Raw genomic sequence first — 115,876 nt, 5'->3', positions numbered from 1 at the left:
CGACCGATTGAGAACATGTTTGGCTAATTAATCAATATAATTAATCAATAATGAAAATAATTAGGAATTGCAGCCTTATAATGTTAAACATCATGAAAGCTACATTGAAGGAGTTAAAAGCTGTAAATGTGAGATGTCAATTTTTTTCAAAAACCCAGATTAAATTAGCAATATTACCCTTCCCATAATGTTCATTAGCCATTTGTAAGAAACCAAATTGAATTATTTGTAATTACAATATGACCTAGGACAATGCCTGGAACCCAAAGGTGAACACTGTATGACTGTTTAACGTCTTTATTTAACTCAGCCAAAAAAAAAAAGTGTACAAAAATTAAATATGAATCACTTCAATGAAATCCCCTCAGAGCAGCACCAGCTTCTCATTTAGAGCAATCTGTGCTTGGGTGAGATTGGACAGGTAGGTCACCATCAACAGGTCCTGCAACAAACAGACAGTCATATTGTTATTACAATGTTATTCATAGTGACACAAAATGAGCTCATTAGTCAAACATGCTTATGCTTCTTGTTACACACAGACAAAATTCAAGAACTACGAGGTCAGAACGACAGTCCCCTGACAACAAATGTAATAACAACCCCTATGTTCCTTATGTGACTGTGTGAGCTGGACAAGTACTGAGTAAAGAAGTACGAGACAAGTGGAGCAAAGAGAGCACTAACAATAGACGCAAAGTCTAATTGGATGCTTCCTGTAATCAATGGGAGAGAGTGACTATGTGCTGGGAACAAGCCTGAGTGCAGTTAAAAACATTGGAAGGCTGAAGAAGGGGTGCTAAAGCTATCAGCGGAGATTAGAAAAATTATTTATACCAGAAATTAATGTATATGTTGTTCTCTAACAGACATGGAGCACTTACGTTGATGTTGGAATTGAGCATGTTCTCAAAGTCCTCGGCTGGGATGGTGGGGACCTTGTTAACCAGGTCCATCAGGAAGCGGCCCACGCTGTTATCCGCTGTCACTTTGCCAGACTGAGACAGATCGAACAGCATTAGCTTTACAGCCACCATAAACTTGATTACTTCACAAATGATCCCTCGAGATACAATGGATTGATACGAAGAAGAACTGCTGGAATATGACCAGGAAAACAAAGAGTGGAGGGTACTGCTTTATCATTTCATACATATGGACACAGTCACATCGGATCGGAGTCGTATCATCATTCCAGTCGCTCCATTACTCACCAGCACATCCTCAATGTATGCAAGCACAGTGGTCAGCATGTCCTGCACCCTGGCTGCAGAGCCAGCCACCTGGGACAGATCAGAGGTTAACCCCTTGGTGCGACTCGGAAGGATACGTGTCCTCTGCAGAAGGTCCACTAAAACAAACAGATGAGACTGTTAGAGTACAGGGCCTCATTACAGAAAAAATATCCTCACCACTTGTCCTATCTTAATGATTTCCTATCACTGTATTATGGAAACAATCAGAAATCAGAAATACTTTATTGATCTCTGGGGGAGAGCTGTGGTTCATTACAGTCACGCTGATGCCAGCATAGAGAATTATCGCAAGTAGAAATAAGTACCAGTACATGTATATCAAAATATTAAATAGAAATGCAGTAATAATAAACAATTAGCACAGTGTATACATATATATATATAAATATTTAAAATAAAGTATGTATAATACACTGAGTATGTAAGTGTGTAAAAATATAAATGTATAACAAATACAGTAATAGACGGAACTAATATGTGAATATTTAAAGTATAATATGGATAATGTGCTGGGTGTGTTAAGTGTGTAAAATAGAAAACTGTGCCTTATTCTACAATGCAATGTATAAAAAGGGTGTAAGTTAAAAACATAAAAATAGAAATATGTGTGCAATGCTCCAACAATGAACAAAATATACATACTATTCCTACCACCTTTTGTACTTTCATTTTGTTTTCTTTATATTCTATTTTTTCATTTTATATTTTCAAATTGCTTCTATATTTTTATCGTATGTCTTATACTATTTAAATTCATTATTTGTATTCTTCCTTTATGTTAATTCTTTTGCACCAAAACATCAAGTCAAATTCCTTGTGTGTGTAGATGGCAATAAAACCAGATTATGATAAGAATAACGACAACAATATATAAAAGTCATATAATGTGTAACATGTTCAATACATGGCCTACATTCAAGAGTTGATTCCAAAATAATGGATGTGCCTGATCCAATATAAGGATTTTTTTCTGAATGCAGTTGGGAAACATGTTTCTGTAATACAATTTTTTTAAAGACATCCGAAACTATACCAAGAAAAAGATATGATTCAAGACTTAAAAAGTTTCTGTAATGAGAGCCAAGAACTGACAAAGTTAGAAAAAATATATTGGCTGGGACAAAAATGTTACATGCAGTCCAAGTTGACTTTCCATTGACATGCACACTGAAACGTTCTTTTTTATTCTTAGTAATTTTTCCTGTTCATTATTGTTTTAGGCTGTTTCATTGTGTTTATCTCTGTCTCGTCTGGCTTTTTTTTTTGGGCTTTGTTTCCTTTTTGTTTGCAGGTCATCTAGTTCAGAGGCTTTTTTTCCAAAGTAATACAAAAACATAATATTTCATCAAAATAAATAATTAATAAATTTAAGATAACATATATTTGATCTGGAACAGGGCGTGTGAGTGGAGTGGAGTGGAGCGGTGAGATTTTACTCACAGAGCTGTCAGTTCCCTCGGCTCCCCTGCTCAGTTCACATTTCAACCCACTCTACTCAAATCATTCACTGCTTGTTCAGTTTTCTTTTGACATACATGTGAACTCCATTACTAATACCCCATGTTTGACAGGAAATAGTGTGTGTGCACAATACACAGATGCATTCTGGAATAGGCATACTTCAAACTCATATTGTTGGCTGCACTGGAGTGAAACTGGAGCTAAATGGACCAGATTAGTTGATGCCACAATCCACCAAAAATCCACTCTGTTTTCTATCCAAGATATTTCTGCTCGTGCCCTCTCCTTGCTCACATGCTCTTGTTGGGAAGCATTTGTTTCCAAAAAGTCAGATTAATGTGCTGTTTGTATTCTTACCGCCTATCCTCTCGGTGTCATAGTAGATATACTTCACAGTCAGCGGGGTGAACATCACACCAACCGTCTTTCCTGGTACACCCATCTGCGCACTGTGAGGGAAACAAACAAACACATTCTCAATCTGTAGTTGATCACAAAAAAAAAGTCTATAACAAAAAGATCAGCCAACCTGACGTAAGCGCGGATGTTCATCTTGCCACTCTGCAGTGCTGTGTCCATTGTCAGGTGAATGGGGTTGGTGGCCTCGCGGCTGTAGTACTCATGAATGAGCACTGAGTGTTCTGTGATGTCAAAGCCTGTGGCATACCTGTGAGGACACTGTGGTGAGTATAAGCGATTTCCAATTCCATCCATGAAATTTCAAAGTTGATCTACTGACGCACCATCCGATGATGACCTCGGTGGGTGACACCCTCTTGTGGAGCTCGTACATGTTCTTAGCGAACTCCATGTCTACTGCAACCTGTTGGAAAAGACCATAAAGTTAAACATATGGACACTTTTTAAAATTTTTTTTTTTACTAATCATCTCCTCTCTTCAAGAATGAAAGTGAAGCAAGTCATCTCTGTCTACAAGTGTTTGTACCAAGCTCAACAATGTTCCGTTTTGACTTATCATCTGTACAAATGTAATTAATATTCCTTCATCTTACTTATACACAATAGTCCCAGTACCTTTCAAACACTTCACAACATTGTTTCGTTTGAGAAAGACACATGATGAATCCAAGTACTGTTTGACAATTCATGGTCCTTCATTACATTTTGAGAGGCTCAACAGCTTACTATCTTGCAGGATGCATTTTACTTCAGCAAGACAAGATCCCACTGGAGATCTATGCAATTGAAAGGAAGCACCTAGCCTTAAAAATACACACTCTACTAGAGTTGCACAAAACGTACAGATTACTACCAGGGAAGCGTAGTCAGAATTTGGAGTAAAGTTTTTAGTTCAATGACTTCCTAAATAAAACTGTTATACGTTAATGCAGTTATTTTCTGTCTAATCTGTTCGGTGTTATTGATGTGAGTTCGCTGCTAGTGCTACATTTTTCCATTAAGATTGATTAAACAGTCTTTCTGGAAATATCCAACAGCCAAACAATCATTTATTGACACCAAATACGTTTACATACATAATATGAACAAAGTAGTTGATTCAACAAACCTCATCTTCAGACTCATTGTGAGGGACAGAGAAGCAGTTGGTCACTTCAATAGAGTGCTTGTCAATGGTACCTGAGAGGGAAAATTTTATAAATTATGCACCTTTATTGGGCTAACCGTTTTAGCATTGTATGCTAGCAAACAGAGGCTAAAATCATGACGAACCATCGGCAACGGCTATCATACAACACAGCAACGTGTAATTCAGATTGATACATGTTATAGCCGAATAGAAATGAATCAGAAACGGTTATTTAACCTGACAGATAGTCGTGTTTTACATCTGCGTGATCATTTGAGCGAACGGACAGCTGTTACAATGGATGTTTTGCTAGCTAGATGTAGCCAGGTTAGCACTGCTGGTCTGAACCCAGCCAACATGCGTTAGCAGGGAAGCTAACATTAGCCAGTTTCCTGAGGGTTTTATTAAAAGGCGCTCCTCCCGAAAATATTCCCAAATTCCTACTCACCCAAAAGGGTCCCGATAACACGACTCGCTCCCTCATTTCTCCGCTCATAAGAGTCGCAGATAGAAAAGAGAACGACGGGGTGAATTTTCACCACTGGCCCGTACACCGACATCTTGGAAGAGGAGGACTGCTCACCGGCTCCGGTGAAAGCATACAGCACCACCTAGAGGCCGGCGGGGTAACACCGGTTAATATGAGAATAAAACACTAATTATAATCAAGTTATTGATACAGTTGATGCAACAATGTGACTGTATCTGATATAAGCAGAAGTTGAATAACCTCTGTAAATTATTTCTTGTCGTGATTGTAAGGAGCCAGACTTGATAATTCCATTGTATAAGAGCCGGAAATATACGCGGACTTGCATTAAAATGAGGAAAAATGGCCATTAAAAACGACTTATTTGTGATTACAATAAGACTTTTGCATGTGATCATCTATGCCCTGTGTGCAGATGCAGAGGGTCTGACGGTGAGAGGAGAGGACGCAGATGACTGTTGTTGAAACCAGAAGCGTCTGAGGCAGGCAGGCAGGCAGGCAGGGTTGAGAGGGGCTGGGCTGATGACAGCATCCTCCGCCGCTCAGTGGCTCCACACCTGACTGACTCCATCAGATGCACAGATGATGGAGCTCTCTGCGCTGCCGGGTTATCCTGTTGCCACCATTTCGCACGTCAACTGGCCGACACATGTTGTCCAAACGCCGTGATCAGTCTACTTGAATTTTTGTTTTGCAGGAGTTTTTTTTTAAATGCGTGATCATTCAGTGGATGGTGTGTTCGCTTTCTGTTTTTTACATATTGTGGTCGAATCGAGGTGGTCTTTGTTTTCCTGGAAAAAAAGCGAGCAGGAGTGGACTGATGCTGCGTCGCTGGTAAACACAAGAAATGGGTGTCATCGAGCCAGTCGCGGTTCGTTCTTGGACCAGATTTCCGTTTTTCTTATGATAAATCATCTGCCCAGTCCAGGTGTTACAACATCTACAAGTTACTACACTGAGCAGGTAAGATTTATTTCATCCCTAGCTGTCTGACATTAATCCTCAAGCTTTGCCTTGTGTTTTCTGTAGCCTATTGGCTGGCTAACAGATATCCTGTAACTGAGGCTATTTCTGATCCATCCATCAGGCGTAGTGCGTCATCTTGATTGTCACCATCAGTCTCCTTTTGCGTGCAACCCCCAATTTTCCAAATGGACGCACATCATCCGAGGCTAAAGAGAGACTAGGAGTCCATTTTACTGTGCTAATATGTCAGGGACACACCATGTCTCACTGTCCACATTCAGTTTTTTAGATTCATATGAGACTTATGTAAGAAATCCCAGCAGGCCTGTAGCATAAACTCACCACATAGCAGTAAGTGCACTTATACAACACACACAGGCAGGGGCCATACACACACAAACACACACACACACACACACACACACACACACACACACCTACCCCAAGGTGCTTTATGAAAACAGTGAAAGCGGCTCTAATATGCATACACGCCGTGCTCCAGGATAAGGTTATCTTTCAGAAAAAGACATTTATTCTGCTTCTATCTCTGATTCCAAAGCGACACAACACTATGAAAGATCAACCTCAAACATTATGATTTCCCTCCTTTTTTTGTTGCTACATTTTGAATTTAAAAGGGGTGAAATGATAAAACAGGCAGAGACAAAGCAAGTCAGAACACAGACCTTATTAATGTCGGGGAAAAAAATCTTAAGATAAATTAAAGGGACAGAAGAGCTCAAAAAGCTCCTGAAGTAGCAGGTAGAAATCATTTATCAGCATGTTACTGTGGCAGCAAAACAGCTAATCAATTACAGGATTTAATGTGATCATTGTTTTCTTCTCCTATGTTCCAGGCTTCAGTCAAGCAAACAAATGGTCCAATCAATAGCCTTTGGACAGAGTCTGCCATAGGGAGGATATCAATAACACGCTAATACACCTGACATACACACACAGGCCATGGCGCTGGAGAACTCAGTCTTTCCCTCCCGCCCAGACTCTCTCTCGCTCCCTGTGGAGGAGAAGGGGGAAGGGGAAGAAGTGGAGGTGGCCACCGAGGCCACAGCCTCAACCGGAGTCTTTAACGTATCCGAGGAGCTGGGCCATGTCGTCACCACAGAGACGGCGCCGTCGCAACCGCCCTTTGCCAAGGTCAACAGGTCGTTCCAGGCCAAGCTGGCTGAGCGGGAAGCTACAATCAATCAGTCCAGGAAGAAGACCCAGGGGACGGAGAAGGAGAGGGGACGGTTTGGGTGGGGTAAGTGACTCTGCATGTGACTTTCTGTCCTAAATAAATGTTTCCAAAATATTATGGCTGCCTACTATTCACTTCATTCAAGCCTGGAGAAAACATAATGAAGGATGCAGAGACGGGGAGCTACTGATTGACTGGCTTTTTCTTTCTTTCCACTCCACAGACACACAGTGTACACTGACTAAACTTGTGCACCTCCTTCTCCTCCACAACTTTGTCGCAATAGCTGTGAATCTCCTCTAATTTAAACTGTGCTGCAGTGGTTCATGCCTCAGCGATTTTGACAGTCTTGCATCTTTTTTCATTAGGCTTCTCCAGTAGCTCTTTGTTTGCTCCAGTTTCTCTCTCCGCTTGACTGTAGATATTTGTGAAAGAAGAAAAATCAACCCTAAAAACATAAAACACTTAATTAAAGAACTGGATGTTAACAGATTTTTGTTATAGAACATATGCCTGAAGCACATAATAGAAGAAAGTTTTTACAACTACGCTTTTAAAGCTTTCAAAATCACAGAACTTTTTATCAAGAGAACATGAACCAAATATTATATTATTATTACTATTATATAGTAAGAAATGCATCATATTCTGGGCTGAACTACTGCTTTGACTTTTAATATGTGACGTTATAGGTCAGATGCACACTGATTTATATCTATTGCTGTCATCAGAGCGAAAAAACACACGTTTTACATCCTGTATGTCTTATAATCTCAGTTGTGGCTGGGTGCACCCACAGTTAAAAGCCTCTCCACAAACAAGCAACACCATCAGTTCCCGTTAGGGCAGTACAGTAACCACAGTCCAATGATGTAGCTTTTTCTTCTCTGAGTGTTTGATGATGTTGTCCTGTCGTACTCCATCTCCTCCCTTTTGCTCACCTGTCTGTTTTCATTTCTGTTATCCCTTTTTCACCAGCCTGACTTTCCTCTGAGCCACACGGCATCTCTCTAAGTAGTTTTGTCCCCTGGCACCTTCCTCTGTTTATCCTCCACTGTCTCTTCACGCTTTCATTCAACACGCATCCTCTGACTGCAGTCACAGTTGTATCTTCAAACAGTGAAACTTTTCAGAAACGTAGAAAGGCAGACATGTGTACGCTTTTGAAGTATTCTAAAGGGTTTTGTAAGGGTTTCTTTGAACACGAGGTTATGAAACTAAAACACCTGTAAGGACTCATCTTCAACCCTGTTCTAAGCAACAAAACTCATTTTGCAGGTTTTCCACAAGAGCAAGATCTCCCATTTTTCAGCCTTTCATATTTCAAACCTTTCTGACTAAGTTGTGCTGCCTCTCCTCTCTCCCCTGTGTCTCATGCTACCCCATCCCCACCGTCTCTTAACCAGCCCGGACTCGGCGCAAGAGACAACGCTATGTGGAGAAAAACGGTCGCTGCAATGTGCAGCACGGTAACATGCGGGAGACTTACCGCTACCTGACTGACATCTTCACCACGCTGGTGGACCTCAACTGGCGCTGCTCGCTCTTTGTCTTCGTCATGGCCTACGCCGTCACGTGGCTCTTCTTTGGGGCCATCTGGTACCTCATAGCCTACTGTAGGTAAGACTGTTGAGAAAAGGGAGTGGAAGAAGTTTATTTATTTACATCTCTTGTCTTGTGTGCCATAAAGGAGTCTAGGTTTTCATCCTGCCTGAGCTCTACTGTTGCTAAATCCAAAATGCCGAGAAGCAAGATCAAAAGTCCTTTAACTCAAAATGACATCACTTTCAGATATTATGGCAAAATGCATATGACCAAGAACAGGGCTTTCCTTAAAAGAGACCAATGCTTTGGGCTGGTGGTTACGTCTGACTAGTTCCAGTATTTGACGACCTGAGAATGAGACTCAACAAAATAAGAAGACTCCAGAGCAACATACAGCACATTTAAGTGTGTGCTTTCTTCTTTTCTCCTCCTCCTTGCTACTTAAAAGAATAGTTTGACATTTTGTGAGATGTGCTTATTCGCTTTCTCGCTGTGAGACTGATACCACTCTTATGTCTGTTCGGTAAATATGAAGCTACAGCCAGGAGATGGTTATTTTTGTTGAAACCATACAAAAACCATAGTATAAAACAGAAGATGTAACATATGAATTGGTAAGCCTTTTTAAAACCTTCAGACAGAGCCAGACTGGCTGTTTCCTCCTCAGTGGCGTGTGCAGACTTTTTTTTTTTTTTACTGGGGTGTCCCAAGTGGGACACTGACTAATGCAGGGGTGGCAGGAAGAATGAGCGCTGCTGTGGAGATGCACGGTGGCATAGCTTTAATTTACTGTTTTTGTCTCCACTACCCATAAGTACATTAACTGCTAATGTTGAAGGGTCGTACGTTCCTGCCCATAATTTAGTTGAAAAGATATACAGACCTACCAGTTGCAACAAAAAATGGAAAATAATCTTTCATACTTTATTAAAAAAATTGCTCCTCCAAAAGTAAATAGTACAACAGCAATTATAAAGTGTCAAGATTTTTTAATAAAGAAGCCTGTTTAAACAAACTTTTAAACAGTTGTATTTATTTATTTTTACTGGATTTTATTGGTGGTCCATGCCACCCCAGGCCACTCCCTAGACACACCCCTGTTCCCCCTGTTTCCGGACTTTGTTCTAAGCTAAGCTAACTGTCTCCTGGCTGTAGCGTAATACTTAAAGGTATACCATGCTGGATTACCAGTTACTGTTTGTACTGTAAATATGCTTGCCAGTGAAAGTAAAAGCCAACCCCAGATTAACTCTTGTTTGGCGTTTTGCCTACCTATTTGCGTTGTGTCTCTTGGGTGCCTGCTGCTTACGGCCTCTTGTTGCTCCCTTTTTATAAAGCCCCAATGCACCTGAGTGTTATGTCCATAAATGTCCTGGCCACAGAAAATACACACATAGAGCAGAGTCTCTGCAAAAACTCTTGTAGTGGTTCATAAGTGATGACTGAGAGGGATTACTTCTGTATAAGTAGTTACATTACTGCATAGTAAATCTTTGACAGACAGATGTGAAAGTGGTATATCGACCTTCCCATCAAATTCTCGCCAAGAAAGCAAATAATAGTATTCCCAATAATGTCCTTAAATGAAATTATCACGAGCTAACACCACCTTTTTTAATCGCTCAAAGATGGAAGATGATGCTATGAGATAGTGACCAATATCGCAAGACATTTCTGCAACGACAGCTAAAAACGCCCCACTTTTCAGCCAAAAAAGCAGATGACGAAGCAGTATCAATATTACGCTGTATTTCATCATGATGTTACCTCTTCACTAGATGTGTCTGCTGGATCCCCACTCTAATTAGCTAACGTATTCGTCTCGTAAAATCCTGACCTCTTTATATCAATTACAGGCCACCTTAAGCCTGTGCCAGGGAACTGCTGGTGTTATTGCAATTCCTTGGTCACCAACACAGGTCAATAAAAGTCATATATTATATAAATTACTTAACACCACTTTCATTAATTAGCTCTCACTCTCTGGCTGGAGCTGTGTTAATCAAGGACATTAGTCTGTGTAGCGAGTAGTTTGAAAGGAAGTCTGCAGACTTTAGGTGGCAGAGGACTCATAAACCAGCATAGTGAAGATGTCATGATATATGATGGAAAGGTAGGTTTTTGCAGCATCGTGAAAACTGGCAGCATGAATGTTAGGTTAATCATTACGGATAAGACTGCATCTTATTCATGGTAAGTGTTAGCTGAAAGGTATTGTAAATATAAAAGGGAGAGACGAGTCGTCATACATATATTTCTGCACCTCTGTTCTAAGAATATAAATCTTCTCGCTCTGTCTATTTTTCCCTCTTGACACCTACTTTGTCACCTTCCCCTCCTTCCCTTTCTCACACATACTCCTCCTTTCTTTCCTCCCCAAAGGGGTGATCTGGACCATCTGGAGGATGTGACGTGGACACCGTGTGTCAACAATGTCAACGGCTTCATCTCGGCCTTCCTCTTCTCCATCGAGACAGAGACCACCATTGGCTACGGCCACCGCGTCATCACCGACCAGTGTCCAGTGGGCACCATGCTGCTGCTGCTGCAAGCTATACTGGGCTCAATGGTCAACGCCTTTATGGTGAGCACTCGCACTGGTACATGACTGAGAAAGGGGAAATTTATATTCAGAAATTGGATAAAGTGATAGCAAAAATGACCCAATATTTTGTGGGTATTATGTGTTGTCATTAATATTACTTATTAAGAAGATTTTGTTAATTTTTGGAGAATAAAATATTATTTCCCTTCTTGCATCTTACGGACGATTATAATGGACATGAATCGTGGAGAATTTCACTAACAGGGGACTCTCTAAATCAGTTGTTTCAGTGTTTTGTTATGAAGGATAACTTCATAACTCCAATACTTTCTATAATTCAGTTGTTTTTACAGATCTACGTAGGTCTAAAATATAGTGACCGTCAAACATGCTGAGGTCAGGTTAGAGAAAAAATAAAAAGCACACAAATTGTTTTTTGAGGCCTTTCTGAAAGGCACCTAAACCAGATAAAATAACTTTAAAAGTAAAGTGAATACTGTTTGACCTGAGTCTGTTTGATTGGAAGGAAGCCTCCTGTTAGTTCAACTCAGTCAAAATACAAATGTCTTTTTCTCGAGCCTAGAGAAAGGAGTGCATTCATCAATACTATGCAGACAAATCACACTAATTTGTGCCAGATTGAATGCTTCCTGAAAGAGAATATTTCCTTTAAAAGTGCTGATGGCTCTTGATTTTTCCCACAATGTAAGCACTCTTTTGATGCAGATGAATCCACACACCGACGTCCGAGTGGAATCATGTTTATGCATGTTTGCGAGCTGGAAACATGCCATAATAGCAACTGGGCTATTTTACTATGCATAGTAAAAATGACTGAGTCTGGGGTTAAAATGTCAAATGTCACTGCTGTGTTTTTATATTTAAAACCGTAAATAGTAAGCAAATAACAAGCAACCTGCTTCGTTTGTATTCAGCGTTCACAATGAATGTTTCTGTACAGTCTGCATCATTGTTAATTATGATAAACAAGACATGCCATTCATTTTTCAATAATCCTCTACTTTTCTAGTTATTGCAAACATTTCAGCCTTGTGCAAGCACTCTCACCTGTCCTGTCCCTCCCGCCTCTCTGTCCAGGTCGGCTGTATGTTTGTGAAGATCTCGCAGCCCAACAAACGGGCAGAGACACTGGTGTTCTCCAAACACGCCGTCATCTCCCTGAGAGACGACAAGCTCTGTCTGATGTTCAGGGTGGGCGACCTTCGGAGCTCCCACATCGTAGGGGCCAACATGAGGGCCAAGCTCATCAAGTCCAAACAGACTCAGGAGGGTGAGAAAACCAAATAAAGCTATTAGTGAAAGTATCTGCGCACATTTTACTCTCTATCAACACTAATGTGACTACAATAATGACTACTACAACAACCCAAACGTCCACTACAACTTTTTCCACTATGGCATCTACAGTATCCCTTCTTAAAATTAATAAATTTTTCAAATATAACTTCAATTTTTTGAGTATGTTATAAAACTAATAATTATTTCCCCTAAACTTAAGCAGATTTTGTATTAAACTGCTTAAAGCATGAGGATCAGGAGGATTTTCATTTCTTGATTTCCCTTAACTTACCCCTCATTTTATCGGCTCTTTCAGGTGAGTTCATCCCCCTGGACCAGACAGACATCAGCGTGGGCTTTGAGACAGGCGATGATCGTCTCTTCCTGGTCTCTCCGCTGGTGATCTCCCATGAGATCGACTCACATTCACCCTTCTGGGACATGTCGCAAGCCCAGCTGGAGAAGGAGGACTTTGAGATCGTGGTCATCCTAGAGGGAATGGTGGAGGCAACAGGTAAGGAATGGGTTAAACGTTTTAAATTAAGGAGAATGAGAAAAACGAAAATCTTCCATCTATAAATCATTCCCAGTTGAGTCAACTTTCAAGTAACTTTCAAGAAAATATTAAACATAAAAATGACTGAGCAGGGTATGTTTATAAGTTTGAAAAAATCTGGAAATTATACTATAAATAGTTACTAAAATAAATGTAGCTTTATCAGCTTTAAAATGTATCAAGGCACATGCTTTATAAATTATACCATTAATACTATTTTTTATTACTCAGGGGGTTTTATGTGATATGTTGTAGAATTGAAATAATGAAAAATGTTACACAAGATATGACAACTTAACAACATTGTTTTGTATGAGAAATAATGCCTTGCAATTTAATCTGACTGTAAAACTCTAATGGCCTCTGTGTTGTAAATGCATGTTTGGCTGCAACAACACGTACTGACTGAGCATTAGGAAAATTAATCTTGTGGATGCATACAACTGTCTGATATTTCAGTAATACCATCACTGTTTTACAGAAAGCAAACCCTGTCCAAAGCTGTCCATTAGAAAATGAAATTCCCCTCTCCAGAGTGTCTCAGTTTAGATCTGCAATTTCGGGGAAGCTTTTAGAGCCTTGTGATGTTGTGATTACAGAGGGAATATACCTCTATATACTTAGATATAAGTATCTAAGTGAACAGGGAACAAAATCAGTGATCTTGCGAGGGATGTTTTTGTGTTCTTGTACTGTATATTCTCATTATTTAACTGTTGACTACCGGTGTTATCTTAGAAAATCCTTGTAGCTGGAGAAAATTTAAAAGCCGTACAGCAGTGGTTCCCAACTGGTGGGTCATGGTCCAAAAGTGGGTTGCCGGTCCAGTGACACGTGACCATGTCAAATTTGTGAAAAACACACGTTTCTTTAAAGTGACCCCTTATGGACTAACTGACTGTTTGTCACACTTTGCTCAAACGTATTTTTAAGCTCAAAACACCCTTCAGCACCAAGAGGTTTTTAACCAAATTCATCAAAACCTTGAGAGGTCTGTTTTCACTGTGTACAGAGTGTGAAAATCATTCACAGAAGCTGGGCTACACCTTATCCCTGCTCAGAGATCTTCCCAGAGATTATATATTTAGAAGTGCAGTTAAATATTACTTTTGTATCTCATGTTATTGTCATACTGTCTGAAATCTACAAAATCCAAATCGGTATTGACAGCCTGGCTGAAACAAATAGCCATTTACCTATACCCCATAAGGATTTGGATGAGCTGTGTTTATCTCTTTTGCTTTATCCCCTTCTCATATTGTCTTATGTCAGATTCATTCTGAGAGGATAACATACTCAACTATACCTCACTGTTTGGCAGGAATTCAGTGTATCAGAGCTATTCATGATGCATCTTCCATGAGGTAAAGGTGGCCTCTCTGCCTACTCCAAATATTGATTCCCTTAGTCAGACCACTGTGGAGAGTTACAAAGAAGTACAGTCATAACTCAGCTGCCGAGAATATTCATAAATGACAGCTTACTAGTTAAAATGTTTGTGACTAATTATGTCTCAGGGTTTAACCTGTGTTGCTTAGACTTTCCGCTCAGACTGTATACCCAGTTATGTATCACAACTTATTTTGTGAGGCATAATGAATGTATGTACTCACCAGTGTGCTTTGTGTGTGCAGGGATGACGTGCCAGGCGAGGAGCTCCTATCTAGCGGAGGAGGTGATGTGGGGTCACAGGTTTAGCCCAATGATGTCGCTGGCAGAGGGCTTCTTTGACGTCGACTACGGAGCCTTTCATCACACGTTTGAGGTAACGTCTTTCGGAGCAAGGGACAACCTACAGGCTGATGTAGGGATGCGTCATATGTGGTGTTAAAAAAATTTGCCATTAGTTTTTTAAGTCAACTTTCTTCCTAAAAAATTCTTTGCTGTCAATTAAACAGCTACTGGCAACATGTCCGGGCTCCTGCAGCTTGATAGAAATTAAATTAAGGACCTTAATGTCAATCGGTATTGAATTTGTGACCAACTTTACAAAAACAAAAATTTATGAAAAAAATGAACTCACATCAGTGACTTAGGGTTAGGAACAATTTGATCTAAATTTTCTGGAAAAATAAACTGCAACCTTTTTTGGTAAAGTTAGAAAGTTGGATGATCTACTTAAAATGCTGGAGAAAAAAACCTTCTGAAGTGGAACACATAGAAAACATACATTATTATAAAAGTATCCATTTGGTTTGCCTTGAAAAAAAAAGTTTTAAATTGTCATATGATTTGGACGTAGTATCCTGAAATAATGTGGGGGGAATTCTGTTAATTATTTAAGAGTTAGTTATTAACAAATATTTTGAGATTTTACAACGCAACTTCAGAAAAAACATTTTTAAGGCTTTTGACGTATTGATTGAAGACATTTTAATAACAATAAAGGCCTTACTTTTAGATTAATGAATTTTAAGACTTTTTTAAGGATCCACAGGAACATGTGTTGGGAGTGTACCTGAAATTTCTGACTAAGATTTTGGCATTTTCTCATTTTTGTCCATAGAAGGACAAACAGTGTCGTTACAATGGAGTTTAATAATGAAAAAATGCATTAACAATTTAAAACAATTTTTTAAATGTCAAACTATTTAGCCATTTTCACTGCTTTTACTAAATTCATTAGAAGAGGCAAAACATACCGGTTCTTTTACTGACTACCAACTAACAGTGTTTGAGTGAGGAAACCTGGAGCAACTCTTGCTGTTATCCCTATTCTTGTCTCCACCTACATGTATAACCAGCAGCTCAATTCTCACACTTGTTCTCTTGGGGTTGTTGAAAGGCATGCTGGGAAATGCAGGAACTCCAACTGAAGTATTCATTTCGTGTTTATTTTGGTAAGGAAAAGTACATAGAATGGGCTGACTCCATAAACCAAAGCTTTTCCAACATATGCCTTTCCATGGATAAGCCTTTATACAAATGCACACAACTCAGCAGGAAAACACACACAGCACAGAGCACAAACAGTGACAGCACGCTAAAAATCTAATAAGAAGCACCTGATTTCACATGATGTTTGACCTGTTCTTCCTCCTCAACTTCTGTTTGTGAGTTCCACATATCGATCCCCAAAAGTGGGTTTAAGAAATAGCCGAGGCTTGTGGAGGAGAAAAGGGTAAACTGATAAAGTAAATTACGACATTTAAAGGAATAGTTTGATATTTTTGGCGATACGCATATTGGCTATCTTGCTGAGACTTACATGGTGTTCAATACACATGGTGTCTTACATGGTGGTTGTTTTTTCCTCTTTCCCTCAATAATAATTATTGTAACAGAGATAAAATGAACCATATAATTCTGACACGATCACGGTCATCATTTACATTTGAAATTGGTTTGGCCCCAAAATTTGAAGTACTAAAAAATTTCAAACTTCCATGTAGTCAACGTCCCCACAGTGTTGCATGACAGGGGAGAATATTGTTGGAACTTGTTTTTTTAAAAATTTGTTTTCCAGTTCAGAAAAGTAACCTGACATCATAATCTAACCACAACAGTGCAAATGGGCTCCAAATATTTAGGGAAGCCAATTTATTTGGGCCCTCTGCAGTCCACTCTGTGTTTTGATTCAATAGGTTTGAACTGTGATTTGATGTTTCTCTCATATTTACCTGTTCAATATGTAGCAATCACCAGCAGCTGTTAGCTGAGTTTAGCATAAAGAGCGGAAACAAGGCAAAGTGTGTTTGCTGTCCTCATTGCTGATTCTCTTCCCGTATGCTGAACTGACCTAAACATGCTGAATTGACCCAAAACAAGACAAAAATGGCTGACATTTGCCAAACTTGTAGCAGACACTTCTAGGAAAGCAGATGCTCACCGATAACCCACCAATGGCTTGGTGTGTCAGGGCCCTTAAACAGGGGCAGGTCAGCTGTTTCTCGTCTTCAAGCTAAGCTAAGCAAACTAAGCTGGCTGGTGCTTCATATTTATTGGACAGACATAATAGTGGTATCAATCTCTTAGCAAAAAAAGCAAACAAGTGTATTTCCCAAAAAATTAAAATGATTTCTTTAACTAAAAACATTACAGGGAATTGGGCTTTTTCTTGGCCATGCTAACATCTTTATCACAGGGACATATTAATTTAGTGTTCAGTGATTTGACCAGCTCTCATGTTTCCCCTCCCTCAAGGTGGACACGCCCTCCTGCTCAGCACGAGAGCTCTCATTGGCTGCAGCCAGACTCGACGCTCACCTCTATTGGTCCATCTCCAGCAGGCTGGATGAAGAGCCCACCCTGACCAACCAGGCGGCCAAGCAGCCGGACAGCAGCTCAGCCAACAGCAAAGGAGGGGAGCCGACCTTTATCGTCGGAGAGATGACGGACATCCAGGAGCAAACAGGACTGGGCGAGCTGAATGGCAGCGTCGCCACCGACCAATCTGAATCAGAGGCCTAGAACAGAGAATGTTTACAAAGAACTTCAGTATATCACCACCTCACCACAGTTAGTGTTTGCAGATCTTTTCTTTCAAGGCAAATGAGAAGTGTCATTCTGGCCAGTTCTACAGTATATGCCATATCTTATGTTACCATATGGAAGAGTTTATTTCTCAGTATTTGTTGTCTTTTATTTCTATGTTGATCTTTGTTATAATTGTACTGTATGCGTGCTATTTTTTTTTTTAATACGTTGTGTTAGCTCCAATCACCCTTGCCTTTATCTACATTTAAATGACAATACTATGCTTTAGGTGGGGTCAACAATAGTATATCCTGTGGACCAAAGCAGAATGTTGCGAAAAGACGACAAGGTGGTTGTTTGTGCAGAATCACGTGTGTGGATTGTTCACATTTAAAATAGGTACAGTGCATAGATGCTTTATTTTCACCTGCGCATGAATATCACTAGATGATATTAAAGTATAGACTGAAATCGTAATAACCTCAAATTTCTTTAGAAGATGCAAAGATTGTTCCAAGGTTTGTTGTACATCAATCAGGTGTTAACACTGTGGGAAAGTAACAGCAGCCCACAGCCGCTAGTATTTGTATACTCTGCTACAAACGTCATTTGGCAACAAACCATCATGTGGTGCTAGAAAAATGTTTGAAACATCAATTTGGCTGTCAAAAGATTATAAAAGTGTCCAGTGAATCATAGACAGAGGACAACAAAGCTGGTTTCCTGCCCTAAGTGTAAATAATTTCTTACCCTCTGTAGGCACAAAGTATTATGTTTGTTTAAGAGTAACTTCACACAATCGTCAGAAGAAAAATTCAGCTTTGTACATTTCTGCAAAACACTGGTGCGTTACATTTGTACATTTCATACGTATTATATCATACGTAGTATATGTGCTGAGTTTGTCATTGGAAGATGGAAGGGATGCTTGCCAAGCTGCAGTCCACTGTAGACCACTATTCAAAACCAACAAACAGCAAAATTAGTTGTTTTTTTAGCAAGTCATCACTGTTTTTCCAGGGGGGATAGTACCAGAAAAGTGGTTATTTTTTACAGAGACATTGCTGCATTTCCAGCCAGGATGGGGCCACAAAAAGCAATATGTTTTTACTAATAAAGCGGCTGTTATTTTTACTGCCATTCCTACCAGGATCTTGCTACCAAAAGCAGGTATTAGAAGCAAAAACATGGTTTTTGTGCCTAAACCTAACTACATGTTAACCATAGAGTTAAAACATAAAGAAACATAAAGGTTTGTCGTATATATAATAATGTACAAATGTAACGAATTCTTGGTTTGCATAAACATACGGTGGCGGCACTTCCTCTGGCGATTGTGTTGCTTAACATCGTGCTGAAAAGAAATGTTTTGCTACCCTCTCTGGTTCAAAGTTTCAAGACTGGTTAACCTCTGACCACGCCCAACAGTGATGTCACAGACTCCTGTGGTGCACCTGCACGTCACTGCAGCAAGGTGAGAAGTTAAACCATTGAAAATCAGCAAAACAAGATTTAAGTCACTCTTTAATTACACTAGTATGAATTTGCTGACATTCCTATCTGCACTCTCAAGTATGGTGACTAGAGGATCAATCTAAAACCTTTAATGTAGAGACAGGTTAACACTTTAGTGTGTTTTGTGGCTTTGTTTCACATACAATGTGTGTAGCACAAGGATTATCTCTGTTTTGTTCCCAGCCAAGTAGAAATTAAAAGCACAACAGTGTCCTGCTCAGTTCAGCCCAAACTCCTGCTTCTGCTGCTGTGTATATATGTGGCCATTTTTACTTGATGTTTTTAATATGTAATATAACACATCAATTAGAATTAATAAACTGAAGTATATTCCAGAACAACTGTCTCTGATTGTGTGATATTCTGCTGAGGGGCCACATACATAAAAGTACGCTAAATGTACATACTGTGTATGCTACAGCACTGCAATTGCTGGGCTGAGCGATAATAGATGTTTGGTTAAAAAAACAGAAATGTAGGATTCAAATATGTGCCAGGATGCAGAAAATAGGCTTAATCATTACAGAACATGAAGAAATCCACCACCAGTCTTTCTCTTAGAATACTAGAGTACTGCAATGTTATGATATGAAATGTTGAAAAGTAACCAGGTACATTAAATTAAATACTGCATTTCTAGGTAATCCTTTTACGTTATTAGGATTCACTGGAATTTTTTTTTCCTCAGTAAATTTTTTTGAAATCTGTAGTTTCTTTGCAGATTCAAATGTCATTCAAATAAGGTAGGGCCATTTTATAAAATGTAATGAATTGCTGTAAACGGATTGATCTACTGAACAATATATAAAGTAATTAAAATTAGCTTCATTTTCACCAGCCATTACATTAAAATATCACAATAATTAAATAATATAATATGTACTACAATCAGCGTCCATTTTTCTAATTGTAAGGGAGTATTTTTAAATTGTGCTAGCTCTACTCTGACTTGTAAAACACCTGAATACTTCTTCTATCACTGCATAAAATACATTAAATCAATAACTTGAACTTTTATGTAGTTGATTTTGTCTAGAATCACATAAATGTGGAGTTTGGAATTTAATCTGTGTTATTCAGACTCATAAATGATTTTGATACTGAGAGAAAACCTATACATCATTAGGATACTAAGACTACTTTCTAGTATATTTTTTTTTCCTTTTCAAGGACCCACAAAAAACATTTGCACATGAGACCCTTCAATTTTACCCTTTCGAACCTGATGAGATTTGTATGCTATGTAGGATGGCGCAGAAATATATAAAGTAAGGTTCAGAGGTGCAAGAAGTATTTGATCATGTTCTTTAAGTGGAAACAGACAACTTTTCAGCTTTTCCTCATCTATTGTCTCTAAGTGGTATTACTGTCGGTGCGGCTTTCATAAAGAACAAGGTGATCGCTTTCTGTTTTCCTCATCAACTACAACAGCTTCAACAGTAACTTAGATTGTTCCCATTAGCCATTACCGCCACTGGAAACAGTAACTGCAGTGAACTTACTTCCATGCTCTTTGGTAACTCGGGAGCGCTACCGGGGAAAACAAGGGGGCCATGTTCTTCCTTTGTGCCGTAAATCAAGTCTCCATTTTTCCAGGAGATTGTACCCTGTGGCAGACAGAACTGCATCATAAAAATGAGGCTTATAGGAAACCACTTTAAGTAAAAGAAGCAATAATACAATAGAAAAATAATTATACGCAAGTCCTGCATACCAAATTTTATTAAAGTAAAACCACTAGCAACAAAATGTAGGTTTTGGCAACAAAATGTACTTAAAAGTATCATAAGTAGAAGTACATTTTTTCTCCAGACTGACCCCTTGTCAGTGTTATTTAATTTTATTTTTTAGGCTAATAATTATTGCATTTACATATAAGCACAATTTTAATGCTATAGTTGGTGAAGCAAATTTGAACTGTATGTGGCTTTATATACAGCTGGATAGTTTAACCAAAAAATGATAATATTTTAAAAGCTAATTAAACATTTTACATGTAAAATTTAAATATGGCAAGCAACTAGTGGCAGTTGACTGAATAGTTGAATATTTACCTGTGAAATGTAGTTAAGTACAAGTATAAACAAAGTATTATAAAAAAGGTAAAATACTAAAAGGAAATATGCTAAATAAATGCTAAAAAAACCTCTGTTTTTGCTCCCAAAGATCTAACACTTTTTTGCACTCAATAGACATATTTCTCTAAAATATATGATCCCAAGGCACACCTATACAGCAGTGGTGCTGATTAATCAGCATCATAATATGCCAACCTTGTCAGGTGGATAGATTATCATGGAAAAGGAAAAATGCTCAATAACATGGATTTTAACACATTTGTGAAATATGTCTATTGAGTGTGTAAGTCTTCTCTACAAATTTGGACTTATTGGTGTTTCCAGCACCTTGTCCAGACAAAGCTGGTGGCCATCCTGCATTTAGCTGAGCATGCACTACTGAGTGCATAAAAAGTCTTCGATCTCCAGCTTCTCCATGTGAGAATTAGGAGCAAAAACAAAAGTGTTGCATTTAAATTTTTGTTTAATATACAAGTACCTTGGAATTGGGCTTAAGGGTAGAACTTGGTCACCGTTCACCACCTGTATAAGCTCCATCTATCTAGAAAAAAACAGCCATGTTTGTGATTTATCTCTTGATGTATCAGAGGACTGTGTTTAAATTGTGTGACAATATGCTGGGTAACAAGCTTAAGTTGCCTTACTTTAAAAAACACAAAACTGTGTCCTCATTTTTTTTTTATAATCAATCGGCAATTACCAAGCAGGTTTCTATTTGACCAATGGCCCACATCAAACATGTCATCTTGTGTCCCACAGTATGATGTGTCTCATTAACAATTCCAGGCTGGATTTCAGTGCCAGCAGAAGTCAGCATATTGGGTTACTAGGCAGAAATGTGACTTTAAAAAAAATTAAATGTCTTTCTCTGTCTTGGCTGCTAGATGGCGATAAAAATCCCAAGCTTCCATCCTCCAGCCACTCACACAACCCTATTGGTGTGTAATGAGATGGGGTCCCTGTCTCAGCTGTCTCCTAGGCAACCAGGGCTGGGGACAGGGAGAGGGCAGAGTGTGCGTGTGTTTATGTGAATGTGTGTGTGTGGTAATGTGTGTTTGAACTGGACCTTTACAACTGATAGGGTATCTTATTGTCAGGAGGATTGTTGTGACTCTATAGTTTGATATTTGTGTAAGAATAGATGATGATGCACAGCAGTGACCTTCAGGAGGAAAAGACTAAATGCCCTTGACTTTGAAAAATAAGTAATCAAGGATACTGATATGTTTTTGGGTTTTTTTTAACCTGTCACAACAAAACAAGTATCACATATAGATACCGAGTTTTAGTATCTAAATAAGTCCTATTTTGGTCACTAAAAAGGATCAAATAGGGTGGGTTGAGGCATCAAAGTGTTTACTAGGGTCCATAACTTTATAGAGAGTTAGCCTCTATATAATGCTAGAAACATCTTCAGCAGATGTGACATTGCTCTCAGCTTTCACCTCACGTTGTGTAAAATGTCATAACCGGAATCAGACATACTTTGTTTGGGAGGTAAAGGCTAAGTGCAAGTTTAATAGTTTCCAGTGATTTTCAGCTCGCCCTGGAGTTGAACCCCATGTGCCATTTCCAAGTTCTAATTATGATTTTAATGAGAGGCTGTTTTGCATGATCCCCGCTGAGCCGAAATCAATGTTTCTCTTCATGAAAGGAAGTCATGACAGTCTTGTTTCAGTCTGGGCAGACAACGAAAAAGTAGAGGAACATTTAAAAAATAGATTAAATAAAACATCACCTACAATACACTGACCACTAGTTACTCCAAGACAAAGTTATGTAAAACTTAATGCAAAACGAGGCTTTTAAACTAGTTTTTGGAGCATAAAACTACCCGTATTAAACCCAATATCAGTAAGCATTAAGTCTTTTGAATTTGACCTCAACCCTTTGAACACACTGGTGCAAAGTCTTTCAAAAACATGGGATAAATGCAATGAGGTACTTAGTGAAGAAATATTCCACAAATTGTCAGAAATAAGCAGATTTAGAAAATTATGTTTTAATAGGCTAGGGGAAATGTCTAAGGGAAAAGAAGAGAAAAAAGCTAGGGAAAATGTATATATATATATAGTGAAAATTTATAATTTTCATAAGTACATATTTAAAATTATGTTACAGAAGCAGTTTCAACAAGTCCTGTTTGCCATTTTTCTTTTTTTTCTTTTTTTTTTAAAGTTTTTTGTTTATTTCACACATTTTCTTGTGCTTTTCACAAATTTCTTGCTATTTTTTTGGGGGTAACTTCCTCTTTCATAGCTCACTTATTTCTTCCCATGTTTTTGCAAGAAATCAAGCCAATTTGCTCAAGTTTCAAAGCGTTTAAGATGTACTGTGCAGGATTGTCTTTTACTATTTGCAAACATGCTCACCAGCAAAATTGAAAGTAAAAGCCAGAAACCCCAGAAAAGCTCTCATTAGGGTTTTTGCCTTGCTATATTTGTGTTGCTGTTTCTCTTGGATACCTGCTGCTCACTATCTGATACCTGATGTCAACTGTCTACCGTGATGTCAACAAACGCACATGGTGAGATGATGGCGTGTGGTTATATTTAGACAACACAAGCACATGGCAACCAGCTGTGGGACGTCAAAAACGCACATGCTGGCACGGATAGTTAGGATTAGGCAACCGAACCGTTCTGTCCGGCTGCGTTCCCACCTGACACTGTCCAGCTGTGGGTCATGCCCACGTGAAAGTGGCTTTTGGTCTTGTGATCCTACGCCAAAAGCACAATCAAAGCGGCATTATTTTATGAGTTTGGAATGAGAACAGGCTGGCTAAAGTTAGCAACTAGCTGGTGAACATATAGGGGAGCACAGTACCGAGCAATGTTAGCATTCAGTTGTAGTTACATTTCTGGCCTCTCCTTTTAGCTCAGGCTGGTCTTTCTCTGTCTTTTTGGCTGCTGGATGAGTAAATCAAGACACATGGAAGTGGGATGGACTTTGACGCCAATTGGACATAGTAGACAAGCTATGTAACAACAACGTCCAGGTCTGTCATGTAATGACATAGAGCCCAAAAGTGTTTTTTCCATGGACTTACACTGTGAAATAGACATCTGTAAATCAGTAAATCTTTTTTAACTATCAGGATTTGATCCATTTCGTCCAATAACAAATCTAGAAGAGTTGCACAATTAAATTATTTTATCACCATTCAAGTTAGCAGAGGGCTAAACTGGAAGTAGCTGTAGGTAGCCGGCAGAGTTGCTAGTGTCCTAGCTCTATGGGCCCAATGATGCGGAAGATCCAGGTAATTTTACATCCAGGAAGTCAATCTTCTTTTGGCTTCATGCATCACCAAGCAACTTGTACAGGAAATAACTGGGCCCCGCCTGCAACGTTGTATCCAATTCTCACCATACATCCATGATGCAGATAAGTAACTGTTCGATAACACATCTCCTGATGCAGTTAAAACCCACACCTTGAAGCCAAATTGAAATGAATATTGAGAATTGTTTTTATATTCAGCTATGGAAATTACCACACTTACAAGTGACTTCCATTGTAGCAAAAATCATTTTAAGTGCACAGTACTGGACTGATTATTTTTCCTGCTGCTTCTAATTGTCCAAATTCATTTCCTTGCTGCATGAACCACAAGGCTCTACTATAACTCAGTAACACAGCCACCAACTTCTAAAAAGTCTCAAACAACCTCGTCAGATCTTTCTTTCCTTCTGTAGCACTAATGGGAAAAACATGCAGCAACACCTCCTGTATGTGTAATGAGTTCAATCTAAAGTGAGATATTCACCTCCGGGTAACAGATGCTCTCAGAATAAGCACAATTAAAGCCCAGCATTCAACCAATGTATGGAGCTGTTTAAAAAGGCCATGGTTACCAAAGTCTCAAATCATATTTTTTTTCCAACAGATGTAAAAGAAAGTATTCTTAAGTCAGAGTTCACTGTCTGGAACTAGAGGAGGCATATGAACTTCTACAGCTGTTTTGTGGCTTTTTCCTTCAAATATCTGAGGCCTTTAGTTGGATACTTTTAAAGCAATAAATGAGAGGCAAAGGCCTCCACTCAGTAAAAGTCAGCCTGCCATGTGAAGTAGAGCAGAGCTGATATAAGTGTTAGACCACCCACTGTAGCATGCAGGAAGCTACACGGCGGGCCATGAAAATGGCAAAGTAATCTTTCCTCTGCCAAATGACATGATTCTACGTTGCGTCGCCTCAGAGGGCAGATATAAACCACAGACTACTTCTAAGTACATCTAAAGCCTTATTTAATGTCAAATTCAGAAATGTCTTGGCCTAGAGCAAGTGTAAAGTTGATCAAGATCAGAGCAAAGCAAGACTTACTTCAGATAAAGACCAAGACATGCAACAACTTAGAGATCATGAAAAACAATTCTATGACACTTAAAAAATTAAATCTGCTGCTAGGGACTGAGCCACGATAGGGAGAAAATATGACACATATCAATAAAACTGTCAGTGAAAATGCAGGAAAAAGTGAAGACAACAGCCACTTCTGGTAAAGACAAGTCAGAGTCAAATTCAGCACGAGACCAAGACGCATCAACAAAATCATCTTCCAAACTGAGCAACAATGACAACACCTTTTCAAGAAAGAAAAATTATATTAGTGCTAAAGAAGCTGCTAATTAATAATTCAGTGTCCCTCAGGTAAAATGTTTCACAAATATTGACCCTTCCTGTGCTTAGATTAGAGTCAGGCCTTTACTTCCTTTCGGGCAGTCGTACTAAAACAGAGCACTATAAGGCACTATAAGGTACACAAGCGTCCACCAAATGGCATATGTTATGTTGCCATAGTGATGGGTATTGCTGGCAGTAACTTGACAGTATAGTAGAAAGCAAAATAAGAGCTGATACAGTGGTCTGTGTTCAGCAGGTTTTCCTGGCTGCCAATATTTAATGTGACCAGACATTTAACATGATAGTGCATGGGGTGGTGAATTTTAGATTTTCTAAGGCTCTTTACGACCTGAGACAGAGAGCACATAGTAATACATTGATTCTAATTTCACACATTGATTCTTTTTATCATGGATTAAGACTGTTCTTTTTTTTAACATAATGTGAGTGTTGTACAATAAAGTAACTAGAAATCTACAGAAGGAACCAAAACAGGTTTTAGAACCACTAACTGCTAAGGATCAGAGGTTGCCAAAGAGGGTGTAAACCTGTGACCCTCCAGTTAACCCCTGAAATGCAGATGAACTGTTATGGTTCAGAACTCTTATCAGTTGAAGCAAGTTGAAGATCAATTTGATGACACAATTTTGCACATGAAGTCAATGAGGTCATCTAAAAGGTCAATGAAATTTCCCTTCTGAATTTTTGTAATAACTGACAAATGATGGTGTCTCAAGCTATTTCCTTTCTGGCAGGAGAAACAGTATCTCTCTGTAAGAACTTCCCTTACTTTTTTATGTAGTGCACATTTTGTTTACATTATATATTACATTTGACACACAGTTTATAAGTACTGCAAACTGAGTAACACTGTTCACATTAGGCTAGCCGTATTCTAAGCAGCATTTAGGAATTTGTTGCTGACTTCAAAAATCAAAACTTTACACAAACTGCAGGCAGTTCTGAACATGGGAGGTCAATCCTTGACATTTATATCAATAAGTGTAAAAAAAAAGATCTCAACTCAAGTTGCACTTACTAGTTTTTGAACCGCTTTAATCTATACTTATCAGCAAAATTTTGCTGATAGGATTGGAGAAAAAAAGCTAATCAATTTAACCAACAAACAAATATAACCAGTAAATGAATCAAAACTATCATTTAGACTGTCAACTCCACCTTTAGAGTAAATTTGTTGCACTCTACAATTGAGATGATTCATTCATCATCAAATGATTTTGATATAGCAAATCCAACAAGTTAAACACGTGGATGTGCATGCTTGCAGGCACTGGTTTGTGCTTTTTACAGTTACATTTTCTGTCTTGGTGACAAGTGGTTTGGGCAGAAGAGCAGGCGGATAAAACATAGAAAGGTCATCAGTTAACTCAACCAGGCAGACAATCTGGGCTGCACAATGAACAGCGTGCAATCCTTTTAGCCATTAAAGGGGAATTTCATAACTTTGCACACATTGCCTGCCTAAAGCAGAGAGAAGTATGTGAAGTCATGTTTGAACTTAAAGAAGTAGTGGATAGTGCAGTTGATTGGATGTATGCTGTCAACTTTGATGTGTGATAATGATGTGAGATGCCTTCCAAGTACAGCCAGCTCAGTCGGTTTGCCTGGGTCTGGACTACAGACTGTAAAAATAATGAACGTTGCTACCGTGACATCACCCATCAGCATTACAGTTGTTGACATCTTGGATTTTTGGAGCAAAAAGTGACCATATTTAGGTGAGAGGCTGAAGCCGAGGACACTATCGGCAGACAGCCTGTCACTCAAAGTGGCCTGCCCTTAAGTATGCATAACTTTAAGCCTCAATTAAATGCAAACAAAGAAGTTATAAAAGATCCACCCCCTTCAAGTTGTCATGAAGGGGGAAATTAGCTACAGAGTCAAAACTGTTTTTATACCAGACTCAACATGTTTATTTCTGTTGTAAAGTTGGCATTTTAATGGGGATTGACTGGAACCTGTCTCAAGTGACTGTTCAAAGAACTGCAGTCTTTGGCACTTCCTTGCTGGCTTAATTTTTCAACCATGGAGCCACTTGCCACTTGGTCCACACCTTTGAATCCACTTACACCCCCAAACTGACTGATTTGTCTGGCATAGTGACATAAAACAGTGGTTTCTTGGTTGAAAAAAGCAATTGCTCCAAAGAGCGCTGCGCTGGGACTCACAATTAGCTAATCAGCCAAACGTGTGGGACAAACACCATTTTCAAGCTGTTGTCCAGCTGTTTGCCAGAACCAGTCAGGAGTAATGGCAACAATGACAACCGCTTTAGACGAGATAGATGTAGCCACATAAATGGCGTCTTCTCAATTTGTCCGAAAGTGTACTTTTTTACTTCACTTGCTTACTTACAACACGTAATCAACTTTTGATATCACTTGCTCCATTCTTAAAACATGGGCAAAACCAGTATGCTGGGATGGTTGTGCGTCACTGTGGACTTAAATTGACACTAGATTCAGGCAAATACATGGATATCTAGTAATAGGTTTGGGAAAATTGAACACCCCTTGCCCATGGAAATTTGTTAGAGTGGGGTCAATGAAGACTGAAAATGAAATTTGAGTGAAAAAAGTGAACAATTCTGTCTGATATCAGGCAAACTGATTGTAGCACAGCGTCAGCCGACTTGGCACTAATGCAAGCCGGCCCTGGCGCTTGCATGGTTTTCACATTCAGCTGTGTACTTAGGGTGTGGACTTTAAATCTGGAATGAAAATCAGCTCCAGTTAGCACTCAAGTTAGTTTTGGTCCAGTGTCAGCCAGGTGCGTCATTTATCATCAGTCTGAAAACCAGGTGTTCTACAATAAGGTCCCTAATGGGTCAAGGCATTTTAGCTATTTGGGATAACTTGAACTGCTCTCTCTTTTTTCAACCAGGAGAAACAAAACTAAAGGGGGAAATCATTATTTCTCAATAGCAGTGCATCAAAGTGTCTAAGATCACCATCTTTAACTTGGTAGCCAGTGGCCGCCCTGCACTGGTTGCACTGGGCAGTTCCCACCTGTGGATGGATGTCAGTCTAACCCTTCCCTAAATAAGTGAAAAAGAGAAAGGCTTACATGGTGTCTGCAGGGACCCCTGAGGTCAGGCTTTAGCACTTTGTCATCAGTGAGTGGATCTCTGGGACGCGCCAATGCCCTGCCACTCCTCCGAACGAGGGATCCCTCAGAGTGCAGCATGTCACAGTTGGCACAGGAAGGCCTGAGCCCAGCACATTTAATTAGCCAAGCTGTCTTGGCATTGGATGGGAGGGGGGACACACACAGTGACGAGTCATCAACATCACCAAGGGCGCGGTGCTGCTCATTGCCATACTGCACATCTAAAACTTCACAGGATGAGAAAGAGACGCATGGGCGTTGATATAGAAATCTGTCACCGGGAGATGGAGTTTTCATTGGAAAATCAAATTGAGTAATGCAGCAAAAAATGAGCACGAGCAGTGACTGACCTTTTCTTGCAGAAACACATAAGGTGTGCTGCTCCCAGGTTTTAATGTGCCGAAAAATGTGTGTCATTCACATACAAGGAGAAACACAAACCTCACTGCTCCACATGTCCGTAGTTATCATTCAAGTCAATATGCCAGAATGAATGAAAAAAATGACTGTTGCTATGAAAAAAAAGCAAAGTTGGGAGAAACAGTTTGGAAGAAACCATTCTGACATCCCTCTCTGTAGCTGCATGCATGTGAGGAGCCCACCCCACCTCAGCTGTAGTGAGGAGAGCCCAGTCCAGGCAGCCAGCAACCAGCGCGTCTCTGCCTACCAATAGGCATGCTCGGCTCAGGCTCTGTGCAGTGCTCAGTCTCAGCAGCTAAAGCTGGGCGCAGGGGAACTGCGACGGCCGCGCCAAGCATCTTCCCAGGTATGCGTCTCTCTGTCGCTACGCCCTTATTCATTTTTGCAATGTTATGGCATCTTGCTGCATGCTGTTTCCCGCTCTGTCGACACTGGCTTTATTTCTAGGGAGGGGTTGCTGTGTCTTTTTTTTGTGTGTGTGTGGCTCACGTAGCCTCCACCGTAGCGCAGGGCAGCGGGTCTTGGTAAACACTCACAGTCAGCGAAGACGCATCTGCAAAACCTGCTCGTTAACCGCGCGTCAACTTGCACACACCTCAAAATGTTCGCCCTTCGACAGATCAGCGCCTCGCCGCCGCTGCTGCTGCTGCTTGGCGAGGCGGGGATGTGCGCTGCGCTGCGTGCATTTCATGGGGAAAATTTGCAACGAGGTAATGATTTGGCCAAGCGGCTTTCGTCAAAACATGACCGCTGACTATATTTTCAACTTACAGCGCGTGCAGGTAGAGGGTTTTTTTCCCCTGGTAGGCGCTGCACTTGCGGAACTGGGCGAAGCAGGTATTGGGAGCGGATTTGAAAAATCATTTCATAGCAGTCAATATTATGTAGGCTGTGCCATATAACACTGCAGTAGGGTATAGCAAGGCTATAGTAGGTCATAACGTGTATATGCATGGATAGATATTTTTACAACGGTGATGTATTATTGATAGCTATGTGCTATGATACAACGGATCTATTTCAAGTCATTATTCATTCATACAGTAAGTTATCATCCAGGGGGAATGTTTTTTTAAGGATTTCACAGAATCAGGTGGACTTAGTTAAGACAAAGTGCTCTTAATAAAAACGTGCTGAACTTGAGGTTTGAAATTAGTTTGAATAAGCAGTTTTTTTCTGATTTGCCTGCTCTGTGGCGCTCTGTTCTCCCTGTCACTAGGTAAGATGTAGGTACACTCCCTTGGCAGTTAGGGTGGTGCTGCCTGCTAGTGCTGATGTGTTACAGTGGCCACTACCTGTGCATGCAGTCTGCTAGGCCTGGCTTTACATTGGGGGCCTCCCTCCCCTCAGCTCTGGGGAGGGTGGATGGATGGGTGGTGCTGGTCAATACAACAAAATCTCTAAAAGTTTAAAATAAATTCAGACTCAACCCCTAAGTTGAAGTTTTCAGGGCGGTGCAGGGGAGTTATCAATGACAGCTCCTCACATAAAAATTGATCCACGTACAAAAGCAGTAATTATCATCTAATGAATGACCTCAACAGCAACTTTTACAATAGCTGACCTTTTTCTTGGTTCTCCTCACACACACACAAAACTATCATTTTCTTCAGCATATCAATGACGTGCATGCGAGAATCTGCTTTTGTTGTAATTATTAATGGCACTTTGGTTGTTGCTATGCAAAAAAAGGCCCATGTGCTGTATTTCCACTGCAATCATTTGAGGCTGTGACCTTGTCAAAAAGGGCCACTCTGTGTCTGGTTCGCTCTAGTTCTCTTTGATAAAACTCAGTGTTAAAGGAAGCTACTTTTCCATATGAATCCATCTTCACTAGTCATGACTGCTCTTGCATTTGGCTAATTCAGGGAGCCCTTGAGTTGATTTTGCGCTGCATTTACCACACTGCCTATTCAGTCCACTTGAAGAGCAAGGAATAGTTGGAGGACTTATACATCACAAGCCCTGATTTCAACATGCTGATTTTTTATCTTGTGGTAGGGTCTGCTTTTGCTCCATTGTCAGTGAAGTTACAATGATGTTTCTGAATTGACTCATTCATTTTCACATGATGCTGTCCTTGAAAATATGGTTACACTTAGTGTAGTCTTAGGGTGGAGATTTTCTGCTGAGCCTTTTACATCTGGATAGTATCAATTATCTCCAGGTGACTGTACATCTGAAATGTTACAGTGAATCATACAGTATGAAATAAGCGCCACAGGCCAGGGGCAGCTCCTAACTGAAAAGTGGAGAAAGTTATGAATTGAGAAATGCTAAGGTCACCTTAAGGTCAAGAGAAGAGGAAGGAGTTTTATCCATATCATTTGAACAAAATTATCTTTTATATTATTAATATTTTGCAACACTGATGTGTATTGTCCAAAAAACAATCATTTACTGACAGATTTCTTGGTTTAGTTAAACGTTTGTTTTGTAACTATCTCCTATGTGAGAAATTAATTGGTAAGTCCATAGAAAATAAAATAAAATCAGCAAATATTTAGATAACTGATTAATCATTTTATTGAAATTTCATGAAAAAAAATTCCAAATATTTGTTGGTGCCATCTTTTCATATACAACGATTTTCCACTTGTATTCATCATGTATGACTGTAAATGAAGCATGCTTCTGTTTTGGATGGTTGGTTTAACAAAACAAGAAGTGTAAGGATGTTAGATTGGGCTCTGGGAAGGTGATTTTACAACTTTTTCTATACATTTCTTGTACAGAATGATTATTCATTTATCTTGAAAGTAACCGTCCAATAAGTCAATAATGTAATTAATTAATTTGTTGCAGCCCTAGTCTGCTTACTGTTAAACTCAATCAGTATTAACAGTAGTTAGGCAGTATGTTAAATTTTAGACCTTGTGTTGTAAAGACTCAGCAGAATATATCTTTTTGTATAATTACATACTGACTCTAGCAAAAAAGTCTGTTTTCTTTATATCTAAATGTTTTGAAAGTGAATATCATTTCAATGCACTGTATTGTTATATCATAAGGTATTAATTATGAATGGCACAGAGAAGAACAGCATTTTTTTAGTAGCTTAAGGTAAGTCAAAAACATGAGAAGAGACAGAAGTATGCCTCATTTAACCTTATTTAAATGCATTAATTTCTTATTTTGTTCATAAAAAGGAAACAAAATGTACTGCAACAATATGCACTCTGTCCTCTAAAACCTTCAGAGAAGTTTACTGTCGTAGTATGTATATATATATATATATATATATATATATATACATACATATATTATTTCCTATCTGTGATATCATCATTATTACATATTTATATTAATCTATTTATATATTGTTGAATGGCCAAGTGTCACATTAAATACATCTTAGTTCTGGCACATGACCTAAATCTCTGATGATATACTGCAGCTGAAAAATAAAAGAGATTACGTCTTTTAGTTTCATTAAAAAGTAAATAAATAAAGGTGCTTGCTATAAACAATTTTGGCACATCATCGCCCTAACTTAAAGTGAGAAGTGGTTTGTAAGTCTATTTTAACACTTATGTCTTTGATTCACCACTGTACTTGTCCTTTAAGTGACACTTTTGTAATGGAAAATGAATAGCGAGCCACTATTCAAGTCCAAACATGATTAGCCAGAATGCTAATGTGTGCAAAGCCTTTGATCACTGTGTTACTGTTTTATAAGCCATCCACCGTCATCTCCAGGCAGGACAGACTGTTATAGCCACTAATTAATATATCAGACAGAGAGGGCTGCTTCTGCATTCACATACACACACAAACAGCAGAGGAACTTCGGAGAGTAGACTCCTTACAGAAAACCTTAAGTCATAAAACAATCTTTTTTTTCTTTAGAGGTCATACACAGAAAATTAATATTACTATTACTAATACTATTTTGATGATAGATTCCTCCTTTTTGCAGATGTTAAGTATTGCCTATTGCCCACTTGGAAACAAGTGTAATTGTTAACTGCATACCTTTGGGTTTTGGACAACTGGTTGAAAATACAACCAATTTGATGACATGGCCTAAGGCTTGTCACTTTTTTTCAGACACTACACAGACCAAACAAATAATTTGTTATCTAAGACAATGATCATCAAATTAATAATTAATTTAAAAAAATGTTAGTGGCAGTGCAAATTATTTTTAATAAGACATAGTGACTACAGTCTAAGAGAAGTTTGGTTGCATTGTTTTTAAACAGATTTGGTTACTGTATGTTCATGCTTTGTATGGTGGCCTGGAAAGTTTTGGTTTGGTTGGATTTAGTTTGCAAAATAATAAATAATAAAAAATGATGCACCTGTTAGAATGAACTTGTACAAAATGTATTGGTACGGTGAATATACACATATCTAGAGGTAAGTATCACGTTCAAATCTTAAGAATAGTTATGGTGTGTTTGTTTTTATCATTATTTTACCTTAAACTTTACATTCTTTCAATTAATTTTATTTTTTTGTTAACATTGCAAGTTAGTCTTCCACTGTGAACTGGATTTTATAAATCAGCAGCTTAATTACTTTAATAGCATGTAATAAATGTACCATATTTTTTTCCCTGATGTCATTATGGCCAAAGAATTACTGACAACTTGCGAACTTGCACCACACATGGTGACATACAGCACAGAGACAAAGAGCTGTTTAGCAATTTACATTGAATATTAAATTTCTCCATGTTTGTGGGCATACAGAAGGGTTGCAGCTATATTAAGCTTCCCAGAGGGCAAATATATGATGCAAACTAATCTGGAAGAGATCCCCTTAAGAGTATCTGGCATGTTTTTTTCTATATACTTAATGTTAAAGAATTACTTTGTAGTTTCTGTTAAAATGTGCAGCTATTCTCGTCCACTGGAAGAAGTATAGCATTGTCAGCATGCATAGATTTGTGCTGCTGTCCAACTGCTGCTGCGAGTGTCTCAAGAACAGTAACTGTGGTTGTACTGACTGATGATGAATGTTCCACCTCGAACATGCTTCTGTTGAGGTTAAATCACATTTTCTATGGCGTTTATCCCAGACAAAGGGTGGAGAAATCATTATGTAGAGAGGGGTTTAATGGATGGTAACAACTCTCAATTTAGCTATTTTTATACTAGACAATGGTTTTAGATGATTTGGAGAGATGATAAAATGTCTCTGGGAGGAAAGAAGGGTGGTGCTAGATTTCAGAGAGAATTGTCCATGTTCAGGAAAATAACCTGGACTACACAGTAAAAAAAAAAAGAAAAAGATGGGGTGTTAAATTCTGCGGTGTGCGGCTTTAAAACTTTAGTTGTACATTCCAGACATACCCTTGGAAACACACTAATGTCTGCACAATAGACTGTGTTATGTTTAGCACATGTTCATGTTTAATTTAGGAGAACACTCACTCAGCTTTCAGCATAGAACATGCTGACAAAGTAACACATTATCACATCTGGAAAGGTAACACAAACATCTGTATTTTCTGCCATCAGCCAGAGCGTGTTGAAAACATCCCCGATTTAGGTGCATGCAGAAATAATCTGTCCACATGTTACCTCTTCCCTCCCCTGTCCTCCCCTTAGTGATGGCCTCTGCTGAGCAACCGTGCTCCAGCTTCCACCAGCAGCACTGCGCATAAGGCAACACACCCACCTTTGCCCTCCTGCCCAGAAGTGAGAGAGACACCACCATGTACAGTGTGGAGGACCTCCTCATTTCGCACGGATATAAATTACCCAAGAGCGGCCCTCCGTCTGCCACGCCTTATGACAAGCGCCCTGCTGATTGCCAGCGTGAACTTGTGGACAACAGAGCTGGCCGGGGGACACTGAACGGGTATGAGGCAGACCGGGGGGCTTCTATCACAGGCATCTATGGTAGCAGGCAGGCACTGGTGAAGGGCTACCCCGCCACAGAAAACGAGAGCGGGGAAAGGATCCAAAGGAGAAAAGAAGTCGGCATCGGTATCCTAGGTGACGCTCAGCCCTTGGGTGATTCTCTCGCCACAGATAGTGGGTGAGTGTTTTTTTATTTTTTTTCCCTCTCTTTTGCGATCCCCCACACCCTTTACCTTCCCTTTTTTTCCTCTCCCCCCCTTCTCACTGGGGCCCTTCGGTATTGCATGCAAAACTGAGTCTGCACTGCGCAGGGTTTTTTTTTCCCCTCCTCTTCCCTTTCCCCTCCTTCCAGAGCTGCAGAACACTGTGGCTGCAGCAGCACCACTGACATATCTTATGCTGGGATATGAGGAATTATGAAAGGTGCCTTTGCATTCGTTTGAGTTGTTTACATGCTTGTGCAGAAAGGCGGCTTGCGTCTCCATGGAGCCCACCCATGCGCTGGTATCCTCTCTACAGCCTCCACCAGGCAGGCAGATGTAAACAGCAGCACTAGACAGTGAGCAAACTGAGGAGGACTGAACATGCCTCAAGACAGGCGCGTAATCACTCCACTGTAAACACTGGCACACTGAATCACGCCCAGCACGTGCTCTGTGATGTAAGCATGTTGCTGGGCAAGTGTGCACAGCGCGGCTCCCCTCAGCCATACAGTAGCATATGCTGCTGAGGATGATCCATTGACTTTGCTGCTTAAATGAATGAGTACAGTGACTAACACAGTAATGTAGTGCAGTGCAGATATAAGATGAGGCTCTTGAGAAGGGTAATTGTAATTCATTCTGAGTTCCCTTTTATTATTTATTAGACTGGATATTTTACAAATGTATAGAGTAATATCTATATATGATTTTTTTATGGTTGGATTTTTCTTAGTTTTTTATGGAACTGCTAACTGCAAATTGTGGTATTATGAGGCTGTATCATTAATATGAAACATCTATCCTGAGAAAATACAATTATCGATTTATTTTATTTGAAAGACCTGATGGATACATTTGAATTTCAAACAAGGATTTCAAACCCACGCTCCCGTTTTCCATTGTGACTGACTGTCATCAGGGTGGCTTAAAACATGCCTGGATGTGACAGATGACCTACGGATATTCATGGATATCACAGAGTTTCTTAGCTTCATTCAGCAGTGCTTTTCCACCATATCAAGAAAATTACCATGACTGCTTGAGAAAATTAAAATTACAGAGTAATTCAACAAAATGACCCTCTTTGAACACAAAGAAGTGATGCTCTGTTTGTTAGACCCAATCTGTTATGATTAAGTATGCTTTTTCTAAGATAATTGTTTTAGCAGTGCAACATGCATTACAGCCTTATCCTGCACCTAAGAGGTAAATTTGGACCCATAACTAAAATTATCTCCAGGCGGCACTGCTTTATCACACTACAGTGGAACCACTGCTTTGAAACTGCCAACAGCCACTCGTCACAGACTTGCCATTTTATGTTAAATTCAGCTAGCGTTTAAAAAAAAGTGTTTTAATTATGTTTTATTGTGACATAGAGTAGCAGATTGCTTTTAAAGTTTATTGTTTATTGGTAGGTCATATGGTATTTCCAAAAGAGTACAGTTTGATCTTTCCAATTGAGTTAGATGATCAGAGGCAAAGAGGTACTTCTGCTATCAGATCAGGTGATGGAATGTTTTTGCAAGACTTTCCTTAAGAGCCAAAGTAGCTGTCCAGATGACCAGCTTTCAAGATAAGGTCAGCACAATTTAATATGCAGATCATATTGCAGTAGCATCACAATTTCATGGTTTCTTCAAGGGACTTGGGAGCCGCTGACTTAAGCACTTCTGTCTCATATGTGCTGGCTCTCCTTGATTAAGTAGCGTTGGAAAGCCAATACAGCCAAGCCAAAACACATGCTTGAGACTGGCATGGACGCAACTATCAAATCTTAAATGGGTAGTGCTGCTTTATTATATTATCATAGGGACTGACATAATTCTCATTTTCTGATTATTACTGATAGTTTTAAGTATCAATATACTAATAGTTTCTTTTAGTGTTTTTCTTTTAAGCCATGCAATACTAACAAACTCAATCATATAGTCAGAATATTGAAAAGAACATTTCCTTTCAGACACTATTCTCTGTTTGTCTTTGTGTCTAAATCTAATGACATGTAAGATGTCACTCACTTCTTTAACTACACCCAGATAGATTGTGTCATGTCTCAACTTAGATCTAGAGTCCACATGACTTTCATTCTGTGAATCTTTAAATATCTTATTCACTCTGAACTTTTCTGTATTTATAGGTTCTATGATGTTCCCAGTTTGACTTATTCAGAACCGCTGAGCCATGAGGAGAGGGATGTTTCCTACTGGCGGAGGCGAGGCCAGGACTTCAGCATCCTCTTGGACTATGCTGATGGGAGGGAGCTGAGGGCCTCTGCTGGTGCATGGAGGCCACAGGCCCTGATTGCAGCAGAGGAACACAGAGCAGAGAGGCACGCGCAGCAGCTATGGGAGGACATTTCCTGGCTAAGGGACCTGGACGCAGCCCCTGGTCAGCTAAGGGTGACCGGGGAGAGGAAGTGCCAGAGCCTCGGTACGGAGGAGTGGAGGCCTGCTGTGGGCCTGGGAAGGCAGCTGTCGGATGGGGACGGGGAAAGGTGGGCTCAGGAACAGTACCGCCTGAGGACACCTGAGGGTTTTTTTCACCCTAGAACTAAAGCAAAGTCTCAGTCTCTCCCCAGAGTTTTGTCACCTGATGGGACCACTGGCAGAGAGCTCATTCCATCTCGGCCTAGCCTACCTGATAGACAACAGAGGATAAGCAGCACTGTCTTCTCTGGGCCCTATAGTAGGTATATCTATAGTGGTGCTGTTGTCAGGGACCGGTGGGGTAGGAATGCAGGGCCAAGCAGCCAAGTTGCACTTTTACCAAAGCCCAGGTTCAGCAGGCCTTTAAAGCCACCATCATATGAGATTCACCAGCAGACTAGGGGTAGCGCAGAAATGCTTGCTATAGAGCAGGGTGCCAAACAAAAAGAAAGGCCTGTCTACTATCCAAGGGGTGGGGAGCTGAGACAAGACTATTACGCACAACACTCTGCCATCTCTGGAATGGAGCCCCCTGGCTACATCCCACCCCCATCTTACAGAAGAGCCCTACCCCCAAGAGCAGTTTCAATCAACCGCAATGAAATGGCAAACCTTAGATGGAGGGCGGAGGCGCTGCAGATGCCCCACTCCGATCCTGGAAGGTGGTTTTACAGACAGGCAGGTTCATGGCTGGAACATTATGGAGATCGTGGTGCGTCCTATCGAAAACAGGTATACTCTGGACATGAAGAACAACCAGGTCATGCCCGTCAATTACCCACTGAAGACCCAAGAGTGAAGCAAATCTCAGGAGGGCCTAGCGGAAGTTCTCTCACTGACTCAGACAAGATCCGTAACATCAACAAAGAGATAGCGCCCGCTAAAATTTTAGGACAATCTACACATGATAGTGCCTTTCCTCCCCAACAGGGGCCAGCTCTCAATACTGAAAGCCGCAAAACAGCTCTCAATGACAACGAAAGCAGTAATCGATGGTGCAGCAGGGGATTAAACAAAAAAAGTGACAGTGTAGGTCCTGAACAAAACCGTAGTCAGTTTTTTCCTTCATCTATTCTGGGTAAACCACCACCTCCCCCATGCAAGCCGGCTGACCAGGGTGTCTCTGAAACTGTGACAGAAGTAAAAAAGGTGGAACCACCTGAACCACCAGAGAAAGACAAATCCAAGAATTTAAAAAAGAGACTTAGTGAGACAATTTTTTGTTTGGTGTCTGTCCCTGTTACTCCGCAGCTCACTGGGACAATCCGTGATCAAAATAACAACAATGAGAAGTCACCAGATCCAGCGGATAGTCCTAGTGACAACAAAACTGGCCATTTAACAAACCAAAGTCTCCAAAGCACATCTTCAGCTGAAGCTGAGCTGCAAGCACTAACTGGTAGCATAGCGAGCAGCAAAACAAGTAGTAGAGCAAGCAGCAAAATGTTTAAAAAAGTACCTTGTAGACCCCCTAAGATAAACCATTACAAGGAGATGAAACTGTCGGGAACCTGGCCTGCAAACCAGTATCGAGACCAGGAGACACAAACTAGCCCAGAGGCCCAAAAACCAGCCTCTGAGAACAAGGAAGCACAACAAGACCCTGTCCCTCCTGGCACTGAAGTCCCTCCTGATAGTGGCGGTGTAGTGGGAACTGCCTTTAGTTTTCCTATAAAGGGAGTAAAGAGCCTGAAACTGTCAAGCAACAGCGCCTTCTCCCTGACCGCCACCTTCTCCAACCAGCTGAACAAGAGCACAGCTCAGCAGCCAGCAGTACCACCCTCAGGAAATGTGGAGGAGACCAAACCAGCAGCAAACAGTGGGCAGGAAGCATTTGAACCGTTCCTGCTGAAACCGGCCAGCCAGCGTCCATGGGATGCTGTTAAAGAGTTGGAGACCATTAAAAAAGAAGTCCAGGAGCAACAGCAGCAGCAGAGCAGCAAACAGCCCAGTGTTGATAAGTGCATAGAGGACCTCAATGAGGCCTACAAAGACATCTTGGAGCTAGGCACTGCCAGCAATAAAGTCCCAAATGGTTCTGTTCAAATCCCTGAGCGAATCAAAATCCGGTTGACATCAGAACCTCTCAACAAGCCCAGCAGCCTTAGGCGCAGTGCAGTAAGCTGGTCTGTTGACCCAGAATACAGGGAAGTCAAGAGCGCCTTTTCCAGGCCTGCTACAAAGTCGGTAACCTTCAGCAAGCAGCTTAGGGAGGAGCTCCCCGTCCCACCTCGGGAGACAGGCTTCAGAGAATACAGGGTTGTTGCACATCTATCACGCAGACGGAGCAACGATGGCAGGACGGTAAAACTAGACCTGCCAGATGAGCCTATAGAGACACCACTTTGTGACTTCAGTCCAACAACGCACACCGCAGCAGCGGAGGTGCCATGGGCAGATAGACAGCCCATGCAGGATGCCTCTACACTCACTAGTCCTCCTGATTATGAGGACATATGCCAGACTTTGCGTCACTCTAGAGACCCGACGGATGTCAATAAAGCGTCCACAGGCAATTTTAAACCTAATGACGCAGATACTCTTCAAGATCTCAGTGCTGAATCAGAGGAAGAGTGCCCTATTTGTAAAAGAGAGCTTGAAAATCAGATGAGACAGGGCCCATTGCCTCCACTTCATGAGGAGAACAGCTCAGACAGCTCGACCAATCAAAATGGCAGTCCACCACGATGCACTGCGCTAGAAAGTCCAGCAGAAGATATAAAAACAGAGGAGCCAAAGGACTCAAGTTTGAATCAGTCAGGGTCCGATCTGTGTGCTGACACAAGGGAGCAGCATTCAGCGACACAGGAAAATGTGGGAGGGGGTGAAAAGACAGACAACGCTCAGGCACAAAACATGGACAATTTGTGCGCAGTTGATCCTGCTGAGAGCATACCAGCGAATGGAGCTGCAGAGGAGAGCGCATCCACAGTATTAGCAACTGATGTGCCAGCAGACCTCCAAGTCACAGAGGAACAGAGTGTTAGTGAAACTAAGGAAGTAGAATTAGGAGAGAAGGAAGCCATTACAGGAGAAACACCTGAGGGCAGTGCAGACAAACAGACTGCTGAAGTGAAAAGTGAGTGTGAGGGACAAGACAGTACAATGCCTGATGACAAGCAGGAGCAAGAAAAGAAGCCATTTGCTGTTCCAGAGCATAGACTTGGTTTACGGACTCATCTGGGGCGAGACCACCCAGTGTTACCAGAGTTTCCGCCAGATAGACTGCCACTTTCAGTTCCCCCACACTTAGACCGCAGGCTGTCTCTTAGCTTGGAGGGGGAGAGGAGGAGCAAGGGCCCCTCCCACCGAATGGAAGCATTGCAGACAAAGCTGGCTGTCTCTCCAGGTCGCGTGGCGGTTGAGCGCCTGGCCCGAATGAGGGAGGTGGACGTTATGTACCGTATGCGGCGCCTCAGCATCAGGAGTACTGACTCTGGGGAGGGGGAGACAGAGGCAGAAGGGGAGGGGGATGGGGAAGGCAAGGACGAACAAGCAGAGGAGCCCCACTCTGCTCCTCTGAGAGACAAGGAGAAAGATCAAGATCAAGAGGTCACCCATTCACAGCAGGTCTCTGAGGAGACAGTGTTGCAAGATGAGGAGTCATCATCTCACTCAGGTAAGATGAGAAATTAAAAAGAGTAAATGAAAAATGAAAAACATATTAGTTAAGTTTAGAGGACTGTCTGTAAAGCTTTGAAAATGTATCCACATTTTGAAATTATCAAGGGTAACATTTAGGTAAACATTTATTTTCCTTGAGGTTCTTGCTTCACCCAGATTCAGTAGAAAACCAATTCTGGAAGGAAAAGGAAAATACTTTTGCAATTATTAAACATGTTTGTTCAATGCATCATACAATTTCTATGTCCCAATCCACAAATTTATTATTCATGCTTCAGGATGACTGCACACTAAACCATGACTGAAAGTGATAGTTCCATTTAAATCCTGACAAATGTGTGGGTAATAAGTAATTGCATGTGTTGAAAATAAAATGTTTATGTAGCTATTGATAGAAAATTAGAAGTACTGGCCATAGAGTGGTCCAGGAATGAGTGCTAAAACCAGGAAATGAGTATACACTTCAGGTTCCCCTGTCTCAAAGTGATTTTTTTTTTGTTTTGTTTTGTTTTGTTTTGTTTTTTTGTGTGTAAAGGAGACGTCAAACTATGTTAAGAGGACACAAACCATGCTTATTTTCTGTTGTTTTTTTGTTTTTTTCCAAACTTTGTGGGTTTTTTTGGGGAGGGAGGGAGGGAGGGAGGGAGGGGGCACAAGGGAAACACTGCTTAAATGAAGAATTCCAGTGTGTTATTTCTATGACTTGAGACATTTTAATCAGTATCTCTGAACATGAGCTCTCTAAAAGCCAGCAACCAGAGAAGTAAGTCTCAATTTTGTGATGTCATCAAGTATCAAGTCTGGAGCTGCTCCATAGACAATGAATGGGAGCCTGACTCTGTGGACCAACTGAATATTTGTTTTCTTTTTATACCCAAATGAGCTTTATTCTGTTGTAGTGTTCTGGTTCTGAAACAGACAGTTTTGCCATTTACTCAGAACATCCCCCGAGTGCTCTCAACTTTTCCAATTCATTGTCTGTGGAACAGTTCTAGACTTTATTCTTGCTGACATCACAAATCTGAGTTTTAGCACTCTAATTTTTAGTTTTGTTAGAGTTTTTTGTGTTATAGTTTTAGGCTTTCTTAGACCATATGAATAACATGTATACATTTTGAAAAGTGGTGTAGTTCCCCTTTAAGAATGCACTAATAATTTATCTCTGGAAGTTGCAAGTTATCAAAATTTAACAGACTGTCAATGGACCTTGCTGTAAAGAGACATTTCCACAAGATGGTGTCAGTGCCCAGATAGAAAGCAAGTCACCTCCTCAGTAAATTCAAATCCGTTTAACATATCAATGACATTAATCTCACTAGTATAACTTTTTAACCTTGCTCCTTACTATCCTTCTTTGATTCGGATAATTCTGATGAATAATTTCATACAATACAACATATAGATAAAAATACACCGTTTGTGAATGAATACTTTTCTTCTTTACATCCCAGAACCCCATGATCCCAGCCGAGTGGAGACAGTGTAGAAAGACTACGTCCATCATCTCCATCTGAGGTTTTTAGCTCCAACACTGTGACCTGGCTGCCTACTAGAATGCCTTCATCTCATCTTGACACTGAAATGGCCTTCTTGTCCGACAAGAGCATTGTGTACACCCTCACCCTCGGCGCTGCGTTGACTACTAAGAGTGCTGTTCCACTGCCAAAGGGAGGTGCCCCTTTAACTCGTGGGGCAACTTCCACTTCGAATCCCTCCCCAGCCTTCCCAAACTGACTTCCCACTACCCCATCTGTCCTCCATCCCCAAGCCCATCCTCTTATAGGGTTTCTACTAGTTAGTCTTCTTGTAGTGGCTTGACCTTTCTATTCTATCCTCCCTATGCTTTTCTCATTGGCAGACATTATGCAATTCTGTCATGCATACTAGAACTTCTAAAATGTCCATAGTGAATACAGTGGAGACATTTTTTACATACTGAACGAATCTGTTTGTTTACGGGCAAGCTCTTAAGGATATGAATGTAAGCGTTTATGTTTAATCAAACGTAGACATAGAAGGGTTACTGTCACAAACCTGTTCTTTTGCATTTAAACTACACCAAAATAAACTGCGCATCTGATTGTCGTGGTGAGGCGACAGCTGTTTTAGAACTGGACATCACTGTCTCTGGCTCAAGAACTGTTTTGATTTTCTGACAAGATCAATCAGCCTTTCTTTTTTAAAACTGAACGACATTGTGCCCTGTCTCATTGCTTTTGTACACACCGCAACCATAACCCATAGAGCTCTTCAATGAAGAGTGACTCTACACCACCCGACATGATAGACCAGTGACCTATTATATGTTAACATTGGTTCTACGCTGGAGAGGGAGAGTTGCCTTCTTTAACCAGACGTGTGTTAGTTCTCTGATCAATCCGATGTATAGCTCCCATTTCCAGGTAATTTCAGGAAGCAATAAAGGCACGGATTGAGTTAAAGTGGTTTTTGGCGAATTTGATAAACTTTACGGACGGATATAGGAAAATAGAACAAAAAAAGAGATAGGTAGAGCAATATTGTTGTACAAACAGCTCAGTGGTGTAGTGGAGCTACCTGTAGGAACCATTGTCAGGAGTTTTTATGTGAACGTGTCATTGACATCATATTACAGGGATATGGAATCGTGTCAGGGTATATGGCCGCTAAAAAGGGGGGTGGGTGCTTTACTTCATGATATATATCTATGTTCATACATCTGTATTGCAAAGAGACAACATTTCACGGAATATTTATTTTTGTTATCATCGAATTGTTAATCAGTTTGCATAATGTACAAAATAAAGTATATTTTAAATATTTTAAGAGAGATTTTGTATTTAACCATGAAATTTTATTTCTCCACACTTATATCAAGCTGAAAGTATCATACGTCTGTATAGTATCATATTGAGAGTATACATAATTTTTCTAGTGCTTTAAAAACAGAGTGATTTAAGATGGGATGGCCCTGTGGTGTGCCTTGATCACACGATTTGGTTTCAGTGAGCGATAGGGTTCATCATTGCCAGTGTTAAGGTGATGGAAACTTTTTGATTGTGCCATGATTTCCTATTTGATAGTGCTTTTTCATACGCTAACAGAGTCAATGTTGGACGCTCCTTGTGATATTTGATACATCAGTCCATCTCAGCTGTATTTCCTATGTTGGTGGTCAGACGTGACCTGTGTCTTATTTTTGTCTTTGTATGTCTTCCAAATCAAATCATGTATTGTTCCGTTGTTGGTTCCTCGAAACATGTTTAGAAATAAAATTGGGAAATTTTTTTCTTTTCGTTCTGTCCACCCTCCCTTTCTTCTTTCCCTCCTCCTCCTAACTTTCTCCTTTCTTTCTGTGTTTCTTTCATTCCACAGCGTGTTCATTTTGTGTAAAGTGTTCTGCCGTCCCTAACACTTATTGCACTAAAAGAAACAATGCAGTGTGCTACTGTTGGCTAAAAACCACAAATTTGCAAAGAAAAAAAAAAGTGAAATTATTTTTTTTTTAAATGCAGGGGTTTTTAATAAATTAAAAAAATGTAACTCAAAATCTAAAAATTAATATAAAAAAATCTTGTGGATAAAAAGAAGTTTGCAGTTATGTGGTTTTTCCCACAATAGCAGTGCTGAATTGGTGTAACTTATCAACAGATTTATAGTCAACCATCACTGTTTAGTCGTTCACCAAGTATCACTTAATTGTTATGTAGCATTTTACAGTTGTAGCATTTTATCAACTCAGAACTTTGTCTTGGTATTTCAAGCATTTCTTGTAAATCTGGAATAATCATGTCGCCTTATTATGTGTGCATTACATTATACTCCAGGCAATGCCAAATATTAACCTACTAAGCACTGTTTCATACCTTAGGTTTTTGCAAACAACTTACTGTTCTGCCATCCCTCTGGCTGGAGAGGTACAGTAGCATTGTGGATCGTTTCTGCTCTTCAGGCCATTTATCTGTAGGAACATTGAATCAAAACTGTGAACTTCAAATAATACAAAAAGCATAATTTTAAAAAGTACAGGATGTGATTTGATGTTACGAGACAAGCCCATGGGAGGACAAGCTAGCACGCCCATAATTACTGACACATTTCATTTTCAATTCATTTTGAAGACTGAAGGGCTATGCCTCGGTCTTGTGTGTAAACTGCCCCTGACGACATTTGAATAGCTATTTCAGTACATACGCCCCCCACCCCCCAATAATTGGCATGTCAGGTACACTTGAACATAGTGTCATTTGACTTTTTGTACTGCAGGTTATGTGCAACATGAAGTAATTATGCACACTTGTAATATTTTCTATTTTCATATGAGATTTAAGTGCTTTTTGTACTCACTGACATCTTTTTTTCTTCCTTGCATGAAATGCAAGAGAGAGAGGAAAAAAAATGTTTTTCATAAAGTATATTTGCATTTGGTACTCCGATAGTTAAACCAGTGGGCAAACATTTTGTTTCATTTAATTTACAAAACTATGCCAAGTATTTAAAAGCTATTTTTAGAGTAAATCAAAAGAGAACTCATTCATTTTTTTTCCTTTAAGACATGCCTTTATCTTTGTATCTATAAATATGAGCATAATCCATAGTCATATGATTGTGCTACTGTTGTATGATACTGCAGTCTGATTCATAAATAAACTCTTTGCATGAAAGTTGTGTTTGTGATCAATTGCCTAGAGGCAATCAGGAATTGCTTCATTTACTGTATGAGGTTTACATTTTAACAGAGGAAATATTATGTTTGTTGTTTTTTATATACTTAAGAAATGTGCAACTTCCTCTCTTTAAAATATATATCATTGTATGGGAAGCTGACAAGGAAGCAAGACAAACATAAACAACAACTTCAGCAAGAATGCTGTCATAATTGGGCTCATATTTTTCAGTGCATTAATATTTCAATTTCAAATGAAATTCCTGTTAGAACTGACTCATCTTAAAGTAATATTTAGCCAATAAAAAAGGGGCGTGTGTGCACAGCTATGTGTGTGTTTTCACACATGTACACTTGTGTACTGGCAATTTCAACCCAATTACCCTGCCAGACTGTCACACTGAGCGCCACTTGCTCGATCAAAGCGTTGGCAAAGACAATACTTGAGCCGAACCTTGTAAAAACCTCCCAGCATGCTCTCTGAGGCTTGGATGGCATCCATCCTCCGACGCTGTTCAAATTCCTCTGAGTGCCATCTTTTTCTAAAAGGAGAGTGAGAAGTCTGATTAGTACTTCCTCTGATGTGATACTTTATTGATCCCTATATAGGTAAGCTTTTTTTGAACATCTCAATGCTTTGCTTGAATGCATATTGGCAGATGCTTGAGACACCGGGGTGCTAAGGAGGAGGAGGGGTTATATACAGGAATAAAATTATAGGTTGTCACATAATGTACATGCAGCATCTGTCAGTGCAAGTGAACACAAGAGGTAGTATTTAGCAAAACTGGGAGTACATAAAAATGAAAAGGCAGTAACTAATTACATATTTACAGAAAAATTCACAAATAATGCAACTTCAAAAAAAAAAGGCAACCAACTTTTGTATGATTGGTTTTAGTCTAGATTTTACACCCCAAATAAGACATTATTTCAGTCAAACAACTCACTTTAAATGAAGAATGGTTAGATGTGTAGCTACATAACACAATGATACGGTCTAATAATAGACATTAAGTAACTTAGCTGCATCACAATAAATTTGATGTTGGTTATGATAACGGGACTATAAACACGCCTGACAAAACAAATGCTTACCAATTATATATAAATGATACAGCTATACATACAACATCATACTTTTGGCCACATGCTAATGTATTCATCTGTGGACACTTAAGCCACAGTAAAATCAATTTAACATTATTGACATTAAAATTGGCTCCTGTAACCACATAGTTAATTACTGCTGCTTTTAAGGTAAGCTTAAGGGATATTTTCAATACCCAATTTAATTATAATTCTCCCTAGCCTAATTTCAATTTCATTCAAAAGTATATATGTGTTGAAGATTTTTTTTAAACATGTTTTTACATTCCTTAATTTAACAGCATCTGTTGGCCAGAATACATCCATGGTCTCAAGTGACAGCTCGAGTTAGCTAGCGGTAAGATCAATAACATTACATTACTTTAGCTAAATAAGTTAGCGTAAGTGCAGTAATTTGGGGCTGTCAGTCTACCAGCTTGGCTGGCAGATAAAGAACTTTTAAGAGGCTTTCATTTGGCATAGCTGCACACTTTTAAAAACGTTTCGCAGACCAGCTAGCTACTTAACTAGCACACTAAAGGTTAACCAGACTAGTGGTAGGTTGCGATTTTTGAACTTATTTGACATTACAGTATTTTTCCACACGATGTTTTGTCGTTGTATTGTGCTCTTACCTTCGTTGCTAACTGTAATTCAGGACAGTTTTCCTGAAAACCTGGGGCATTCAGAAGAAACCATGAAAAAACCACGAAGAAACACGAGAAGAGGGGGGTAAAGTCGACGCTACTAGCTAGTCTTTTCAGTTGTTGTTAACTTGACGTCAATATGGCCGACTGTGACCGTTGTTAAGCATTTCCCTCAGGTAAAACCGACTTCCCTACAGTGATACATAAATGGGTAAAACCCTGTAGAAGAAGGACTGTATCTATCAAACATATTTCATAGCTAATAAATTATTATATTATATTATTATATACAAATTCTGTATTTATTTGTGACTGTTTTTTCGCCCCATTTTTTTTTTAAATTTATAGATTTATTTCATGGTCACATTTCTTTATTTCCTGCTCATATTCAGTTATTCATGTTTTATTTTTATTTTTTAAATAATCGACAAAAACGCCATTCCATATGCAATAACCTCACTCATGATAAACAGTTTTCACACAATGGTGTTAAGTCTAATTCCAACACTGACTTTTTAGATATTTGCCTATGAATGTAAAACTAGATATTATAGTTTATTGTCATCACATATGAGATCGTGTAATTGTCTGCATTTATGTCGTCCTCAAGCAGTTTCACTGCCACTGTTCTTTGGACCTCACTGCCGTTAATCTCCAGCTGTCCATCCACCACATCTGCCTCAAATGTCCAAGCCAAAGCCCACCTCTGTAAGTAAACTACAACTCTGTCATTACTCTACACTTGTAAGGCATGCTTGCCTCTGCTGCATGGGGAATAAGTAACTCCATTAATGGCACAGCGACAGTTGTCCTCCCTGCACTCAGACTGCATTCTCAGCTGTACCACACCCCAAATACTGAGAAAGACGGTAGAACTGAAAGGAGTAAATTACCTAAATTTAAATGTTTGTTGTAAACACCTGTTGTATAATAAGAGTCTGCATATACTGCTATGTACTTAATACAGTATGTCCACAAGATGGAGCCATGTTATAATGATACAATACCAAAACCCCTGATGGCAGAGAATACCATTAACCTTTTTGATCTTGTCCATTTATATATTTAAAGCATGCATCTTGTATTTGTGACACATGTAGTGCATGTGCCCATGTGAAAGTCTTTGTCCGCACTTCAAGTTCTCTCTATAAACAACCTATTTTTACACAGGCTATAATGCCCTTAAGAGTTGTACCATTCCAATCTAAATAGTAAAATAACTTTTAAATCCCAACATGCTGCCAAATTTCTCTGAAACTTCAACAAGTAGTTTGTTGACTTTATTGCATACATTTTAATTTTTTTTTAATTAATTTTTTTTATGAGACTTTTCATGAAATAAAAAAAGCAAAAAAATGTCTCAGCTTACATTTCCATTTTTGGAGGTGAACAATAGTTGCTTAACTTTTCATAAATATTTACGCAAGCACAGAAGAGATCCTCTTTAGTGCATCTCCCAGCTGTTCTCTAGTAAGTACTTTGGCAAGGATCATGATCATAACATCATAATAAAAAAAAAGTGCAATACAATTTATATGAACTGATAAGAAATTGAAATGTGTCCTACAGTTGGATACATTATTAGCAAAAATGAATTCAAATGTAAATATAATACATAGCTGAAGCATGCATTGCCGAAAGCAAAACTGAGGTTACTGCAGCTTTGTGTTGTACTACAGGAGCTCCTGCAGAGCCTGGGTCACACCGTGCTGCTGGATTGCAGTTTAACAGCTGATTCGATCTCCCTGTGTTGGGAGCCCGTCGCTTCCTGGCTATTTATGGCAGATGCCCGTCTATCGAGGCCGCTCTCTTCAGTCCATACATGGTTGCTGTGGGATGAGGTTACCACGCCGATTTTGGCCCACACTCCTCAAACCCTTGGAGGAGTGTTGTATCGCCTCTCACCGTCAGTCTAAACTATCAGACCACGGCCCCAAACCTGGTTTACAAGAATGGATATTTTAAGAACCACAGTTTTGACTTTTGGAATAGTTTATAGAACCACATATCATTGGAATATCAGTTTGCTCTAGCACCACTCCTGTTTATTCTTTCTTTGCTTCATCACTTTCTCTCTCTTTCACCCCTCTCCTGCATACCCCGCTCCCTCTCGTTCTCTCTCCCTCTCCCTTCTTCTCTTTATTCTTTGCCTGGCAGTTCCTGGACCGATTTATTTGGCCCCATGCAGCAGAGCTAGTGGGAAAGCACCAGGCTATATTTGTCGGCTGCTGAGGTTGGACCTGCCTCATGGTGGACGACTGTGGATCCTCTCTTTGGGTTTACCTGCTCACACCTGTGCCTCCTGCCTCCTCAGCATCTGCCTTGCTCTGAATAAGGAACTAGTGAGACCCTTTGTTTGGTGGTTTCATATCCCTGAAGTATACTGCCCGGATAAATGGACTTCATTTGTGAAGAATTTCTCTCAGTCCCTTAATATTGGAGCTAAAGCAATGTAAGTATTACTCTTTCCTACTATAATTTCATGCACGCTATGATATAAGGTCAGCAAGTAGGAATATAGTTATTTTACGGTTAATCAGACAACATTTACCATCCAGCTTTGTGCTGAGTTGCAAATTGTAGATTCTTGGAAGTTTGCTTAGTAGATAAAAGAGACATAAGGCTGTTTATTTAGCCTGCTGTGACTTTAATGTGAAGAAATTGCTGTGTCATCTGGCATCAGTTAGGATAATGAAACCACTTTCTACTGACTGATGACAAGACGTTGAAAGTTGCCTCAAACCTGATCTGGACTTAAAAAGTCTGATAAATTTTGAGTTTGACTGTTGACAAATTCCATTTCTCAAATCAGGTGCATGGTATGTTGAAACAGAATCACTTCGGTTCAGTCAACAGACAAAATCAGAATCACTTTATTTGGAAAGTGAATATTCCCAGAACAGATCATTGCAGCAGAATCCTGGACAAATGCTCAGAATAACAGGAAACTGCAGGAATTATTATTATCTGGGGGTTTTTTTTGCGTACCTGGTGAATTTGGCAGACAATTTAAACTCGTTTATTGTCCCTCTTCATTTTTTTTTTTGCCAAACTTCCAATAGGGGAGGAAAATTATGGTGCCAAAACGCAGCAGTCTAGTTTAGATTTTCTCCTCTTGAGAACTGAATGTAGTGTCCCAACACTGTTGTTGCTTTGTGCTGTCTCAAGTAACCACATGGGTATTAGCATTCCAGCCTCAAGATTATGGTTGTGTGGTGGTATGCGTGTGCAGCTGATCTATCAGCTACATGATGTGCTGGCATGTTGTTCCAACACTGGACAGGCGTCATTTCTCTGCAGTTTTGTTTTCATAGTGTGTGCGTGACTCTGTTCAGCAGTTGCTTTGCACCTGCTGCGCCCGTCAAAATGAACAGACAGGTTTACTTGCTGGCCCATGCTTGACCCTCTGTCACTGGATGCTGTTCAACTACATATAAGAATACTGAGTTGGACACATCTCCAAGTGTTGTAGAAACATTTTAGTGTTATCACCCAGCTGTGATACACACATTCATTTGCCGAAGTTCTACATGAATTGCACTCAACTGGCCTGCCATAGGGTGTTGTGCGGCCTGCCGACCATTTTCTAATTCACAATGTAAATAAATTGATTCACACTGGATTTTTTGTAGCAATAGTGAAATATAGCTTCTCTTTTATGCTGTTGGCATTTGCAGGATGCAGAGGCAAAGATTTGATTCTCAGTGCTCTATTGATGTAACATGAATTGGAACAACTCCAACTCGTTCAGCGTATTCTTGTACATCCTTTCGTCGTTTCCCCATTAAAGGAGAAACTTATACCACAAAACTGACTCCAGCCCTGCGCTGGAGTCAGTTTCCTTCCCTCGTATTTGTATTCAACAGGTGTGTGGCCTGTTAAATGTGGTTTCATGCACCAGTTAACTTGTAGCTTGTACTCAGCGCCCTGCTGTCTGCTGATATTGTCAGCACTTAGCATGTCAGTGGGCAGAGAGCTGTCCACAGGCTCCTGCTGGCCTGCTAACAGGCTGAACTCTGTCTGGATATATGACTGCTGTTTGAACAATATATGACTTGAATCAGTGATGATTGCCACTTCTCCCATATTCCTAAATGGATCCTGTATTCCAGGATGTTAATTGTTACTTTTTGCCATCTGCAGCCAATGATGGATCTATTTCTGGTATGCTATTGCATCATTGTATATTTATTTTTAATTACATATGGGAACAAGCACACTGGTAGCATACGGTGACTGGTAGCAATGGGCCCTCTGGATGTTTTTTGAGATACTTAAATAGAATAATTGAAATCCAGTCAGTAAAGGTTTCCTTTTGAGAAACAGCTGACACGCTGAGGAATAAGCTGGATCCATCAGGACTCAGGAGGGACAAGAAAGTGTGAATGGCACATAAGCACAGAAATAATAAACAATCAGCCAAATATAGTACTTAATTATAAAACAATTGTTGGGTATTATTAAATGCATGGTTTGGACATTTTATGCATTCATAGAGGACAGTATAGGAAGAAAATATAGCTTACAAGTAAAGGTTACTGTGATTAAGTTGTATAGGTGCCACTAGATGCAAAGTGTATTTATACTGGTATGACAACATTAAAAGGCAATACATACTGAAAAACTGAAAATATGTTTATTGTTATGACTCTGTGCTGGCAATAGCTGTGGCCAGAGGCATTATGATTTTGGGTTGCTGGTCTACTCTACCTGTCAATCTATCCGTCCATCCGTTCCATTCTCATAAACGGAATATCTTAAGAACGCCTTGAGGGAATTTCCTCAAATTTGGCACAATCATCTACTCGGACTCAAAACTGAACTGATTAGAGCTGGCTGGTCAAGGTGACTCTGACCTCACAAAAGAGGGTAAAGCCATTACTCAAAATTTCACACAAATGTCTAATAGGATACAATGATGTGATGACATGTTACATCCAAAAGGTCAAAGCTCAACTTCACTGTGACATCATAATGTCCTGGGAAATAAACAAGTGTGGATTTATTTCAGTTTCAAAACTTTGGGTAACCTTAAAAATTTTTTTTTTTTTTTTGCTGGTGTTTCACACGTTCATCCATCGAACACATGATGGATGTGATTCTTTTGTATGAGTTACCTCATCATGTTATATAATGTGAAGATGTTCCTGGACAATGTACCTTTAAGAAAAGCCAAAAAAAAAAAATCCTCAAGTTACCATTTCTGGCATAAAATCCTCCTCTTCCTCCTCCTTCATTCTCTCTCACTCTGTCACACCTCCCTTGTTCCTCCCTTCCTCCTGCTCTGCCAGAGTTGCAGAACGTCTGAAGTGTCTCTCCTCAGCACCAGGCTCTGTGCTCATCGATATCCATATAAGAGCAGAGCAGGCAGATTTTTGTGCCGAATGTCAGGCAGAGCTGATGCAAGGCAGCAGAGAGGAACGTGGATCTGGATCTAAAGAGTGAACTGCCAGAGTAAATGTTTAAGGAAGGAGAAAGGTTGCTGCTCTGCTGCAGGCACTCACTTGACCCGTGTAATTGTGTGTGCGTAGGTGTGTGCATGTGTGTTTGTGTGGCTGAGAGAGAGTGTTTGGATCATGCACTTCTTCTGCATGTGTGTGCACATGTTTATATTAGCGCATGTGTGTCCCAGTCTATATTAGTGATTTATATAAACAACCTTAAACGGACAGCTTCTCCTAATAAAGGCAGGCTAGTTTGGAGCACAGTGTCTGCTGCTGCCCAGAGTGCACAGAAGCTGTTAAATAAAAAATAATTTTCCTAATAAAACAATATCCAATTTGCTATTCTTAACACAAGGTGTCTGGTATCAGTTGCCTAGAAACAGTCCTCCAGGATGTGCAGGAAGTCACACATTTCATTTATTGTAAGTAGTAATATGAGCAGCTGTATATCTATTGACTTTATGTTTCATGTTAACATTTTCTGTGCTCAAATAAATTTGAGAAATAGTGAGAGCAACAACAGTGGAAAAGTGCTCAGGGCCAAAGTGAATCTGTCAGATTGTGATCAATATTGTGCTTATCTTATGGATTTATGTAAATAATGCTCAGTATATGCCCAAAGAGAACCTCAAACCAAACTACTCTCCTCAGATAGAAATTAGGGGTGTAAATAGCAAATTTCATCATGACATGATATCATATCACTTCTGTGGACAGCAATATGATATTTTACAAATCACAAGGTCGGACGCAATACAATTTTGATTTGATTCAATTGCAATCGACATGAGACAATATCAGTAAACATCCTAATTGCCTTGAACATGGCTGATTGCCATTGTGTACCTGGTGCTAGTACACCAGTACTGTTTAACTGTTTAGGAGGGAGGTTTACTTGGCCAGATATGGTGACACAGATGTGCCATGGTAATTTCATAATATAGTGGTAAAGATGGCAATATGTATCAATATTTTCCTTTCACATCGATGATTCTGGATTGTTAATGATCACTGAATCGATACATCGATCCAGACTGATGTATCATTACACCCGTTATAGAAATTATGATATAAATATTTCACTTTCAGATAAATATACTGTTAAGCAACTGACTAACATACATTATATTGCTCTGGGGATGGTCATTGTGTTATTTTGTTGAGTTGAAACAAAGTGTGTGCTTAATCACCAGACAGTCATCATAATGTAGATCACATAATGCCTTGAGCTCAGTAAAGCTCCGGCTGCATAAAGACAGACTGAAACAAAGGATCATGTGGTTTCCATAGAGGAAAAAGTCCACCTTGTATGACCAATGTGCTTCTGAGCTTTTCAGCTTAACATTTGATTACCAGACAGATGCTTTGATGTTGAGTCACACACCTCGTGGTGTTAACATGATGTCCTGGGTGTTGAGTTTTATTGACTAGTTTGTACATTCAGTATTGCGAGAAGAAATTGTTGACCCGAGTTTTACATTTTTATTTGACTGAAGTCAGAACAAGTGTCATTGGTGCATTTTGTTGTTGCTTGGAACATCATGATCACAAAACTCATTGGACAGAGAGATAAACCCAACAGCTGAGGCAGTGTTGTGAAAATAGTAATGAACAGGTTGCAGGCCATTAAGTTATATGATTTATAGACTTCTATATTTGAGAAGTAAGGGTGTAGTGTATTTTCTTCAAAAATAGTGATCCTATACTCTCACAGTGGGATTTATTTACAGTAACATTCTTTTTCCCACAAGGATGGAATGGATGGTATCAATATTCCTCTACATTCAAACACTTAACGTTAAGAGCTCGTTTATTTTGTAAAATTAAAAAAAGTGCAAAACAGCAGCGAAAGTTGCAGATTGTTGAAGTGACAAAGAACTTTTAGTTACAGAGCTGATTCGTCAACAGGCTAATATTGAATAGCAAAGGAGGCCTGCAGGTCCAGGTCCAGACCTGTGTACTGGTCATGAAGTCTGACACAAGTTCCTATGTTGTCATCGACTCTCTCACCCATAGTCCCCCTCAGTTTTTTTTCTTGGAAGGCTTTAAATATTCTGTGCAGTTTACTTCTGAGAAAAGCTTTGTGAATGACGTGTTGGCTTGTTTTGAAGTTGTAAAATGTCTGCAACTGGCGAGACAGTGACTGACTGAGTGATGGAAGATTTATCATGTTTGTTGCTGGCTGGTTTGGGAGTTGGCAAGGGGTAAACAGAGAGATAAAACGTGAAATGAAGTAAGACAGGTGAAGAAGTAAAGAGTTTAGAAACACAAAAAAATGCAAGAAACAGAGGAGAGATAAGGAATGAGGGGGAGTTGGGGTGGGAGGAGCCAGAGGAGTGAGTGAGATGGATGGCGAGGATGACAAATCTGGGGAATGAAAGGGAGAAGGAGTGAGAAAGAAAACAAGGCAGAGCAGCGAGCAGGCGTGGAGACGGTCCCCCCGGTAAACACGGCCGGACGGCTGACAGGGTGACCTCTCCCCGAGGCAGCCACTCACAACACATGTTGCCTTATTAGGGGCGTCTACAGGGAGCCAAGGCAGACTAGGGAAGGTGCGGGGGGAGGAGTGTGTGAAAGGGTGAGAAAATGTAGCAGACAAGTGAGTGTGCAAGTGAGTAAGACTAAGACAGACTTAAGACTGCAAAAGTGTTTGACAAATGTAAAAGAGGGGCTTCTAAATCAGCAAGCACAGTTCCTGATCTTTAAAAGGCATTGAACTCATCAATATAAGAATAAGGCCTTAATTGGTATTAAAATGTCTTAAATTAGTCTTTCAAAAGTCTTAAAAGTACTAAGACATGGAAAGAATAATTTTATTAATCTTTTTTTACCCTGACATTGCATTGAAAACAGACATTGCATAAAAAATAATTGGTAACACCAAGTGCTGCTTGCATGAACGTCACCAAAAAGTCATGTTTTAGCTGTTGAAGCTGTTTTATGTTAAAGTTAATATTTTTGCTAAATCCTCCCTAACTTTAGGTAATTGGTGTCAGTTTGTGTTGTTTTTTCTCTTAAATCCTGGTCATTGTAAAACTGGTCATAAATTCAGTTACGAGTAGCTCTGATGAAGTCTTAAAAGTCAGTTCGCTCACCTGTCTGGTGAGACATATATATATACATGCAGATCTTACTGCATATTTAACAGCGTCTTTTCTTGTAGAAAATTAATGCAAAATTAATGTTTGTTCTGAGTGAGCCAATTCCTAGTAACAAACAAAAAAAACCCAGAAAAAATACTCTTTTTTTTTGCCTGCCTTGGCAAACACAAATCCAATTTATGTAGCAGCTGCAGAACCAAAGAATTCCATCAGTCAAACAAGATTGGTTTTATTAGCCAGCAAAGACGCCAAAATCTTGACTTGATACGAAGTAAAGTTTTTCTCATACTGTATTTGTTCCTCTGATTTGCCTCCACCTCCACCCTTATCTTTGTTTGCTCACCTCAATTCACTTAATAGTGTCATTTTGTATTTTTTTTTATCTTATTTTGTAATTCTAATGATTGTCTTTTAAACAATAGTGCCAACTTCCTGATTACGTCTGCCTTATGTTGCTTCCCTTTTGGTGTATTTGCATATCTATCACAGTATCACAGACTGTGTGTCTGTTAGATGCTGATGGGTCATGTGATTGTTCGGGTACTGGACACTCACTGTGACCTCAACTCCCTCTTTGTCTGACTCGCCTCAAACTTCCTGATGTGATGACTGAGACAAGTGGGTCATTATGTTATCTATTTGATGATACTATGTCTGCACCCACTCTTTTGATTATGTCTGTACTGACACAGAGTTATAACTCGTGAATTGCACTGTGTGCATGTGTATGTTGTAGAGAACGAGAGGGTAGTCAAAATGAGGAAGGGCAGAAATGAAGTAAACTATACCCCTTTTAATGAGGTGTAGCTATTTTATAAGATTTTTAACAACATCGTCAAAAATCCATGTTAGTTGTGTTGTGTTTAATGAGAGAAGATTAGAATATGCAGGAAATTATGACTAATGTTCAGATGCTTTGCACGTGAAAGCTTAATGGAACCTTTCTTATTGGCCGAACTGGCATCAAGACAATGCTGTCAGTAAAAACCTTACAAGCATAATGAGTCATCTTCCCAGTGGTGCACTGGATTTACGGTTTGGTAGACTCCAACTGCATAAAAAAAACAAACAAACAAAAAAAAAACATCTGGCAAATAAACCATCTGGCAACTTAATAATATCAATGCAATTTCTGGCTTTAGTTTTTGGAAGTTTGATGGCAGCTAGCCATCATGGTTGAAGCACGTCTGATGTGTGCGTGTGTTAAGGATCCCGTCTGACTTCCAGTAGCCCTGGACCCCATACCATCCCCTGCAGCCCTGCTGGCACCCTCCTCCAATCCTGTTCTAGAGTTTTTATCATCAAGGCTAATTTCTGCTCGTAATCTGATTAGGGCTCTGAGCTGCTTTAGCACCCTGCTGCGCTGTCTCTCGCTCAGCTGCCTTTGCGTGCACACACACACACACACACACACACACACACACACACACACACACACACAGACATGCACATCGACACACACATCCTGTATGACAGCCAGTCCGTGTAGGCTGTATCTTGCTGTGTAACCAGGGGAGTCATTCTACTGTGGTCGTGTGCTTGTCTGTGTGTGTTTGTGTGTGTGTGTGTGTGTGTGTGTGTGTGTGTGTGTGTGTGTGGTTGTGTCACCACTTCCATCCCTGCCTGTCTGCTTTGCCGGTAGCAGCCCTCGCCTCCACTGCTGCCACCACCGTCACCACCGCTGTGACCGGAGGAGAGTTTAGCAGCGAGGCATCCTTCTGTTCTTCTCCCTAAACATGTTTCGAAACCCATGGATCTCTAGTTACCATGTGAACCATGAGCAGCCATGTGGCCAAGGTAAGGCCTGTGAAAGGGGAAGGCTCAGTCTTTCTATAGGATGACTTGCTTGACCCACTTGAATACCCTTAACTAGACTGCTTGGGGGACTTTGCTAATGCAATTTAGCTCTTTACTGAGGTAAATGACAGAGTTTGGTGGTTGTTAGTGAGGCAGGGGGGATTCGGCATGGCAAGAGGTTTCCTTGTTAATTTCTTTCTTTGCTTCTGTTTGCTTGGTTGGATCTAATGAAACGAGGATTCATGATGTGCGTAAGAGTTACTCATCCTTGTCTAAGACATTTTAGGGTTTTGAATACATGCGCTAAGTTTATATCTAATAGCATCACACTGCTTTGATGGAGTTGTGGAGTTAAAGATAATTTTTGATTATCATTTGATGCTATTTTCAACAGGTGTGTGCTGCTATGTGCTATCTGTTATGCTTTTCCCGGTTTCTTTTTCTCTGATGTTCTGCCTTGTTAGTGCACTCCATCATTGCCCATTGAGGTGGAGGAGTGCTGTCTATGTTCAACCAGCAACCAAACTTTCCAAACAGACAGTGTGCAAGTGAAGGACCTGTTCACTTGGGAAGTCTTTTTTTACACTTCTGAATATTTATAGAAAATCCCTCTCCTCACTGGGCTCACTTTTGGGCCGTCAGCAGCCTAAGCTGCTCTCTGGCACTGTCAACCTTGTACTGCTTGCTTTGTTGACAACCTGCAGGCGTTTCCAAGGAAAGCCAGACTGACTTCTGTCGAAGGGGCTTTCCAGACAGACACATGTACACAAAGTACACAGACACATGTACACAAAGCCTTCAAAAATCTTGAATCATTGTGGATTTTAAACAAAATAATGCCTTCATATTTCCTCAGATTTCTGGGTTAGGGTTCGCTTGTGTCAAATTCTGACCTCCCTTCCTTACATCAAAAGTTGTCACTTTTGAGGTCTTGAATTTCACTAGGTCACTGCACAAAATGCTGAGAAGCCCTTGAACTTGAGGTCTATTTGAGAATTAGGGCTCTACATCTACCACACCTTTTGCTTCCATACTTTTTATCCTGTCAATCGTTCCCTGCTACAGCCACACAGTCTTTGGGGGCCAAAATAGGCTGTAGGTGTCCTGGAGGCGTCTGGAGCAGTAATATGATCTGCCTCCTATACTGGGATACAACTTTACAACAGGGCACTGTTACTGTGATGTGAGAGCAAAAGGGTCAACTATCAGCTGGGAACTAGATGTGAACTTTCTGAGTAACCTCTTTGGACAAGTGACTCACACTTAGGCTGGAATTGTCCTGTCAAAACTGAACAGCACATTGATGGTGTTTACTCTGACAGATGTCAAGTGACTCATTTTAATTCACTTTCCAGTTGCATATAAACAATTTATAAAAGAAATGGGCAAAGGTAAGATACTGGTAAGGTAAGATGTACAAAGTTAAATTAATGTTATTACAGTACAGGTGCTGAATGAATACTGTGGTTGTAGTATTGCATTAATGAAAGTCATGATGTTTGTTGCTATTTACAAAAGCATACTACCAAAAACTACCAAAAACTTACCTTTATAATAAGGTTTTCTTGGTAATATACCTTTAAGGGGTCATAAAAGAGTTTGTGAAGTATGTTCCAAGTAATGTGAGATTTCTGAATGGGCTTTGGTTTCCTCTAGTCTGTCAAACACTAGTACTAGTATACTTTTTTTGGTAGGGGGGGTTTGGTTGGGGGGTAGCATGAATAGGAATCATCATCAAACCACTGGCAAGTGCCTAAAACTTGCAGTATTCATCATCATGTTTCTTCAGATGATGAGAAGACAGTGAAGTAAGATGCAGGAGGTCCAGTTTTTACATGCTCCCATAGTCTGAAGGCATGCAGGTTAGGTTAACTGGGGACTCTAAATCGCCTGTAGGTGTGAATGTGAGTGTGAATGGCTGTCTGTCTCTATTTGTCAGCCCTGTGATAGTCTGGCAAGCTGTCCAGGGTGAACCCCGCCTCTTGACCTGATGTCAGCTAGGAGCTCCAGTCTCCCGTGAGCCGCAAAATTATAAGTGGTCACCAAGAATTAATGACTGGAAGAATTAATCCAACATTTGTTGCCTTAGCTCTCTGTGTTGTGACCTTGCTGTGCTACACAAAGGTCTTAATGAAATGAATTTACGAGCTAGTCTGAACACAGACTTACTTCTTTAGGATCCTTTTTACAATGTAAATCTACTGTAATTCCAAATGCCAGAAATGTACGCTTTATTTGGGCAAAAATTAGATTCAATAGTCCCAATATACTTTTGTCCATACATACATTGGCCATTGATTTTAAAGGTGGAATGTAAACTTTAAACTTTTTTATGCAAGTTTGACCAAATCGTGTCTCTCTTTTTAGAATTTGGATCTAAAGCTCGCCCCAAGCTTTGCAGCTCAGCCTCGTTTCCATCCGAAACCTTAAGGTGGGTTTTTGTTTCTCTGCAGCCAGCACACAGACCTGGGTAAAAGAATGGTAGCGCTACTGAACTGACATGTTATATTTTTATGTCACTTTTGCTGTTTCATCAAGATAAGGATATGTAAGGATATAGGTTTTACTACAGCAGAGAGCTTTAGCTTATCATGCGCAGCAAGCATTAAGAGCTGGAGATGCCTGGAACAGCTTATCCTAAGACACTTTTTTGTTCACATGGCATTATAATACCTCCTGCAGGAGCATGTTGCTTAAAGCCCCCTCTTGCATTAGTTCAAAGTTTCCTCTGGTTGTTCAGCATTAGAGCTCCTAGCACTTACCATCACAGGAACAGAAAATGTAAGAGACAATTCACCAATGTGCTTTGCATATTTTTTATTTATCAATTGTTTAAGATAAAGATTCAACTTTGAAAATCTTATTTTAAAGATAAAAAAGCAACATGATAAGCAGCTCCTCTGCAATTAATCTGCACAACTTTTTGATACACTTGATCATAAACTCGGAGTGAGGAGCGGTTTTAACCGATTTGCTCCTTTAAGGTATTTGGATCTTTATCAATGAAAATTGATACACACTGAAGACGACAAACTTCAATAATCCAGTCGAGTTTAGAAATGAGAATTAAAAAACTATAAAGCCATGTTTGAACAATAAAGATAGATAGTTTGTAAAGAAAAGACGAGAGTTTATTTATCCTGGCTTATTGATGTGCCATGTAAAGACATTAAGATAGGACCTTGATTGTCTGTTTCCACTTTGAGTAAAATCTGGACTTGCTGACCTAGTTCTTAAGCTGGATCCTGTTGGAAGTGACACCAGCTGAGTTTCACCTTTACCTGCTGTCACCTCTTTAAGACAAGACGTTTGAGGCAGAGTTGTGTGCACGGCGAAAATTGCAAACTATGCGCAATTCATTGTTGACATTTAATCTCAACAAACTGTAGAGAAATATAGTTTCCTGCTTTTGGCATCAGCACTGTTTTGTCACTGAGGAAATTGAAATAAAACAGCTGCGTTTTATAATCATCATACACATATTTGAGAGGGGAGCACTTCCAATCCGTTATTTTGATGAAGTATTTATTTGAGCACATTAGGAATTTAGAATATAATAAATTTGTCTTGATAGCAGGACTGTGACTCTGTTTTGTTATTCAGTTTTCAGACCGACTTCTCCTTGGGTGAAAAGACCAACTTGGTCAAGAGTGTGTCAGATACAGATGCCAAACTTCTGGTTGTCCTTCCCAAGGGTGTGCATTGGCTCTAATAACACACGATGATTCAGAATAAAACAAATAATTTGGCGTTCTTGAGATGTTTATGATACTAAATGAATGTCTTCTGTTCTAATATTCAGTGTCAGAGTTGAAGAAATACTTTGAGGGAGCTGTCACAAAGGAATTGGGAATGAACAGGTATATTCAGGGCTCACTATTTTCACATTAGCATGTCTAAATATTGTCATAAAAACTTCTGCTGACCTTTACCCTCTGCCTTTTGTCTGTGACAGAAAGGAGAGAATAGCTCGGCGTCTGGAGGGGATTGAAAGTGATGTTCCACCTACGCTGGTGCCTGGTGGTTTGGTCGCCAACAGAATGCTGGAGGAGGATCCTCCGCGGTACACCCGCGCCTCAGATTCCTGTGAGCCTTGTGTGATGGGTAAGCATGGCACGATGCACTGCAAAAACATACTGCTGCTGGACTGACACTCCTGAAGTGTTCTTATGTTTGAAAAAGAACTCGTTTGTCATTCAGTATTTGTAAACCATATGATTTAACATGCTGATATGTTGAAATAGGTTTTTCGTCTTTCCCTGTTGTCTCAACATGCTTGTCCTCCAGTTGAGCTGCTCAGTGGCCAACAGTTGATGTATGTGGTGATACTGAGCAGCTATACTGCAGGTTAACTGAATGTAACTGTGTCGGTGAAATGAAAACACATGTTGCATGTTGTTGCATTTTGCAAGAAGTGATTCCCTTATTCATATGATTTTCTGTGATGTTTTTTCTTAGTATAATGTCACTTTTGTGTCACATGGGATAGGAGATTTAATTGAATTACGTACCATAAACTTTGGACTCGAACTGACTTGCATGAAAACTGAAGGGTCAAATAGGGTTGTCAAATTTTTGAATTTGAAGGAGAGCTGTGCATGACAATTTGTTCACAAATTCAAAAGATTCATGCAAATAAATCCTAATATGTGCAACATAAAGAATATATAGTTACAAAAAAAAAGGTTTGCAGTTACATGTCCATCTGTTTGAGTGAAAAAAGTTCACACACAACTCAGTTTTTATGGTAAATACCAGGTTTACTGGTATAAGTCAAATTTACAAGCACAAATCAGTCCTACAAGTATAAATACTTTGGCCCACATTTCACACTTTCTCCTGGGCAAGCCTTCTTTTGCTGTGAGTCTGAAAAAAAATTCTGCTACTGTTATTAGTAAATGAGATAAATAAATAAACTTGCACTTTTATAGTGCCCTCCTAATCTTCAAGACACCCACATCTGGACCCAGAGACACCACCAGCATCAGTTCCATTGGCTCCAGGAGGATGCCATAACGCATCCGCGTTGGTCATTAAAGTAACTTCCATGTGACAAAAAAGTGGCATGATTCTTGGTTGTCAGGGAGTTTTTTTGATAAGTAATGAAGTCTTCCACTATTTCCCACAGTGAGGCGTTACAGTCGAGAGGAGCTGGAGGCACCCCAGAAGCAGCTTTCATCTCAAGACAGATCACATCAGGTCAAAGGTGGTGTTGGCAGCGGCCGACCAGAGCCCATGTTGGTGTATGTTGACCCGGTAACGTTATCGACCTCTTCTACACCCACATCTGGACCCACAGACACCACCAGCCTCAGTTCTAAGGCTGAACGAATCGCCCGCTACAAAGCTGAGCGCCGCCGGCAGCTTTCAGAGCGCTATGGCATTCTCCTGGATCAGGAGGCAGACATTGATTACACACCACGCTACCGTTCCAGGCGTGACACAGACGCCTCTGACCGACAAACGGCTGCCAGGCGAGACAAAGACAGACAAGAAGGTGAAGAACAAGGACGGGAGCCCAGGGTGCCATACCGCTCTGGAGTGGGCAGGGTTTACATGAGGACTCATCCAGATCCCGCCCCTGTTTCCACTACCAGCTCGACACACTCAAACCAAGCCCCTCCCCCAACACAAGAAAGGCCAAGAAGATTTTCAGAGCGGGAAAGAGCGATGAACATAGAGAATTACCGGCGCGGCGGGGCTCAAGATCGTTCAGTCACTTCTCGATCCAGAACCCAGGAGCTGCATCCACACCAGCCCCAAAAGCAGCAGCAGCAGTCCCCCCACCACCAGGACGCCTCCCACCAGGAGCCAAGCCCCGCCCCCACCAGGGATTACAGTATCGCAGCGGTGCCCAGCTCACCTCGCACCGCCCGCCGGGCCTCCCTGCCCTCCACTCGCTATGGCATCTCACCTGGGGATTTATTCATAGAGCAGCAGGCCCACAGCATCCTCAACAGACAGGGGTGAGTTTATAAAACATGGGTTGTAATGTTCAAAAAATATATGAAATACGTCCAACCACTTAACTCCAAGATATAGGTCTGATATAATGGATAACTCTTAATCAAGATGTGATAGTACAAAAGTAATCAAAAAAATCACAAAAATACCTAATTTTGGGTATTTTGTCTTTAAAAAAATCGAATACACCTTTAAAGTCTATGATGACAATCACAAATGCACATGTTCTCACTGCAGTTTATTGCTACACATGAAGTGATCTCAACATGAAAAGTCCGATGTGCCTGGTATTTTTAGCAGTTCTGAGAAGTTAAGACCACATGAACCTCTGTTTCCTTACAGTATTTACACTGATCCACTGATTGCTTAAAATATTCTACAGGAGTAGGGGCTGAGTGAAATGGGAAAATAATCGAATTGCGATATTTTAGAATAATGTTGCAATTGGAATTCTGTGTAAAATGTTTATATTTTCTGTATTATTCACAACACACAAGCAATTAATCACTCAGTGGTCAAACCAATGAAACACTGGATACAGTCAACATATCCACTGCTCCTTCATGTATACAGTAGGCCAGGCCTCTGCGTAATGATAAAATGAGATTAACTAATACATGAATTCATACAAATTACACATCTTTTTTTAGCTACTGAATTGTAAAAACCTTCAGTCACAGTAGAACTTGTAACTTCAAGCCTTGTAAACATGCAATATAAACATCATGACTTAACTTGAATAAAATCTAGAAAAATCGGCAACAAAACATAACAGAAAAGAAAAAGGAATGTAAATCTTATTGATCTCCAAATCACACAAACTTAAGTGCATACTGACTATGGCCCTACCACTTGTCTCATTATGAACTTGTGGTTAACTGTTGCTGCTTCATGATACGTTACAAAAAATAGAATCGTGTTTTATATTTATATATACTTATTTTTTATATTTATTTTTTATTTAGATTTATCTTATATTATTATTATTATTTATTTTATATTTATTAATTTTTTAATTTTATTTGAGCATCACTAAGTATGTGACAAAATTATTGTTGCTATAACTCAAGTGACAGAAAATCTGAAAAAGAGAAACTGACGAATTTAGAAGTTGTTGCCTTTGGGCTGTCCACCAGCTGCTGAGCTAACCAGCCTGCTGCTTGAAGCACTGTATGCCAGTATTAGGATCTTTCTAGACTGTGGGTCCGGCTCTGACATGCTTGCCCAGCTCCAGTTTCACATGGAAAGGTGCTCAAGGGAGCTCATCAGGAAAAGGTTGCAGGGCAGCAGGGAAGATTGCAGGGTTGGTTTTTGGAGGGGATATGATTTCGCCGCTTGCCCCAAGAGGTAACCCTGATTTAACAGCAGCTTGGTTCATTAGTGAAGAGCTTATGTCACCTTCTATATAAACTTGAATATGCTACCATAAAAGGAAAGAGAATTATAATGTGTCAAGTAAAGTCAATGAAAAAAGGAAAGAATTTGACTTGATGCAGAGACTAGTGATAAGCTGTGCTACGAACTGAAACCTACAAATAGTGGCATCCATATTTATAAAGGTGAAACAGTGACTTCAGCAAAACATAACACTGTAACAAATAGTCACATAAATGACATTTTAGCATGTGCAAACTGCACAACACACCAAATTTTACATGGACCCTCTAAACAACTAGAGATTCACATGAAAAGGGGTTAGCAAAGGTCAAATACCGTATCTCGCAATGTTAACAGAAGTGAAACATAATGTGTGTATTCAACCAGTGATTTGGATCCTATCCAAAATTTAATTTGTCCATATGTGGTCCATGCTACTCCTCTCCACCACGTTTCATGAAAATCAAGCCACTATTTTTTTTTTTTTTCCATAATTCTGCTGACAAACAAACCAACAGACCGAAATGAAACATGATCTCCTATTTGGAAGTAATGATCAGACTGCTCGACATCCACAATATCTGACATTCCTGTTTAAAGTTCAGCTGATCAGTGCTCTGATCTCTAAAATAATGATCAGGAGTTCCCCCTCAGGGTTTGACACTGTCACTACACCATCTTGTAGCCTGGCTGCCCTGTCAAAGAGCGAATGGTCTCTCAACACGGATGCAGAGAGTGAAACAGAGGCAGTATCCAGCTGGCCTTCAAGATACTGTCTGCTCAGGATGCCATCAGTGAAAAGAACTTACAAAGCCCCCCTGTAGTCCACCGGGTACATGTGTTTAAGCTGGCAGTATTGATAAGGAAAGAGCTCATCCGGTTTGTAATTAGATTATCTTTTTTTTTCGGTCTCTAATCTCAATCACACAGTACTCGTGGCACTTTGAGAATTATGAAAGTAGGTGTAAATGTATTCAAAACATTTTTACTGGTCTTTAATAGAGATAACTTGTAATGATACTTTTGGAAACACCTTTAAAAAAGGATAGTAACAAACCAGCACTTTAAAAACACGTTCTGGGTGGACACACAGCTAACTCTTTCCTGTAGATATACCCTTTAACGGTGCAATATTATATTTAATTCAGTAATACTTTCTTTATTAACTGGTGTCATGGTCTTCTATTTAACATGTATTTCAAGTTTGTGGATCTGAGTGGATTTACAGTTTTCAACAGACGAATTTCATCCCTAACTTAGTCTTACAATGTAACAGTTATTCATCAAAGATTTACTGAATACATAACACTCATTTTCATCTGTTTTTCTGGAGCAACATTTTTTGCCATCATGACTCTCAGTTATGCTATAATAGCGAAAAACTAAACAAAAGCAGAAAACTCTTTAAAGGTCCAGTGTGTAGGATTTAGGGGGGTATTTAGTCAGTAATGGAATAAAAGAAAGTAAGTATGATGTCTTTAATGTATTATCACTAAAGAAAATAAGAATTCTTGTGTTTTCATGACCTTAGAATGAGCTGTTAATATCTGCACAGGGTTGTTGTGTTTTTTTTTTTGTTTTTTTTTTTTTTACCAGATCTGTTCTTTTTGGAGAGGAAGAGACCTCTGTGGATAATTTGGCTGCCAGTAAAAACCTCCTGAATGTCTGGATCTTAAGTAATCAGAGAAAAAAGTTGAGCACAAATTAGCAGGTGCTGTTCAGCTGCAAGTGACAAGCTGCACAGCATCAAAGAAACTGTGATTTGTAATGTTTTTGCTGATATAAATGACCTGATTTTTCTTTCTAAAAATGAACTTTGAAGGATTCCTAATCAGGAGTTCATGCATGGCACACAGGAAAAGTTTCAGCTTATTGCAGTCTGTAACCCTAACTGATAGATGCCACTAAATCCTTCAAAATGTTTCTTTTCAATCATTTCAGTAGTCTCAGATCTTGATTAAATCCCCTCTACATATCAAGTGAGAATCATAACAGAATTTTTCTGGTTTAGTCCTTGTTCCACTACATACCAGACCTTACTAACAGTCCTATTTGCTCTTCTAAAACATGGTAGAAGAACAGTCTCTGCTTACTCAATACTTTGCTTCTAAAAGACCTTGCAGGAAACAGGGGTACTTGACCATGTTGCAACTCTTCTGCCACATAAGTCAGATAACGTTACAAACATACCCAGAACTTTGTAAAACCGACCTTATGTCCATCAACACAATACCATCATTCTTGTTAAATAAGTTGTGGCTGTGTGTGGCCTGGGCTTTATGAGCAGTTGAGTGGTGTTAATGAACCAGAGTTGATAGGGTGACAGCATTAGTCAGCTCGATGCCCTGGCCCAGTCAGTTGTAGACCCACTAACTCAGCACTTGTCAGCTGAGGCTGCACTCAGACCCCCCCTCCTCAGATTCTGGGCCATTGGTCCCTATGAAATTATATCTGAGTCTTGTACCCTGTCAATGACTTTGACAATGTTGTTGCATAAGACTTCCATCCTCCCTTGAGAACTTGCATGTATGTTTTTTTAATCACATGACATAATTTTGTGCTGAAAGGATTCTGAAGAGAAAGAGGTGATCAGAAATAATTGAATTTATTTGCATTTCCTTGGAGGGTTTTCCATTAAAGGCCTCGGGTATACATATATTTCTGGACTGGATGATGGCCCAGATATGTGACATAGCTGACTTACTGATAGCCTGCGAAAAGAAGAAGGCCCATGGCCAGCTGTTGAGCTGTATGGACAGGTGAAATTCAGAGAAGCATGGCAAACCTTTAGAGAGAGTTAGTTAAGCTTGAATGATTTTATTGGTGCACATAATTCTTTGATGCTCCATTTGCAAAAATATCAAGAAATACTGGAAGAAAAGCCAACACACTCTGTAATGTCTGATGTGTTTTACCTAATATATTCAATGTTCAATATATGCCACTGGCACCGACTGCCTTTGTGGCCTTATCACCTGCTTATGCTAGCTTGTATTGGTGTGTACTCATGTAGTGCTGTGTAAGTCCTTCATGCCATGTCAGATAAAGCAGAGGCCCATCAATTATGTCTGGCTTAGTGGTCTACAATGAGATTAGAGGAACCTTTGGCTACCAAAGGTCAAAAGGTTGTAGATGAAAATAGTTTGGCTTACTTTTTTGGCACGGAGACATCAGAGAGAGAGAGAGAGAGTTGTTTGAACTTAGACTCAAATTTAAACCCACTGCATGCTGCTACTTGACCTTGTTGCAATTCTAGTGTAGGATTTGGGAGCTCAAGTTGGCCCCGTGATAGTCTCATGTCATAAACGTTTGTGCAATATGTTTCACAGTATGCAATTTTTAGTGGGGATTAAAGTAAGTGTGTGTGAGATTAAAATCAGTCAAATACTTGTAGATTTTAACTGTGGGTGTTAAGTTTGTCTGTCCTAACGGCCGCCTCTGCAAATAGCCCCCCATAAAATTGCGGCTTGTTCATATCATGATTTACCATCCTTTGTGTCCTACAGAGAAAAATGTATTTGCTAGTTAGTCAGCACTTGTTCAGTTGAGTTTGGAGAGTGCCGTAGGTCTTAAACTGAACTAGAATCTCAGTGTACCTTATCCATTCCTTTCCCCAAGAATCCGAGTAAGGGAACGATTATCCAGGGATGAAACTGTCCAGAAGCCCCCTGACTGGAGTCCAGACAGGCACCAGGGTAACAAACAGCATACTCAGGAGAACACTGCTCAGTATACGCCACAACACCCAGAGCCTACCAAGCAAAGGACTGTTCTCCAGCCTCAGCCCAGCCCAGGCCACCATCCTACCCACGGCCAAACAGTCTACCCTCTCTCCGCCCCTGAATACCAACAATCTGGCCCTGCTGCCGACTCTCAGCCCTATTTGGCCATCACTGCCCCAGCAGCCTCTGCTAAACTTCCTGGACCTCCTGAAGTACAACCACGGAGGAGAGTGAGTGCCGACCAAATCCATGCCGCGCACAGGGAGGCAAGATTGGAAGCCAGGCAGGCCCTCAAGGAAGAGGCCCATACAGAGGGTCTGCTGAAGAGCAGGAAAGCTGTGTTGCCTTCAGAGATCCGCCGAAGGGAAAAGAGTGTGGATGATATTCATAGGGGCCGGCATGAAGACATGGACTGGCAGAACTACAGCCCGGAACGGAGGAGGGCGAGTCGAGGCGAGGAAGACTGGGATCGGGATAGACCCAGGGAGAGGGGGAGGGAGAGAAATGTCGAGAGGATCAGAGAAAGAGGCAGAGAGCATCTCTTTAGTCATGAAAGCCAAGAGGAAAGAGTGTTCAGGTCTATGCAACCATACCACGCTTCAGTACGTCAGCACACCAGGCAGCATCAACCCTCAGAGCCTGTGTGCCACCAAGAGCCCCAGATTCAGCAGCAAGAGCCCCCAACACAACAGCACGATCCCAGAAAGAGACAATATGGTGCTCAACTTCAACAGCAAGATCCTCAAATGCAGCAACAGTTTGATCGTTCAAGGCAGCCACAAGAGACTCAAAGAAAACAGCAGTCACAAAAACAACAGGAGTTTGAGCTCCAAAGGCAAGAGCCTCCAAGTCAGCACCAAGCCATACAGAGAAATCAACAAGAACCCCAACTAAAGGAAGACTTTGAGCCTCAGAAGCAGCAGCCAGATCAATCAGGGAGGTTTGACTCAGCTGTTTATCTCCAGAAAGGCTCCTCTTTGCCTCAGGCCAAACACAGAAGCGTGGAGATGAGTGGAGGCCCCAAACCCAAAATACGAACCCGCTCCATGTCAGATATTGGTATAAGCCAGCATGCTGCTATGTATCGCATGGAGAGGGCAGCGGCCAACAGAGAGACATCGAGGACAATCCCGCCATCAGGGATGGCTAACGGGGAGATGGGCGCCCTAGACACCAGGGTGTCGGTAGCACAGCTACGACACTCTTATCTGGAGAATGCCAACAGGAAACCTGAGTTGTAGGTTCACTGGCATGGGCTCTCTGTTGCATCGCTAAATTACTGTCTAACTCCGTGCTCCTAAACTGTTGCAAATAAATAATCCAAGAAAATGATGCTGATAGACTCTAATTCTCTGGCATGAAATATCTCAGTGTTTATTTGAATGACATCTACCATTTTTATATTCGTTGTAATGGCTGCTTTCTTTTTTGGAGCTTAACTTACTTATGCAAATCAGTTCTTCCAAGTTGCTCTTTGGAATTTGTTTGTCTCTGCATGTTAACTTTGTCTAATGGCTCTTCACAGTTGGGTTGCAGTTAGGTTTTGCTCAGCGTGTGCACCAATATCAATATCAATATCAACATCAATATCCTGTTTTTCTAACTTGAGGGCAGTTTCTGCCACTAAAACAACATCAAATCCAACCATTGCTAATAGTTTTGTACTTTTCCTTTTTGTTGTCCTTGTCAATATTTCTAAATCTACTCAAATCTACTTCTAAAAGTGAGACTACTAAAGTAGATTTGTCAGCAAAGGAGGTAGATCCGGCTGGCGGCAGTGATCGGGACAGGGGTGCTCGGAGGCCTCGACGCTACATCACTCCAGGAGACAGTCGCATGTCGGAGAGGTTTAGGACCCAGCCCATCACCTCTGCGGAGCGGCTGGAGTCAGATAGGTACAGGAGGGGCTCTCTGTAGCGATCTGCAGGAGCTCTTCAGAATCATTTTTTCATCACGATTTATTTATTTAGTATACTGAATTGAATGGGAGAGCATGGTTCTAGGGTGGCATTCAGATCATAATAATATCCAGTGGTTCCTCAAATAAAAAAAAACAAAAACACAGTTTTAATGCTGATGCTTGATGTATATTCATGTTTTCTGCAGGTCTTGTCTAAGTCCAGCACAGCTACAGGATCCTGAGGGTAAGTTCAGTCATAATTCTTAATATTTTAGGGAAGTTTTTGGCATTTTAGAGATGTTTAGATGCAGTTTGATGCCATGTAACAGGATTCCTCTCCCTTCTTCATTAGATGAAGAAAAGCTGGATGACAGAGCCAAGATGAGTGTAGCTGCCAAGAGGTCTCTCTTCAGGGTAAACTTTCTACTTTATGTACATTTCAATCTGATTATTAATACTATATATATGTACATATTTATTGAGCAATGTCTTAAAAACAATAACCTAAAAACCAAAAGTAGTTTTGTTCAAATTTACAGCATACGGTGGTCATTAGGGGATTTCAGGTGCCGTATTTAGTTAACTGTATGTTCACAGACATACATACATACATACATCATGTCCCTCAGTTCAGATATCACTGTCAGGGCCTCAATTTTACTAAGTCAAAGTACTATTGTTTTCCTGACATATTCCTTCAGGAACTAGAAAGGACATCTGATGGAGGCGTTCCCAAACCTCGCTCTCGAAACGCTGCTGTAGAACGGCGCCTGAGAAGAGTTCAGGATCGGTCGCACACGCAACCTGTCACCAACAGGGAGGTAGTCAATGCTTCAAGGTAGGTCTTATGTATTGCTTGTATGGCTGTATTTTGCATCAGAAAATATTGTCGTTCTCTATTCTTCTCTTTTTCCTATCACTCCTCTTATTTTTTTGTTAACTTCCTCTTGTCTGTAATTGTTGGTCATTTCTCTCTGTCTCTTCAGACACCTCTGTCAACTTCTTTCAGAGATTAACTTGTTAATTCCTCCTCTCCCCACCTCTCCAGTGACTCTATTTTGCCTTGCATTATCTTTTTTTCCACATTTTCCCCCAATCTATACCTCGTTTTGTTCACTTTAAAGTGATCCTGCCACATCGTCACAACCTCCTGGCATCCACACTAGTGTAACTCGTGTCCCCAGCCCTACTGTAGTCAGCACCAGTGTGACCAGCATCAGGTATAGCTGGACTGGGCTGCTTACTTATATGCGCTTTGTATATGTATATGTGTGTGTGTGTGTGTGTGCGCATGTGTTGCTTACTCATTTGAATAATGCGCATCTATGCTTGTTCTACCCTTGTTGGATAAATGTGGTTGTGTTTTACTTTAATCCTCAGAATGTATCTATTGCATGAAAACAACTGGGTTTAAATCATTTTCAAGATCTCAGATTAATGAAAGCATTCCTGTAGATTGAACTTCGTGGGATATGAGGAATATGTTCTCTTTTTTTGTTATCAACCCTTTGAAACCTGGATGGACATCAGTTTTCTTGCATAGCATCAGTTTCCTTTTGAAAGTATTTACACATTTGAAATGGGATTTCTCTCAAAAACATGAAAAAAGGCAATGAACTTGGTATGAGATGTCCTATAAAATCGAAATAAATAAATAAAATAGTGACAAAAAATGACCGAAAACTTGAAAATATATGCTAAATGATTTTGTAATAATAATATATGATAAAGAAAACTGTATTTATAACAATTGTAATTACATATTTAAAATTAGATTACAGGAAATATTATTATAATAATATATATTATAATTTATATTATATATTATTATTTATTTTTATATATATATTATTTATTAATTTATTTAATTTATTTTAGAATGTTTAGAGTACATGATCTGTTTTTTTATTTAGTTACTTTTCTTACCCCTTTTTGGCTGCTAATTTCAGCAAATTTCCTTGCAACTTTTTACAAATTTCTTGTTAAGCTGCTCATTGCCTTCTTTCCATGTTTTCGAATGAACACAGGCCAATTTTCTCCGGTTCCAAAGGGCCAAACATGTGAAGAGACATACGATTTAGAAAGAGATTTGTTAGACTCTTAGTCGTAATGAGTATTATTTGAGTTTGAGTATTATTTTATGAGTATAAGTATTTTACCAAGCAAGGATTCATTGCTATTATCCTAAATATTACTTTGTAATTAAGCTATAAAAAAGAGCTAACCTTTGCTTGACATCTATTCATTATACTTCTACCCCAAAGGAAACTCCTGATTGCAACCAACTGAAATATAGAGCTGTTTTCTCCTATGAACTTAATTTGCTGTTTGCACTAAACCATGTAAATGTGCCATAGAGACATTTTACTCTTCATCTCCCTCTCCTGGTTGCAGTGCTGATCCTTTCATCCAGCTCATTTTACCTTGTTATTTCTGCCACCCTCATGTGCTGCTTCTTAGCTGTGCACCTTATAGGGGAAGGAAGTCGGTGTTTACACAATAAGTCATTCAGTACTCTCCATGCCCAGTTTCCAAGCATTCCCTCTTGCAGTATCTCTCACATACAGGTCACAAATGTCAGTAAAGAAAAAAGGTTACATATCTGGTGGAAAGGTCAGAGGTCAAGCCAGTTAAAGCTCTCTGCATGTCTCGGTTCACGTGTCCTGCAGTTTGTTTACCAACCCTGGTTTAACTTAGCACAGTGCTGCGAGATCGCCATATCCTCAGAGTGCATTATATGATTATCTGGCATATGTGTGCTGATCTACTTATGTCTCTCTCTGCTTGTAATCTGACCCAGTGGTCGCAGTTATTTACAAGCTGGTATTTGCATGAATGTTCAGTTCTTTGATATTTAACAAAGGAATACTTTTGTTTTTGATACCTTAACACTGCATGTTTTGTTAAATTTCAATCTTCCATGTTATTAATAACATAGGATATCTAAAATTACTAAATAAAAGGCAACTGGATGTGGTGTTTTATTGCTGACATAAATATAGTGCCTCAAATCAAGTCTCTAATTTAATTTTAGACCCCTTACCGTCTATTACAGTCTAGAAACCTCATATTTCAGGGTTCCTATGGTCATGAAGAACCTGGAAGTAATGGAATTTTACAAATATATTTTAGAGACCCGTAAAAGTCATAAAAATCACTGAAAGATTTGGAAAAGTTGTGGAGTTTTGTGTAGTGAAATTGTTACAGTAATTTTTCGTAATTCAAGTCCACACAATGTAACATAACAGCAAATTAAATTTCTGTAGCTGTCGACATAACTTTGCTGTGTGTGTGAAATTTTGTTTACCATCACAGTTTGACAAATGCTGGGCAAGTGGAGCAAGAAAAAAGTAAATACATTTTGGGTTCTTGAAAAGTCATGGAAAAGTTTTGAAATTTTTCCCATGAAAATGTGTGGGAACTCTGACATTTTATATCTTAGATACTTCCAGTGTCAAATTTTTGCCATCCAGATGCAGGAATCATGATAGTAATGCATGTATTAATTGTTAGGGTTTTTTTTTATCATGGGTAAAAATAAAAATGTCACCAGACATTTATCATCATGTTTGTTTAAAAACCAATGATATCAGATGGGTATTAGAAGACTTACACTCATCCCTCCTCCACTGACATTCCCCTGTCTCTACCCAGCATCCAGGGCCCCTCTCAGCCAAGTTCAGCAGTCCAGGATCAGGAGAAGGAGACCCAGGAGAAACCAGTTCAAGCTCCCGGTGCTGGGGTGGAGGGAGATGGCCAGGAGCCTTTAAACGACGAACCGGACCTGTCCACCCTCACCTTGGCTGAGAAGATGGCCCTCTTCAACCGCCTCGCTAAACCTACGGGCAAGACTGCAGAGGGGGCCAGAGGAGACACCCGCCAGCGCAGGGCCAACACCCGGTTTCAGACTCAACCCATTACCCAGGGAGAGGTGGAGAAGGTAGAAAAGGTTTTACTTCATGCACCGTTTTTTCTCTGGTCTCTCTTAACAACAGTTGCATTTTCAGATATAAAATATGAGTTATAAAAGTTGCGGGAAGTTAAGAATCTTCTCAAGATCAAAGATAATACATTTCATCTACACTTCAGAGCAACAAACTTACAAGAGTCAGCAATGTTAACCCTTTGAAACCTGGAGCGACATTACATTTCTTGTGATCCTTGTAGACTCCTTTCACAAGTATTTAAAACCTTTGGTAATAAATGTTCCACAAATTGCAAGAAATTAATATATTTAGAAAAATATTCTTAAAAAGCTAGGGGAAAGAGTATAAGGAGAAAAAAAATCAAGGGAAAAGCTTTATTTATTGCTAATTATCAGAATTTCTTCTTTGTTGCTCATTGCCTCCTTCCCTTGATTTGAAAGAAATCAAGTGAATTTGCTCAGGGTTTCAAAGGTTTAAAGGCATGCAACCTCGAAAACATATTAGTTCAGGAGAGCTTAGCGTAGATTACAATAGATTCACTTTTTCCCTGCTTTCTCATCCCAAACCCACTCACTCAACTTGGTGGCATCCATCCTAACTGCCTCCATAAAATAAAAAAATGAATTAATAATGAATATGGTAAAGTTTAAATGAGGGAAAAAAGTCCCCAAAACATTTTTGTGCAGGCAATGTTAGAGGTGCAGACACCAACATAAAGTTAGCACATAGAATACCAACAGTAGTGTAATGCACAGATTTGTGGCCTTAATAAGTAGTGCATTAGAACTAATGTGCAGGAGACATTGTAAATTAATTGTGATGAAAAACCTTGAATTATAAGATTATTTGGATGTAAAATCTTCCTACAGTACAGAGGCCTGAAGCAACAGACAATGCACTTCCAGGTCACGTGTACTGCAGTGGGTGTTTTGCAGTGCACCCGTGCGCCATGATTCTGCAGCTGGATGACTCTCAAATATGACGAAATGAACAGATGTCACAAAGTTTATTCTGCTTTTGCTTTTAAATCCAGTCCCTTCTAGATGTCATAAATGACCAACAATTCACACATGGAAGCTCTGAAAACTGCACAGCAAAGTGATGTTGATTTAGTCATGAAGAATCATACTGCATCAAAAAATATGTCTGAGACTTGAAATCTCATTTTGTTGCTTGTTGATGGGATGCTTTTTCATCTACTTTGCAAAAACATTGCCCGATGTGTCCCCACCTTGCACAGATATAATGATATATATACAGTACAGGTAAAGTGCAGTGCAAACGTAGGATAAGAATTGATATTCCTTCCTCCGCTTCTCTGAAGACACTGAGACTAAAACACAGTGTTAGATGCTTCCTGTTAGATTGGCTTGACCTCCACCATATTTTCAACATTCAATCACTGGTGTTCATGCAGGAAGCTGAGCTGCCGGTAGCCTCTGCGGTGTGTAACGGTGACTTAGAGGCCAATCAGGGAGAACATGTAAGACCCCTACTGCCTGTAGTTTCTGTCTGGTTGCATCAAATGATCCCGCTTTTGATTGATCTGATCGGCCCCACCAGTGACCAGCGTTGTCTTGTCTTGCTTACAATAGCTGAGCTGAGCTTGACGATGTCCATAAATCCAATTCAGTGTGTGTTTTTAAGTTTGTAATGCAGACGTGGTAGATGTTGCTTTGTTTGTTTTCCCTGGGTCCTCATCTTAAGTTGTAAGCAGCTTTTATGACATGCTTGTTTACTGCACAACAAGCATGAGATTTTTCGACTGCAAATACTGCATGCTAGTTTGTTCTGGCTTCCTCCAAACCTGAATAAACTAGCAAAATAAAAAAAAATAAAAAAGCTTATTTGGGAAGTATGTGGATGGATCTGGCTGTGTGCAGAAATGTGTGTGGGTCAATGCAAAGACCTTGTATCTCAACCAAAATCAATTGGCAGTAGTCTGGTGTAGAGTTTTAGCATCTCTACTGAAGCCATCAGAAGGAGAGATGGATTTCAATTTCAAAATTCAACACACTAATATTGATGCTAATAGTTGTAAAGCTTTAATGTTGTGTTTTTAGGGCCTTTAAGGCTGTATTACAAGCAAATTATACAATTTCCTTAACATTTTTTATCTGTATTTATATTGGCATTTATGATATAGTTTGAAATTAGGTAGTGTTCCTCTCTCAGGGATACATCGACATTTTATTCTTTCTTAAATTCACTTTCTTAGCATGACACGAGGAGTCACACTGGCCACATTTATGGAAATAAGCCAGGTGGAAACATACTGAAATTCACCACTGATTAATTCATGCATTATAAAAAACAAATATTAAGTTGGTTAACAAGCAAATATGAACACAAAGTAAATGTCACCAGACCAGATCCATGCAAAATAGTTTATATTTAAACAGAATTTAGGTTTTTTACAAGAGTCACATGATAACTGTGAAGGTAAATGTTTTGCCTGTTTTGTCCTAATGATTAGTTTGTGTCAAAGTCTGTGCTTCATGCTGCCATTTTGTGAATGACATGATACAGCTCATGGGCATTCCCGAACTACTAAAATGTTTCCCTGATTTGCTTTGATTGCTGCTGTCTTCCCCCTCATCCATCCATCTGTTCTTCTTCTACCTTTAATCCTCTTTGTCATCCCACCTTATTCTTCCATCCATACATCTGCTCATCATCAAATAGCTTCTGTAACAGCAACAAATACCTCCATTAATCTCTAACTTCCCTGCCTCAGCTACAATTAATCCATTCCCTCTCCATATCAATTCAGTCAGTTTGTTGTTGATATTCTATGTGTCCCAAAAATATGACATCATTCCTGCTATTCCTGCAGCTAAAAAACGGTGGTGAGATCAAACTGGAGCCCCTGTCAGCCTCTCTGATCCGCTCCGTGGCAGCCGTCACCTCCCAAGCGTCCGTAACCGCGGTAACCATCACGCCAGGCAGCAGCGGTGATGATGATGGTCACCGTCCAGGGAAGTCCACTGCTGTGCCCTACATCCCTGCCCAACAACAGGTTCCCAGCACCACAAGCAGCCACCAGGAGAGGGCGTTGAGGTATTTCTCCATGACCCAGAGCGGGGACCCAGGCCACCCTGAGCCTGAGCTCAACTCCTCCCTTCCCATCCCTGAGAGCCGAGAGAAAGCGGGGGCGCCTATTGGTCCCACCTCCTCTCCTGGTCACAGACAGCAGGGGGAGGCTGCGGAGGAGGGCTGGAGAGAGCGTCAGGAGGAGGAGGTTAGGGGGAGACAGCAGGGAGGAGCCAGAGAGGAGATCCAAGACGGCAGCATTCAGGGAAAGCTGCACTCCCCCGACAGGGACCGGGACAGCAGGCAGCAGCAGCATCCTCAGCCTCAGCACTCTGCAGAGCCCTCTTTGTGGAGGGGCGAGACAGAGCCTCTGCCCAGCTGGAGAGCCGCAGACGGACACTCCCAAGAGAGCAGGGAGAGAGCTGAGGGAAGAGGAAGAGGAGGGTACCTGAGAGAGGCTGTTCACAGCTCCTCCACACAGGAGCAGGAGAGGAGCGGTGGCCGGAGCCAGCCGGGCATCTCAGGTAGGAGGCTTCACACAGAAAAGAGATGGAGAGGAGTGGATTGGGGGGGGGGAATACAGGGTTGTGGGTAAAAGGAGGGATGTGGGAAAGGAGATTACAATGGAGGGGACATAAAGAAAAGAGAGAAAGGCAGTGACAAAAAAAGAGGAAGCAATGTCTAGGGAAGGGACTGTTCTCATTATCCTCATTGTCTTATGCAGCGTGCTCCCACGCATGATTGCTTTCTGACGGCTGCACACACACACTTGTCCCAGCTGGGGGTATTTGATTTGGCAGATACAGAGAGAGAGAGAGTGTGAAGGAGAGAGAGAGAGAGACGTCTGAAGCTGCATCTAATTAGCATATTTTTCCATGCATTTGCCTCGTGGCTCCTCTTTGTCTAGAAAGAGGAAGACCTTTTCCTGACATGCCGTTTGTCAGCAAACAGCCGGAGATTTTGAGATCGAACTGTGTGTGCACACTGCCGTGGCCTATAAAGGGGCTGTGGTCCCCATGCACCATATTAACGCCTGTGGGCTAGCCTTGCTCACACTACAGTATAATAGACCTGACCTGTTTTTATGTGCTGATGCAGAATGTGTCCAGGGGTGGTTTTTTCCCATGCATGCACACAAACAGTGCAGAGGATCATCAGCACTCAGTGCGAGGGTACAGAACAATTGGTCGACACTTACATGAAGCAGGTAGAGGACAGGAAGGACACAATGGACGCCTTGTCTGCAGGCTGTACTCTTATTTACTTCTGCGTGGATAGATTCTCATTCAAGTATAGTCTATTAGACTCATAAGGCTAGCAGGACTTGTATCGACTTAGTATAATTCCCTGCGGACATAACCACTACACCCCTATCACTGACCCTAACCCTGACCTTAACTAAGAACGTCTTAAGCCTAAGACATTTTACTTGTCGGGACCAGTGTTTTGTCCCAAGTTGTGAGAGGAGTCCCCAAAATGTGACCAGCATACTGTGCACAGCAGGCTTTAATTCATACTAATCATATTGCCTCTGCAAAAGCAGCTGCATGTGTGCATGCAGGCCTTTCAGAGATGAGGACTGGGTAACTGGGGATTTACGCTAATCAAACAATAAGTAAAAATTAGGGCTGTAAAACAATTTATTTCTAAATCACAATTAATCACAGGATTTCAATAGATAATTGAGATGAATTGCATTTTTTTAATGACAATGAATTCAGTTCCATTTTTTGCATTTCAAAACCGTTTTTTAAGTCCATATTGATGAAGTAAAGCAATTCTTACCAGATTGTGTCAATTAGGGATCAAATAACAACAAAAAACTGCATGGGACTAGCATAAAGTTAGAATGTCTGTAAAGGGGAGACTCATGGGTACCCACAGAATCCATTTTCATTCAGATATCTTGAGGTCAGAGGTCAAGGGACCCCTGTGAAATAACCATGCCGTTTTTCCACCACCATAATTAAGCCTAACTTGGAGCGTTATTCATTTGCATTTTCATATGATATCAGTATAAAATAAATTTACAAAAAAAAAATTGTATGTACCTTAATCACATCCCAGTCAGAGCAAAAACAAGTAAAAATAAATGTCATTGAAAAAAAATGTGGATTTCTTCCATTGCATCCAACTAAAGCTGAACAATTCATCAAAATTTTATCAAAATTGCAATATTGCCCACTGTAATTTTTTAAAGTGCAGGAGGTGAAATGTGCATCAAAACACCATTTTAAATTGAATATTGCCATGCTGCAGAGATGTCCTGGCCTATTCAGCAAATTCTACTAACTTAAGAAAACATCTTTGTTTAGCAGAGAAAAATCCCCCTATTCATTTTAATGAGTTTTTCAATGAAAATTAGATTAATGTTGTAAAAATGATCAATCCCTCCAATATCGCAAATCATATCACAATTGCAATACCAGTAGGCCTGTGCTCGACTGAGAATTTTGCCAGTGGAATCAGACTTGCGAGTTCATTACGAATATTTGGTGATTTGGTGTTTTGAGATAAAGTTTTTAAGTCTGCAGAATGTTAGTTGTGACAGCGCATTCACCTAATATGGTGGACAATCTAACAGCGCTTACGTGGGATCATTTGTGCACAACATTTGTGGTTTACACTCGATATTAAACAAAGGCCGAAAACTGTGTTGATGGGCTGTAACTTCACCCGTTCTCGCCAAAAGAGAGATGATGATGTTATCTCAGAGCCTTATGGTGCAGAGACTCTCTTCCTCTGTGCCGACATTGTTGATGCGTGATTATAGACTGTTTATCTTCTTTTTCAGACTTGCCGGATCATCCTGCGCCACTGAGGCCACTGATAGCTAAGGTGTCATCCAGGACAGTGTCTCACGTTTCAAGCAGCCAGCCTCAGAAGCAAACCAACATCCAGCCTCCTCAAACTCTCCCTAAACCCCTCACACAACAGCCTCCTCCAACAGCCCCCAAACCTTCGGTCGACATCCAGCTCCAGCCGTACTCCCAGCCCTCTCAGCCCCCACCAACGTATCCCAAACCTTTCACTCAGTCCCCACAAACCCAGCCCAAACCTCAGGGATTTGTCCAACCTCTCCCTAAGCCTTATCTGCAGACAGCCCCTCAGCCCCAGCCTAAACCCCAGGTGCCTCCACAAACACCACCCAAGCCCCAGTCCTTCCCCCAGGCACTGGTCAAGTCCCAGTCGCTGCCCCTGGACCACAGCGAGGACCTCAGCAAGCACAGTGTCCATTCTGGAGATCTGCTGTCCCCCACAGACTCTGGAGACCAACTGTCTGACGGCATGTCCACCAAACAGATGTCCATCAAGGAGAGGTGAGTGACAGCTGAGGGTTTGGGTTGAAGATTTAAAAGCACATTATTGGTCAGTCATTATTAGTCTTATATTTTTTTATACTACTTCTATTGGTTTTTCTGTCCTTTTTTTCTCTCTTCTGTTTTTTTTATGTCTTTACAACATGGTACTGAGCTGTTGCTGGAAACCTGAATTTCCCTGTTGGGATTATTAAAGTTGCTATACCTACTGTATATAGGTTAATGCCACTGTTCAGGTTGTGAGCCCAACTGGCTGAGTTGCCAGTGGCTGACACTCGCTGCTAAAAACACGGATCTAACATCATTTTAAGATTACAGCACACTTCTCTGACACTGTGCCTTGCAACAGGACCCATGATGTTTGGTGTTATTGTTATTTTATCTTTACTGGACTGCAGGCCAGTATTGGATCTAAGATTATCTGCTACCAGGCCACAAGTAAACAGGATGATTTGGCAAAAAAATGCTGAAAAATAATGATGGAACTTTAATTGCAACATTTCAAAATGTGGCACAGTGGGTTTGTACTGCATTTTTCCTCCTCTCCTCACCCCCTGTCACACCAACAAAATGTGAATTTTAACCACAGCTTATCTCTATGCAAGGTAGCCAGTCCCTTATCATCTTTGATATTTATTGAGTAACCACAGTGAGAGACAAACTAAATTAAAGTTTCGGTTTTGTTTGTTTTTTTTATGCTTTTTTGCATTCTCTCTCCTGCACTTTTGTGACTCTTTGTCTCTCTGTCAGTTTCTAACTTGTATCAAGGCTCTGGCTTATGTTTGTTGGGCAGATAAATAAATTTGGAGAGAGATCAAGACTAAAACTAAACGTACATTATTTGTGAACAAACATATGACCATGCAAACAGACCAATACAGGGTTCCTATGCAGTATGGGAAAGTCCAGAATTAGATTTTAGTCATTTCCAGATAAGTATGGAAAAAAGAAATACTTTTTGTTTCCAGAATATTGCCCCTATTCTGTTTTCTTAATTCACAATTTCAGTGTTTTTCAATGGAGCCTTGTGCGTGCCAGAATGAGCATGATGTTGTCAAAAGCAGGGCAAGAATTATGTATATCATTAAATTGCATTACAGATCACAAATAACCAAACAGTAAGCTTGCCTGACCATTTGGGAGTTATGCAGTGATGTGGTTATCAGTTAACAAGCTGTCTTTTCTACGCAGGAGAGCATATGTTTAAGGCTGAATTCAGCGTCGTTTCCATGGACACAGTGAATACACAAGGCTGCACAGGCATCATGAAAATTTAATTATTTAACTTTTTTCTCAAACTCATTCTAGGTCCTTGTACTCAGATATAAAATGTGGTTTTAAAAATTGTCGGAAGGTATAGAGATTTGAGTCTGGAAAAGTATGCAGTTTTGAAACTGAATATGTATAGGAACCCTATGTTACTTTAGCTTTCACCACATGTACCAATAGAGTGTGGAGAACAATCATATTTGCATTACCCTGACTCGTTGCAGGCAACAACGCTGAAAATATAAAAAAAGGTTTGGTATGTTTATTTGTGATCCATCAGTCACCAATGAAAAAAATAAGAGCCACAACTCTGCACTAATGTTCAGTAGTTTTGTAAGATATGCGTGACATGAAAGGAGAAATAAATAAGTTAATTCTATTCATCAGTATAACTTCACACATGCATTGTGGTTAGAACTTGTGATCAGTGGTAAAGGGAGCTCCTTTTTCTTGACTGAAAAAAACAACTTTCTGATTGCTATCACAGTGACTCCCAATCTGCTGCAGATTATCAAATGAAAACCAGATCTCTGAAAAACTGAAAATAAAGGCTGATCCATAATAAAGGCATGGGGTTAAAGTGCTCCTTAAAAGCTGATGTCTAGCAAAGCTGCAGGCACAAATTAACCTTGATTCCATTCACAAATCCAGAATCGAGTCAGAGCTCGGCCCTTCACAAGGTGAAAACTGAGATGTCAGCAGAGATCAGACAGTGCCTCATAAATTCGCAGCGTTTGACAGAATCAGGCGCGAGTCACTTTCTCCCCGTCCTTGCAGTATGTAGGTTTTTTTTCCACCCTATTACATTTTTGGAGGTGTGAGAGATTCATTTTTAGCAACATTGTGTTTCTCCTTTCAGAGCCGTGTGGACTGGAGGAGAAATCCTCAGAGATTTCACAGATTCCTCCTAATGCCCTCATTTCTGCCCTGTCCACACTCAGGCAGCGGAGATGATGACATACTTTCTTTTACCCCTCAGCCATCAGTTATCAGCACTTTGGAGGTCTTTTTTTAACAGTCACATTTTCTGGTTGCAGAGCAGAAATCTCTGACCTGGTTTTTCACTCTTGAATGATTATTTTCTAATGACCTTTATGGGCATAATGGAAATGCAGGACAGTTTTTGTTCCCTGTATTTGATCATTTTCTTGGTTGATCACATTAACTGTCAGACCTTAAAATGAAATCCCATGGGAATGTAGAAAATGTTAGCAATTAAAAAGGTCCAACCCAGTTCAACAAAACAACAAAACACAGCTTAACACAAGGATAAAATGTGCTGTTGCCGATTTTTAACCAGGTCAGCATCACTTATTCTGGAGCTCCCCATCTATCTGCTAGCCAAAATGACTCGTTGCACACATCACTGTCTATCCTGACTCTGCCAGTTCCTTTTGGTATTTTTCGAAACAGCAACTAAAAGATCTGAAATCAAATTTGACTGCTGCTTTTCCAGCTTTGAGCCCATTTCTTCAGTATTTTTTAAATTTTTTGAAGTTAGCTTTAAAGTGAATAAAGTTTTTGAAGTCCTGGTAACCTGGTAGGGAAGAATTTAAAGATCTTCATATCCACTTCTCCCTCTTTTCTCCCACTTAAGTAGTGTTTTTTTTTAAAAATCTTACTTTGTTAGATATGATCCACAAAATTTCAGCACGTTTTCGGTAAATATAGAAAAAAAACTGCAACTCCCTTCCTTCCATGATATATATTTTTTAGAATTTTGAATTATTTTTCTGTGATGCTAAAAAGGCCGTGGATGGAGGATCAGGAATGCAAAAATAAATGTAAGTTTCTGTAATCCTTCTCAGCTAATTGAACAACAACAACAACGACAACTGTTCTGTGGATACCATGTGAATACTATGGCTCTGTACATAGTGAACAGCTCTTTACAGTGCTTGTTGTGTGCAGTATACTGCATATGCTGTTTGTTTTGTTGTACACCCACCTGGGGACTGGGGATGAGAAATGAGTTTTTGGTTATATCTCTGGGTAATGCTTCAGATTTCAAGTGCTGAAAATTATTTTTGTACATGTGGTCCCTTTCAAATAAAATGTCAATAGATAAAACTGAGACAAGTCATTAAGAACAGACAGTATAAACAGGGTTGCTTATAAGTTAGCTTTTTTGCCAACTGATCTTATTAAAATTGATTTTTTTTTTGTTTAATATCAGAGTGGCACTGCTGAAGAAGAGCGGCGAGGAGGACTGGAGGAACAGGATCAACAAAAAACAAGAAGTGGTTAAGGTGGCATCCACCGAGCAGCAGGCTCAGCTATGGGAGACGGAGCAGACCTGCGAGAAGAAGGTCAGTCCGATCTGCTCGCTCGCCAGTGTTAATGAGGGATAACTCAAATCATATATCTTATTTTTTCTAAAGAGTTGCAAGTTGTTGTTGTGCTTTAACCCTTTGAAACCTAGATTGAGATCACTTTTCTTGTGCTGGATTCAGACGCCTCTAAGAAGTATTTAAGTCTCTGAACCCAAGAGAGCAATTTCTTACACATGTTTGTGTAAGAAATTGAAATTGAATTAAAAAAAAAAAAATTCAAAAGCTAGGGAAAAATTTCCTGAGAACTTTTTCTAATTATTATATTATATATTTAAGATTATTTTACAGAAATATACTTTTTAAGCAGGTTTTTATTTCAGGGCATTTCTCTGTTTTTTTTTTTGTTGTTTTACTTTTCCATTCATTTTTGTTTTTGTGTGTGTGTGTGTGTGCGTGCATTTAAATTCAATTCAGTTCAAAACTTTATTAAGGACTCAGGTCAAAGAGGTCCATAGGTAGGACATTAAAATAAAAAAAGGAAATAAAACACACATATATATATACAGACACACTTATTTTCATTTAATTTTCTTGTAATTTTTTTTTCATTTTACTAATTTCTTACTCATTTCTAGGTAATTTCTTCTTAATTTGGTCATTGTCTTCTTCCTGTGTATTTTTTTTAAGCATTGTCATGCCCAGCTCGTTCAAGAGCATAACAAAGAAGGGGGGACCACACAATAAACATTTAAAGTAACAATAAATTTATTAAAGATAACACAACAAAACAGACATAAAGTAGAACTTAAACTCACTGTTCTCCCTGGATGCAGCTCACATGCAGTTCACACAAGAAAGAGTTAAACTGTCTCAACCCCCTACCTGATAAACAGGTCACATAGGGGCCATTACAACACACAGACTAACTCAAAAGATTGCACATTTGTAGGTTCAAAACCGTACGAGCCCCCTCTTGTTATGCCCAGCTCGTTCAAGAGCATATCAAAGACGGGAGGACCACACAGTTGCCATTTAAATTAACAATAAATTTATTAAAGATAACACAAACAAGAGCGAACCAAGATGTAGGTCAGTCATCAGTGGTGAGGTGTGGGTGTTGGGTGCATGAAGCGTGTGGGTGCTAAATCAAACCATAAGGAAACAAAAGGCTAACCAAACAAACCAAAAAAAAACTATGTTGGGGTGCCTGGCAGGCACCAGCTTTACAGGAGGGAGAGAGGGCGCCATCTTGGAAATGGCCAGGCTTAAATAGGCTTTGGGCAGGTGGGTTAAATCTCAACAACGAGGTGGGAGGAGCCAAGCAGGGAGGGAGATCCTGAAACAAAGAGCATAGGCAGGCCAAACAGGAACTGACAAGTGTCCCAGGGGCATCACTGCATTCAAACTCATTTTTAAAGGGCTAATGGATACAATTGGAAAGCTGAGTTCTGTATAGATCTCTGAAATCTCAACAGTACATCTGGCTATATTCTGCCATAAGCAGTAGGGAAAAGATAGACATTTTCCATCATTTTACCCTTTGCTATTGCCCTGCTACTGTGTTGTTATCTTAGTGGGAGTTTATATAGATCATTTTGGAGTCCTGATTTTAATATACAAACACATTTTTCAAAAAGAGTTAAATTTCTGGGTGATGATGGTCGAACAGCTTTACCAAAGTAGCCAAAATAAACACAAGAGCCACATTTCAGCCCCCATCCTTCATGGTTACCATGCCAGCTCCTGTCTCCGCTCTTTTAGCTAAGTGCCCCTTTCATTTCCTCCTTCAGTCCATCTGTTGTTTGAGCCCACTGGTCCAGATCAGTGCAGCATCCAGCACCCCATAGGCTGTAGACCAGGAGGCATATGGGACAGTCTGCTCCTGTAGAATTAGCAGTCTTGGGGTTTGCAGAATAGACTCTCCATCTCTTGTTTTATAACAAGATTAGATTAGGGTAAGCTCCGGGCTAAATTTTAATAATGACTTTAAAATCGTATTTGACAGAAAGTGGTGGTACAAGAATCTCTTATTCATATGCATATCTACTGGTTAATACAGCAGCTAGAATTAAATAAATAAAATCAAAGAATTACTTTCAGGATTAACACTTTTTCCTGCAGTTCATCTTCTTCACATTAGTATTCTGTTGGGCAAAACTGCCTGCTTAAACCCTCGATGGTAATCCTTCAGGCAGTCTCCCCCTAAACCCATTACAGCAACAATACCTCCCCCCCCCCTCCCCCCCTTTTCTCTCCTCTGACCGAGAACTTCCACTGTGTTTAACCCCTCAGGAGGAAGGGGTGGTCGTTCAAGATTACTCTGCTGTGTCTGTGTCTGAACAGCTATGGGTAAGACCCAGTGTGGGCCGCACACCAACCCTCACCCAATCAGCTTCGTGTGGGACGTGTGTCGTCCAATCACAGCTTTGTGTGGACTTTGTGTTCTTTGACGGCTTCTGCTCATCTGGGGGTCTGTGGGTGCTTTTTTCTTTACTTCAAGTCTGTAAAGCTACTGAGATGGTGGGGTGGTGCTGGCACTTTTCTATGCTTTTTCTTCTTCCGATTCTGTCTAAAAGGGGCATTAAGTAATCAATTTACTTCAAACTAAAGGAAAGTTCACATCTGAATGCAGCTTGTGTTGCCTTTCAGATCAAAACATTCAATTAGAATTTTTGTCTAGTAATATATTATTTATACTTTCTCCAAACATTGTACACATAATAATGACTAGGGCAAGCGAAATCAGATCTTTTTTTGGAAAACACGTCATTATGCTGTGATTGCTTTACATTTGTACAAATATGCACAGTTTTATTTAGAGAGAGAGAAGAGAAGAGAAGAGAGAATACATATAAATATAGAAATGTTTTCCAAGCACAAAACAAAATGTCTTCGAGCTAAAATATATAAAAAAATTAATACAAGAATATATATCAGAAATTACATTTTTGAAAGACAGAGATGGATCACTGAAATTGAAAGATTATTCAAATTAAAGAATGTGAAGAAGGTAAAAAAAAAAACACTTGAATGAGAGTTTCATGAGTGAACTTTGTATTGTCTAAAATAGTAAATCGTTGCAAGCAAAAAAAGGTTTTGGATGGTATAGATATGGTATATTTTAAAACCAACTATTACTGAATGCACCTTTAAGCTTTAAGTTGTGTTTTCGCCGCAACAGTTATTGAATATGTGACTTTCTGTGTCTGAGACAAGCTTTTCCTGGCTCAACAAAAAGCTTTTTTTTTTTTTTTTGCAGTTATTGTCTTTGTTACTAACAGTGAAAACATTGTATTTAATAGAGAATAGATTTTAAGAGCATTTTTAATTTAGGAAGCATGATCTTTTAATTCACTGTAATTCACGGTTTCTGAAAGAGAACAAATTGATATTTACATTGTGCATGTATGTTCCAAAACATATTTAAAATCGATCAGAATTAGCTTTATTTTAATTTGACACATTTTTATTGCTCCCAAAGTACTTAGAGAAATAAACATACAGCTAAAATATGCATGAAAAAGCTAAAAAAACATTTAACTTTTATGTACATACAGGTAGGTGAAAAATATCTAAGCAGCAACAATGAACACCAACATACTATTTTCAAAGTCTATTTTGTGTACAGTTCACTGTTGTTTACAGCACTTGGTAGCTGGTGAATAGCGAGTAGTTTAACAGTCATGTTGCATTCCCAGTTTTTGGCCCTTCTCTCCTTTGCATCCCTCCCTTACTTCCTTCATCTGCATGCTTGTTGTTTTTCCTTCCATTTCCTCCTTTACTTTCTTTCACTTTTCATCCACCTCTACATCCTCAGGAACCTGTCTTCTCTTCCACCTTTTCCCCTACTATCTCCCTTGGCCAAAAGTGTCAGTATATTGACCATCACAGTCAGGTAAGGACATGCACATGGCACGCTCGAATGTGCTGCATGTACAGAATGGAGTCTTATCTTTCCTGCTCGGTTTATAGCTACTGGTGTGAAGGGCGTTTTGTTGAGTTTTATTTGATTGTGACTGCATGAAAAAAAACGCAGTGTATCACCATCACTCCCATGCTGGAATAAAGTAGTTTATATAGGCTACAGAGGACATGCAGCGAGCACGTTTGAGTGCATCACATCGTTTTATATCTGCTTGGTTTGACACTGTGACTACGTGAATAATTGCTGGAGTCACATGAAGTTATAGTGAAGCTCTGTGAGAAGTGATGGCGCTCTCTGACTCTTGGACAGCAGATCCAGTGGTGTCAGGAAGCTTTTTGGTTTGGCTTTATGATCTCATTTTAAGTTTAATGCAGCTCTTGAACCTGCGAAGAACATAACTCCAGCGTGACTGAAAATACCCTGAAATTCTAGCTGTCAGCCTCATTGTGCAGACTTTGTTGCTTTTGCATGCAAGACTTGGCACATGAGCTTAATCATATTTCATTACTTAATGGTTTGTCTGATTTCCTCTTGTCTGTGCAGAAGGTGGGAGAGGATATCGAGGCCCAGATGACCATTGAGGAGAGAAAACAGATGATTTCAATTCGTGAGGATGCCTGGAAGACAAAGGGCAAAGGAGCAGCCAATGATTCCACCCAGTACACCGTGGCTGCTCGTATGGTCAAGAAAGGTCAGTGCACAAACCTGCTGTTATCCAGCCATCTTCACTGAGGTGTACACCGTTTGAAAATACCTCTTGGTATGATTTTTATGCACAAGTACACCCATTTTATTAGACCAAAGAGGCCTTCAAAATGCCTTTTCCCTAACTCAGATACTCAGAAACTCAGATTTGTTCGCCACTTTTAGATTTTGATGCACGGTTTGATTATTTGATGAAATGAGAATCAAAACTTTCTTCCATCAAACAGCTCCTCTGTGCATAAATAAATGATTTTCTGTCAATATTATGTTTTCCTGACACTGCCATCAAGTGCTGCTAACGTGTGAAATTGTCCAGTGAAATTTCACACCTAGAGACACTAATCTGAGTACAGAACACCAGAACAACATTTAAACCAAAGATGCTGTGTTTTTGTTGTGAAACTTAGAAATTGAAATACCTATTTCTGGAAGAACTGATAATATCTTTGGTAACTTTAGGTAATGATTTTTTTTCTATAGTAGGTGATAAACTGTCTTGATTTTCATAAAAAGCATAACTTAATCACAGCTGTATATTGAAATATATATTATAAATGGAAATAGAAATGGAATTGAAATAAACTGGCACATATTAAATTTGATATTTTGTCTCAATGCATGTATGTCTGAATGTTGGCAGGCCTGGCAGCTTCCTCCTCTGTTATCAGTCCCATCCTGTCACCGGTTTCCACCAAACTCAAGAGCGGCCTGCCTGCTGTCAACAAACCACAAGAGGGTGAGACAGATCTGCAAGTCCTGTGACGTCACTGCCACCTCCGTGAAAGAAATCCCAGTCAGAGGATTTTACCAATAACTGTGGTTTGAACCAGAATGGACTGAAGTTAATTTTCACACTTGTTGTTGCTTTAGCCAGAAGCACTTTGTACTACAAACATATTTTAAACTATATACAAGTGTACATACAATAATATAAATATTTTATTTACAAAATCATCAAGTTAAAGTCATTAAGCTCATAAAAACACACACATGCACACAAAGACGAATAGCTTGAATACCTCTTTGAAAAATGATATTGAAACAAAAAGAATTGTGCATTTTTTCTGTCGTTAAAAATGTTAGTGTTAGTAATATTGAATTGTGTCATTGATAGAAATCGAGGCCAGACCAGACATGGAATCAGATAAGAAACTAGACAAGTTGGAGAGCTTCTTGGGACGTCTAAATAGCAAAGGTATGTACTTCCTCACTGGTTTTAAGCTCATTAAGTGATATTTAATATCTCTTCAGAAATGTTTTGTGTCACCTGCAGCAGATCTCTAAGAAAAAAATTGCATGTCTGTTTATTTGGTGGGGGGGGGTTGCTGAGCATGTTTTCTGCTATTTGGGCAAATTTTGCCCTTGGTGTGTACAGATTTTATTATTGCATTAGAGTTTTATCTCCTTTCTCCTTTTTCCTGTGTTGATCAGTGGCAGGTTTGCAGGAAACCACCATAACAGTTACTGAGAAGGCAGTGAAGGAAGTGATGAAGCTGGATGACGAAATCTTCTCCAAGTTCTACAAACGTGTTGCTGAGTTTCCACGCATGCCCACCAGAATCGAGATCAATGAGGATTTTGACTCCATCTTTGGCTCTCAGGCTCCCAAGTAAGAAAAATAATAATGGTGGCTGCACAGAACTCATACATGTCACACACAACTCATACATGCTCATGCACATGTTTTTCTCCCTTTCCAGGTTGACTTCAGCCATGGTGCAGCATAAGCGATCGGTGCGGCCATCAAGGAATGTCCAGGCCTCCAGAAACCCTCTGAAGATGCTGGCAGCCAGAGAGGACATCAGACACGAGTACACCGAGCAGAGACTGAATGTGGCACAGCTGGAGAGCAAGAGAATAAAGGCTGAGAAGAGTGAGTGTAATCATGAGACAGAAAGACTCAATTAAGTCCAAGTATTTCTTCTTACTGTTGACAAAAATCCCAGTTGAAAACTGGAAACTTTTATTATTTTTTACAGCCTACAAAAATATATCTCCACCTTTTTTTTAAGAGGATAAACAAACAGAACTAATGTAGTAATTATGTAGTAATGTAGTAATGCAGCCTCATATGACCTACTTCTGTAGCAGTGTTTACAGTCGGAGTTTAGTTTCTTAAAAGTTTAATAAAGCATTTGTGCTATTTTTCTGTCCTTTGTAGTTGTATATTTTTTTTAAATAAAATGTGTACTCTTTATTGCAGTTAATAAAACCTCTGAGTACTCCGAGGCTGCTCTGGCAGGTCTAGCCAGTAAAGAAAACTTCAGCAGCGTGAGTCTGCGCAGCGTCAACATCTCTGAGCAGATGTCCAACAACAGCGCTGTGCCGTACAAGAACCTCATGCTGATGCAGGTTAAAGGTAAAAAGACCTTCTGACTGTGCTGAGATATATCTCTGAAGCTCCTACCCTCTGACTTTATGTGCTTTCAGGGCTTAGACTAATAATAGATGTTAAGCTCTAATTAAACCCTGGACGTGAACAGATTTTGTTAACTTCAATCAGAGCTGTTTCCCCCTCTGTCCAGTCTTTGTGGTAAGATAAGCTAAGGAGCTGCTGGCTGTATAATTAAATGGCTGTTATAAGACCTTCTCATCTAACTCTTGACTAAAAAGCATATTTCCCAAAATGTCGAACTATTCCTTTAAAAAAAAAGCTTAGTTGCCATTCATTTTTCTGACATATAACATTTTTAACACAGAGCCAATGTGCTCAAAAGAAAGTGAAAACTATGATTTGTCATGATAAGAACTCTTTCATTCCAGGTCGTCGTCATGTTCAGACCAGATTAGTGGAGCCGAGAGCGTCATCACTGAACAGTGGCGACTGTTTCCTGTTGGTCACTCCAGAGCACTGCTTCATCTGGATAGGAGAGTTCTCAAATGTCATTGAGAAGGCCAAGGTGAGCGCTGTGATTTTATTATTAATTATGTGTCTTATACTCAAGAGTTTCACTTTAGATGTGGAGAAGCAAGGCTACTGTTGTAATACTGGCATTAGCAAAGATGATTCATTGATGATTCTGCCTCTCATTTGCATTCCCCACACAAACACACACACACACACACACACACACACACACACACACACACACAGTAATCCCTGATACACACTGGCACATATGCCCATCTGTGCTCCTCATCCAACACATGCTTTCAGGCTACAGCTCTTCCATTTCCCCAGAGGATGTCTGTCTAGACACTTTGCAATAAACATTTGTTTTTATACTCCACCTCCTCGTTCAGTGCTGTTTACTCATTTTATTGTGTTTTTATGCACAAGAACATTAACTTGATTCAGCCAAACTTTTTTCCTATAGTTTCCTCACTTCAGTGTCTGACTCAGTTGCACCTTTTTGCAGAATTTTCATATAAATGTGAAGCAGTTGTAGAGGTCATTTCACCGTTCATGGATAAATCAAGAAAAGTCACATGTCCTCGTTGTTTACATCAAAGTCAACATGGGACTAAGAGACACAGCGCACAGACATCACCACTATCTCAGACAGATCCTTGTTTCTCTCCTGTAGGCAACTGATTTGGCTACTTTCATCCAGACGAATAAGGACATGGGCTGCAGGGCGAACCAGGTGCAGACCGTCGAGGAAGGGGTCAACCCACAGGGGCCAGACACGCAGCAGTTCTGGACGATCCTCGGAGGACAGACTGGTTACCAGCGTAAGACATGAGCCCCTCATATTCAGATTTGACAGGAGAGATACAGCTGTTGCTCTCAAACGCCCAATTAGATTTGCCACTGATTGTTCCCGGGTGCTTTTTGATGCAATGCAAACTGTAACAATGATATAATATATTTGTCTAATTGCGTACAGCGGCTGGGCCGCCAGAGGAGGACGAGCAGTTTGAGAATGCCATTGTGGAAACAAACTGTATCTTCAGACTGCTGGATGACAAACTGGTTCCTGATGATGACGAGTGGGGGAAGGTCCCTCGCAGCTCTCTGCTTTCATCTAAGGAGGTCAGTGTGTCTAACCTGGATTAGATCAACATGGTTTTATACTGTAAGCAAGAGTGGTGCCTTTTAACCGGCACTGTTTCAGCTTTGCTTTCAGGTGCCTTTTGGCCGGCTGTGGAAGCTGTTTTTCTGTTTCCAGTAGCCTCAGAACACGAGAATGTGATCAAAACATGAGCTGTTTCACATTAGATAACTTTACATCATGTTAAAATATAAATCTGTTTATGAGTTTCTAAAGGTGGAGTTTTCTTTAAACGTATCAAGCGTTGAATATTAATATTTAGAATATTTCAGGGTCTTAAAGAAGAGCTCTGTGCTATAAGCTGGTTATAATTTGTTGCTTAGCAACAGCAGGTGCCATAGCGAGCACCTCCTACATCCATCTGTGCATGGCTGCTGCTGAAAGAAAAAAAAAATGAAATGAGTTCAGGACACTGGGGCTGTCACCGAGGAGAGCACTGCAGTTACATTGCTTACTTTGCATATAAATGATGGAGCGTCTCACAGTCCTGCTTTTTATTCTGTTGTCTGTTGTTTTAGTCGAGTTTGTTATAATTTGTGTAGTTTGTTTTTGTTTTTTATGCTGTCAGTGTTTTCCTTACAGTGTTAATTTTGTGTTTTTCCATTTTACTTTAAATGTCTGTTTTAAATATACTTCATAAGTTAGTACATACATTTATATTAAATACATGCAATAGAGACAGGTCTTGTTTTAAAGACTACTTATTAATTAGGATTGTCTGCATGGTGCTTGGAGAGGTATTTATTCAAAATTAAGCAGCTGTGCAGCTGTTAGTTAACATGGACAAACTAAAACTAACAACTTAGTAACAATGTTGTTGTTGTTGTTGTTGTTGTTGTTGTTGTGCTGCAGGTGTTGGTGTTTGACTTTGGCAGTGAGGTGTATGTGTGGCACGGTAAAGAGGTGACTCTGGCCCAGAGGAAAGTGGCCTTCCAGCTGGCCAAACACCTTTGGAACGGGACGTTTGACTACACCTGCTGTGACATCAACCCGCTGGACCCTGGAGGCTGCAACACACTCATACCCAGGTGGGAAACACACACACATTTATTATTTACAGGGTTCCCACAGTGATGGAAAACTCATAGAATTTTAATTATCACATTTTCCAGGCCTGGAGAAGTCATAGAATCAGTAAAAATCGTTAGTTTTTGGAAAAGTGATGGAATTTCTTTGTATGTAATCTTCCATGGATAATCTTCCATGTGATGTGCCATAATGGCTTTTTTTCTGTAGCTGTCTACATAACATTGCTGTGATATGCACTGATAATATGTGTTTTATTTATCATCACCTAAGTTTTCTCCACACATTCTGTGTTTCCCTTAATGTATGCCAGTGCGCTGACATAATGTTTTTGAACAGAGTTTAAATCCGATATGTATGAAAAAGGCCAAGAAAACTAAATATTACGGGTACTTAAAAAGTTTTGAAATTTTGTCTTTAAAAATGCGTGGGAGCCCTGCAACAGCATTTTAAAGGTTTACCCTAACCTTAACCTAAATTATAAACTTAACCCCATTTAAAAAACAGCAGAGGCCACAAAAACACTCTATTTATAAATTCAAATGCATATTCACACACACAAGAGTGTAATGAGCATGGTTTTGTCTCCTTTTCTTTGTGTATGTTCATTCATTGACAGGAAGGGCCAGGGCCGTCCTGATTGGGCGATATTTGGCAGGCTGACAGAGCACAACGAGACGATCTTGTTCAAAGAGAAGTTTGTAGACTGGACCGAAGCGAGATCACCGACACCAAAGGAAGGCAACGAGCTCGTAACGGAGCAGAAGGTGCAAATCCAATGCTTGCTTCATGAGGATAATTGCATCACTTACAGGTCACACACACATCAGAGAGTCTTCATATGTTTTTTCTACCTCCCCATCTGCTTATTCTCTGCATGTGGCTCACTCTCAGATAATGTTGCCAGGAGCAGTTGGATACACACTGGGATCAAAACTAGAATAAGAGAGCGTACGCCTTTGAATGAATGCTGTACAAAGTATCATAGAGAAGAATGATCACATGTGATAAAAGTGGCAACTAAAATAGTTATAATGATTTATTTTCTGCATGATAGATCTGGCATTAAAATGTATTTTCATCATCAGGAGGCCCCGGGGCGAGAATGCAGGCCTTACAACGCCACCCTGATGCTGCCAGTCCTCCAATCATCCATTTCCACCATCTTGGACGGGGTAAATGTGGGCCGCGGCCACGGCCCAGTGGAGTCCGAGGACCACATGAGGATTCAGGAGATCAGCACAGCGTCAGTGGACGTCTGGCACATCCTGGAATTTGACTACAGCCGTCTGCCACGCCAGAGCATCGGCCAGTTCCATGAGGGAGACGCCTATGTGGTCAAATGGAAGTACATGATCAATACATCAGGTTAGTCACTGTGGACTCTCAGCACCTGTGTTAAATAGTAGTCGCAAATTACAACCTCTATACTAATAAGAGCAAAAGACGGCGCTGCATTAAGATCCAAACATTACACTTAACATGTTAAAATTATGTAATGAGCAGCAAGTGTTGCTGTCACAGTTTACGAGCAGTAATTGACATGAGTTCAGTGGTGATGGATGCTTTAAAATGCCTTTTAAAAGAAGAAGGAGGAAGAGGAGAACTTTTTTTCACAGACTATCTGTCTCATGCACTTCTGTGTGATTGTAGTGTCAGTTTCAGCACATATGACAAAATGTTATTTTCATGAAAGTTATCAACTGTAGGTTTAAAGGTTTTAAGGTTAAGAGTTCGGTTTGCACAGGAAGATAAACTTATTTTCATCATTCAGAATAGTTTTTTATTTTGTGTTGTATTTTTTTTACTCAGTTGGCCGTAGGCAGAACCCCGAGGCGAGGAGTAGCGGGCCGGGGAGGGAGAAATGCTGCTACTTTTTCTGGCAGGGTCGACACTCCACCGTCAGCGAGAAAGGAACATCAGCGCTGATGACAGTGGAGCTGGATGAGGAAAGAGGGGCACAGGTACAAGACACAAGGCTTCTCAAAGGCCAAATAACCAAAACAAACTAAATGAATAAATATAACAAAAAGTGGAAAGTACACAACTCAGTAAATGTACGCTTTTGCACACCAGACTCTCTCTTTGACAGAATAACCCTTGTATTTAGGGCTGAGTGTGGGGGAAAAACGTCTAATTTTTATGTCAATATGTATTTTGTAGCATCATAAATGAATGGATGATATTCATGTTTCCTGATGTTTATTGTTAATAGTTCTCCAGAGTTCTGAGCATTTTCTCTATGTAGCTTTTTTTTTCATAACTGGTATCTGCTCTCTGTGTGTAACAGGTTCAGGTGCAGCAAGGAAAAGAGCCTCCATGTTTCCTGCAGTGCTTCAGTGGAGGGATGATTGTCCACGCTGGCAAGAGGGAGGAGGAGGAGGAGAACACTCAGAGTAAACATTTGAAAATTTCTGCTTTTTGTGCTAGTTATTTATTTATTGCCATTACTGATTGCCATGTGACATTTTTGTCCACAAGGCACAGCGGTTCTTTGTTAAACAGGTTCTGCAAATGATTGCTTTTTTGCCAGCAGTACTTAATTTTTCATGCAAAGTCATTCAAAAACAACAACTGATGAAGCTTCTTCCCATATCAGAATATTTCAAGGGTCAATTTATGGAATACAAAGAAATCCCAGATTTGAGATGTAGCATTCTTAATTCAATGCTTATTTAGCATTTTTCTCAATCTTGGAACGCCTGCTATCGTCTGACAACAATAAGCCTCTGGTGGCAGCTGCCAGTATTTCAGGGGTTCCAGTTTAACAAATGGATATCTGGGCCCAGACTTCCTCTCCCATGTGTCTGACATTTTGGATAATCTCTGTAATCTCTATATATGAATACAGATAAAACGAAAAATAAGCTAATTAAAAAGCTCATCAGACAATAGCCGATGGGGTCCAAGATTTTAATTTAGCCAATGTGTTTCCTCTCATTTGCTCCCTACATGCACTGTTTACTGTAATGTTGTAGTATGAAACTGGGACTCAGATGGAGAGAAAAGCACCAAACACCAATCACAGTTTATCTAATCCAAATCTTTACTGAAGAAAGCAGGGGTCATACAATTGTAGGCAGTGAAGGCAGAAAAGTCCATTCAGGTAAATCAATTAACAAAGTCAAAAATCCAAGCAGAGTCAAAGAACCAGGTAAGAAAAATCAAGGAAAGGCTGGAAAGCATGAACACACTGGGGTAACAAAGATAATCTAGCAACTGAAAGGAGGAAACACTGGGCTTTAAATACACAAGGGCTGATTACTAACTGCACACAGGTGATTGAAACAAGACACAGGTGAAACACATAAGACAATCAAAAAAAGGCGGTAAAACTCAGGAGGTGAAAGTAGCACTAAACACAATGAGAACATGTCACAATAAAACAGGAAGTGGACCCAAACACATGAACAGAAACCTGACAGAATATCACAGTTTAGCTGCTGCTCCAGTGTAAATGGTCAGTACCTCTTGGACAGAAACCAGAACATTTCCAAAAACAAAATCTCTCCCCATTGCCTACAGATTTTGTTTTTAAGGAGATAAGCATTTTTTTGACAGTGAAAAGACTTGAGATCTGAATGTAATTTCCGAAATGAAAATCACAACAATTTTTATTAATATTATGGCGATTAAAAATATATATATTTGTATGGAAGTAAAGGACAGAAATGTTTATTATTATCAGGTATCTTTTGTGACTTGCAAAACAGTGCTTGATTTTGTTAGTCATATGTATGTGATAAATAAAATTCCTCTTATCACATTTCACCCACTCGTCTGTGTCCAGGTGAGTGGCGTCTTTACTGTGTGCGGGGCGAGGTGCCAGTGGAGGGCCACCTGCTGGAGGTGGCGTGTCACTGCAGCAGCCTGCGCTCCAGAGCCTCCATGATCCTGCTCAACATCAACAAGGCCATCATCTTCCTGTGGCACGGCTGCAAGACGCAGCTGCACACTCGCAGCGTGGGAAACACGGCCGCGCTCAAGATCAAAGAACAGTGAGTTTTTATAAGCAGTCCTTAGGATGACCTTCAAGATACTATTCAATAAATCAACACGTTAAGTTGATTTAAACTGGTCAGTGGTGGGGTTTTTGCATCGTTGAATATTTTTGCTTATGTCTCTCTCAGATGTCCACTTGAGGCAGGTCTCCACAGCAGCAGTAAGGTGACCATTCATGAGTGTGATGAGGGAGTGGAGCCTCCAGGCTTCTGGGAGGCACTGGGAAGAAAAGACAGGAAGGCCTACGACTGTATGCTGCAAGGTACAGTCATTTATCCAAAGCGCTTTGGTTGCTTACTTATCTTCTTCAACCAGAAATCACAGATAACCAGAATCATTTGGACACATGAGCAGTTATAAGGCAGCAGCCAATAATATAGGAAGAGACAAAAAGGACTAAATTACAGCGCACAGGTCAAAGGAGCAGGGGGAACCACATTTCACTGGAGTTGTGTCTTGTCTTACTTTCATGTGCCAAATAAATGATGAAATGAATGATTGATCAATTGACACAACAAGTGAATGCTTTTTGACAACCTGACATTGGCTGCATAAAGTTATGGCGGCCAAATTTCAACCTTTTTAAAGTGCTATAGTATGACTGGTGCCAAAAGTAAGATATGGCATGAGTTTGAAATCAAGGTATATTGGTGTTATTTTCCTTTTTCTGAATGTAACATCTACTTTTTAACATTTACTAATAAAAGCAAAAAGTCCAATATCCATCACTGTTTAAGACAAAGATTTGTTATTTAAAATCAGATATGTGATCATCAACAAAAATAAGCAAAATAAAAAAAATATGCAGTCTTGAGAAGCAATACACAGCTCTCAACCTCAATGCTACACTGTGACGCTTTGGCTTAAATTGGAAGAATTATTTATCTTGTTACATGTTGGTTTCCGATTTTCTTTTCAGATCCAGGTAAATTCAACTTCACCCCGCGGCTTTTCCAGCTCGGCAGCACATCCGGAGACTTTGTGGCCAATGAGTTCTTCCACCCATCCAGAGCTACAGACGTGATCAGCTCACTGCCCTTCCTGCAGGAAGACCTGTACAACACGCCGCAACCTGGTGAGGCCCGGACACAAACTTACTCCAATAAATACACTGTGGTAAAATGAGGACTGTTATTCACTTTAAAGCAGTCTGTGGCAGACGTACACTTCTATCATTTAGTGTTCTAACCATTTCCCTCTCTGACAGCGTTGTTCCTGGTGGATAACTTCCACGAGGTTTACTTGTGGCAGGGCTGGTGGCCTCAGGACAGCGAGTGCACCGGCTCTGCTCGCATCCGCTGGGATGCAGACAGGAAGTGTGCGATGGAAACAGTGCTGCAGTACTGCAAAGGTAAGGAAGGGTGGTGGTGAATAAAGCAAAGCTTCAGTAAAAGACAGGTGATAGCTGCACTGACAGATCAGTAAAATATTATGATATTAGAAACCCAAGCCACTGACAAACACCCAGAAATGTACCAATTTGTCATGTTTCTACTTTGTTTTGAAATATGTGACGTCACAGTTCAATTACAGGTTAAACTTGGTATGGTTGCTGGTATGCCATGAAGTAGCAAATGAACAAGTTCAGGCAAAATAATACTGAATTTGACCATTTTTTACCCCCCAAAAAAGAGTAAAAAATTTTATAAATATTTTTTATTCTCTGTCACTTTAACTTTTATGAAGCGTTTATAGTTTGATCACAAATACTCTTCCCTGATATATAAGGAACATTGTGAATTTATTATTGATTGTATGAGACACTAAAAATGTCCCTAATTTTAATCAAACAATCTGAAATGTAAGTGGGAGTATTCAGATGACCCTAATGTGGTGCAAATTTTAGATCAGTAATTTTTTCATAATTTGAGCTCATAATTATTGTGTTGATTTTTTTCCTGCAGAGAAGAATGAGAAGAAGCCTCAGAAGTCGTACCTGATCCACGCCGGTCTGGAGCCGCTCACCTTCACCAACATGTTTCCCAGCTGGGAGCACAGAGAGGATGTGGCTGAGATCACTGAGAGGGTCAGCAGAACACACACAATTACAGAAGCTGTCAAAATATACTCTATTTGATATGATTTAATCATGATATCAGTAAGTAGTCAAGAGGGTTTTCAGTCAGACACTTCTATCACACACCTGCTCTCGTTATAAAGGACTTCATGTCGTGTCCTCTGTTCTGGCCGCAGGAGGCGGAGGTGTGTAACCAGATCATCCTGGTGGAGGACGTGTTGGCCCGGCTTTGCCAGAACACCTTCCCTCTGGCTCAGCTGCAGGCCCGGCCGCTCCCAGAGGGAGTCGACCCGCTCCGCCTGGAGATCTACCTGTCCGACCAGGACTTTGAGGTAAACCAGTAAACCTACAAGCAAAACTGCTGCACAAAACCTGATTTATGTATTTATTTTTTCAATGTAATTGATTGTTTGTAATGTTGGAGGCAGGGTTAAAAAAGAAACATTCTTGTTCGATTTTCTAGGGCATTTTGGTAATTTAAAGAGGTAATTTTAAGAAACATGAAATCATACATACATAAAACTGAGTTTCTCGTCACAGGGAAACATCTCTTTTTTTATGTTTGGTTGTTAAGACTCAAGACAAATTCCATTACGGTCAGTCTCCAATCATCGTCTTTAAAGGGGAAAAACCCACACATAAAAATGTTTTGTTTCTTTTGTGAACACTGTTGGAGAGTGTTTATTATACAGTGGTGTATTTCATAGATAACTCAAAAACATGCAGAATGAGTATATCAAACTAGTGAATGACAACAGAACTTCAACATGTTGAAACTGATCATAGTTTATTTATGAAACAATAACTCAAAGGTGGATTTTTTCCTCTTAATCTACAAGTCATCATTCATATCATCCATCCTAACTCCATCTAACTCTCACTTTACAGAGCAAGTTGTAGGTGGATTCAGGTAAGAAGAGCCACTCATGTGATTCATCAGCACTCAGGCGACCGTTCTTCTTTCCAGCACGTCAGAACTGTTTCCCTCTCGTTCTCTATGTGGTTTGAAAACTCTGTTTCACTCCTGTCTCCTTTCAGTGTGGTGCTGGTTGAAGAGGAAAGTTTTGCACTTGGCTGCACGATTATGTCTGCAAAGATCATTCCGATTACTCTGTTAGACATTAGAGTTGGATGAGTCCTTTATATCATCTGCAGTCACAACGGATTTAGCATTTACAGCTTCTTCACAGAGCAGATAACAAATAAAAAATGACACATTACCCAAACTTGGATCCCATTCCTGCTCAGAGAAAAAAGATGAAATACTATGAGTGATAAAATAAAAATTCTAAGTAATTCTCAATATAATTGTGTAAGTATATATTATGTTGTAAAACACACTTATAATAGCCATCATTTTGAATTAGTGAGTGCGTCACAGTGTCTTATAGATGTGAAACTTATAGTCTTTTAAACTAAGCCATGTGACAAGAAATAATCAGCATATATTTAGATAATCGACTGTCATTCATGAAGCAATAAAAAAAAACATACCAGCTGATCCAGGAGCTTCACCTGATCATGGCCAGTTAAAGGCGTATTTTAGGATGTGTGGGGGAGAGTTCGACAATCTGCTGTCAATCCTTAGGCCTAATTACAGTTTGTAAAATGTTAGAAAGTAGCCTAGACTACAATTTGCTTCGATATGTCTTACAGCTTGTCTTGGGCAACGCTGAAAGTGAGCTAAAGTTAGTTTAAAACAAACCTTCAAGGTGCTCTTCTACCTTATTGTTAATCTAACCACAGAATTCCGGCATCTCACTCATCTGATTGGACAACGGGGAAAAACTGCTAGACCATTGGGCACTTTTTTCACTTTGAGTCAAAGTTTTGAGAGCGTTCAGAGCAATCCTGCAAAAACACAAGGTAAAAACACAAGCTAAAAACATGAGATGCTCTGAAACGCAAAAACAGCAAGCGAAACAATTCACTTTATTTAAAACTATTGCAAAAAGCCACCCCAGGCTGCTAAAACACACTCTATTTGATCAGGGCCAAAGTTGAAAAACCCGTCTTTTTTCCAACAGTGAATATTAATACTAAAAACATTTTTTAATCATTTTTTTGTAGCAGAAATGGGATTCCTTTGAACTCCCATTGATAAACTTGGATATAGCAGTTTTTAACACACTCCCTTCATAAGAACAACTGAGGGTGTAAATTAGATGCAAAACACTTGTCTAATTGATTTGATTGTGATAATTGAGACTATTAATTGTGCAGCCATTCTTGCTTTCTCTCCTCTTTAAAAGGTGTCGGTGCTCAGCACTTTCCACTTCCTGTACACTTCACTGCTGCTGCTGCTGCTGCTGCTACTCTTTTTTACAAACACACACACACACACACACACACACACACACACACCTTCCACCTGAGACTCTTTCCTCTTAGCTCATATAGATGCACTTATGATTCACCGTCGGCTACACTGACATCTGACGCACTGTCTGTCTGTGAAGCACAACATGGAGGCATGAAAACACTGAAACAACTAAACTGTCCTCAAAGACAGAATTGGTTTGCAGACGTTTTGGTCCAACTGTAACAGCCCACTGAGTGCTGGCAGTCACTGCTCACTGCTGTAAGTGTGCTTTGTGTCACGATTTTGAAACCTAGTTTTACATACTTGGCGATTTTGTTTTAATAATTTAAATTTGGCTGCGTGGTTAACGAGACATTTTTCTGTAGTGTGACAGACTCATTACACATATTGATTTTTGCTTCACCCAGACTTAATATGAATACACTGTAACCTTATTTTAGTGTTGACATCAAACTATGAAAGAACCAAGAAATCACTTTCACTCTGGTAACACATTTCAGTGCTCAGACCTTTAACAGGTTATATTTCTTGATGCTTTCAGAGTTTTTGATCTGACATATCTGATAATAAGACTCTGCGTTGTAGAGTTTGTCAAATATGCTTGACAGCCTGAAACAGACATGCTTTAAAGGCTGTTTAGTATAAAAGTCTCCACAAGAAACAAGATTAACTGCAATTTGAAAGAATTACAGCCTCTTTGAGGTTAGAAAAACACATTTCTTCTGGTTATAAACGTGCATTTGTTTTGTCTTTTTAAAAATGTACTAGCTACACTGGCTGGCTCCACAGCCAGTCACAGGAAAAGACCTCTTTAAAAAAAGCATTGGAAATTCAGGTTGGACTCCCCATGTCATAGGTTCCTCATTAATTGACTGCATATCTCTTTTCAACTGCAGAAAGCTTTGGAAATGAAGAGAGAGGAATACGAAAGTTTACCAGGGTGGAAGCAAGTGAACTTAAAGAAGGCCAAAGGATTGTTTTAAGAAAGTTTTTTAATTGAAGATGGAAGCGGATAAAAGGTGGACAGCTGAGATGGAGACACAGGAAACGTCACGTGAACCTGTTCTGATGGAGACATGCGAGGATTCTGGGATAGAAAGTATCTGAATATGAAGAAAACCTACATGGAGGATGAGACTACAGATGCACTCGCCTTGCTTTAGTCATGTTTTACCTTTCAACTTTGTCATTACATAACGAAATTAAATTCAAACAGTTTAACAGAAGGTAAAAACACCTTGCTTTGGTTCTTACATGGTGTTTGTGTGTATTTGGAGTCTCCTCCAAACACTGAAGTCACCACTCGTGGACTTATGAGTGACAATGTGCACACTAGGACGCTTGGTGTCAGAGTGCCATGCTATGGTTGCGTATGTACGTGTGTGCGATTGTATATAATGTTTGTGTGTAATGTTTGTGTAAATGTGTGTGTATCTATGTAAAAACAAATCCCGTCATGTCAGATGTTGTGAGGAAAGTTGTTTTTTTTCTTCTTTTGTCTACAGTGTCTGGATGCTGTCAGGCCTCGTAGGGAAATTCATGTTGCTCGATTGTGTCGAACTGCTGAGGCGACTCTCGACTCACTGAGATGTAAGGGTTGTAATTTTAAAAGTTTGATGCATATGAGGAAGAGAAACAGCAGCTTGATGAATCTGAATGTATAGTGCCTTGCTTTTTGTGTACAGTTTATATACAGAAATTCTAGCCTGCATTTTTAAAGACTTTGTGATATAAGACATAGTGAATTAAATCACAATAATGCTCAACTCAAACCATGCGTCACTCTTTTTTTTTTTTTTTTTTTTTAACCTGTCCTGTTCGGCAGCTTAGGTATGCAGTATGAGAGGTCTGGATGCCTTGAGGTGCCATAACAGATTTGCTCTGCAAAGGAGGAGTCTGACATACTTCCTCCTGTTGCAGTCCGTACTGAGATTTATTGGCATTTATTGGCTACCGGACAGCACAACGTTAGAGTGGATAGGAAGAGAGAAAAGAGAGAGGTTGGGGGACACAGAGTGGAGGGGAAGACACAAGAGACAACAAAAACAACAACAACGACAATGAAAATGATGACAACAATGCTAACTACAATAATGACAGCTGCAAGTATTTACAACAGTATTAATGGTGGAAGCAGGCAGGAAATGAGTAAAAAATAAATAAATAAGTAAGTAATTAGAGAGAAAAAAAAACTCTGTGTCACCTGCTTCAGACATTTTAGTATAGTCGAACTCGAGTCAAAACATTTCAAACATTGTGGTTAACACAATGTTAATCAAAGTGGCACCCATAAAAATGCCCTCAGAAATGAATGTATTGCCCCAGTGCATATTGGGAGGATTTCTGTTAACTACGATCGCATGGTCAGCATTAGATCGTCATCATTAGATCATCATTAGAATAGTTTTAACTCTGTATTTTAAGATGAGAGTGCACAGTGACAACAACTTGATCCAAGATAATCAAATGAATCTTAAAACTGCACTCAAAGAACCAAAGTAGCTGAAAGAGAATTAACAGGATATTGAAGCCTGATAACAGCATGAATTCATTGAGCCACTTTTGCAGAAAATGGCCCTGATCTACCAAAGACATCGTAAAAGGGCATGATTATTGCAGAATTACTATTAGTAATTCTGCAGTTAATAATAACAACAAATAATAATAACAACATTAGTGCGAAATACAAGCTGCAGAGTAAAGCCCTCTTTGATTCTGAGGGACTGAAACCAGAATCATGTTGCAAATACCAGAGGTCAGTTCAGGCCAGTTGAAACATGGTGACGGGGGGGTCAGAAGTCTAACAGAAGTAGTGCTGTGGTGTGTTTCTGCCATGTCAGATGACTGTTGGCTGAATGTCAGACAGTAGAATGAACAGAACACATAGAGATGCTGAAGTAAATTAGATTTACAAGCTTTTCTTTGACATTTTGGTAATAAGGAAGTTGTGGCACATTACATTAAAATTTGCAGCAGGAATGTAAATATCGACGTATATCGCCTCAAACAACAAATGCATTTTAACACACCATATCAACCGATACCTAAAGCTGCCTTTCTTTCTATAAAAATCAATTTGCAGTTGCCATATTAAAAAAAAAACTGACTCTTACATTGTATATTGTATTAGGACCAAAGCATGTGATAAAAGTTACATTTTTGTAAATTTGCAAGGCCAGTACAGAAAAGGCATTTCATTATTCATTTTATGAAGTTTCTCTGGTGTGTAATAAGTTATATATAGAGTTCTGAAGAGAAAACGTCAATTAGACTGTCCCTAAACAGACATTACTCTCAGCTCTGCCCCCTCTCTTCTCTGGAGCCTGTCATTTGTCACTTTAACCACCAGATGGAGATGTAAGACTCGACATCTCTTGTAACACGTCCAAGGTTTTTTTTCTTAAATTACATCAGGATTCATGTGCTTTGATAAACTGGCAAAAGACGCACTTTTTAGAGGACATGCAGCATAATCCCACCACGTGCTTGTGTTGGCCTCAATCCAAAAAAGTTTGGCCTGTGTAAGGGGAATAAATGTGGGGGTTTATATACAACAGCTGCTATTTTTTCTTTATTCTGACCAAAACATGATAGAAAAGATGTTTGATTCACAAAATAGTCACAAAGGACGAATTTCAATGCTTCGTAAGACTTAATATGTAAAACTAACATTAAGACCGCCGATGGTTGTCAAAAGCATAAATATATATATAAAAAAAATAGATATGTAAGTCACCTGACTTAGTTGGATGGTCACTTTGACATCTACGAACAGACACTGGCAGTGATCCATTGTCAACAATCGGAAAACGTGTCAATACTTGTGCTTTCATCGGCCTTCTTCATTTTGCCACTCAAAATAAAACTTTTCAACTGGTCTGCCATCGCAAAGCTTTTATTGTGAAGCTCCCTCAGCTTCCGGTACACTTGTTAGACCAGTACATGCTAACACTTTTCTCTGTGTCAAATGACCGCGCTCTGAAAGTAAACAGTATTTTTTATGGGTTAAAGTGTCACTGCGGGTTAAGATAAGTAACAGAGACATTATAGTGAACCAGATTAAAGGTGCTTTGGACTGACAGGGAGCCCGTCATCCCGCAAACGGTAAGAAACTTCCGTAGTTGTGCAACCAACGTTAGTTTAATATCGACGCAATTTGATCGATTAGCTATGCCGATCATATACTGCAAGTCTATGAAAAGATCTGACACTCTTTGACATATAAATACCCGCAAAGACAGGATTCCTGATAGATTATTTCCCATCTTCCTCCTGGGTGGGAACTCTTACGACAAATCCCGTTTTAGAAATATGAGATTTTAACAGTTCGTCACTTGTCCGCAAAATCACAGAAGAGTAGAAACACAGGATGAAGGTCGTCAGCTGTCGATGGTATTCTTGTCAGTTCGGCATCAATAAGCAAAAGCAGAAATTTAACAGTGTGGAAATACTTTGTAAAAAGTAAAAGTTCTGCATTCAGTATCTAATTCATGTAGAAGTAGAGGATGAAGTCAAGTAATGCGGGACACTTTTTGGTAGATTATCAAAAAAACAAGCCAGCTAAAATTCTGAATATTACCTTGAGTGTTACTTATATAACTTAGTTTTTAAGGTTCCTAACTATATTCCTATAAAGAAGGTTCCTATAAAAAATTAGAATGAAAAAATCAACTTATTTTGAATCTTTGGATCTTCAAACACATGAGAATATCTTGCCCCAGTGACACGTGAGAATGACACGTGCAGGTAAAATGGGACTTTTTTATGGTGCTTTTTTTTTACTGGGTAATTCATTTATATGGTGAGTCAATAATTCATTAATCTTTCATTTAACCCCTGGCTACTCATTAAAAAAAGTATCCACATTTTCTGCTGTGCTTTTCCTTTTCATGTAAAGCACATTTGTAGTAAAAATGCAATAACATGTTTGCTGACTGGCTGCTGATATTAAGAGATCCCAGGATGTAAAACCTTATATGTCCCATTTACCTGATGTCTGAGATTACCTGACTTCACCCCCAAAAATATTTGCATCAAAATATATACGAGTACTAATTATGCAGAATGTCCCATTTCAGAATAATATGTGGGCTACTGCATTATTGAACCATAATAATGTTAGCATCACTCAGGTGGAGCAATTTTTTTAAAAAGTCATATACAACAGGGCTAGCATCACCAAGGGGATCAATGAAGTTATATCAGTATCTATGTAATACATCATCATTTTTTTTTTTTTTTTTTTTAGGTTACATTTGTTTTTTTTATCTGATTCTTCAAAGTAACTTGTAAATAATTTTGAAAACATTAATGTAGTGGAGTAAAAAGTATAGCACTGGCTTCGAAGATATAGTGCACTAGAAGTATAAGGTAGTAAAAAACTTAAATTCAATTCATGTACAAGTACTTTAAAACTGTACTCAAGTACAGTAGTTGAGTAAATATATGGTACATTCCACTACTTCTGAGGATGCCTATGCTGCTCATAGAGGTGACCACTAGTACGGAGGAGAAATAGCAATGTACATAATTCGGAGAATCCCGAATACAGTAAGAAAATGCAGTCTGAGTCTAGAATAGTACACAGGAATTTGAGGTTGTGTTGAAACAAACAGTGTGACATTATTAAGTCAGTATTGGCTGTTGGCGTATTATTGGGCTGTGTCAAAGTCTCTAAAAATGACTGTGTGATTCACGCTCTTCTAGTCCCAGTGCCACACTGCAAAAGAAAAGAGATTTCAGAAGACATGTCCTCCCAAGTCAGACTGAGGCTGCTGCCGAGAGCCAGATGCATGTTCGATGAGCCTATCCAGGTGAAGGTGGCGGGGCTGAGGTCGAGACAGGTGGTCACCATGAGAGCCAGGTCGGCTGATGAGAAGGGGGTGGTGTTCAGGTCCGCGGCCACCTACAGGGCTGACGGGAAGGGGGAGATCGACCTGGAGAGAGACCCCTCTCTCAGTGGGAGCTACGTCGGGGTTGAACCCATGGGTCTGCTGTGGTCGATGAGGCCAGACAAGCTGCACAAAAGGTTTCAAAAAAACAAATCACTAAACCCCCATGTGGTGACGTTCTCTGTGCATGAGGACGAAGCAGAGGGCAGGATGCTGGCAGAGGCGACCAATGAGAGGCTTCTGATGGGAGACGGGGTGAGCCGGCTCCCTGTCAAAGAAGGGAATATCCGTGGAGTCCTGTTTACTCCGCCAGGTTGGTCTTCAAATTATGCAGTAATAATTGAATAAGAACTTTACTATAGTTAAGTTAAAGGAAAATGATTTTATTTTTATTATTATCAACAAATCCCCCAAAGCGACCATGAGCCAGTGACGTGATCTGCAATTTTGATGTCCAAGGCCCTTTATGAAGTAAAAATGTTGCTGTATATAAACTGTACACAAAAAGCAAGTAAAAATGAAAATGTTTATGTTGCTGCCCATAAAATGATTTGAAAACACACCGAGGATCTGTCTGCCGCGCATGGTAAAATGCAAAAAAGCTACATAAAGTGTTAAAAATCAAATAAACCCCCAAATCTCTGCCACAGGTATCATGGTATGAGTGTTGTCAATGATATATTTAAATATTACATTAAATATGACATCCGGTTGATTGCACTGGAGCATAACAATCTAAAAACATGCAAGAAACAAGCAATTGGGGCTACAGCCTGATGAAGCTCATTTCTTGTGCTACAGAATTTCATCATAATTTCCAAAATGTGGAAATGTTTTAATATGGTGTTCTCATGTGTCTTTTGGTCCAGGAGAAGGACAGTTCCCTGCTGTGTTGGATCTATACACTTTCGGTGGAGGTTTGTCGGAAAAAAGGGCCTCTCTGCTGGCCAGCCGTGGATTTGTGGTTCTGACCGTGGCGCTGTACGGTCACGATGACATGGCGAAGAACATCAAAGCGGTCCACCTGGATTATTTAGAAGAAGCAATCGAGTTTTTAAAAAAACAAAACAAGGTGAGCTGTTTGTGCGGTACAATCCAAATCTCTTGGAGTGTATTTCGGGTTTATGTGCTTATGTTTGCATGTGTTTCCGCAGGTGGGCAGTAAAGGGATTGGCGTGATATCCCTTTCGAAAGGTGGCGATCTTGCACTATCAATAGCCTCATACCTGCCAGATGTTGAGGCCATAGTGTGGATTAATGGCTGCTGTGCCAATGCAGCTTTACCCCTCCACTACAAGAAGAGCCTAATCCACCCTGCATTAATGTTTGACCTCGACAGTATCATTCCTACTGAGTCTGGGGCCTATTATGTCAAGTCTGGTATGCATAATCCGCTGGCAGAGGAGAACAAGGCCGCCATGATCCCCATTGAACGAGCCAGCGGACGTTTCCTCTTCGTGGCTTCAGAGGACGACCTCAACTGGGACAGCAAAGCTTTTGTGGACATAATGGAGGAGAGAATGAAGCATCACGGGAAGGAGAATTTTGAGAGCGTGTGTTATCCTAGAGCGGGACATTACCTGGAACCGCCGTATGGACCGTACTGCCCCTCCAGTTTTCACGGGGCTGTGGGTGAGGCGGTCCTGTGGGGGGGCGAGCCCAGGTCCCACGCAGCAGCTGAAGTCCACCTGTGGAAGAAGATTCAGGAGTTCTTCAAAACTCACCTGAGCGGTGGTGCTGCGCAGACTACAGCCAAATTATAGATAAATGCAGCAGCAAATAAGTATAACAGGTTAGGGTGATTTCAGTTGATTTATTGCTTTACAATTAAGTATCTGTAAATATTTGTAACAACATATTCAAGGCTACATGAAAGGGTTTCGTCACATATTTGACCAAACTCACTGCACTGTGTACAGTTTATTTGACTGCCTGATTTACATTTTTGATTTGATGTACTTTAATTCTTTGAAACCTAAACAAATTTGCTTGATTACTTATTGCCATATTGGATATCAGCAAAAAAAAAAAAAAATCCAATGTCGTGCATCCATAGTGAAAAGTACAAAAAAATTCCCTTAAAATTAGACACAAAACAAACAAAAACAGACAAAAGATAAAAAAAAAACAATGTACAAAAACTCTGTAAAATAATTTTAAATATGCAATTGTTATTTTTATAAACAATATTTTCCCAAAGTTTTTCCCTAGTATTCAAGGTTTAAATACTTGTGGAAGGCGTCTGAAAGCAGGACAAGAAAAAGTGATGTCCCTCTAGTTTCTGAAAACTCAACCCAATCGCCAGAATATCTGTTGGAATTGTATGTTTGTTACATTTTAACACTCAACATGTAGCAGATATGTTGAAAAATTCTATTTTATGTCACGACAGTGCTGCGGTTACCATGCGATTAGGTCGAGGCACAATAAACGCTTGGTAAAGATTAGGAAAACATCACGTTTTGTCTTAAAATACACATATTGGTTGCTACAAACATGGCAAGATACGTTCTAAACTCTCCTTTGAAAACATGTTGCTATTCACCATCAGAAACTTAACACATATATATGTAATCTGAATCATGTCATGTGTATGGCATGTGCAAATGTAACATATCCAGGGTTTGCAGAAATGTACAAGTCAAAGTTTTTTTTTGTCTCGACTGTGCTGGAAAAACTCTGATAAAACTGTTTATCATTTTGAGAGTTATTGTGAAGGAAATAGTAAATGAGTGACAGGGCAGTGACTTCAGGCACACATCAGTGAGCTTAAAGCACCCTCACGATGTGCTTCCAGTTACTCCCTCATTACAGCGTTGTGTATGTATGTATGTCGCCAACGTAAGCAGCTCCAGTGAGAAGTTAATAGGAAAAATGGATTGTTTTTGAAAACCTTCAAGCAAAGTGGAAAAGATTAGATCTGTGCATGTTTTGTTCTTACAGACAGCACTGCTTCCTGCTCTTGTATTCATTTCAAACATTCAGAGAACACTGTAAGGTTTAGAATAGCTTTTATAGCTTTATAAATGTTTCAACCTTCCCTTCAGACTCGCCATACGACACTCGGCAGCCATCACCTCGAAATAACCTCGGCAAAACAGAACACAAGACAACTAAAAAGGAAATGAGAGGCGGGGAACAAAACATGACTTATTGGTAACTATCGCGTCCTGATCTGTCTTTTCGACAGATAACGCGTTATTGTGCCTAGCAGGTTTGCTACAGTGCAAGTTCATCAAGATAACAGCACCAGCCTTGATCTGCCTCCTCGATTTATTTAGCAGCATTGTTGAAAAGCTCTTTCTCTGCCGATCCTCCGTTCTTTGTGTTCATCTATCTGACTGCTCCCTTTCTGTCGTTTCAGTTCGACAGAGCTCTCATCAGCCTCCGGCTTTTGAGCGCCAGCAAGTTCTTTGTTCCACTACTGTACCTGCAGAAAGAGGTGTACAAGCCTCTGTGCTCCTAAAAAAGGATTTATATTTGTGTGTTAGGGATAGCAACAGAGGTTATGTGGAGATACAGCAAAGTGTGGAGCAAGAACTGTGATTGGTAAAGCTTGCAGCTTGCATGTCGTGTCATACAGTGTATTTTTTTATTTATTGAGAACATTTCCTTTGCATTATAAGGCCTTTAAGTCTTAACTTTTGGGCCTAAAAGCCCTTTAGCAGCCTCTGCTGGTCATGCATCTTGATTCTACAGAGAGCTGATGGTCAGACCTTTCTACTAGTTGGGCTCTTATTGGGCCCATATTTTGAACATGATTTGTTGTTGACCTACTTGCTATATAAAAAAAAGGGCAGCTTATGAGACAGTGGGTCCCTGGGCACAGATATGCAAAAGGCTCCACCACTTCTCCTACACAAGAGCAAGACACACAGACTTTGTGGTAGTATAGTCTCATTTTTGGGTGTTTTGTGTTGTCTTTGCAGTTGTTATGCATCTTTTTGTGGCTTTGTTTCTGTGTGGTAATTTTGTGTCACTTTTGCTCTGTGTCATGTGTTACCAATGTTCACCCATTTTTTGGTATGCCTCCAGGATAGGGATAGTCTTATATTGTCAGGTTGTCAGTCTGTCTGTCCATCCCATTTTTGTGAACAGGATACCTGCAGAAAATGTCATATTCTCGTATTTGTGATATCACAAAAAAAGGCCGGCAGGGAATTTCCTCAAATTGAACTCAAATGCCTACTTAATCTCATGACTGAACTAATAAGAATTTAATGGTTGCATGTGAAGGTGCTATTCTATTGAATGTTATTTTTGAGGATGCAAGTTTAAAGTATCATGTTATCCATGCTTTCACAGACATGGATGTAAACTGTAAGTGCAGCTTGGCGTTTTTTTGCAGAGGCATACAATAGCGAAACATGAATTGTAGTTTTGGTCTCTTTCTTATAAGTTTGTACTGCGTGTGAACTACTGAGGACCAGAGTGTAATTTTGTATCTGTGCACACATTTGTGCAATAAACATGATTCTGATTGCAAATCTGGACTGAATTGTCAAATGTGAGAATGTCATTCATTTAATAAATAAGTTTGACAACTACACCTGCGATGTGGCATCGACAGCTCATGAGATATTAATGTTGAATGAAATGTTTGCAATGTTTGTCTCCCTTCTCCAACCCCTCAAAATTTAAACTTTTGAACTTGTGGCCATGAGTTCACTTCTCTAACTCACTTTCATCATCTCTCACTGTGTTTAAATAAGAAGTTTTGCCAGAGACGGAGAGGTAAGAGAGGTTTATGAAAATGTAAACACATCCAGAGTAATAAGCCTGTGTCTTACATCTCACAGTTCCAGCAGCATAAACAGAAACAGAAAAAGACACTATACCCTATTACCTCTGTTGTTTTGCAGCTTTCAGTGCTTTCATTAAGCTGAGAATGAATGCCAGTCGGCCTCTGACAGGATATCCATCATTGCGCAGCGCTCTGTGATTGTGGCTGCAGGCACCTTGTGTACACAAGCTATAGCCGCTGTATTTTTAATGAGCAATAATGACAAGGAAGCAGGAAGCATTGCTGAAAGAGAATCACAATCAAAAAATAAACATCCTGATGCTGGAACAAGTTTTTGTCTTTTTTTAAAGATAAAATGGACTTAAGATAGAACTGTTTAACCAAGAAGCACAGTCCTTATTGATTACTTTTTTTTAAAAAAAATGTCAACCTAAATACTGTGAACATATTTAGAAAAAGTTTACTAGCACCATAACTGAAAAAAAACAAAACACCGTTAACATTTCGCAAATCAGAACTAAGAAAAATGTTGTTTTCTTGTGGTGCACCTTTTGCGTGGAATAACCTGCAAAAGCACTTAGACTTGGACACTCTGTCACTATTATGGCTGTTTCCATGCCTTATTCAGATCTTGTTTCAATTGAGTGTAAATGCTTTTAGTTATACATCTACACCATAACATATTATCCTGTATTTTTACTTTTAGCTGTTATACATTGCTATTATTGTTTGTTGTCTTGTATGATTTTGTTTCTGTTTTAACTGGTCCCCAATTGGTTATTTGCTTGCATATTGGTTTTTTTTAATGTCTTTGTGCGCAGCATTGAAAATTAAGGTCTCCCACAACTGATTTCCCTGAGTCTTAAATAACGGTTTATGTTGTACATTGCACACATAACAGCAGACCAATAATGACCAAACAGATAAAAATATGTCCCCAAGATTTAATGCATTTTCTCACCCTCAGTGTAAAGTCTGGTTTGTGTGCAGCCACAAACAAAATATCACATAAACCAGGGATACTCAACTTGCTTTGCCTGTGGGCCACCTTTGCAAATTAACAGGATGCCAGTAGCCAGTTAATAAACATACATTAATAATGTTTATCAGATAAAATTAATAAATGAGAGAAATCCCGTACAGCTGCCCTGCAAAGCTCAGGTGTACTCAGGGGTGCTCCTAGGATTTAAGGACATTCAGGGCTTACTTCTATTAGGAGGGTCCCTTCCCTGGCACTTTTGAGAATTTTATTTATTTATCAAAATCAACTCTATTTTCATGCTTTTTATGCACTCTGGCACCTATTTCACATTCAAGGTACAAAAAAGCCCAGTATGAATCAGTTTATTTTCACTGTGAATTAGAAAGTGGTCGCTCACTTTAGTGCAAGACCATAAGGTTTTGCAACTTGTTCTAGCAGCTGGTTAGCCTGAGTAGAAAACAGTGAGAAGCAAAGCTGTGCTGGTTTCAGCTGTGTGTTTTACACCAGTGGAAATTACCAGGCTCTCGTGTCACCTCTGTGTATTATTAGGCTGTATACATGTAGTCTACACAGTGTAATTAGCTCAGCAGGCTCAAGACAAGAGCTGAGGGGATACAGTGTATCACTTCCCATCTGGTGTAGATTGATCTATTTATTGTTGTGTTTGTATAAGATTAAGAGACATTATTGCGAATGTTTTTCTCTACAATGTATTTCTGGTCTATAGGGTCGTGTTAGCATCAAAAGATGGGACGGGATGATTTAAAAAGGCCCCCACGGTGCTTTAAATTCAGACAGCCTTAAGTCTTGGAAGCCACAGCGCTTTCATCTGAAGCTTAAGAAGAATCTCTTGCACTTTGCTCAATAATGCATCACACGTCAACCTCCTTTTCTTCAGCATTTCAAGCTGCTTTAAAGAAGGGCTGTAGTTTCCAGTATGTGGAGCTCTATTTATCAGTTCACTTGAGTGCAGTCACATTTCTAAAAATACTGGAATCAGCCTTTAAAGTACAGAACAACTGCACCCAATGTTTCTAAAAACACACATTTCTTGGACAAAAATCATAGCCGACATGACTGCAGTGTTCTTGGTGGTAGCTTCTGCATGGCCTTTGGGTTTTTCGAATCTTTCATGGGCATTACTGTAATGACCCATGAAAAAAAATCCCTGTTGTAGCCTTTGAATTAATAAATAAATGGGCATCAGAGGAAAAAATAAGACCATTCAATTCAGATCCAATGTTCTCATCCAAAACCATTAATAGCCTTTTCATACATAACCAAGAGCACCTCTAAACCTTTTCTATCTATGGCCCTCGTTTCTTCCTTGGTGTCATACATCCGAAACAAGCAGAGCCACCGTATCATCTCCCTTTAATTCATTTAACAAGGACACAAGGAAGCAGCGATTCCAGAAACATTTATTCAAATCCCCCGGTGGTTCAGTGGCCCGTGTGTTTGGCAGAGCTCCCCAGGCCTTCGCCAAGATGCAGACGAAGAACCGTGTGAGCCAGGCTTTGAAAACAGCGGATCAAAGACTTCCATGTTTCTGGTTAAAGCATAAAAATTGCTTGTTCGTTCCCACGGGTTCGGTTGCTTCAACTGATCCCAGTGAGACCTGCAAAGGTTCATTGACAATGAGGAAC

At 39.9% G+C, this 115,876-nt stretch overlaps 5 protein-coding genes and 1 long non-coding RNA gene across 16 annotated transcripts; 4 read left to right on the top strand and 2 right to left on the bottom strand.

Moving 5' to 3' along the window:
- Positions 1-281: 281 nt before the first annotated feature.
- On the bottom strand, positions 282-4,871 carry eif3f (eukaryotic translation initiation factor 3, subunit F). The gene is made up of 8 exons (XM_042498155.2): positions 4,715-4,871; positions 4,246-4,316; positions 3,461-3,540; positions 3,247-3,384; positions 3,075-3,166; positions 1,215-1,351; positions 885-998; positions 282-442 (listed from the first exon to the last, which is right to left on the bottom strand). Exons 1-8 carry the CDS (start codon positions 4,824-4,826, stop codon positions 365-367), a joined length of 822 nt encoding a protein of 273 aa, XP_042354089.2. The 5' UTR covers positions 4,827-4,871; the 3' UTR covers positions 282-364.
- Positions 4,872-5,250: 379 nt separating this feature from the next.
- On the top strand, positions 5,251-19,137 carry kcnj9 (potassium inwardly rectifying channel subfamily J member 9). The gene is made up of 8 exons (XM_042498152.2): positions 5,251-5,719; positions 6,580-6,983; positions 8,327-8,540; positions 10,848-11,049; positions 12,109-12,301; positions 12,626-12,823; positions 14,500-14,630; positions 17,009-19,137. Exons 2-8 carry the CDS (start codon positions 6,686-6,688, stop codon positions 17,273-17,275), a joined length of 1,503 nt encoding a protein of 500 aa, XP_042354086.1. The 5' UTR covers positions 5,251-5,719; positions 6,580-6,685; the 3' UTR covers positions 17,276-19,137.
- Positions 17,136-47,649, bottom strand: LOC148188049 (uncharacterized). The gene is made up of 6 exons (XR_015778103.1): positions 47,483-47,649; positions 46,213-46,300; positions 44,983-45,053; positions 21,353-21,415; positions 20,299-20,403; positions 17,136-17,271 (listed from the first exon to the last, which is right to left on the bottom strand). It is a non-coding gene; the product is annotated as an uncharacterized LOC148188049 (long non-coding RNA).
- jcadb (junctional cadherin 5 associated b) lies at positions 29,232-45,750 on the top strand. The gene is made up of 4 exons (XM_088085114.1): positions 29,232-29,390; positions 34,603-35,035; positions 37,201-41,108; positions 42,565-45,750. The coding sequence occupies exons 2-4, from the start codon at positions 34,710-34,712 to the stop codon at positions 42,597-42,599; spliced, it is 4,269 nt and encodes a 1,422-aa protein (XP_087941240.1). The 5' UTR covers positions 29,232-29,390; positions 34,603-34,709; the 3' UTR covers positions 42,600-45,750.
- A 1,739-nt stretch (positions 47,650-49,388) lies between the features above and the next one.
- On the top strand, positions 49,389-104,385 carry LOC121951703 (supervillin-like). 11 transcript variants are annotated; one of them, XM_088085105.1, is made up of 41 exons: positions 57,585-57,836; positions 60,204-60,267; positions 61,440-61,531; positions 61,639-61,696; positions 61,792-61,940; positions 62,965-63,802; positions 68,796-70,136; positions 70,624-70,794; positions 71,006-71,043; positions 71,152-71,213; positions 71,501-71,637; positions 71,924-72,019; positions 74,454-74,739; positions 76,143-76,208; positions 77,562-78,282; positions 80,553-81,078; positions 84,524-84,656; positions 86,913-86,969; positions 88,438-88,515; positions 89,089-89,236; positions 89,891-89,986; positions 90,365-90,445; positions 90,682-90,859; positions 90,951-91,123; positions 91,454-91,609; positions 92,014-92,150; positions 92,778-92,925; positions 93,081-93,226; positions 94,098-94,273; positions 94,891-95,038; positions 95,360-95,639; positions 96,084-96,235; positions 96,562-96,667; positions 98,062-98,269; positions 98,402-98,535; positions 99,193-99,348; positions 99,481-99,624; positions 100,178-100,299; positions 100,467-100,622; positions 101,179-101,200; positions 103,510-104,385. In XM_088085105.1, exons 1-40 carry the CDS (start codon positions 57,776-57,778, stop codon positions 101,188-101,190), a joined length of 8,031 nt encoding a protein of 2,676 aa, XP_087941231.1. In that variant the 5' UTR covers positions 57,585-57,775; the 3' UTR covers positions 101,191-101,200; positions 103,510-104,385. The 11 variants fall into 11 exon arrangements, with proteins under 11 accessions (XP_087941235.1, XP_087941231.1, XP_087941229.1 ...); XM_088085109.1 differs by lacking the exons at positions 57,585-57,836; positions 101,179-101,200 and adding an exon at positions 49,389-49,946; XM_088085103.1 differs by lacking the exon at positions 101,179-101,200 and having other exon boundaries at positions 57,586-57,836; positions 61,792-61,922.
- Positions 104,386-106,547: 2,162 nt separating this feature from the next.
- Positions 106,548-113,051, top strand: LOC121951707 (acyl-coenzyme A thioesterase 6-like). The gene is made up of 4 exons (XM_042498153.2): positions 106,548-106,717; positions 108,320-108,817; positions 109,374-109,576; positions 109,659-113,051. Exons 2-4 carry the CDS (start codon positions 108,361-108,363, stop codon positions 110,265-110,267), a joined length of 1,269 nt encoding a protein of 422 aa, XP_042354087.1. The 5' UTR covers positions 106,548-106,717; positions 108,320-108,360; the 3' UTR covers positions 110,268-113,051.
- The last annotated feature ends 2,825 nt before the right edge of the window (positions 113,052-115,876 follow it).

This window comes from Plectropomus leopardus, chromosome 12 (assembly GCF_026936395.1).
Source record: "Plectropomus leopardus strain MGB_pleo_1.0 chromosome 12, ASM2693639v1, whole genome shotgun sequence".
NCBI classification, from domain to species: domain Eukaryota; kingdom Metazoa; phylum Chordata; class Actinopteri; order Perciformes; family Serranidae; genus Plectropomus; species Plectropomus leopardus.
Note: the sequence above shows the minus strand (reverse complement) of the source record. Positions and strands in the feature narration are given on the sequence as shown.

Bases quoted from the DNA above. Each gene is read 5' to 3' on its own strand.
- eif3f (XM_042498155.2), bottom strand. From the start codon at position 4,826: ATGTCGGTGTACGGGCCAGTGGTGAAAATTCACCCCGTCGTTCTCTTT. The intron at 3,167-3,246 runs GTTGGCTGATCT...TTTCCCTCACAG, and splicing joins AACATCCGCGCTTACGTCAG to TGCGCAGATGGGTGTACCAG. The intron at 1,352-3,074 runs GTAAGAATACAA...TGTTTGTTTTAG, and splicing joins TGACACCGAGAGGATAGGCG to TGGACCTTCTGCAGAGGACA.
- kcnj9 (XM_042498152.2), top strand. From the start codon at position 6,686: ATGGCGCTGGAGAACTCAGTCTTTCCCTCCCGCCCAGACTCTCTCTCG. The intron at 6,984-8,326 runs GTAAGTGACTCT...TCTCTTAACCAG, and splicing joins GAGGGGACGGTTTGGGTGGG to CCCGGACTCGGCGCAAGAGA. The intron at 14,631-17,008 runs GTAACGTCTTTC...CCCTCCCTCAAG, and splicing joins CCTTTCATCACACGTTTGAG to GTGGACACGCCCTCCTGCTC.
- jcadb (XM_088085114.1), top strand. From the start codon at position 34,710: ATGTACAGTGTGGAGGACCTCCTCATTTCGCACGGATATAAATTACCC. The intron at 35,036-37,200 runs GTGAGTGTTTTT...CTGTATTTATAG, and splicing joins TCTCTCGCCACAGATAGTGG to GTTCTATGATGTTCCCAGTT. The intron at 41,109-42,564 runs GTAAGATGAGAA...TTTACATCCCAG, and splicing joins GGAGTCATCATCTCACTCAG to AACCCCATGATCCCAGCCGA.
- LOC121951703 (XM_042498144.2), top strand. From the start codon at position 57,776: ATGTTTCGAAACCCATGGATCTCTAGTTACCATGTGAACCATGAGCAG. The intron at 86,970-88,437 runs GTAAGACCCAGT...CTACATCCTCAG, and splicing joins CTGTGTCTGAACAGCTATGG to GAACCTGTCTTCTCTTCCAC. The intron at 96,668-98,061 runs GTAAACATTTGA...GTCTGTGTCCAG, and splicing joins GGAGGAGGAGAACACTCAGA to GTGAGTGGCGTCTTTACTGT.
- LOC121951707 (XM_042498153.2), top strand. From the start codon at position 108,361: ATGTCCTCCCAAGTCAGACTGAGGCTGCTGCCGAGAGCCAGATGCATG. The intron at 108,818-109,373 runs GTTGGTCTTCAA...CTTTTGGTCCAG, and splicing joins AGTCCTGTTTACTCCGCCAG to GAGAAGGACAGTTCCCTGCT. The intron at 109,577-109,658 runs GTGAGCTGTTTG...GTGTTTCCGCAG, and splicing joins TTTTAAAAAAACAAAACAAG to GTGGGCAGTAAAGGGATTGG.